At 42.5% G+C, this 144,179-nt stretch overlaps 1 protein-coding gene and 1 long non-coding RNA gene across 11 annotated transcripts in view; one reads left to right on the forward strand and one right to left on the reverse strand.

Annotated features, from left to right (window-relative positions):
• Window positions 1–13,911: 13,911 nt before the first annotated feature.
• LOC138925020 (uncharacterized) lies at window positions 13,912–74,870 on the forward strand. The gene is made up of 2 exons (XR_011440651.1): window positions 13,912–14,043; window positions 74,109–74,870. It is a non-coding gene; the product is annotated as an uncharacterized lncRNA (long non-coding RNA).
• Window positions 74,871–99,094: 24,224 nt separating this feature from the next.
• The window catches only part of DEUP1 (deuterosome assembly protein 1), a 94,669-nt gene continuing 49,584 nt past the window's right edge, over window positions 99,095–144,179 (reverse strand). For all 10 annotated transcript variants that reach the window (XM_023645570.2, XM_070273203.1, XM_023645564.2 and 7 more), the window contains 7 exons: window positions 142,841–142,946; window positions 137,956–138,153; window positions 136,172–136,258; window positions 119,393–119,416; window positions 115,971–116,167; window positions 110,426–110,540; window positions 99,095–100,089 (listed from right to left, as the gene is read on the reverse strand). In XM_023645570.2, the coding sequence (XP_023501338.2) occupies window positions 99,913–100,089; window positions 110,426–110,540; window positions 115,971–116,167; window positions 119,393–119,416; window positions 136,172–136,258; window positions 137,956–138,153; window positions 142,841–142,946 (904 nt within the window). In that variant the 3' untranslated portion in view covers window positions 99,095–99,912. The remainder of the gene's footprint in view (window positions 100,090–110,425; window positions 110,541–115,970; window positions 116,168–119,392; window positions 119,417–136,171; window positions 136,259–137,955; window positions 138,154–142,840; window positions 142,947–144,179) is intronic.

A 144,179-nucleotide genomic window follows, 5' to 3' on the forward strand; every position in this document is an offset into this window, starting at 1 on the left:
ACCGCATTGTGCTTTAGTTTCCTCATCTGTAAAATGAAGATAATAATAACATCTCTAATAATATTATCCATCTCGTAGGGTTGTTGGAAGGATCTGCTGAGCTAACATGTGTGAAATGCAAGAACAACCCCTGGCACATAGTAAGGTGTTGTGTGTGTTAGCTATCTTCCTGTTTGACTGTGGGTTTCTGAGGGCAGAGGGTGTAGGTCTTTTTCATTGCTGTAACTCCAGAGCCTGGTCCAGTGCCTGGTCCACCGTGGTCCTCAGAGTGCTCTGCTGAATGAATGGATTGCACAGACAAGGAACCTGAGGCTCAGAGCAGTTAAGGGACATATCCACGGCCCCACTGGAGCATGCACCCAGGCCCTTGTGAGCCCCAGGCCAGTGTTCCTAGGTTGGCCATTGTACTGGTCACCCCTAAATGTGGAGTCAGCTATTCTGTCTGTGTGCCTTTGGTAAGGAATACTCAGTGTACTTAAACTCACTTCTCAGGTTGCCTTTTATGACATCCATGAGAGCGACATTTACAGTTATAAGACACACAAAAAAATGAGTGTAAGTGTTAACTTCTGAAATTACTACGATTGAGGAAATGATAGGTGTTATTTTTTCACAAGTTTTATATAATGTGAGTGCATGCTATGGAATAATCTGAACGAAAGTTGTAAATAAACCTGAAGAGTAGTTATTTCTAAGATAGGGCATAATGGCAGTGTATGCCTTATCTTTCAAACACTTGCAAATGTGTAGTATTTCTAACAGTTTAGATGTGAGATATTTCCTCACAATATTTATTGGCCTACGACATTGTGAAACAGGGGCATAATCATATTTTGGGGCCCTCATTTAGAACTCCAATTCTTCAAGTGTGTGTGCTAGGAAGAGGCAGGAGGGTGAGGAAGGCTCCAAAAGACCTCTTTTTTCCCCATTAGCAGGTATGCACCCTGCGCTGATTCCGGGCCCAGTTCTGATTTGAGGGAGAATTTAACGAGCCTAGATCCTTTGCAGGTTAGCTTTGCTGCTGGGACCTCTGAGGTGGGTCCTAATTCTGGTTAAGAGAACCAACTTGTTAATTGCTTGTTGATTGCCCTCTCTATGTCAGGCTCTTCCATGCTTTATCTTGTTGAATTGTCATAAAATTTCACCTGTGATGAAACAGATGCCCAGAGAGGTTAAGTGACTTGACAAAGTCCTCCTGCATTGTAAGTGGGGGAACCGGGACTCAAAACCTGGTGCAAGGTGGAAAGCACCCAAATGTCAAACAGCTGGTGAACAGATGGACAAAATGTGGTCTATCCAGATGAAGGAATATTATTTAGCTGGTAAAAAGGAATGGAGTACTGATGTACTCATATATGCTATGTATTATTCAGAGTTCTCCAGAGAAACAGAGCCAATAGGATACATATTTATATATATTATATTATATATATGTTACTTAAATATTTATATATTATTCATATATTTATGTATTATATATTAATGTTATATATATAGAGAGAGGAATTAACTCACATAATTATGGAGGCTGAGAAGTCCCCAAATTTGCAGCCTACAAGCTGGAGACCCAGGAGAGCCCCTGGTTTAATTACTGTCCAAGTCCAAAGGCAGGAAAAGACTGATGTCCCAGCTTGCAGACAGTCAGACAGAAAGAGATGGAGAACAAATTCTTCCTTACTCAGCCTTCCTGTTCAGTTCAGGCCCTTCAGTGAATTGGACGAGGCCCACCCACATTGGGGAAGGCAATCCGTTTACTCAGTCTGCCCATCCAATGTTAATCTCAACCAGAAACACCGTCACAGACACACCCAGAATAATGCTTCACCAGATAACTGGGCACCCCATGGTCCAGTCAAGTTGACGCATGAAATTAACCGTGACATACTACAACATGGATGAACCTCAAAAACGTTATGCTGAGCGAAAGAATCCAGACAGAGAAGGCTACATGTTGTATGATTCCTTTTCTATGAAATATCCAGAATAGACACATCCATAGGAACAGAACGCAGATTAGTGGCTGCCAGCGACTGGTGGGGAGGGGAGAAGGGAAGTGACTGCTTAATGCGTACGGGGTTTTCATTTGAGGTGATGAGAATGTTCTGGAACTAGATGATAGTGATGGTTGACAGCACTGTGAATGTATCTAACGCTACTGAATTGTGCACTTTAAATTGGTGAAAGTGGCAAATTTTATGTTATGTGTATTTTGCTACAATAATAGTAATAAAAACACCCTGCTGCATCTCTCTTTGAAGACCTTGTTTTTCTCACACAACAGGATGTGCTTCTGCCTTGTTCCTCATTCTCAGCCCCTACCTTGTAATGGGATCTTTCTGTGGAGAAACTGCCCAGTCCCTCAGAGTCACGGGCTGCTTCCTTTTTAAGGCCACCCCACCACTTCTCTTCCCTTTGTCCTATGGTGGGAAGCTATAGTGTCACTCATTCCAACTTCTGCCTGCTCGTAGCTCTTGGCTGGGGGTTCCCTCATCTCTCGATGGCTCCACCTGATACCAGCTGTTTGTCTAAACTCTCATCTCAGCCTGTCGTTGTCGGGGCTGGGTTTCCATGGCCTGGTGCTGGGCCGGCACGTCCCATCTCAGGGCGCTGGTCACACTGACCTGTGTCAAGTGCTCTCAGTGCCCTCCTCCCCACTCACCCACAGTCCTTTCCCCCAGTAGACCCTTCCTACTTTCCTACCCTACTCCTGACTCACCTGTCCTGCTCTTCTGACTCCTGGTACCTGTCAAAGTGTCCCCAGAGTGACAATTAATCCTCTGCAGAAATTGAATGAAGGTTATTCATTCTGGCCTTCCTTGCCCTTCCCCATGTTCCCAGCAAACATGTGGGCATTGCCCACCCCACCCCTGATTAATTTTCCCAATATGTGCATCTAGGAGAGCTGGTGTGGCAGGGAAGAAGCCACATAATCTAAAACAGAGAAGAACTGAAATGAGAGGAATTTTGAACACAGAAGGAAAGAAGAAATCATTATTAGCTCAAAGGGACGTAGTTGAAGCCTCCTTGGGTTCTTCCAGCATCGCTGAAATCACAGGATGCAGGTGGTCTTGCCTTTCATCCTTGTCCCCAATCCCAAGAGCCCTGTCCTCTCCTGTGGGTGCCTGATGCTGCTGAACCCCATCTTCCTGCCAACACGATCCTCATACCACCCCTCTCCAGCCCTCAGACATCTGAAGACAGGGCACAACCTGTCCATTCTCTGAATAAGCCGCCGCACTTCATTTGCCATGAATTTTCCCAAAGTCCCTGCCTGAAAAGGATGATGTCATTAGACATGTAAAGGGAAAAAAAGAGCCGTTTTCATCTTCCAGCTACAAAGGAAACAGGCTGCATGTAAGAGAGACGGTGTAGCAGGGAAGAAGCCCTGAGTGAGGCCAGGCTCACCTGTGCAGGGCAGGCTGGCTAGAATGACTCGGAACCCCATCAGACTTCCTTGTGCAGAAAGAGAAGGACGGAAGCTGGGAAATAGGCTCAATGCTTCGGGCTGAAAAAATTAACCTCTTGCTGATTGAGAGAATCAAGCAGTTTCCGTGTCTCAGTCCTACCAGGTACTGCAGTAGATACAGACAGGAATAAGACACAGCCCTGCCCTCAGGGAGGATTCTCCCTAACGGGGGTAGGAGGGGAGGCAGGCAAGACACAGACTCCCTGTCGGGTGACACCTGGACACAGTCAGCGAGCAGCACTGTGAGAAATGGGGATTCAGAGGAGGGGGAGCACTGGGGTCTGAGAAAGCTTCTCGGAGAACAGGGAACTTGAGCCAAACCTTGAGGAATGAGTGGGATTTGGAATGTGGAGAAGAGAGGCATTCCAGGTGGAGGCCGCTTGTGACCCAGTCAGGGGACAGTGAGTAGAGGAGCCTGGCTGAAGCAGAGGACAGAAGTGGCAGAGGAAAGATTGGAAGGGAAGGTGCAGGGAAATGTAGTGAAGGCTTGACTAGTTGTGCCACTTTCAATGACCCTGTGCCTGGTTTCCTTGTCCCCCAAACAGCCATGGTTAGACCCTGTGGTGCTGTTAATGAGAAACATGGTAGGAGAGCCCTGACCCAGCGCCGGGCACTGTCCTGGTCCTCAGAAAACGGCAGTTTTGGTTCTCCCTTCCTGGGCTGAGCTGCTTGGGCATTATCCTGCCGGCTGTGTGGAGCCGCAAGGGCTGGTGAGCAGGAAGGGAACCTCAAAACCCTGGCAGAAAGGGAATCATGAAGGATGTGAGAGGGGCTGGTGAAATGTTAATCCAGGCCTGCTCTGACGGAGGCTGGCAAGGACCAGAAGCTCTAATGGATACACTGAGGGCCGGGATGCCAGGCAAGTTACTGGAATGGGAAGTCTTTCAGTGATCTCGCAGACCCTGCTGGAAGCAATCAGATCAAGTCTGAAATCTCTTCCCGAAAGCTCTCTAGAGCTCTCAGGCAGTAGGGGCTGCCAATCGGTAGTCCCCCGGGCGGAAGCAGAATGTGTGGGATAGAATGTCAGACTCTGCCCTCCCTTCTCAATCATCATTGCCAGCCGTTTTTCACTCCAGCTAAAATTTAGTAGGTGTATTAAAATGCATCCAGGCACAATAAAAGCTCGTTTGAGATTTAAAATATAGCTTGTCAGATGAGTATTTAGTGGTGTGTTTTAATATGCATAAGTGCAAACCAGAACTTAATGTGTAGGCTAAAGCACACATTAGCAATTTCCTAAGTGATCTAAGATTGCAGTGTACATGAGCAACTTGAGGGGAGGGTGGGGTGACGGGGAGACAGGGACCCAAATACCATAAAACTTCAGGATGTTTTTTCTCTGTTCCCCGAAGTAGGACCTTGAATTCCCAGGTGAATTTATAATGGAGTTCCCTCTTACTTGGTTATTATTTTATGTTTTATTTTATTGAGATAGAATTCACATAACATAAAATTAACCCTTTTACAGAGAATAATTCCATGGCATATAGTACAATCACGATGCTGTGCAACCATCACCACTGTCTAGCTCCATAACATTTCCATCACCCCAAAAGGAAACCCCGCATCCATTAAACAGTCACTCCTCATTGGCCCCTCCCTCCAGGCCCTGGCAACCACTAATTTGCTCTCTGTCTCCATAGATTTACCTGTTCTGGATCTCGATCTCTCTCTCTTTTTATTTTTTCACTTTTATTTCTGTCCTATGACTCACATAAGCTTGTGTGTTTCTCTGGACCACAGGCAGTGCCTGATGCTTTGGGAGAATTTAGAGGGTGCAGTGCTGAAGCCTGTATGTCAAGGTGGTGAAAAGAGAGGAATCACAGGACAGAACCTAGCTTTCAGTATAGGTAAGGCTAGGAGACAGTGCCACCAAGGTTTTCCTAAAGAGGCTACTAGCATTTTTGTATTATCGGCCCCTTGGCGATCTGATGAAGCTCTTAGACCTCTTCTCAGAATAATGATTTGAATAAAATAAAGCATATAGGATTACAAAGGAAACTGATTATATTGAACTGTAGTCATAAAATATTAAGGTAATTGGTGATCAAGTAACATATATACTTCTTTATTAACATGTTGAGTAACAAGATCTAGCTGTGAGTCTAATAACACTGTAATTTTAAAGTCGTGAGACATGTAAATTATATTTTGAGATATCTGCAATACTATTAATGTGACAAGAAAATATCTGATTTCTATGGGTGGCAAAGTCACAGGTATTTCTAATAATACTTGTTTTGTTCCTTACATTCATAATTGAAGAGAATGTGAATGCAAGTTAGTGAAAACAAAGATGTAATTTTCCCCCATCCAAGTTCATGCACAAACCTTGGTTAAGAACCCTCGCTCCGGGTTTTTAAACCCATTTTCAGCCATGAGTTCCTTTGAGAATCTAACAAGAGCTGTCTGCAGACCATCTCACACAAAAAATGCATTTATCTACAGGTATAGAAATTATATCATGTTTGTGGCCCCCCAATGCCCATCCATGGACCATTTCTAAGTCCAAGGACCCCAGGCAGGAGCTCCAGTTCCAGATGTACCAGCAGTCAAGGGCACTGTACCGTTTAGCATTCTTTGGGTATGAATAACAGAAACTTACTCTGGAACTAGGCAGTTTTAGAGGGTCTGTGTAGCAGAAGCTTCTGGGCAGTGTTATCTGTATCCCACGTCTGGAATAAGTAAGCTTCAATCTGAGGCCTGGCTTTCCACCCTCTACCATTGTTCCAATGTCTGAGTGGCCTCAACTTGGGTCAGGCGCCCATCCCTTCACTAGGGGAAAGCTGAGCGCCTTGATGAAATACCTCAGCAGACTATATCTAATGAGGAAGAATAAATTCTCAGAAGAAATTTGAGACGCTATTACCAAAAAAAAAAAAGAAGAAGGAAAAAGAAAATAAAATTTAAAAAATGGTGTGGACATGAGGCAGGCAAAAGAGAAAGTTTACTTTTAGTCCCATGCAAAGTGGTGATGAGTACTGATTTTTTTGTACTTTCTGGATACATTTTAATGTTTCTGAAATCAGGATATGGCTCTCAATATACGTCAATATCTTGAAAGCAGCCACCCCCTCCTCCCTTCTCCCAGAAAAGCCGACTGTTGTTAAATCAGTGTTGCATCCTTCAGTTGAGGAGTCTTAGAACTGAGGAACCGTGACCTTAACAGAGTCAATCAAAGCCTCACAGCCTGGATTCCTTGAAGTTTCAGGAAGGGCTTCCACACTTACGTTTTTCACGCCATTTTCTTCTAATCTCTGCACTTCTAAGCATTCTTACTTTGTCTAATTCAGCTCTTATTTCACGTCAGATGTTCAAGACACTACTAAATGCTGAGACGAAATTCAATTCCATGAAGCAAGTATTCACGGAACAGTTGCTACTAGTTAAGCTCTCTTCTAGGCACTGTGAGCATCACAAAAGGATTATAAGACAGAGCCACCTGCTCTCCAAGAGCTTAGGGCTTGGGTGTAGAGACTGCAGGCACACAGGAACCAGGCAAAATACTCATCCGGAGTGCTAACCTAAGTGCTGCAGCCAAGGGGACTCAGGGGTTTGGAGAGCAGAGTGTGGGTTGAGTGGGGAAGAAAGAGCCTGGGACATCCCTGTCCTGTGTCTGACCCGTGGGGGGACAGGATTCCCAGGACCCCTTCTCTGAAAGCAACGAGGCACTGAGAAGCTGCGTTCCTGTCCTGCTCATTATCCAAGACATACAGAAGCCTTAGCTGAGGAGGACCGTGTACCCAATGGACTCCTCACTGGGTCGACACCCATTCATCTCTCAAGTCTCTGGTTTAAGGTCACTTCCAGAGAGGTCTTCCCAGACCTCTCATTTTAAAACTAGGCCCCTGGCCTGGTGGCGCAGCGGTTGAGTTCTCACGTTCTGCTTTGGCGGCCCGGGGTTCACTGGTTCGGATCCAGGGTGTGGACATGGCACCGCTTGGCAAGCCATGCTGTGGCAGGCGTCCCACATATAAAGTAGAGGAAGATGGGCATGGATGTTAGCTCAGGGCCAGTTTTCCTCAGTAAAAATGAGGAGATTGGTAGGGCTAATCTTCCTCAAAAAAAAGATTAAAATAAATAAATAAAATAAAACTAGGCCTCTTTATTAAGCTAATAGTACCTTGTTCTTTTCCTTCAAAACAACATAATTTGTAATTGCATGTTTATTTTTCTCTCCATTGGTCAGTGAGCTTCTCTAGGCAGGGAAAAGACTGTATCATTTTTGCCTCTGTAGCCACAAAACTCAATACATTGCCTGTGCATCCTGTGTGCTCAGTAAATACGTGTGGACTGATCAAAGAGTTAAGTTCAGGCTAGAAACCGTATCAGTGCTTTCTGATAATGATGATGCTTGGTTGGAGGCAAGGACGCTGTTGATAGGAAACATCTTTTGATGTTAAAAATATGCCAGCCAAAAGGGACAGCTGGTGTATGAGTCACTGATGAAGATCTTGAGGATTATGGATCTGAGAGTTGAGGTAATTGAGAAGTGTGGCTTTTTGGTTTGGAATTAAAAACCCGTAGTGGACCATTTACAACCCACGCAATAAAGGTGGAGCTCTCCTGCTCTGTTCCACCCAAGCAGACTGTTCCATCTTTAATGAGACTCTAAGGAGTCGTATTGTGAGTGTTGTCTTATTTTCCCAAGCAAAAAAAAAAAAAAAACAACACCAGAAAACAAAAAGCAAAACACAAGACCTTGAAAGGAGTTAGATGAGTATGAAGACAGGCAAGTTCATGAAGCTCTTCCTTCTCCTGAAATAGAAACTTAGCATGTGCCAGCAGGGAGAAAGTTGTGAAGAAACTACGTTGAAAGAATCCATGCTGTTCTTGGCTTGAGAGTTTGCCTTGGCTGCTGGTAGCCGGGGGTGGAGAAAGGATTCCTTCTCATCCTTTAGCTGAAGACTTCAGTTTCACGTTCAAACCACAGGCAGTGAGCACGAAGATCTTGGTCGAACCTTTCAGGAGTGCTCCAGCGCCTTTATCCAAATGAAAGCAGAGATCTGAAAACTTTTCCTTATATGAGATTTTACAGCTTCGCGAAAATGGGCAAGACTAGCTTTGAGCAGAATTGAGTAGGTAAATTTGTTCAGTCTTTGTTTAAAAAAAGTATGATATTACTTCCAGGGAGAAAAGGACATTTTTATGATAATACTTGACTCTTATGAAGCAGTCTTCTCTGGGGAATTCAGATTCCAGCTCAGTGTATGAAATGAGTAGGCTGGCTTCTGGTGGAGCTCTAAGTGTACGGGACTTATAGCTACACTACTGTTCAAATACAAGGAAGTTTGATCTTTTCCCCTTGCAGCTTGGGGAAGATAGATTGCACCCCTTTCCTCGTTCTAAGAGTCTTTCCATAATGTCAGGTTTCTGGGAATTCATGTCAGATTCAATGTCAACTAACACCAATTGAGCACCCTGGGAGGGAAGCATTGCCAAAGGGGTTAATTGTTTGACCTCTGTATTCGGCTAGGCCTTGGGTGGAATTACTTAAATGTTCTAGGTCTCAATTTTCCCCTTTGTAAAACAGGGATTAAACCAGTATCTTCTCTTAGGGTTAAGCAGCTCCCCTGTGGTGGAACAGTGTTGGTGACCTAAGAAGGATTTGCTCTGCCACAAGCAGACACAAACACACACACACACACAGTCACTGATCAGATCTCAAGCCCAGGGCTTCGTTCCCAGCAGGACATCTCCAGAGCCACAGCCAGCTCGCTCCTGCCCCTCGGCTGCAGAGGCAGTCCTGGGCGTGAGGCCTCTTCAGCCCCCTGTTCTAATCACGGAGCTGATATGACTGCTATGAGGCTGAGTCGTCTGATGGAGACAATAGCAACAACAACAGTTGATTTAGTGACCGGCTACTAAGTCTGAGGAGCCCTGGTGGGGCCTGCCCAGGTCTCTGAGATTGTGAAGTGGTCATTTCTGAGGCTTTCAGATTGTCTGGACCAGCAACAGTACAAAAATATTTAGGAGGGAAACTGAGGTTGCCAACTTTTAATTTTGCCAAAAAATGACCAAAACCAAAACCCCCAAGCTATCACAAATATAACATTCACTGATACAAAAAAGGAATACATTTAGCTTTATATTGCTCCAATAAGCTCTCCTTTTGCCCCAGACTGGCAAAAACCTCCCCACGGACCTGTGGCCGTCAGCAGATGAGCTGGGGCCTCTGCTGTCGAGACTCCACAGACAGCACGTAAGGGGCCGAGGTTTATGAACATACACTGCCGACCTCTGCTCTTGGCAGCTGCAGCCAGGCCACGAAGCCAATTTCAGTTTTGAAGGTTCCTACTTCTGCAAACACTCTGAGGCCCAGAGCTTCGCCATTCTAGACCTCCTCGCTCTTGGCTTCATTGCTGATATAATTTATCCCCCAAGACTAGGACAACACAGTGCAGCATAGCACAACCCGGCACATCTCTGATGCACAAGGTAGTGTTTGTCATTTATCTTGAGTATGAGTCCTTGTCTTCTTCACAGCATCACACAGGGACCCAGCATGGCGTGTCTTTCACAAACCTGTACTCACCATATGCTCTTTGTCTTTTCTCTCCTGTTCCTCAAAGCTAATGTCATGTGGACCGAGTCTGAAGAACCACAAGGCCTATATTATTCATTCATTCATTCAATAAATATTTATTGAGAGCCGATTATGCACCAGTCTCTATGCCAGGTGACAAGCATGTAGTAGTGGGCAAACAAACACGGCTCTTTGTCTTATGCAGGGAGAACATGAGAGGAACAAACAAACAAATAAATATGTAATTATAAAATGTGATAAGAACAGCGAAAAATAAAGAGTGTCTTGAGAGAGTATAACAGATGGAGTGCTTAAGAAAACTTCCCTGAGAAAGCGACATTTAAGCTCAGGCCCGAGAGATAACGTAGCGGACATTTGTTGTTTTTGTCATCTTCGATCCACTTTCTCTTCTGCTAACGAGACCCTGATGATTATCTTTGGGGGCTTTCATTCAGGGAGCCCTGTTCTTCTGGTGCTGGAGTTGGGCATGTGGCCAGGCTGGGCCAAGCTGATTTTCTTTCAGGTCCTCTAATCTTGAGTGGGGTGATGCAAGGACAGAAAAAACTGGGGTGGATAGAGTGTTCTGTGTGAGCAGTAGAGCTGAACCAAGGCTCTGGAGGGGCAAGCTGCACCAGACCTCGTGGGGCCAGGTTAAGAGTTCAGTTTATTTTATCCTAAATACAAAGGAAAGCTGTCAAGATATTTTGATCACGAGGGGGATATTTTTAGCAGCAAGCAATATCACAAGGGAAAAACAGGACAATCCACCCAACAGTGTAAAGAACTTTGAATTGGTCATCCCGGTTCTGCTCTGAGCAACCTAAAGGACCCTAGGAATTTATTAGGTCCTTATAATCTCTCTTTGCCCCAGTTTCCTCCTCTTTAAAATAAGACCGTGGATTAGCTCATCTCTAACTTCCCTTCCTTCTCCAACGTTTCATGATCTATGGTGAAATCTTGTCAAACTGGACAAGGTGTCCATTATTAAGAAGTTTACAAAAAAGTGAGAGAGAGAAACACACGTGACCTCTATAACACCTGTTATGTTCCAAGGAGCTACAATGTTTAAAGCAGCTGACTTTGTCAGCTTGTGGTCATGTCAGCTGCCCAAGGATTTTTAACAGTACCAGGCTTGGTAGGCATTCATTGAAGAACTTTGAAAGGAGGCGTAACTTAAAGTGTGTTACCCTGATAAACTGAGACACAGAGATGTCAATTGAATGCTTCATGAAAGAAAACACTAGTAAGAGTCCTGACTCTTGGGTGAATTTCACCAAGACCTTGGAACTGTTGACAGGCCAGTGTGTGATGTATCAGTTGTCTATCGCTGTGTAACAAACCACCCCAACACTTCGTGGCTTAACACAATGGTCTTATTTCTCACAATTCTCAGGTTGCCCGGGCACGCTCACAGGGCTGCGTTCAGCTGGTGGGTTGGCGGGGGGCTGGCGCGGCTGAGATGGCAAACCTCCCTCTGCTTGGGGTCTGTCATTTTCAAGGAGGTTGGACCAGTTTTCTTCGCAGTGTTCCAAGAAAGCAAGGAGCCAGGCACAAGTGCTTATCAAATGTCCCTGCTTTTGCCGTGTTTGCTGATGTCCCAGTGGCCAAAGCATGTCACATGGCCAAGCCCAGTGTCAATGTGGGAGAGGCCACCACCAAGGGCGTGGATACTGAGGTATGATTCATCAGAGGCCATTAGTGTAGCAATATGTGAACTCTCCCTTTTAGACATGCATTGCGAGATATGCAACTTTAACTTATAAATTATGGTGCTGTCACAAAGTTACAATATACATGCTATTACTAGTATAAGGAAGGATTTGGAGTCAACCTATTAAGGGACTGAATCCTACATCAAACGGCTCTGCTTGCCTCATAAAATTATTCATTAACTTTTAGCAGTGGCCTTGGGAAGTTAGGTACATAATATTTAGAGGAAAAGAGCATTTACAATTATAATGAGTTAAAGCAATCCACGACGCAGTACCACTGCCCCAATTTGGAGCTTCAGGCTTGCTAATTTCATTCATACTTAGCAGCATCATGTCCCCCCAATCCTTCTGCCCCAGTATGTGCCTGCCTGTCTCATCCACAAGACCTCAAACTCCTTTGAGGGTGGCAATCTTACCTCACCCATGCTTGTTGCCCTCACTCTTCTAGCATCTACAACACTCAGTAGATGCTCCCTAAGTGCTTGTTAAATAAACTAATCGATAGTGGCCTTTTATTAAACGTCTATATGTTCCAGTGACTGCATGCAGACTGGATCATCAGTTCTCTCTCAACGCCACAGAGAAGCGTTATTCTCCACAGTTTACAATTGAGGGTACCGAGGTGCAGAAAACCCAAGGTGGACGGGCTGGGATTCCAGCCTTGTCCTATCTGATGCACTTGACTGTCCTCACTGCCGCTTTATGCGTGGAGCAGGAAGGAGACTGTCAGAAGCGAAAAGATGGCCTCAAGGTGTTAAGAGAGGAGCAAGAAGAAAACAGGAAGAGGCAGTAGACCGCAGGGGCCCTCAAACTGTTCACGGCCTTCGCAATAAAATAAACACTTGTTAATGAAGAGATTGGCCACCGACACCCAGGCGGAAAACCTGCAGGAAAGCCGGTTCTACAGCTCTTCAAAAAACCAAGACCAGTTAATTCTTGGGGGCGGCAGAGGAGGCACTGGAGAGGTTTTGCCACCAGGGTTGGCTCTGTTGGGCAGGTGATGATACACGCGTGCAAGGGTATTAAGGTTGTCCTCAGGCGAAAAGGTACCCATTATCTTATATTTTGCCCATAGCTTCTATCACCTACTAGACCAGTAATAATACTACTAATACTACTAACAATAGTTACCATGTAGATAGTACAGTACGCATGGGGGGATGGGCCGTGCAAAGTGCTTTGCACACAATGCATGATGTCAATGACTCTTCACAACAACCTTATGAAGTAGATTTTATTATTCTTTTTTTTAAAGATTTTTAAATTTTTTTTCCCTTTTTCTCCCCAAAGCCCCCCCGGTACATAGTTGTATATTCTTCATTGTGGGTCCTTCTAGTTGTGGCATGTGAGACGCTGCCTCAGCGTGGTTTGATGAGCAGTGCCATGTCTGCACCCAGGATTCGAACCAAAGTAACACTGGGCCGCCTGCAGCAGAGCGCGCGAACTTAACCACTCGGCCACACGGCCAGCCCCGATTTTATTACTCTTAATTTATAGATAAGGTAACTGAGCCCAGGGAGATCAGCTTTCCCGGGATTTCCCAACTTTGAAGTGGCAGATCTAAAACCTGTCTATTTGACTCAAAGCCCTGAATAACATCTAGCTGTGGGCCTTGTGTGTCTTTGGCGCTGGGCTGAGGTGGGGAATGGTGAGTCCCATTTATTCATGCAAAGAAAGCTGCACACGCCTGTGTGTGTGTGTGTGTGTGTGCGTGTGTGTGTGTGCGTGTGTGTGTGTGTAATATACAAAAAACAAATCCAGGTCGGGATAGCTGTCGACTTGAAGTTTGAAAGCCTACTTGGGTGGAGAGTGGCAAAAATCTCTGTCTACTCATTCATTCACTCTTTCGCTCCTCAAGAAGTATTCATTGCGCACTTGGATATTCCAGGCAGGGCGCTTAACCCAGCCCTAGGAGAGAAAACGGCGAATGCGGGAGACGTGGTGATTGCTCCCCTGGTACCCCCCCCAACCCCGTCCGATTTTACTATCTCCTGGGGGAGGCATTCAGAGAAGCTGGAAATGTATCAACCCGGGAGCTGCGCGGGAGCGGGAGGAAAGGCGCCCAGCGGCTGGGTGGTCAGGGCAGGCTCCCCGGAGGCAGCGGCGAGGCCGGGGGAGAAGCGGGAGGCCGGGGCCGAGGCCCGGGCGGGGGCGGCCAGCCAGTTAGGGTTAGGGCGAGAGGATGCGGCTTCCCGGCGGCAGAGGGCGCCTGGCGCTGCGGTCCGGCTCGCCGGAGCCGCCCGCGCGGGCGCCGAGAGGAGAGGCGAGGCGCGGCGAGGCGGGGAGCGCGAGCGGCGGCGGCCCCTGCCACGTCTGGCCGGCAGCGGCGGCGGGAGGAGGTGAGCGGCGCCGGCGCCGCGGGCAGGTGGGCAGGCAGCGGCCGGGCGGGCGCGCGGGGCCCCTGCTGCGGGCCCCGGGCCGGGGAGGTGGCGCCGGGACAGCGCGGTTCCCGCCACGCCGGCTCCGCCTCCGCGCGGGCTGACGGCCGAGGCCCGGGCGCCGAGCGGGTCCCGAGCGCAACTCGTGCGGCGGGCGCCGGGGGGACGCGAGCCGGGCCGCCCGTCGCGGCGCCGGACGCCGATTGCCCGCCGCTGCGGGGCCCCGGCCGCGGCCGGGAAAAGTTGGGGCGGACCGCGAGCCCGCGTGGGCCGGGCGGGAAGTGCGCGTGCCGGGCGGACTCCGGGGGCCGGAGGGACGCGGTGAGAGGGGCCCCGGGCTGGAGGCGGGCCGGCCGGCCGGGAGGGCCCCGTTTGGGAAGGTGGGAGACGCAGGGACTGTGCGGGCGGGCGAAGGGGGTGCGCTTCGCGTCTTGGGCGGGAGTGGGCAAGTGTCCGGCCGGGGCTCTGCGGGGGAGGGGCGTTGGGGGGAGGTAGGCAGGGAGGCGGGCCCGCGCACCAGAGGGTGGCCAGCGGGGTAGAGCGATGGAGGGTGGGCTTTGCCTCCTCCCCTCCTCTTTCGGGGCAGACCCAGAGAGGGGTCAGGCTCAGAGTTGGGGACGCCGCTGGCATCTGAAGACCCGATGGGGAGTTCCTGTAAGGGGTTGGGGAGGGAGCTGAGCGTTGCTTCCTCTACCGCTTGGGTCAAGTACCGCCCCTCCCCACCTGCCAGATTCACCTCCCAGACTGCAGTGCTTTTGTCCTGGGAAAGTTATGGAGGACCCCCTGAGTGGATGGTATTTTGGGGTTCCCAGGTGAGTAGGATGGGGTTGCATGAAATCGTAACTGTCGCCGGGAGCTATGGGAAAACACAGCTCTGACCTCCTCCCACACCCATCCACCCCATTTCCTCTCCAGGACCGCCAGCTCTGGATTCCCTGCGTTGGGCCAGCAGGTCCCCAGGGCCCAGCAGCATGTCAGCTAACCGGGTGGTGGGTGTCCTGAAGCGGGTATGAGACATGGCCTTTTATTCTCTGGCTGAGGTTGGTTATTTCAGAAACAAGTGGTTGTGGAGATGCTGGATGCTTTATTAGAGCAACCTGTGTGGTGTCCCTTGACAATGGAGATGACTCATGTTGGCTTTTTTTTCCCCTTCAAATAAACTTTGTATTCAAGACACAAGTATGCCATGTCATTTGCAGCAGTGATAGGGGTGGAGATGCACACTGGGGGCCTCTTGAGCCCTAGTTCTAGTCCTAGATGTATTAGAAGGAGTGTGACCTTGGATGAGTCACTCGCCCTCTCTGGACTTCAGTTTCCTTATCTGTGAAATGGGGTATAAAGAGAGCTAGACAATCTGAGGGAGGCAGGAGTAGGTTTCTGAGGGAGACTGAAATCTTTCTTCTTGTGAGACTAGATCAGCCACACAAAATCAACCTCAGTCTATTCTTATAAAGCAATTAGGATGGACTTAAAACAGATAAGAAGCAAGAAAGATGGCCAAAAGCAAAACAAAACAAAAACTAACCATCATTGGTACTAGATTTACAGTATGAATACTGTTCCCATGCAGGCAATTCATGTACATGGCTGGCCAGCTATCTTTACGATAAAGTTGTTAATTGTGCTTAAAGAGAATTCCGTGTTATCTCACCTGTGGACCTGAATTTCTTCTTCTGTTTTAACCTTCAAGCCTGGAGTGATGCTCAGTTGGATGGGTCTTGGTGCAGCCTCACTCAGAGAACATCCCCAGGATCCCTCACTGCCATAGTGCTATAGATTTCCTTGTCTGACTGATGCTGGGATCCTTGTGCCACCACACTTCTGTCATCCTTTCCATTCTGGCTTGAGACCTGGTGAGCTGATTCCTGTTGCATCTGGCATTTCTGAACTTCCCAGCTTTCTTTTCAAGTGAGTGTAATTAATAGGCAAACAACGAATTAGATGCAGCACATTAAAAGTAGCTGGAGGTAATGATGTATCCACTCTACCCCTATTCCCCAACCCCCCTGGGCAGCCTCTCACTAGACTTCCGGGTCACCTGCTGGCCATCTTGTGTTGGATGTTGAAGGTCATCACAGAGTTGAAATGACATGGCTGGGTCAAACAGCACATTAATGATCAAGCCATGGTGCTGGAAGGAGAGGAAGATTTTTTTGTATTTTATTGTAACTGAATGCTCCTGTCCTTCTCTTCTCTTCCATTAGTAGCTTTCAAAATCCATACTGGGTTTGACCACATCATTTTCAGTAATCCTTTTCTGTCAGTTTCTTGGAAGCTGCAATTAGTGGTTATCTCTGAGTTTGAGGTGGTGATAAAATTATATCCTCTCCAACAAGTAAAGGCTTGACTAATTATGCTCAGTCTTTAAAGTATCTGTAGTATATGTACTTATGTGTGTGTGTATGTGTGAAGGCTATTAAGTTAATAGTCTTTTTTTTTTTTTTTTTTTTGCTGAGGAAGATTAGCCCTGAGCTAACATCAGTTGCCAATCTTCTTTTTTTTAGCTTGCGGAAGATTAGACCTGAACTAACATCTGTGCTAATCTTCTTCCACTTTGTATGTGTGGTGCCACACAGCATGGCTGACGAGTGGTGTAGGTCCTTTTGAGATCTGAACCCGCGAACTGGGCCGCCGAAGTGGAGTGCACTCAACTTAACTACTATGCCACTGGGCCCACCGCTAGATTAATAAAAATCTTGATGCTAGTAATAGTTACCATTTGAGCCCCTGCCATCTATCAGGCACCGTGAGGTGAGAAAGCTCAGAGAGGGCACAACTCTGTAGGTGTTAGAGCTAGCTTGCACGAGTTACTGATGATCTTTGAAACCAAATAGCCTTTTGTGTTAGTGGAAAAGGAATTCTTAGCTCTCCTACAGGGTCGTGATATTAAATGAGATAATGTATCTGAAAAGCAACATGTAGACTGTAAAGTGCCCTCCAACTCAGCACGGCGTTTTAGTATCAGCACCTGGGGACACTGGAAGCTTATCAGTCCATGAGTCTTGGAGTTTGGTGGGCCTGGATGTCCCTGAGCCTGTCACCTGGCCCCCCTCAGTCTGGGTTATTCAGGATAACGTTATCGGCCTTATATTAAATGAGATATACCGGGGAATTGCAGTGGGTGCTCAGTAAAGGTTGGTGTCCACCCCTCTCCCTGCCCTTGCCAGTAGGCACTCGGGATAATGGGGTTAAGTCTTCCAGTCGGAATTGTCCTCAAGAGAGAAAGTCTTTTAAAGTACGTTTTTGTACTTATGAATAATTCTTCCAGCTTTTGCCTTCCCACTCCAGCCTCCAGCACACACAGTGAATATTCCAGGCCTTGCGATCACCTAAAAGGAGGGAATTGAACCAAACCAGAAGCCGGAAAGGCCAAGTCTTTGATAGGAAGTTGAAGATGGATGTAGTTAGTTTCCCTTTGTCCATTTTGTGCCCTTCTCTCCTTTTTTATTCATTTTGTTGGACAGGGGAAAGATGCTGAATCTGGGGGGTTTCTGGCTGGAAGGAGGCGTTGGAAGAGCTGGTGTGTAAGGTGGGAGGGCAGGGTGGATGTGGGCTGGAAGGAGATGGAAGAGTTGAATCTGACAGTAAAAGCTGGAAAGTTTGGCGTGGGGGAAATGTCTGTCTGATGTAGGATTTGGCTAAATATGGGGCCAATTTCCGTCTAGTCCTATACGGCTCTCTTGTGGGCCTTTGAAGTTTTTGTGCTCCAGGCAGATTTTCACTGGTTGTGGTGGCATCATAAATGAGTTTCCATAGTAAGTTGTGTGCTGTAAAGGAAATTAAATTCCAAGAGGGTGTTTGTTGTGACTGATGCCAGAATTTCTCTGAGAATTTTATTAAGATTCAGTCAGTCTATAAAAGTACTCCTTAGTTCTCTGAAGATATTAATTAAGAAATAGTTTAAAAAAAATAGAAGTGTCTCCTTTGTGAGCTTTTGAAATGTAATCTTCCCAAATCTCTGGAGCAAGTGAAGTCCAAAAAACCATAGAGCTTTATATTTTGAAAGCATTTCCTCTCCAAAGTGATGTTTGCCTGCTCTTCCCTCCTCTTGCAGTATTTTGATAATGAATTGATTCTGGTAGCTTAGTTTTTATGTTTATTAACCTTCATTTTTAGATCTTGAGTGTGCTTTCTTTTCCCTTGAGTTGATGCCCATTCATTGGTCATGAAGGGGTGGTACAGCGACGTGGTGAAGAGCAGACTCGGGAGCCAGGTTGGGGACAGGTAGCGTCCTGATCATTCTTGGGGAGTTAGGCTCTCTGCTACTTGGGTTGAATCCTTGCAGCAGCTCTGGAGGTGGATCGTGTTATTCCCAGCGCACGGATGAGGAAATGGGCACACAACACACGTGCATCCACGTAGCCAGCAAGTGGTTAGTCTGAGTGTCAGCCGTGATCTGTGCGATTCCAACGCCTGTGCAGGCAGAGGCTTGTGCGCCCTGCCAGGAAAGGGGAGGGAGGGTAGGGGAGGTCACAGTGGTGGCCAGCCCCTCCAGGAGATGAGACCACCCTTCCCTGAAGGGTGCAGTCTCAGTGGGAGCCAGGCCATACTCGGGTGAACCGGAGTCAGCAGGGGGAGGCGGTTGGTCCTGGTGGCTAGTGTCCATGGGTCCCCATCATAGGAGGCACTGTTGTTGCCACATCATGAATATGCTGGTCTCATGCCCTCTCCCCTGGTCAGTTCCAGACTCTGTAAGACACTTGCTTGCGCTTCTGTTCTCCAGATTGCATAAACCCATGCCCTTCAGATAATTCATTCTTGCTTGGCTCAGGCCAGTCGATCAGGTTCTGACTTTATCTGGGCTGTGTCTTCACTGCGAGGAGGCCAACAGTTACCTTTATTGGACCGTGAGCTTCCCAGTATGTGCAGTCACAAGCCGTCTCTGTGGCTAGTCACTGCAGAAGAGTCAGCTCCCCTACTTTCTGCTTGTGGTCACCCCTTTCCCTTCAAGATGTGACCTCTTTTCCTTGTCCTAAGGACCCCTCTCGATAGCCCCCTAGCGGCAGACTGTTAAAGTGCCCGGGGAGTGGTGCGCTAACGAGGTCCCTGTCTTAATGGGAGGAGAGCATTTTTCCCTGAGGATGTGGGCTGTCATGCCTCCCTCTTGAACATTGTGCCCTAATCAAAGCCCCATTGTTGTTTTTCTTTTTGCTTTGTGTTTAGCTGTGTGTGCGTGTGTTTGTTTTAATTATTACTGGAAAGCAAAAATGATATTTATCAAATGTTTGAATCTACAGAAGTGCTACTGCTGACAAGCAGGAAGAATAAATATATATTTAGCTGGGATCCCATTGACTTATCTCTCCCTTTTGCACATTGTTGCTGTTGTGTTGGCAGCGCCATCTGATGTGTGTACTGGTTCCATTTGGACTTCAGCAGTGAGTGTGAAGAGATGCCTGGGCTGTTTGCCGAAGTGGAGGGACTCGAATGAGTGGGCTTTGGGGCTGCCCGTCTTGGCTTTTCCTGCGGTTCCAGGAGCCTGGCACACGGTGCCTCTGTTGGGAAGGTGGAGTGAGGCCAGGCCGTTTCTTTGGCTTCGCCTGGGAGCAGCTCTGCTGGGGACAGTGGGCAGCCTCCCCTCTGCTGTGGGAAAGGGAACTCTCTCAATCCCGGGAGAGCGAGAGGGAGGAAGGTCTCAGAACAGCTAGTTTGGGAGCTGGGCAGGTCCAGGGTGGACAGGTTTGCAGCTTCCACAGAGCTTTTAGGAAAGTTTTCCTCGCATCTCACATTTCCCTTCTTTCCTGTTGGTCCCAATCCAGTCTGTCATGAGGGGCTTAGAAATTGAACTTAATCAGTCACTCCTGTGAACCCTGGAGTGTGGCACCAGAAGTTGTTCAGATTGGTGCTATGATCTCACACCAGAACGAGAACTCATTTTTGATGGTGGTGGTGTTGCTTTTTAATCAGTTCAACTGCTTTTTTTCTTAAATGATATAGGTAATACATGACTGTGTTATGCTCTTGCACCCCACCCTCCCGCTAAATAGTAGAGGAGTACAGAGCAGAAAATGTGAGGTCCCCCTTCACCCCGCACCCCTCCCCATGCCCCGCCTCCTTGCTGGGTCCTCAGAAGTAACCGGTTTTAGCAGTTTCATTCATATCCTGAAACTGTCCATCAGCCTGTATAGACACAATACATATAGTTTTGGGTTTTTTTGTAAGCTTAAATCTAGTCACGTCACAGATATTGTTTCACTATTTTCTCTTTTCACGAAATATATCTTGGAGATCTTATGCGTGTAGCTCTTCTCTCTTAATTTGTCTACAAAATATTTCATAGCATGGATTTAACATAATTTAGGAGTCAGTCGCCTAGTGATAGACATATAAACTGACTCATCAGTTTTGCTATTGTATCTTCATACATACATATTGCTATGCACATATGCATGTGTTTCTAGGAGTGGAATTGGTGTGTCAAAGGTGCTACACATTTCACCGGTTACAGCGGTACCCACACTGCGCTCTCAGGGGCTGTCCCGGTTTAAACTACCAGTGGTGGATGTGGCTACCCATTTCACCATGGGCTGCCATTCTTCTAGGTGAAAGAAATGGATAGTGTTTAGTAGGCATTTCACTGATTACTAGTGAGGCTCTGAGACTAGTCATTTGGCTTCTGGATCTTAGTGGACGGGTCTATAGTAACCGTGGAGGATGAGAGAGCAGAGCCCTCGAGAACCGAGGCTCTGCTCAGGGTGGTGTGAGCAGCCTGCCGCCAGGGGATGCAACGTGGCACTGGAAGCAAGTGTTCCTGGTTTCACATTCTCTCTGCTTTTCCCAGAGGCTGGATACTGTAACAGAACACTTGGATTTTGGTGTAACCTGCCAGCATGTTTCTGAACCTCTCCCCCGAGGAAGCGAGCGGGTGTAAGTAGCACATTGAGACCAGTCTGTGCTGCCCTGCCAGGTTGGGGATTTGAGATGGGAAAGCTGAACTGGAAGAACATTTAAGGATTGCATCCTGGAAAATTAGACCCTCTTGCTTGTGGAATAGCCTCTGTGGGTGTGGTAAAGCGAATTCTGTGGTGGTGGGTCTTTCCTTCCTGTGGTGCAGTCAGTCCCCGTCTCTCTTGGCTTCTTGTGAGAATATTGTGATGATTTGTCTTCTAGCAAGGTACTTTGGGGAGAAGCCACGGTTTCTTAGGAGGTGTTCCAGGGGCCTGATGTGGTAGAGGGGGCCTCTGGAGGCCCTCACCTCGGGCCGTCCGTGCAGACTGAGGTGCCCAGTGGGTTTTGGGAAGCTCTGGCTTACTGGATGATGTTGTCCTTTACCAGCCACTCAGCAGGGGCCAGAGAGGAGTGATGGAGGAGGCAGCCTGGGGTGACAAAGAGACTCTAGGGTCAGGCCAAGCTGAGTTCCAGCTCCCATTCAGCCCCTTATGGCTGTGGGACTTATGCAAAGTTATTTTATCTCTGTGGGCCTCAGTTTCCTCATCTGTAAATCAAGAATAATATCAGTACCTACTTCACAGGGTTGTTGTGAGGATTAGGAGAGTAATGTTTGTAAAGCTCTCGGCCTATTACCTAATAAGTGCTCACTAATTTTGAGGAATTGCTACTCTTACTTCTGTTCCCCTTTCCTTAATAAATGTGTTTAAGTGCACGAATGCATATTACATTTGCTAAGTATAAAAATGCACATAAGCTGGTAGTGTTAAAGAGAGGAGGCCAGGAGATAGTAGCTACTAGAGGCAGATTCAGATCTATCAGGGTTGTGGGAGTAAGGCAGGGATGGACGGGGAGGTCTGGCAGGGAGCCTTCTGTGGGGCAGGAGAGCAAGGCTCAGGTCTCTCCTTAGACCAGACCTCCTGCTGTGAAGCACCAAGGCCCAGAACACAGAGGCCTTTCCCTTTCTTAGACAGACTGAGTGCAAGGGGTGCTCAGGACCACCTGTCCCTTTTGTTCTTGAAGAGGCGGAGCGAGGCCCTGCGAGGTGAGGTGCCTCCCCGTGCCACAGCTGGCCAGTACAGAGCGGAGATGGGGTCCAGGTCTCCTCGGCCTAGGGGGTTGAGGCTCTTTTCCCTCTTCTGCACGCTGACATGAGCTACCCATTTCCAGATGTGGGAAAAGAGAACTACATGGTGTTAGGCGCTTTGCAGAGGTCTGCCGTTCGCTCCTCTAAGGCCTTTGTAAGACGAAGTGCAGAGACATAGAGTCAAGTCAAGCCCAAGGCGAGGCAGGGCTGAGATTCAGACTCTGGAGCCTGGCTCCCAAGCTCAGGCTTTTACCTTTTACCTGGTTACGTTGCTAACAGTGCTTGCCCCAGGTTGATGTCTGTGCTGGTTTCATACCCCTCATGATTTGTAATTGCACCCCTCAGGGACTGATGTCCACACGTGTGTGCATGTGCATGCGTGTTTATGGATGAGAGCAAGTTCATGTGAAGTCCCTGGTGTGTTTGCTGATGGTTCACCCGAACTGGAGGTCTGAGACCTGCAGGCTGAGAAAGAAGGCTGTACCCGAGATCTACAAAGCAGCCCAGGCCGCCGAGGTTGAGATGGGGAAAGGAAGCCTTGCTCTTGGGAGCCGAGCTTGGTGGGTGAGCTTGTCGTCTGCAGGCTTGGGAGGAGCAGAGCCACCCAGCAAGGACACAGGCGGGGCCTGGGCAGGCTGCGTGGCTTGCAGAGCACCAGATGCAGAGGCCTGTGATGTGAGTCCAGATAATGTGTGTGAAAATTAACTATGCAAACGAGATCATAGTGGCCTGTGGTATGAGAGAGATTTCAGAGTAGAGTGGGGAAAGTGCCAGATGTCCTGCCCTACATGTAAGTCAGCGGAACGGAGACTTCACCTTGGCTCCAGAGGTCCGAGAAGGCTTCTCGGCAGCAGCACAGATTACAAACAAACCTTGCCTGCCCCTTAGAGAGCAGGTAGCCTTGGCTTCTAATCCACCCTTCAGCTTGTAGATGAGGACACTGAGACCCAGGGGTGAGCTACCCGGTTCAGCGTCAAGGCCCTAGTTGGGGGAGAGCCAAGCCTGGAGCCTGTCCTTCTGTCTCTCCACCCCACATACATGGTTAGGGATTACTGCGTTGTGGCAGCCATCCTGCGGGCACTTAGTCCCTGGAGGAGCTCCGTATTATTATTCAAGTGAACGAACAAGGTCCCAGTTCATTTCTGGTCCTGGTTCTTATGTCTCTGAGCGAGGTTAGAACATTAGCCTCTCAGGTTTGCCCTCTGTAGGATGGGTATCGCACCCCAGCCTGCCTTCTAAACTCATCTTCATTCATTCACAACTCTCTCAGCAAATATTTATTGAGTGCCTACTGGGGGCCAGACGCTATTCTATGCTTTGGGCATTTCGCACTGAACAAAAGAAGTTAAAATCCTGTTCTTCTGCAGTTTATTTTCTAGTGTGGGGTGACAGACGATAAATGATTATAATTCATGGTATGTGTATGGGTCTCCTCGGACTGCTGCAACAAAGGACCACAAACCAGATGGCTTCAACAACGGTGTCTTCTCTCGAGGTCCCGGAGGTCCTGACGGAGCATCTGTCCCATGCTTCTCTCTGACTTCTGGTGGTTGCGGGCAGTCCTGGCTGTTCTTGTCTTATGGCAGCATACCTCTGCTCTCTGCCTCTGTTGTCGCACGGCCTTGCCCCTGTGTCTCCTGTTTTCTTATAAGGACACCGGTTACTGGATTAGGGCCCACTCTATTCCAGTGCGTCCTCATCTTGACTGATGACATCTGCAAAGGCCCTATTTCCAAAGGAAGTCACAATCTGAGGTTCCGGGTGGACATGGAGTTTCGGGGGCCTCTGTTCAACTCAGAACAGTATATGAGGTGGTGATGATGGCTGAAAAGCATGGGGAGTGCCAGGGGCAGAGGGGGTGGTGGGGAGGTGCTGAAAGGGGGTTATGGCAGGCTGTGCTGGGAAGGGAGGGTTGGAGCTTGGATCTGAGGAGGGGTCAGGGGAGGAGCTGATGTGTGGAGGGAAAGCATTCCAGGCAGAGGGGACCACAAGTACAGAGGCCTTGAGGCGGGTGTGGATACCTGCTGGGATGGCAGGAGTGTGTGTGTGTGTGTGTGTGTGTGTGTGTGTGTGTAAGAGAGAGAGAGAGATCAGGAGGATGTGAGATCTGAGAGGTAAGTGAGGGAATCAAGGATCGAGTAGGTCCTTGCCAGTCTTTGTGGGGACTTTAGCCTTTTGCTCTAGTGAGATGGGAGCCGTGATGGTGGTGGTGAGCCTAGATCGTGGTGGTGAGCATAGATGGCTGTGAGTACCCATGAAAGCAGGCTAGGCACAGACCAGCTCTTCTAGGATTTTTTTCTAAGTTTAGATGGCCATTGCTGTGCTGTGTGCACATGGCTAGATATTTTGCAGCAACTGTTTCTCTGCAGTTTCTTTTTTATTATTTTTATTATTTTATTTTTTTTGGTGAGGAAGATTGGCCCTGACCTAACATGTGTGCCAGTCTTCCTCTATTTTGTATGTGGGATGCTGCCACAGCATGGCTTGATGGGTGGTATGTAGGTCCGTGCCCATGATCCAAACCTGTGAACCCTGAGCTGCCAAAGTGGAATGCACGAACCTAACTGCTACACCACCAGGCCAGTCCCTGCAGTTTCTTTGTTAAATGTTAGTGGTCTGTTGACCTTTGATCCACTTCCCTTTCCTGTCTGTTCCCTCTCCTTCAAGAAGCTTTTTTACCCACCCGCCTCCCTACACTTAAACCACAAGCATGAAGGAGAGGGAGTAGACAGACAAGGCTGGGGGTGGCTGGGACTGCCGGGGAACTCAGCCCGTGGCAGCCCTGCTGTGAGCTGCTTATCCTCCCCGAGCCCTGGGCCCGCCTAGTGAACACTACGCCTACGGGTAAGGTGTTTATCCCCCGGCAGATTTAGAAAATGCTGAGGTCAGTGTGCGAACTCAGTGCATTCAGCTCCCTGGATCCTTCTGTGGATAAAATCACTACGCCGTGAAAAGAGTCGAGTCAGCTCCCTTGGGCAGGGGGCTACATTTGGCCTTGAAAATACAGGGCAGGGAGGGGAGGGCTGTCTGAAAGTAGCTGTGGAGAGACCCAGTGAGCTGTTGTGCAGTCATTGTTCACGGCCCCGGGGCCCTCTCCACCACCCACTTTGTAACTGGCTTACACAGTTCTGCACATTCTTGTTCTTATTGCCATAAAAACCCTTAGGCCCGTGATCTAACTGTCAGTCATTGAAAAGAGGAAGAAGCTCCAGCTGGGGGCCTGCCCTCAGCAGCTTGGCCTGATGGTCTGAGGCCTGGGCCGGTTTGGTTTACATGGTTGCTGAGGGAATCATAACTTCGGATTCCTTGGCGTCAGAGCTGAAGGGAAATCTCCTTATCTGGCTGACATTTAATTTCCGCTTTGGGCCGCAAAAGGAAAGGGCCTGGCACGGTTGTGAATAGGGTTCCAGAGCAGTGGGTTGTGGGTGGGCCTCCTTCAGGCCCTTTTCCCTGCCTCCACCTCCTGGGGCAGTGCCAGGAGCAGCCCATGCAGGGAGGTGATCTGGGAGCCACTGCACTGTCACCCCCCCTGGGGAGCGCCGCTTTAGAAGATAATTACGAGTCCGCGGAGATGGAAATAGAATTCCCCAGCACCAGGAGCAGCTGCTCTTCTGTGGGTTTCAGGAGTTGCCCTTGGGTGCTGCTCACTTCTCCCCGCACCCCCCAAACAAAACACACACTCATACAAAATGAAAGTTGTGAAGACTGTTCCTAGCTAGAAAATGAGCGTTGAAAATGTGTTTTGTGAGATTGCAGCTCCTTCCCCAGGGTTATTTCTGGGGGTGCTTCCCCAGCACATCAAAAGCGCTTCCTGACAAGAGCTGCCTTTTAAGTTGCGCAGCCTGCTCTGCCAGACGCCACGGGAAGCTGTGACTCAGGTAGCATCCCCAGAGGTCTGTGGAGTCTGGCGTTGTTTCCGCATCATGTTGGAGTCAGGGAGGCCATGCCCAAGAGGGGGAGCCAGACAAAGCGCCAAGTGTCCCTATAAAGCAGCCTCCTTGTCCCGTGCCCAGGGTGGCCTTTGTCACTTAGTAAATAAATACTTGTTGGCGGGCAGGATGGACTGGACGTGGGCTCTGACTGTTTTTGCTGGCCTCCGAGCAGGCAGCATGCTGTGCCTTAACTCAGAGCCCTGGGGCCTCAGCCTTCTGGCCCCATATTGGGACTGGAGCGCTAGGCTCTGGTCTCATCCAGGAGCGGCCTTGGGGAAGTCACTTGCCTCCCTGGGCCTCAGTGGTCTCATCTTTAAGCTGAGGGTTGCAGGAAGTGGTTGGCATGCATGTTTCCCCTCTTTGCATGGGCCCTGGGATGACTGGCCTGCACCGGCTCCCTGGTCACAGTGGGAACTCCTTGACGGAGCAGGAACCTGAGCCTGACACATGCAGAGCTTCCACAGAGCTCCTCCTCCTCCCCATGGCCTTTGTCCTGCTTGGCCAAACCCCCAGGGTGCTTAGCTTCTGGGTGAACTTTGCTGGGGAAGGAGGAACAGGTGGCTGGGGGTTTGGAGTTAATCTCCAGCCTGGCTCTGGAGGCAGGTGTCTCCAGTTGTTCAATGTGAGCGCCTTGTTCCTGTCTCCAGTTTCACGTGGCTTCTTAGCCTTGCCTTGAACAAAATCCCTTTATTTCTGGATGTTGTTGTGACAATTGTTTTTGCAGTTACAAGTAAAGCAGAAAAGAGTGGGTCAAAAATGGACCACAAATGACAAGAATGGACTACAAATTTGCATATACATTACATTCCAAATTAGGAAATATCTATGCATAGGAAAAATACTGTAAAGAATTTTATTACAGTGGTTATCTCTGGATTTTGATATTATGGGCTTTTTATCGTTATATTTTTCTGCATTTTCTACATTGAGCATGTATTGTCTTTATAATAAAAACTATTAATTACTATAAATAATAAATAGCTATTTATAGGATTTAATATTTGCTAGATGTTGTAAGAACTTGCCATTACCATCTTATTTAATTTTCACTATGAACCTGTGAGATCCTTTTTTTAAAATACAAATGTTAACCTACTTTTTTTATTGTGGTAAAATGTGTATAACGTAAAATTTACACTTTTAGGTATATAGTTTTGTGGCGTTAAGTACATTCACTGTGAGGTCCCTTTTTTTAACCCCTTATTTTATAAATGAGGAAGCTGAGACTTAGAAAAACAAAGTTGCTTGCCTAAAGTCACAGAGTAAGTAGTGGCAGAGCCAGGTTTGAACCCAGGATCCTGAGACTCAGCCATCCGGGGTCTCTGGCTTGTGGCCTTTGGAGTCCATGATTACTCACCTGCCCTGTGCTCCCCACTTGATTGTAGAAAGCAGCTCGCTGGTGTCTCTCTCTCCCTTGGAGGTTCCAGGGTTTCGAGGGTTGGGTTTTGTGTATTTGTCAGGGAGGTAGGCCATCAGCCGGCTCAGGGGACATGTGGCTGACATGGGTGCTCCCTGTTGGTGGACGGGAGGGTTGATGGTTAGTGTGCACCTGTTTGTCTTTGTTAAGAAGGCTGGAGTGTGTATTAGAATTCTGTCTGTAGAAGGTGCGCAGCAGTGGAAAGAGCGGTGGCCTCGAGCTCAGATTCATGGCTTCGTCAGGTCTGGGTGTGCCATGCTGGGTGATTTGAGAGAAAGGACATTGAACTTGGAGTTAGGAGTTCTGTGCTTTAGTCCTGATCTTACCATGTGGTAGACATGCTTTGGTTTCAGTTTCCTGGTTTCTAAGTGGGTGATAAAAATGCTTGTTCTGCTTGCCTTCCCTGGTTGTAGATGATTACGTGTTGTGATGAGGGGAAAGTGCTCAGTAAACGAGAGAGCTGTCGAGTAAATTCCTGTGATAGGAATTTTGAGTGTACAGTGGTCGGGGGAGGAATGTCTGGGGCTCCCTGTGGGGACTTGAGGAGGACAGATTTGGAAGAATAGCGGCTTTGCTCTGTTTTGGTTTTCCCATCAGCTGGCTTCCTTTATCATTGCTTGGTTGGTGAAGCATAGTGTTCCGTTGTCTGCCTTGTACCGGAGATCGGAATGCTCTGAGATTTACTGGAATGTGTCTCTGCCAAGGTCCTTGGATCACCCTCTCCAAGACTCACATGTCCCTGGTGAAATCAGTGGTAATGTAGGAGACCATTTCATCGCCGTATGGTAGTTGAAACTATGCAGGATCTTACCTTGGTTTCTCTGTCTTGCTTGCGTCTACAGCAGGTGTCGGTCTGTCAGTTTCTATTCTCTGATCTTGAGTAGCCAAGCATGCGACTGGGCTGGGATCTGGAGGAACTCTCTGCTCCCCTTCTCAGGGTGGGTGCAGTTCTTGCTTCTCACTGGACCAAGACACTGTGTGCTGTGTAAGACACGGTAGCATATCAAGGTACAGAAGGCGGGGCCTCAGCTCTCAAGGAGCCCACCGTTTCAGGAGGAAGATACAAATACTCAGGAAACAATTATGAGGGTGAGGGTTGGGTAGCTTGAAAACTGACTGTCGTGAGAGGTGTAGCCTTCAGTCTAAATGAATGAAAACACATCACTGGGGCCCGAGGTGATGAATTGTTGGCGTAACTGCTGTGACTCTTTGCTTTTTTAACAACTGTTTGAATCAGCTGTTTGATAGCTAGGGTTTCTGTCTGGTACCCCCAAGATAATTTTTTGAGTCATCCCTGTTTCAATGCACGTTTCCTCTGACAGGAAAGACAGGGGTTCTGTGCAGGGCCCTGCTGAAGTCAGCGGCCCTGACTCACCGTCGGCTTGTTTTTGGCTTGGAGAATGGTACTCGAAGACTAAGTAGGTCACGGATATCTATTTTGAACTGAGTATGGCTGGGCTGCATGGACATTTAATTTCCGGATCAAATCCTCTTGGACTCGTTTGCCCAGGAGGTTGGCAGCAAGTGCTCTCTGGTTGGTCGTGTGGTATATTTATAAAGTGTGAAGAGTCTGGAGGTAACCAGACTCCCCTTCTCTGTTCCTGTGGGGGAACCAGTGGTGGAGAGGTTTCAGAAAGCTTTCGGAAGGAGAGGGGAGTGTAGTTTTTCCATCCTGCTTCTTGAATTTTCTCAAAATTGTTAATCTTCACTAACTTCATGCAACCTTTTCTTTCAAGGAATGAAATTCAATTTTTACCCAGTATTCGTTGGTTTTGCTTTGTGTTAGTAATAGCTTCCAGTGACTGACTCACTGTGTGTTGAGGCTTTTATGTACATTTTCTCATTTAATCCTCACAAAAACCTTGGAAAGTGGGTATTATTGTCTCCATTTTACAGATGAAGAAACTGAGAAGGGAAGTGGTGCAGTGATTTGCTCACAGACTGAGTGCGTAAGTAGCGGGCCCAGAGATTCAAACCCAGGTTCTTCTGACCAGAGTCTGGCCTTTTGTGCACCATACTGGTCTCTGGAGCCCTGGGAATGGAACGTGTCCCCAGCTGGGAGTGGGGAGCTTGGTGGCAGCTCCTAGGCCTGTTCTGATGTGAGGGGTGACCTTCCTCTCCGTAGAGGCCAGCTGTGGGTTTTGGGGATGCAGGCCCCCAACTCACAGGGGCTTCTGTGTGGGACTGGAGTGATGTGTAAGGCTGTCGCTCTGATGTGACTGGACCACAGAATTCTCAGTTTTTATTCTTTGCTGCCTTTCTCCTGTGTCACAGTTTTTCTCTAGGTGTCCTTGCCTAGGACCGTGGGCGAGCCTAGTGAGATAATGAGATCCTCAAGACAATGTAGTTGGTGACAGTCATCCTAACGACGTCCTCTGCGTGCACTGGCTGTTGAACCAAATATTCCTCCATCTTCAGTACTCCCTGCTTTCCCTACACTTTTGAGGAGTACAAGTCCCCTACAGTTTTTTCCACCTAAGCTACGTTCAGAGTCCTGGCTGTACGGCTGCTGCTCACGCTGGTTTATATCGGCTGGCGTGTCGGAGTTTTTACGCACTTTGCACAGGCAGCACCTCACCCGGTCCTCCCAGCGAGCCACCGTCACCCCCATTTTACAGACGGAGATTCTTAAGGGACATCACAGACCTGAGACTCTTAGGTAGCATACCTCATAGCTTTTTTCTGAAACTTTCATAAAAAACATCAGGGGAGGTGTCTGTTTAAAAGCAGCCGTTTTCTGAAAGTGCGAGAACGCCTCTTCAGGTGCTGTTTCTGCTGGCTGGTGTGCCGTGGGACGTGTGGTCAGGCGTGCCTGGACCCATCCTCGTTTCCCTCCCAGCTCTTTCCTGGTGTTCTCTTTAACCTTCTGAGTCTATATCCTTTAACTGGGGGCAGTAATAATATTTAGGAGAGCTGTGGTAAGATGTATATGAGACACTGTACATCAGATCACCCAGGACTGAATGAACAGGTTATTACTTTTTAGCCTGCGTGACTTGGAGGAATCACACGTCGCAGCCCCAGGGGCAGAGGCCTGAGAAAGGCCCCTCCCTGAGACCACAGTGAGTGGCCTCTCCTGGGAAGCCCCTTTGGAGGGCCAAAGCAAGAGGGAGAGGATGAAGCACAAATAGCCCTAAGGAACCCTTGTTTGAACTAGAATCTTTCTCATTCTTTTTCAGTTTTGGGATAGGGTAGCTGTTATTTGCTTCATTTGCTGGGAACCAGAGTTCTGGGAAGTTGATGACAACCACATGGCCACTCTCAAGTGCCCAGGCCCAGTATTTTGAGAAATTAAGAAATGACAAAACAGAATTTTAGAAATGGGGTATTTTAAGTGTGCACATGTACAATGGCTATATAGTTATCTTGAGATGACTTTAAAAGTCTGGATTTGAGGCCTTCTGGCCTCCCCGCTCAGAAGGCCAACTTAAGCATCTAGCAGATTCAGTCTTACATTTTTGGCTTCCTAACGGGAGACCTTATCTCCTTCCTTCCCGCCCTCCCTCGCTCCTTTTTGTAAGTTTGAGTCTAGGCAAGTATAGGGCAAGTTCCAGAGGAGCCAGGAAAGTGACCAGCGATTTTCAGTCTTTGAGGATTCCAGTTTTGTGTGTATTTGCTATTTGCTCTGGAGCAATTCTCTTTACTTCTGGTCTCCAGAAACTTGCAGTCTTTTCTTCATCCTTGAAGAAAAACGATGTTTTTCTTCAGGGCGTGAGTCTTGGCGTGATGGTGTCTGAATCTTAATGCGTTAGAAATTAGAAATTTGGGGGGGCCAGCCCAGTGGCGCAGCGGTTAAATCTGCACCTTCCGCTTCGGTGGCCTGGGGTTCACCGATTCGGATTCCGGGTGTGGATACGGCACTGCTTGGCAAGCCATACTGTGGTAGGTGTCCCACATATAAAGTAGAGGAAGATGGGCGTGGATGTGAGCTCAGGGCCAGTCTTCCTCAGCAAAAAGAGGAGGATTGGCAGCAGACGTTAGCTCAGGGCTAATCGTCCTCAAAAAATAAAAAAAGAAATTAGAAATTTGGGAACTGTGGTTTTTCCTACTAAAAGAATTGCAAATAAGATTAAGACCTGGACTTTCCAGCATGAGCTGCTGTCTCCTTGGGCTTCCAGACTTCAGTAACCTGGCACAGTAACCTGCTTGCTTGTCCATCTGCCCAGCTTGACAACAAGCTCTCTCTGCAGGGGCATGGCCTTGGCCTAAGCCCTGTTCTAGCTGAGGCGTGTACATATTGTACTTTTATGTGGAACATGACGGACACCTACATAGAAAATCTGAAGGGAGTAGGGATCACTTAATATGGTGGAAAGAAGATTGTCATGTCCACTGCAGCCATTTATTATGCAGAATTGCCTCTCAACCACCAGGGGGCGGTGAGAGCTGTGTGGGGCCAGGGAGGCTGAAGTCCTCCTGCCTGCCGGCCTGTCCCACAGACCAGGCTTGTGTCCCGTCCCCACCCTATGTCCACAGCGCCTCTGTTGAGGACCGTGGAACCAGGTACCAGGTAGGTGCTTTGTAGCAAGCCCAAGGGGTGGGTGGTGATATGTCTTATTTTATAGTCCAAGACCTGGAGAATTCACACAGCTAACATGCAGGAGAGTCAGTCAGCATTTGAATGCAGGTCTGCAGATTTCATATCTCAGGCCCTTCACTGATCTAATACACTGCCACCTCTGCCCTGAGGAGGTAGTCAGCCATACAAGTTTAATTAACCTGACAGCCCAAGAAACTTAAATTAGATCTAAGGAAGAACTTCCTGACATGTTTTGTTTTATTTTTTTAATTAGAGCTAAAACAGGGCATCTAGAGCAGGGCTTCTTAAGCTGTCATCCACAGTCCGTAGTCACAGAATCAATTTAGTGAGTTGTCATATTTGGAAAAGAAAAAGGATAGAATAAAAAATATCAGTGCATCACACATGGTAAGGCTTAGCGTGTGTGTGTGTGTGTGTATATGTGTCCTGGATCATGATGGAAAGACATTTCTGACTGAGGGTCATGGTCAAGGTGTCCTGGAAATAGAAGGATTATAGTTTAGATTACTGTAGGTTAGACTGTGAAATCCTTGGGGGCAGAGATTTGTTTTCTTTTCCATGTTCCCTCCATCCTTAACCCAGTCAAGTACGTACATAGTTGGTCGCTGGGTCTGGTTGGGAGAACTTCCAGCTGGAAGAGGTCAGAACACATCCTGCCTGTCCTCGCGAGGAAATGAGAGTGGTGGGCTTTCTCTTGCTTTGTGTGTGAGGAAAGCGGAGAGACACTGCGTGTGTGATAGTTACGAGCTTGGACTCCGAAGTCTGAAGAATCTGGGTTTGAATTCTCTGTGTGCAGCGTCCTATCATGAAGCTTCCTTAAACCTACTAGGCTTCATTTTCTCCGTCTTTAAGCTGGGCCTGATAAGGGCACCTACTTCAGAGGTATCGTGAGGATTCAGAGATAACTCGAGTTAAGTGCCTTTAGCACAGTTCCTGGCATCTGATAAGCGCTCAGGAAGCAGTATCTGCTGCTCTTGTTTTTATGATCAGTATTAAGAGAGATTAAGTGACTCATTCCAGGTCCACTGCAGGAGGCCCCTTCTCAAGCTCGAGTTCTGCGATGGTTGTAGATCTTGAACCGAACTAGAAGCCTGAACATGTGGTTTGGTTGTGCAGTGAAAGGAAGTGGATGTTGCAGTGGAGCAGATGTCTTTGCTTGTGGGGAGATGTTCTGGTTTTGTAGTTTAGAGAAAACAAAGCATCTTCCATATACAGTGAGATAGGACTATCATTGTGGAGTCTGAGAATATAAATGGCATTTCTTAGAAAAGCTAGTGCCTTTTATTTTATCAGAAAGCAACAGTTTCATTTTAACGTTATGTCTTTTTTACCACAATTAAAAAAACAAACCAAGAAAACTGTTTCCTGAAACTGAACATAGCCGTGTGTATATGATTAAACTGGTGATTTTGTGTCCAGCACAGTGATGATTTTAATGGAAGATGTAGTAAATACTGATTTCTGAAGTCACCAACCAGGCCTAGCAGCACTACTGTCCACTCAGAATTAAGCACATGAAAGTAAATGTGACATGTTGAAGGTGCAAGACAATGGAAAAAAGGCCAAAGGGACTTGGTTTTGACCTTAGCCCCTAATTTTTCAAGTCTGAGTCTGTTCAAGTTCTGTTGTCTAGGCTGCAGAGTCTTGAGCTCTCTCTCTCCCCTTTTTTCTCTCTGTCCTTTATATCCCTCGGTGCTGATTGTTTTTGTGTCTTGGGAGGGAAAGGTGGTAGACACCAACAATTATCCAATGATAGAAAAGTTTCTGCTTTACACTTTAGTTGAAAATGTGGCTTTCTCCCTTGTTCGGAAACAGCAAAGTTCAGGGACAGACAAGTATAGTGGCTAAGAGCACGGACTTTCAGAAAGACCTAGGTTTTTGTCCTGCCTCTGCTTTTTTTTCCTTTAATTTTTTTTCTAGCTCTATTGAAGTATAATTAACAAATAAAAATTGTGTATATTTAAGGTGTACAACGTGGTGATTTGGTGTATGTATACACTGTGAAAAGATTACCACAATCAAGTTAATTAACACATCCATCACCTCACATAGTTACCATGTTTCTTGTGTCTGGTGAGAGCCCTTAAGATCTGTCTACTCTCTCAGCAAATTTCGAGCCTACAATACAGTGTTATTAACTATAGTCGCCATGCTGTACCTCAGCTCTCCAGAACTTGCTCATCTAATAACGAACTGAAAGTTTGTGCTCTCTGACCATCAGCTCCCCATTTCCCATACCCGCCAGCCCCTGGCAACCACTATTCTACTTTCTGCTTCTGTGAATTCGACTTTTTTAGATTATACATAGAAGTGAGATTATACAGTGTTTGTCTTTCTGTGTGTGGCTTATTTCTCTTAGCATAATGCCCTCAAGATTCACCCATGTTGTCTCAGGTCTGCCTGTGCTTCTAACAGTGTAATTTCGGGCAAGTAGTTTAACCTTTTTGCATCCCATCTGTGAAATGGGATAATAATGGTACTACTACCTTATAGGTTGTTGAGGATTAAATGGGATAATATATGTAAAGCCCTCAATGTACTGTCTGCACATAAACTCTTCAGCACGCGGGAGCTATCATCATTATCATCATTAACATTATTAGTGGAAGGCCTTCCAGGAGACCAGGATTATAGACCTGGCTTTGCCATTGCTAGCAATTGGTCCTGGATATGTTGCTGAACCTCTCAGAACCTCAGTATTCTTTTCTCTAGAACGAGGAAGTGGCCCAGATGCCTCAGACTCCTTCTAGCTCAGATGCTCACCTTGCATGCTGGTATACTGTTTCTTCTAAGGCCTGAGTGATGCTGGCTGCCAAGAGGGTGAGATCCATCCCACTTTCTGTTGAGGACCTGTAACCCTCTGCCAGATGTTGGCCCTGATAACTTTTGTTCTTCTTTCCTTGATTTTATATTGTCAGTGTATCTCCCTTTCTCTGGCCTCTGCCAAATGACTCTAGATGCTTTTGTATATTTTTTCTGGTGTATTCAGACACTAAGTACACCTGGTAGGCTGGAGTTAAGTCTCTGCTTGGCAGAGCCTCACACATAGGGGATGTCACAAATAACCGTGATCCCATCACTTTGCTGTTGGTTTTAAAATCAGGTCTGTGTTTGTCCCTATCACATTCCTCAACCCAAGCACCGAGGGCTGCCTGTATCTGAGACTGGCCAGGGAGAGCCACTCACGAGAAAGGAATCGCTTTTTTGATTCATAATAAGCTACCTTCTTGCTTTGTTTCTTTCCAGGTCTTTGGTTTTAATTTGAACTTTAAAGGGTTTACCAGAGCTAATCTCAGTGTAATTTTATATTTTGCACGTGCATCTTTGTTAGCCCTTACTTTTGCAAAAAGTGGAGCTGTAGAGTTAATCTGACCTGCCGCTGGTATTTCAGGTTTATCTTCTTGTTCTCTGGGACAGGCATGCACAATGAATTAATTGAGCTGTTTTCAGCCCGCTCCCTGCCTAATTGAACACCTGCCCAGCGAATGCTGCCAGCGAGCCTGCCTGGTACCTGATTTGCCAGCCGTCCCTCTCATGTTGGTGTCTTGCTTGTATCAGAAGAGTCAGTCTTGTCATTTGTAGTCAGTTTACCGTGTCCTTCAGAGGACTATTTTCTTCTTTGCTCAATTTAAAGGTGCTGATATGTCCTTTTTTGGTATAGTCCTTACCGTTCCCAACTTGCCACTGCCTCCCAGTTAAAACCTTTGGTGACCGTCAGCCTCATAAGAGCTGCTGAAAGACCAGATGCAGAGAGAGGAGTGTGCGCCCTGGGTTGGTTCTCATGCTCTCCTTTGGTCCCAGGCTAAGTTTCTAGTTGTCATTCTTAAAGTAGTGCTCATGGTTTAGAGCTGATCAGGAATATTCTTGTAAGGCATGAGTCACATGCCTTTACAAGACTTTATTGTTTATAGCAGTTTAGGTTCACAGCAATATTGAGCAGAAGGTACAGAGATTTCACATATCCCCCCCGCCCCCGACACATCATAATCACCCGGAGGGATTCACTCTTAGTGTTTTATATTCTATAGCTTTGGACAAATGTGTAATGACATATATCCATCATCTTGGTATCATACAGTATCATCTTGCCCCCCTAAAACCCTCTGTTCTCTGCCTGTTCATCCCTCCTGCCCCCAACCTCTGGAAACCACTGATCTTTTTAGTCTCGATAGTTTTGCCTTTTCTACAGTGTCGTATAGTTGGAATCATACAATGTGTATCCTTTTCAGATTGGCTTAGCTTAGTAATATGCACTTAAGTTTCCTCCGTGTCTTTTCCTGGCTTGCTAGTTCCTTTCCTCTTAGCACTGAATAATATTCTGTTGTCTGGATGTACCATAGTTTATCCATTCGCCCACTGAAGGACATCTTGGTTGCTTCCAAGATTTGGCAATTATGGATAAAGGTACTGTGAACATCCATTTTTAGGTTTTTGTGTGGACATAAATTTTCAACTCCTTTGGGTTAATACCAAGGAGCACAATTGCTAGATCATATGATGAGTATGTTTAGTTTTGTAAGAAACTGCCAAACTGTCTCCTGAATTCCAGTGCCAAGGTATTTTGCATTCCCACCAGCAATGAATGAGAGTTCTTACTGCTCCACATCCGCGCCACTAGTTGGTGTTGTCTGTGTTCCAGATTTTGGCCTTTCTAATAGGGGTATAGTAGTATCTCATTGTTTTAATTTGCATTTCCCTGATGACATATGATGTAGTAAGATTGTTTTTTAAAAGAGTGTTCGCTTTTTTTGACTCTAGGGGCTTACGTCTTTCCGAAGAGAAAAATGGTTTTACTAAAAATGAGAAACAGAGCAGAGAATCCAGTCTTCCCTGGTAACAGAAAGCCTTCATGGCTGTGTTGGGTCCTCTCATCTGTTTTCTTTGGTTCCAAAGTCTCATAGCCACCTGGTTCCCAGCAGAGCCCTGGCTTAGGTGTGATTTTCTTGTTAAAAATTTTGTGGGTACACAGCAACCCTGTTGGTTATTTGGTAGGATTTCATATCTTAATTTTCTCTTCCTAGTGTTCTTGGCCTTTCAAAAAAGAAGTGTATTGTTTGGGTTCATTCTTCCCAGATTTGAACTTATTCAAAAATGGGGTGAGACTAGAAAAACATTTTTTAAAAATTTGATCTTGCTGTGGTTTTGCGTTTTGCTTTCAGTTTTCTTTGTAGAATTTCCTATTTTTAAAATATTTTAAAGGGTTCTTCAAAAAGTTAAACATAGAATTACCATAGGACCCAGCAATTCCATTGTAAGTATATATGTGAAAGAATTGAAAACAGGGCCTCAGATCCTTGTACGCAAATGTTCATAGCAGCACTGTTCACAATACTCAAATGGAAACAACCCAAATGTCCATCAGCGGGTGAACGGATAAACCAAATGTGGCCTATCTATACAGTGGAGTATTTTTCAGCCATAAGAAGGAATGAAGTACAGATATATGCCACAATGTGGATAAAGCTCGAAAACATGATGCTATAGGTGAAATAAGCCAAACGCAAAAGGTCACATATTGTGTGATTCCATTTGTATGCAATATCCAGAGTAGGTAAATCTGGAGACAGAAGCAAATGTGCGGTTGCCAGGCTACAGGAGGGGAGTGGGGTTTGACCACTTAATGGTACGAGTTATCTTGTGGGGTGATGGAAATGTTTTGGAACTAGATAGAGGTGGGAGTTGCACAGCCTTGTGAACATCCTAAACGCCTCTGAGTTGAACACTTTAAAATGGTTAATTTATGTTATGTGAAATTTCACCTCAAGTAAAAAAAATTCGAAGGGGCAGTCTGTATGTGTTCTTGCCAAGGGTGGCTTTTCCAGTGACACCATAGGAGAGTCGCTCTCCACCAAGGCACTTTAATGTGGGCACAAGCAGGGAGCGTGCTGCCTGCCAGCCCGGGGTCTAGCCTCACCATTCCATGCCGCCCTCGGGAAGGTTAGCCTGGCGAGTTCCCTCCCTTTTGCAGCCTGTTCTCTCTACCGTCAAGAGAGCTTAAAAGTAGGCCCTACCTTATGGGATTGCTGTGGGAATCAGCTGAGATGATGGATAGACAGTGCTTGGCTCACTGTCAGTGCTTAATAAATGTTACCCTTTATCTCTGGTCTGAGGAAGGAGAGAATGGAGTGGACTCAGGGAGAGAACAAAATGCTGGAACTAGAACAATGGGGTTGATTTCAGCCATCTAGGTTTAGGTTAGACCTTTGAGAAAAGGATCAAAAACTCCTGTTTTCTAGATTGCTTTTAGAAGTTACCATTAGCACGTACAGCCAGTGAAGCCAGTGCAAGCCGACTTCTACTGGCTGAAACAAAGAATATTTGTAAAGCACTTAGAATGATGCCTGGCAGGTAGTGAGGGCTCTAGGCGTGTTTGATTAGATGAAGAAGAAATTTACAAAATTTCTTGTGAACGAGTGAACTGTGGCAGTCTTAACCAGGCAGCGGTGGGGTGCGTGTCCCTGCCCGCTTCCCTTCCCTGCCCCCTTCCCTTCCCTGCCCCCTGCTTCCTCACGCTTGGGTAGGCTCACCCTGAGCACCGAGCACACTCTGAGCTCCTGGGTTCCTCTTTGTAGACTTGGTTTTGTGTTTCTGATTCCTGCTTTCTTCTTCAGAAGAAGGGTCTCTCATTGGCCCCTGGGCCTGGATGAACCCTCCAGCTGAGGCGAGGACTAAGAAGACCTGGACCTAAGGAGGCTCCCATCGCTCAGCTGTAAGGGGGCAGAGGGGAGATGGGGAGGCAAGGAAGGCTTGTCTGACTTTCATGGGTGAAGAAATACAGTTTTTTTCCTTCTCAACACAAAATTTTGGCGTGGAGAGCTCTAATTTTAGGATATTACTTGGATGTAAATGGGTCCATTGATCTCTCTCTCTTCTAATTCTGTTTGCACTAAACATCTTGACTGCACACTTAGTGCCGTGTTATGTACTCGCTGTCCTTTACTGTTGTTGCTTCACAATTTGGTGCCCAAGTAATGTCAGCTGTGGTGTAGAAAGAAGAAAGCTCACCGGACTTGGGGTCTGAAGGACAGTGGCTTAGCAGTTGTAGGTACAGGATTTCCACTTATTATTATTATTTAATCTGCCTGGCCCTGTTCCGTCTTTCAGAACTGGCACCCCCCCTTCTTCTGGAGAACTGCTGCTCTTGGGGCCTGCCAGGTGTGTATCCTGATCCGTGCCCTGTGCTGTAGGTGGACCTTTGAAATTTTTTTTTTAAGTAAAAGGAAAGAATTTATTATGAGGCCCTGGGTGTCTTAGAGGGTCCAAGGTAGTAATTGCAGCCAGGTAATAAGATGTTAAAATGGGGCTTTCTCTCTCTTTTTTCTAAAGAGCTACCAGTACATGGATTTCCTGTACCAAAGTGAATATGAGGCAGCCTCCTATGTGGAAATTAGAAAGGAAAAGCATAGAACTGGTTTTACCCCTTTTGGACTCCTCAGCCTTAAAGATTTTAAGGGAGGTGGATGTTAGACTGTGGAGAGGGATGAAGATTTGATGGAGAGATGATGTCTTTGGGGAAAATGCTGTCTGTCCTGTTGTTCTCATCATCCTACCACCCAGCGTAGGGCTGGGGAGAGCAGAGAGGTATAGCCGACATCATTTCAAGCCCATCTCCCTGAAGTTTTGAACTTGAGGCCCAAGAACCTTTTCCTCTGAGGTGATGAGGCTGGAGAAATGGGGATCTGGACCTCTGGGGGCCCTGATTCCTGTCTGGAGGAGTAATCTGGCCTGCCGTGGGGTAGATGGAAGCTGCAGGCAGAGAGAAGCAGAGAGAGGGAATGTGTTCATCTAGCAGTCCCCAGCTGCCTGACTCTTCTTCCTTATAGTGAAGTTTCTTTTTTGCCTGGGCTAATGGGAGGTTTTTGTTTATTCACTTATAACTAAGGGTCCTCAGTAATAGACATTGTGACCTTCAGCGACTCACTGAACTTCTCTTAGTCTCATTTTTTCCTCATGCGTACAACAGGGTAACAGTAATTGCCTCAGTTACTGAGTTGATCAAATGAAATAATGGATGTGAAAGCTTTGGGAGGGATTGAAACATAGGGGATCGGGAGGCTGTTAGAAGTTTCGGAATTGTTTTAACTACCTGACACTAATGATTTGACTGTTTTGAACTCTGTTGGTTTCTTAGTTTGTTAAACATTCTTTCAGAAAAAACTGATGCCATTACTGCATCCCAATTTTTTAATCACAGAGTTAAAATAAGCTTGATCTGACCTATGTATTTGTAGGGAATGAATGAATGAGTCTTGATAAATTATGGCCTTTTCGAGTCTAAGAAGAGCATTCTCTGAGTTGAGCTCTGAGTATGTCTTGGTGAGCATCAAGTACGGATGCCATATCAGATAGGCTGTTTTCTGCGCTTCTGTGCCAGGGAAGATAGTGCTAAAATTTTAGAGCGTTTGCATGTTTAGTAGGCTTTGGAGTTACGTAGCCTTGGGTTTGAATCCCAGCCTTGCCACTTACTAAACTATGTTATCTTGAGCCTCAATCTTGTCATCTGTTAAATGAGAGTAACAATCCCAACCCTGCAGATTGAGGATTACGGGAGATGATGTATTTAGAGTCCTTAGCTGTGTCTTATATGTGGCAGGTGCTAAATAAATGCAGCTGTTACTATTAAAAATGATAGCGTTAGTAACAGTTGCAACTAAAGGGGGTAGGACTAGAAACTATGAATCTGAATTTGGTATTTAATGCCAAAATCAATTAATCACTATAGAAATCAATTAATCAGCTGCTAATGGGTGCCTGGTTTGTGCAGGGGCTGGGGGTGGGTTGGTTAAGAAGGTGTGTAACACCATTCCTGTCTATTGGAGGAATAAGTCATGTACGTATAGAAAAAACAGGTAACATACAAGGCAGCTGGGCTTTGCAGGATGGCAAAGGATTGGAAACAGGGAGGCATCCCAGAGAAGGCCTAGAGCTGATGGAAAAATGTAGCAAGGGAAGTGAGATAAAGAATTAAACTTGTAGGGTGATCTTTGGAAGAGGCCAAATGATATATACACAGTATGCCTCATTTTTCCTGTTTTATTTTTCCTTTGTCTTCCTGATTCCATCCCAGACCTGTTTAGTGTTTCTGGTCATTATGGTGAAGATCCGTACCCATTGCTCATTCCAGAGTATCACATTTTCTGCAGACTTCTTTTGTCTCTGAACAGCTGGCCTCTTGTTGGCCCACACCCTTAAATGATCAGAATTCTCCTAGCAGATTCTTTCTCCCTCCCTCCCATTTGCTCTCCCTTATTTTAGTTTTCTGTGCCATAACTGGCCCTTTTGGGAGTTTTATCATGTTGAATCGTGGCCGACCATTCAGCAGATGTTTGTTGAGCACCTACTACAGGCGGCAGCAGGGCAGCGTGCTCTGGAGGCCTGGGGAATAGAAAGATTGATGAGACAGGGTGGTCCCTGCCTCAAGCTGCTCACGTAGTAGAGGAAACAGATGGGCAGACGGACTCTAATTAAATCTGATTAGTGCTTTATGTTGGTTGGATAAGGAAAGACATTTGGCAGGAGCCCCAAATCCCTGAGTCCTCCATCAGCCACTTGCTGCTGTGCTTGGTTCATGAAGGCCGTCCACCTCCCTGAACATGGTCTGGAAGTATGCATTCTTTATTAGTAGCTACAGTTCTGATGGGAACTCTCTCTACATGGTTCCCTGCATGGTAAAGTGTTTAAGTGAAGGTTCCTTTTGTGTCCCCCTCCAGGCAGGAAGTCTAGATGGAAAGAGAAAGTCTAGGCTGAAGAGTCTGATCTCTTCCTCTCCTCCCACAACTCATACCTCTCCTTCTTGGGATCACCATCTCAAAAATGGCACCATCGTCGACACAGAGGCCTGAGAGTCCCTTTAACTCTCTCGCCCCTACATCTGATTTTTCACCAAGTCCTATCAATTCTATCTCCTCCTACTTCTCTCCTCCATTGCCATCACCCATGTCCAAGCCATGTCTCCAACTGTAGGTCAGGACCCAGGTTACTGGGTTCTGAAATTAATTTAGAGGATCCTTCCCAGCATTAAAAAAAGAAGTAGAATGGAAAACATTAGAGTGGAGTGCGTTTAGTGAGGTGGAGTTTTATTTTGTGAAACTTGCATTTGTATACAATAATAGTTTTACAGAAAAAGGGAAACATTGCTAAGGGCTTTACATATATTGACTTATTTATCCCCCATCATGACCTATGGAATAGGTGCCTTTATTATTATCCCTGTTTTACAAATGAGGAAACTGAGGCTCAGGGAACTTGAGAAACTGGTCCAGGGTTACACAGAAAGCCAGGGTTCCAGCCCAGGCTAATAGCTTGCCTCTCATAGACTGTGGGTGTGGGCGTGTGCGTATGTGTACGTACTGGCTTGCAAAGCAAAGTGTCTTTCTTATTCTGCAAGTTGTGGAAAAAAAGATGTTTCTGTTTGACAGCCATCCATACCTTCACTTTTATTCGCCCCCCGACTCCCCCAGCCCTGGTCTCTAAGCTGCAGCCACAGTAACCTTTTACAAAGCAAATTGGATGATGCTTCTCCCGTATAGCAAGGCCCCATGCTCCTACAAGTGGTGCAGTCTGTGCGGCCACAAGGCCTGTGCTGCAGCCTTGTCTTTGCTGGCCTCTTGAGCCTCGCAGCTCTTCTCATCTCGAAGGCTTTGAGACTCTCCCTGCCTCTGCATATGCTCCCATGACCTCTTAGGCTTAGTTAGGCTCTTTGTGACCTGCCCCATGGTACCCTGGACTGCAAGTTCACAGCACTTGCTACATCCATGATAACTGTCTGGAGGCGGGGGCACATAGGCTGGATGGTATCTCCAGCCCTGAGAGCAGTGCTTGGCGTGTCAATCAATGAATGCTACTGGGTGTTGTTAGCTGTGGATGGTGAGGAATGGCAGGAGTCTCATCTTTGGCTGAGTTGACTATCTCTGTCAAAATCTTCCTTACTCTCTGCTTTTCTTCCTATCTGACCTTTCTAGAAAGCATTTCTTTAATTGGCCATGTTTATTTCTGTAGATGGGTCAAAATCTTTTGAGTGTATTGTCATTTGTATTTTTGTGGTTATCTTTTAATCCAGTGGATTCTCAATGTACACTCGACCCTGATGAAGAGCTACTGGCCTGCATCTGTTGGGGGGGGCCCGCAGATCCCTTTGGGAATGGGCAGTGTGGTCTAGTAAAAGGGTCCTGGACCCCACATCAAGAGATAGAGGCCCTAGCTGCACCACTTCTTGGCAATTCAGCCATAAGACAGCTGCCTGGTCTGTAAAATGGGGGTGATGATAGCATACCCACCTTCATCTGGGCTGATCATGACAATCAGGGGAGATAAACTGTGTGTGAAAGGTATAGGACATAGCACTGTTGGCTGTTCAGGAAGGTGGTGGTTTGGTTTTTTCTGCCTTCTTACTTGGGTCTCCTTGTGCTTGACAGTGTCCGTTTGTGTTGCTTACTGCTCTCGGGGGAGAGGCCCTTTAGACCAGAGGTATCAGGCCCAACCAAGGTCAAGGGCAGTTCTCTCCTCTATAGAGCACATGTACCCCCAGGGCCAAACCATTCAAATTCCTTCTCTGTGTTCACATAGTGGTGATTTTTAAAACCTTGCCGTTTGACCTTGGGAAGCTTTCTGGCCTAGATTAGTGCAGTGACAACGCTCAATTCCACTTTGGCCCTGAAATCTTAACTACGGCGATAATTACAGCTTTCGTTCATTAAGCATCTGCCACATGCCGGATGTGTGTTCAGAGTGTCCGCGAGGCATTATCTCCTCCCACCAACTTTGTGAAGTAGTTGGTGGACTCCCCATTTTGCAGAAGAGGAAAGTGAGGCCCAGTAAGTTCGAGAACTTGCAAAGGTCTTCCAGTTGAGTTCTTTTAGGACACTGCTATCATTTTAGTTACAACTACCCTGTTATGGGTTTTTTGACTTAGAAAATAATGACTGTAAGCTCCTTGAAAGCAAGTTTTACTAGTTGACCTTTGTCTCTTCTGTATGGTCTGTGTTCTTGATTGGTGTAATCCAACCTTTCCTGGGAGAGACGCTTGCTCAGGAGGTCTGGTTGTCCCGGCCCAGGGTTCTGTTCCCATGGTGGACTCTGCAGGAGTCTCGTTCGCTCTGGAGGTGCTTCCTGCTCCATCTGTTCCCCGCCCAGGGTGGAGTGTGTGCCAGTTGGATGGTGTGCATACTCTGGAAATAGGAGCCGTTTTCCTCTCCTCCGACTTCTTTTTATTTCTAAATGCTTCTATTTGTCTCCTCTGGGCTGCATCCATTTTCCCTCTTTACTGTTGCAGTTTATTGCTCTTTGCTGGCTCCTTTATTTTTATTTTCCAGACTTGCCTGAAATGCATCTTGATTTTTGCATCTTTAGATGTTTAAAGCCCTGCACTTTGTTACTGATGATTTCTCTCATTTTGCAGAATTTCATTTAGTTGCCAGTCTCTTTTGCAAGACCTCGCTTCTTTCCCTTCCATCATTAAATGTTAATATTTTTCTCCTCCTGCTCTTTCATAGAAATTTGTATTTCATTTTTTAGATTGTAATAAAGGACGTTCAGTGCCCTACAGTTTGACTTCCCATCACACTGACCTGTTTTTAGAATCATATGTTTATGGAGCAGAAGGCACCTTTATGGTGTCCTTGCTCTTTCTAAAAGGCAACTCTGTCCAAATCATTTTGGTGTTCTTCACCCTTCGTTGGCTCTTGTACGATCAGTTCTGAACACCTCATCACAGTGTGGGAGACCACTGGGGTCCCTCTCCCTGCTGTCTCCTCACCCTCACCTCAGCTGCCACGACTCCCTGCTCCCCCCTACACTAGAACAGCAGTTCTCAAACTTTTCATTTCAGGACCCCTTTGAAATTCTTAATACTTAGTGAGATTCCCCAAAGCACATTTAACTATGTGGATTTTATCTAGCAATATTTACTGTATTAGAAGTTGAAGATGTAAAAATACTTACTAAGTTAGTTTAAATATAGCACCGATAAACCCATTACATGATTACATAACATTTTAAGTGAAAAATAAGTATTTCCAAAACAAAATCATTTAATGAGAAGAGTGGCGTTGTTTTACTTTTTTCCAGATCTCCTTACTGTCAGACAGCTGGCTTCTCATTAGTGCTTTTGCAAGCATTCTGTGTTGGTTGAACCGTATAAAGAAAATACAGCCTTACACAGATATGTAGTTGTAGGGAGGAGTATTTTAATAACCTTCTCCGTTAATTGTGGATAGCCTTCGAAACGACATCAGAGCTTGACAAGTGGTAGTTTCTTAAAAGTTTGTTAGAGCATGGAATCTAGAACCATATCAGTGAACTTTTCATACTCTGTTATATTAAAATCTCTTGATTTATCTTGCACTTTGAAAGGATCTTTTATGCGTCATTTTGTAACATCGTGCATTAGTCATCTGGAAAATACCACATTTGTTAATGTCACTACCACGCTCGTCTGTAAGGTCTTTAAGTATTGGTATGCACTGAAGCTCACAGGGACAGGTGCAAGTTTTCCAAAATTTCAATTTTTGCTTGAAAGCTCAAATTTTTTTTTTTAAGCAACAAATACTGTAATTTTCCTTGAAATAACAAGCTCACTTTCTTCATTTTTGAGAAAATGTCTACAAATACCCAAATCTGAATAACTCTACTTTTTATGTCAGTCATTCTTTCAAATAAAAATGGTGTTCCAGGCAAAAGAGTGGCTAATTCAGCTTGCAGCTCAGTCACATAATGCTTTTTCTTCCCGACAACCATCATACTTTGGCTTCAGCAGAAGTGCGTTATGAGTGCTTACCGTTTTGTCACGTGGGATGTTAAAAAAGATGTGTACTCAAGGGTCGATAGTTAATAAAATTAATTTATTTTACTGCTTCATCAAGGACGCTCTTAGGTGAAATTGACTTTTTTTTTTCCTTTCTAAACCGTGAATGGGTGATGGTGGAGAATACAGTGACTACTAATACAGCCACATGCCACTGCCTCGGTTCTTGCTGACGCACCAGCAGTTTTACCCACCATTGCTTTTGCACCATCAGTGCAAATGTCCACAGCTGAAGATAGCTCCGACCTTGCAGGACCCTCAGGAAGGGTTTTGGACCACACTTTGTAAATCCTGTGTACATTGGTCCCTTCCAGTAGACTGTAGACTGTGAGCCAGCTTTCATGTTTATCTTGGTGGCAGTAGCACCAAGTACTGTGCCTTTTAAATGTTAACTCATTAAACGTTAGCTATCTTCATCATCATCATCATCATATCATTACTGTAAAAGCTTAGCAAATGTTTTTTGAACTAATGAAGAGTTTGGGTTAGTATTTTCCCAGGGTTTCCCTAGGACATTGGTTCTCTGTGATGTCAGTAAAAGTTAAGCATGAAAGGGCATCTGTGGTTAACTAGATTTGGAAATGCTCAAACAGATTTTTAACTGGAGGATTTCCCGTATCCTTTATTGTGTAACGTGCATTGTGAATCTTTAAGGGGAATAAATGACTACACAATGTTGTATTTCCCAAATTGAGTAACTTATGAACCTTCTTTTCTTAGCATATCTCATAGGATTAGGTTTGTTGGAATTTTCTGTGGGAAGTAATCATGTAGCCTGGCTTTGCTATTTTTACAGAGGAGAAAATTGACTACATATGTTCATTCATGCATTAATTATACCTCAAATTTAATGGGTCCCTCTAAGGTCAAATAGACACTAGTAGATTTCGGGATACAATGGCAAGCAAAAAAGACAGACTTGGGGAAAAATGTGAGTACACTATTTGTATGGAGTAGACGGTTAAGTGGGAAATTCAAGTATTCATCAACCGATCACCCCAAATTACAAGTGTTATGTGAATGGTGTGTAGGAAGGTACACAGTGCTTTCCTGCGCCCCCCATTTTCAAAGCTCTGCCAGGTCTGTTTAGGTGTTACTGTCAGTACTTTGTCACTGCTGGTATCTCTGTGATCCACATGACTGATGAAGATTAGTAAAGATGGTGGGCCATTTGCCCAACCATATTATCAGGGAGAATAGCAAGTTGGAGATAGGGTCTTTTAAAATGTGAGCCAACTTCCTTTTAGTCCCTGGCACGTAGTAGGTGCTTGTATATATTGATTGGCTGAACAAAGAATGAATAAATTTGCTTAGAAAAATCTGGGACTAAAGGACAAAGCCCGTACAGTGGTCTCATCACCCCAGTGCCCAGACTCACTGTGCTGTACAAAGGGGACTGAATAAAACCATCTAACAGGCTTTTCGTGCCCCTCTGCTCTGACCTGGCCCATTTTGGAGGGAACCAGTGACTCTCCCCTTCTCCTCCCTGCAAAACAAAACAGAAAACAGAAAAACACACTCTATTTTGATCCAGTACAGCCCACACATTGGGGAATATGTTAGTATACTCTTTATGTGAATAAATAATCAGAGGACGTGATGTTGTTATAGTAATATCGGCCTTTGGTCTTCTGTCTGCCTGGACAGATGATAGCAGGAGGATGTTGCAACACAGTAGCCTTGGAGTCAGGACTTTGGTAAGAAGATAAAGCCAGTTTTTCATTTGGTGTTTCATTCATCGAAGTCACCTACAGAGAAATCAAACATTTACAGCTTGATTAACCAGTGCTTTTGTTCTTGGCATGTGACCTGCATGACTTTGGGTTAGGTGAGCTCTGGGAATGCATAAAAATCTCCCATTATGTGTCCCCATCCAGTGTATGGATAGGTAGACAGGAAAACATTCACAAGCTCAGAGTACCTCCTTATTTCAAAGCCTGAAACTTCTTTGGCCACATCATGTTCCTGCCAGAGTCTGAAAACGAATAGGCTTTAGAGTGGCCCAGGGTTGAGTGGAGTTGCTTGGAGAATTTTTCAGGTGTTACTCCGAGACTGAATTAAGAAAATTCCCAGGGAGTTTTGGTCCTCTTGATTTCTAATTTTTGTGATTGAGTTAGAGCTGCAGAAATATCATGAGTTGCTAATTTTTTAAAAAATAATTTTCTTTTCTTTGTGAAAGTAATTCACACTAATTGTAGAAATTTGGAAAAATATCAAAAGGCATAATGCCGAAAATTACCCATAACTCTAGTATTCAGAGATAATCACTACAAAACATTTTGTTGTATTTTTATGCATTTTTATATGCATAATTAAGCTTAGTGGGTATAAATTTTGATTTCTACTTTTTCTGTTTAGCATATGAATATTTTCTCTTACATTGAGAGCAGTACAGTGTAGGAGCTTGTATTAGTTTCCTGTGGTGGCTGAAATAAATTTCCACAAACTGGGTGGTTTAAAACAACAGAGATGTATTCTCTCACCCTTCTGGAGGCCAGAAGTCCAAATCAAGATATAGGCAGGACTGTGCTCCCTCTAGAGCTCTAGGGAGAGTCCGTTTCTTACCCCTCCCAGCTTCTGGTGGCTGCTGGCATTCCTTGACATGTGGCCCCATCACTTCAATAACCGCCTCTGTTTGCACATGGCTTTCTCATTTGTGTGTGTGTGTGTGTGTGTGTAAAATGTCCCTCTGCCCCTCTTATGAGGACACTCGTGATGTCATCTAGGGCCCACCGAGATAACTGAGGATATCTCTTCATCTTAAGATTCTTATCTTAATCATGTCAGCAGAGACCCCTTTTCTATATATGGTAACATTTACAGGTTCCAGGGTTAGGACCTGATATCTTTGGGCCCATTGTTTAGCCTCCCATGGGGTTTAAGAGCATGGATTTAGGAGCCAGTCCGTATGGGCGGAAATCCCAGTGCCATCTCTTACCAGCAGAATAACCTTGGGCAAATGTCTTAACTCTTGGTGCCTCTGTTTTCTTATCTGTAAAGTGGGGATAATAACTACCTACCTCCTTGAGTCCCTGAAAGGAGTGGAAGAGTTAACATATGTAAAGCACCTAATAAGCTTGGGATGGTGTCTGGCCTATGTAAGGATTAGCTGTTATTATTGTAGTTGTTATTTTTATTAGAAATTCTTCGTAAAATGTCATTTTAATGGCTGCATAAAACTTTATTTATGAATCTGTCATAATTTATTTAATCATTTCCTTTTGTTGGCTATTAAGTTTATTTCCAATATTTTAATCTCATATATAATGCTGTCATGGGTACCTTTGAGCATTAAGTTTTGTCTCCATTTCAGATTTATTCCCTAGCATAGAGTTCTGAAAATGGAATTACAAAGTCAAAGGGTGTGTATGATTTTTAGCCACTTAATAAGAATTCCCCAAATTGCTTTCCAGAAAGACTGTGCCTGTTACACTCCTACCAGTAGTTGAATGATGGATGTGCCCATTTTACTGTGGCCATACCTGCATCAGGTGTCATCATTTTAAATATTCTCAGGTATTTTGACATGGTCTGCCCTTTAAGGCTGAAATGTAGCATACCAGAGGGACTCAACATAGTGGTTCCTTTATAGCAAGGAGTATTCAAGGCAAGAAAACTTCTAATGAGAAATGAAATCCTTGGTTTGTCAAGTCTCCAAGTGCCTTCTCCATTCTGTTGTGAAGTCTGGAAACTCCCTGAGTATTTCTGTGGTTACAGGGAGGGGTATGAGGGGAGAGGATATGTTACTAGCAGACAGTGCTAGGCACACAAGGATTTTCATAAGACAGTTTTGTTTCTGTCCTCAAACTTGGACATTGAAAACTCAGAACGTTTGCTGGGGTGAGGGAGGCACACTTGATCAGAACACAGATCAATTTAATCACCTTACAACTAAAGCCGTGTGAGGGGCAGGACGATGGGGTGGGGAGGGCGCAGCTCATGCACTGCTTGCCAGATGAGGTGGGAGAGCAGCCCTGGGAAGAGCTGAGGGAACAGTCTGCAGCTGCTCTTTGCACCCCTGCCACCTGCTAGCCTCTTTTCCTTTCCTGGGGGTTGCCCATTGCTCTCTGGTCTTACCCAGCCCAGGCCTCTGTAGAGGAAGAGCAGGGGTCCAGAGTGTGTCTGCTCAAAGGGTCCTACTTCAGAGGTCATCTAGTCCACTGCTGTGGATGGTTCAGACCATCTGTGGTGAAACAGAGTGGTTGGTGTTTTCCTCAACACCACTGAATTGATATGAGTGTGCAGTACACGTCATACATAACTAGTCACATGTGAATTCAGCAATACTGAAACCACTTGTAGTGGGCTAAATGTTAACCCAAAGATATGTGCATATCCAAATCCCTGGAACCTATAAACGTTACCTTATTTGGAAAAAGGGTCTTTGTAGATGTGATTAAGTTGAGGATTTTGAGATGAGGAGATATCTTGGATTATCCAGGTGGGCTCTAAATGCTATCATAACTATCCTTATGAGAGAGAGCAAGAGGGAGATGTGAAACGCACATGCAGAGGAGGAGGCAGTGAAGTGGAGTGATGTGGCTGTAAGCCAAGGCATGCTGACAGCTACCAGAGGCTGGAAAAGGCTAGGAGCAGATTCTTTCCTAGAGCTTGTGGAGGGAGTGTGGCCCTGCCCACACCTTGATTTCGCGCTTCTGGCCCCAGGACTGTGAAACAATAAATTTTTGTTGTTTTTACACCACTATTTTGTGGTAATTTGTTATGGCAGCCCCAGGAAACTCATACACCAATCGATGTTCTGTTCAACAAGACAGTTCCATTGCGTGGCTGTGTAGCAATATCACATACTATGAAAGCTTATAAGCTTCTCTTAATTTCCATACTTATCTTGTTGTGAACCAACAGCAAAGAGTTGATGGATGGCAGCAATTTGTAGACTACCATTTGAGTCTCACTGGTCTAGTCTCCCTCCTTTTATGGATGAGGAAACTGGGGCTCAGAGAGGATGTGGTAGGACTGGGTCAGAGTTCAGGTGCCTCTACTGCTTGGAATGGATAGAGGATGTGGCACCAGCCTCCCAGGGGCCAGGTCTGGGGTGAGTGGATGGGAGAGCTGCCCTTCGGCCTGTTCTGCAGGCCAACTAGTGTCCCTGTCACTATCCTGTACCCTGCTGTGAAAGCTGATGCTCCATTGAGCCCTGGAACACTGAGCTGGCCAGAAGCCAGGGGAAACTTGTAAAGACTTTGCTGCAGCTAATGAGCCAACAGCAGTAGGCCAAGGACCCTGTCGAGGGTAAAGGTCATGGCTTGCTGTCAACTTAGTTTCCAGCTGACTGCTTCAGTCTTTGTAGTTTGGGTCATATTTTCCCTCTGCAGCCCAATTTTAACTTTCTAAATTTCTGAATGGTAATTATCTCTTAGAGAATATGGGATTAGATTGCAGTCTTCTTGACTCTTACGTTGCTTGAATAAAGTCCATCCAACTTGGCATTCAGGGCCCCCTGAAGAACTTTCTCCTTTCCATCCCTGCCTCCCACCCCTCCCGTTTACACACCTTAATCTCTAAACTCCACCAAAATCCTTGCTCCCTAGTAGAGGGGACTAGAGGAGCTTAGATTCTTGAAGCCCTACAGTAGGTGAGTTCATGGTTGACCAACTCAAGAACCAATGGAAAAAGTATGGCAAGGGGGTGGTAGGCATAAATCTTTGAAGATCTCAGGAAAAAAATGTTCACATTTATTAAAATAGACTGTAAAGTTATCACAAACAACTAGTCACCAGCATAACTAGCATATGAGCTAAGTCACCTGGTCTACCATCCAGCCCATCTGAGCCACCAGATGACCGTAGCCACATAAGTAAACCAGGCATGATCAGACCAAAAACCACCTGGCTGAGCCCAGCACTAATTGCCAACCCACCGAACCATGAGTAAATAAAATGTTTATTGTTTAAAACAAAAAATAAAAGGGCAGCCTAGCAAATCAAGACTTATCTTTGGGTTATTACACTTCTTATTTTAGTAATGATAGGCATTGTGGTTACTCAATTATTCCTTGCTTGCTATAGACACTTTTCAGAGTCTCCCACCTTTGTATTTTCAATGAAATTCTTACTTTGTTTTGTTATAGATAATGCCCATATTAAGAATCTCTTTCCCCAGGATCCGGGCCTCCATCTTAATATTTAATACCGCTGGGATTTTATGAATTATTTGTGGGGTCTGTTCTCTTGGTCTCACACATCTCTCTCTTCTTCTTCTCTCAGATATTATGGGGCAGTAGTTCAGAGGCCTGGGTCACTTTCTTTTATTTTTACCAAGGCTTTGTTTCTGAAGTCTCTATTTCTTTACCCTCTACTTTTGTTTGCTTTTCTAGTCCCAACCCTGGATCTCTTATTCTTAAATCGGTGATTTTTGGTTGCAAGGAACAGAAATGCTCCCACGCCAGCTTAAGGTAGCAGAGGGTTTGTTGTAGGAATCTCAGGAATGCAGGGAGCAAAGCTTGACCAGTCTGTTGGGAGCCAGAGTGGGAAGGCCCCTCTACCGCAGGGGTGGCACTGTCCTGCTCATCTCCTCTGTGTGTGTGTGCGTGCATGTATGCGTGCGTGTGCGTGTGGTGTGTTTGTGTCTGTCTGTTTCTCTGGATCAGGGCTCACCACCGCCTGCCTAAGTACACGTCTTTATTTTCTAGTGAGGGAAGAAGGGAGGGAGGGAGGCACTGTGGCTGACAGTGACAAGTGTCTATCCCCTAGCCAGTCACTTGGGGGAGGGGGACCATGTGACTGCCCTCTCAGCATGGACTTGGGGGGGTGTCCAAAAAAGGGGTCTGTTGAGGGGTAGCCCCTCAAACCTATTATACCTCTTCTGATTTCTCAACAGGAATAACTCAAGTCACCTTTACTGGAAGTCACTTTGCTGAAACTATTGAAAGAGCCATTCTTGAAGTTGAAGAAAAGGTAAAGAGAAGTAAATGTCTACTAACATTCTCTTGTAAGAGGCTGTTTGGGGAGGGATTTCTGTCCCTATCGTTCCTCACACATACCCAGGTCTGTATCTCATGTTTTACTCCTCCTCTCTGCCTGGCCAAGTCCTGCTCATCCCTCCTTCAGTCTTTATCCACTGCTACTTCCCTGGAAACGAAGCCTTTTGATTCCCTCCTGGCTGGCAGTGATTTCTCCTGCTTTTGAACCCCCATAATACTATCTCCTTCTTACTGACATGTATCCTTATGGGCTCTACCTTATCATTTGTGCCCCTACTTTGGCCACTGCTCTCCCATGCCTGTATCGAGTGTAGGGGCTCCTTCTCTGTGTCGCCCCCCCATCCTCGTATTTCCACACTTGATTATAGTCATGTGCCGCTAACGTTTTAGTCAACGACGAACCTCATATATGATGGTGGTCCCGTAAGATTAGTACCATGCAGCCTAGGTATCTAGTAGGCTATGCCATCTAGGTTTGTGTAAGTACACTCTATGATGTTTGCACAATGACAAAATCGTGTAGTGATGTGTTTCTCAGAACACATCCCCATCGTTAAGTGATGCATGGCTGTAGTTGTGTGTGTTTGTGTGTTTTCCCCAATGATCTCCTCAAGGGCGTATCTGAATTGTGCCTGGGACATAGTAGATGCTCCATAAATGAATGAACAGTGAATCAGCCTCCCCAACTAGAGGTCAGCTCCTGTGTGGATTCATTCTGTAGCTCCACCACTCCACCCTCACAGGGCCTGTGCTATAAATCAATCTTTCTCAAGTTGATTCTGTTCTGCCAGCATTCATCAGAAATTGCTAATCTTCTCTGGTTGTCCTTTGTGTTTTGGCTATGGGTGAAATGAAGCTAATAGCAAAGCTTTTTTATCTGATTTTTCTTTTTCATGGACTATTTGGGCCCATGTTAAGAGCAATAATCCAGAAGCTGGAAGGGAAGGAGGTGACAGGCAGGTCAGGAAAACACTGTGGGAGCATGGCTTCCAGCCTGCCTCTGCCTGCCTGTGGCTGGTGTCGAATAGGGGTTGCACAAGGTGGGGTTTTGGTCACACACTGGTTGTGGCCCCTCCTGTCTGCTGGATCCTTTATCTGTAGGATTGCTGAGCTGCTTCAGTCAACAGAAATTGCATCTTAACCCACCTCCCTGCTGTAAACCTTGTTGCTTTAAATGAGTGACTCAGCAGCTTCCTTTTCTCACACTGTTTACTGTGCCTGCTGAACATCCCAAAGAAGTTCCTTACTAAATTTCCCAGTTTTATTGGCCCCAGCAAAGTCCTCTTGGAGGCCTTGTCCCAGCCTTTCATCCCTAACAGTCCCAGCAGTTCTTTCTCATGTTTGTAGAGTTCTCCCCCTTCTACAGGGAGCATCTACACACGTTGCTAGATTTTCTTCTCTTGCCAATCCTGGGAAACAAGCAGGGGCAGATGGTAACTTCTCATTTTCAGTCCGGAAACAGGCTCAGAGCAGTAAGGTGTCTTGCGTGAGGTCACATAGCCAACGTGAGCAGAGTTTGGTTTTTCTCTCCCCTGTGCCATTTTGGTCCTTCCCCTTGGAAGCTACTGCTGCCGTCACAAACCCTGGGGGCTCTGTGTCCCCCCAACGCCCCAGGGTTCCTTCCAGGGAGGGGAGCCTTGGCATTCTGTTGAGAGAGGCAGTCTGACCGTGGTGTTCTGCCCCTGCCCAGCCAGGCAGCTTTCTTGAAAGCAGATGTCTTCCTCCGAGAATTTGCAGTCAGTCTTGTACATTTGATTTTTGTCAGCGCTTATTGAAATGCAGGAAATTTAATTAGCTTGCATTAATGCTGCCCTGTCTTACTCTATGAGTAAGCTGGAAGACACCAACAGGGGTTTGATCAGCCTAATCTAGCTGTGTCTAATGATGTTCTTTCCCTCCCTCCTCCTTTAAATAGTTGTAAATGGTTCTATCAATCAAGGCAGCACAGAACAGAGCTTTATTGCTATGTGGAATTGTTTAGTTAAATGTGATTTTTTTTTAAAAGTGGCTCAACTTTTAATTAGGAAGCAGATTGTCAAATGACATTTTGATTTGTCCTTTGATGGGGGAATTGGAAAGCAGACCCATCGCAATAGGAAACCAGGTTCTAGTCCAGAAGGAGGCATATTAACTTCGAGTAGGTTTTCAGTGAGTCATTGTTTTCCTAAAATAGGCCACCTCCTCTGGTCTTTTTTTTGGGAGAGAGACCTTCCTCTGCATCTGATACCACTTTAGGTTAACATGTTTCCTCGGGGAGATTGTAACCCAGAATCCCCAAACAGGGTGTAACTGTCAGGGCTCAGGGCCAGATACCAAGACCCTTCTACTGGGACTCCTTGAAAACATCAGTAGCAAGAAATCAGCAAACCTATTCTGATGCTTGTAATTAGAGAAAATATCAGGCTACATACTTTTCTTCCAGTTGTGATGTGATACAAATCCTTTTACTGTAAAAGTTACTGTTTTCTTAGCCCCAAAGCTGGTATCTGCGTTACTACTGAGGGTCATTCTAGAAGCAGCCTGCATGTGTCCTGGCCGAGTTTGGCCCCATAAGCTCATGTGCTACACCCCACCTTGAGCTGGCACAGTGACAGGACATGGAAGCACCCCCAGAGGAGGCCCGGAAGGGTCACCAGTGAGGCCAACCCCAGGTGTCTGTCACACCACCCGACTCCTCCGTGCCCCGTAGCATTTTTTATACCTTTTCTAGCAGTTAGCAAACTTGGATATCTCAGGGCACCTCAAGCTTAATGGGTCCAAATTTTAACTCTTGGTCTCCATCTACCACAGTCCCTTTCCAGACCTCCCTGTCCGCCATCTCATTAGGCGCACAGTTGTTAACTCACTTTTTCAAGCCAGAAACTGGGAAGTCGTCTAACACTCACCTTTCTCTTCCTCCAAATCACCAGGCCCTAACAATGCTTCTCCTAAAGTAGATCTTGAGTTCATCTACTGCTCTCCCGCCTTCATCTCCCAAGTCCGTGACACCACTGTTTGCCTAGGTTACTGCAAAGGCCTTTGGACTGGTTGCCCTGCTTCCACTTCCCCTCCATTCTGCGCATCACTTTGGATACAGAGTGGTCTTTAAAAATAGTTGTCACATTATTTCACTCTCTTGCTCGAACCTGTCAATGACCTCCTTCTGCAACTGGATGAATCCCATGAATCCAGCGTGGACCATGGAGAAGACTGCATGGTCTGAGCCTCAGACCTGGCAAGAGATCCACAGCATTGTGGACATCATGTTGAAGTAGTTTGTGAGACACTTTTCTCTTTCACTCTTGACTTCCTTGGAAGATTGCAATGACTTTGATTTTCCAACTGCAATAAAATAACTGTCAGGCTCTCAAAGGTGTGCTTAGAATGGATATTGTGTTCTGGGAAATGGTACAGGAAGTGAGTTGTTCCTCCAGACCCCAGAATATCAAGCCCTAGAACACAGAGGTGGACCACCATTTCATTTGGAACCTTCATAAGTAAACCAATGTATAATCAGTTATACCCATGCTAATCCTCAAGCAGTCCCCCTACCAAATATTTTGCTATAAAAATGTGCAACAAAATTTTAGTTCAGGAAATCATAAATGAAACTTGGTTTCGGCTGGTAGAAGAAAAGAGTCACATTCTACAGGGGGGAAAAGAAAAAAACTATTAGTACACAGCTTTCCTTTTTATTTTTTAATGTTTTTGCTGAGGAAGATTTGCCTTGAGCTAACATCTGTTGCCAGTCTTCCCTTTTTTTTGTATGTGAGCTGCCACCACAGCATGGCCCCTGATGCGTGGTGTAGGTCTGTGCCTAGGAACTGAACCCAGGTCGTTGAAGCAGAGCATGCCAAACTTAACCACTGGGCCACTGGGCCTGACCCCAGCTTTCCTTTTTAAGCGTATTTTTCCTATCCTGAAACCTAGATGTTTTCCTTACCTTGTTCTTGAACTTTACATTTGTGTGTGTTTGTGGAACTATGCATACACAAACACACACCTGAAAAGGGATTGTCTTAGTTGAGTAACATTTTCTATTTTCCCCTGGCCATCCATTCAAGGTAATTAATGGGAATACTGAAATTCTAGCTTTATTTTTGGTTTACTATGGCCTCAAATTAAGAGAACTTTTCTGTGATCTTGAATTTGAAGTTTTTTATGGTGCCAGTTTGATGGAGCACCCTGATGTGTTACAAGCAAAGACTGTGATGGGAATACCAGACAGGGTGACCTGAATATGGTGTGATGAGTGCCATGATGGAGTTTGTTACCAGGTGTCATGGGAGCATAGAGATGAGCCCTTCACTCACCTTGGGGACAGAAAAGTCATGAAATGCTTTCAAGAGTGTGTGACTCCAGAGATGGAGGAGTTTGTCAAGTGGAATGATGACTGGGAGAAAAGAGGTGGCCAAGGGCGTTTCAGACAGCTGCACATGTGAGGCCCGGGAGGTCGGCACAGCATGCTGTGCCAGAGGACTGCTGCGGCCGCTGCCGTTGAAGGCACGGGGTGGGGTGGGGGGCTGAAGGGTGGGCAGGGCCAGATGGAGCAGTGGAATGTACTCTAGGGAGTTACTGGATCAGATCTGCCCTTTACAGTGGGGATTGTGTAGGCTTGGTCTCTACTTCTAAGGCTTCTCCTGAATGGCAGTGTCCAAATCAGACGCACAAGCCCTTTTATCAGTTCCTGTAGGTGTGGGACTCAAAATTCCACAGACTTCCAAGCTTAAGGTATGGCAACAGGCTATCTGCCAGTAATCACAAAGACGTTATTAAAAGTTACTGAAATGTGATTGGTGTTAAATTAGTGCCCTGCTGGAGTATATCGATGACTCTATTTCATATTCCATTGGGAGTGCTTTCCATTCTATTCCATTTTAACAGTGCAACAGCAGCGCTGTTACAAGATGTTGTCACAAATTCAGCATCTTGAATTTGTGATGATTTTTAGTTGCTTAGGAATCTAGATGTTTGATTATAAATTACTGTTAGCTTGGCTTTCTCGTTGTGAGTTTAGGATGATTTGGTTGGTTGGTAACCTTGAAGTGTGAAGTGATGCATATTTATACCAGCAACTGATGAGTTTCCAGCAACTAGACTTTAAAACCTATGTGAGGTTGAAATGAATCATCCATACGCCTTTGCTAAAGAAGGTGTGTACATCTCCTGCAGTTGTTTCTACAGTGATTCCTCATGATTATTACCATATTATTTTTCGCTGATAAGGGGGAAGTGTGTAGGATCGGCAAGTTGTAGCGTCCTTTGCCTTACCTCCGCCGGCAGTGATTTTAGAAGGATTTAGAAATGTCTGTGTTATCTAGGGCTTGAGAAAGTGAGTAAGGCAGAGGAACACAGGGTGGGAGGCTATTGCAGAAATCCTCATACGAGGATGAGGGCCTGACCTGGTGGTAGTGAGGAAGGAGAAGTGGGGATATGTTTGAGAGATGTTTAGGATAAGGGACTAGTAAGATTTGAGGAACAATTTGATGTAGGGAATGGGGGAGAGGGGAGGTGTCCAGGAAAACCCCCAGACTTCAGGCTTGGGTAATGATAGTAAGAGGAACAGGCTTGTATCATGCAGCAAATACTAAACCCTGGTGGGGGCAGTGGACAAAAAATGATTAACTTTTTAAAAAGGCAGAACGGAAGGAGGGCTATTTTAAAGGCATAACTGTAGGCAAAAGGGCAACTAATTTTGAGTAAGGGGAAGTTTTCTCAGTGGCGAGAGTATGTAAATCGGGCCAAGATGAGAAGACTTGGGTGTTGGCACATGTTGGCTTGTTCTGCCATGACGTGCAGAGGAACAGAAGTCCAACAGCTTGATGTGATGTAGGCCAGGGCTGGGCTCACGCACAGCACATAGAAGACCAGGCCAGGCCTGCACTGGGGGCCACTGAGGGCTTTTCAGTTAGAGGACTAAGATCAGACTTTGGTTTCAGTAAAACCGTCCTGTCTGGAGATTGGGGAATCAGGAGGTTGGAGGCAGGAAGATGTCTGGTGAGAGACGGTGAGGGATGTCAGCGATGGTGGGGAGACCGTGCAGGCTGGGGTGCGTGGGCCTGTCTGTGCCATATTTATTTCATTTATAGCCGGGGTGGGTACAGAATCTAGGGTCAGTGCAGAAGCACAATAATCAGCCCCTGGTAAGCTATTAGACAGGAGTGGGGTGCAGTAGACAGGGAAGGCGGGGTTGAAGGTGACTTGGAGACCCCGCCCTCTTTAGGTGACTGGATTTGCCTCAGTCAGCAGTGGCCCACAGCCATCTGTGGGGACCAGCTTGCTGCTGACCTGGGGGACTACGTGCAGCCTGCAGATGGGCTACTGGCAAAATCAGTAAACCTTGTCTTCAGGGCTCCAAAGCCGTCTTGTTCTGTGCCCTTTGCCCAAACCATCCCCATCGACTGTTCAGTTTGGTAAACCAGCTTATGGTTCAGCAAAAAAGACGGCATTTAAATTAAAGATCAAATATTTATCACTTTTTTTGGTGACAAACTCAACTTCAACAGCCTGAGTTCATTGTCTGATGAGGTCATTCTCCTTCCCCAAAATCGACCCTTCGGAGACTCCAGAGAACGCTGACACGCCAATGTGCAAATATTTGATAGCAGCTTAGTTGACTGCCTGCCTTTTGCAGAATATTTGCATTTTGGCAGCAGTCAAGGCCTGCAGTGAAGCACAAATGGCAGGCTTTGAGACATTTGCCAGGGGCATTGTGGAGTCCTTTGGGACTGATCTTCTCGCCTCCTCTCTTCTTCGTCTCACTCACTGCACATCAGCTGCCTGTTCCATTCGCCCTGCTCGCTGCCTTGCTGTTCCTGCAAACCTTTCAGGCGTGCTTGTGCCTCAGGGCCTTTGTCTTCCTGGTCCCTGCCTGGCCCCCTCTTCCCCTACTCGAGGCTTGTCCCTGCTTTTCCTTCAGGCCTCTGCTCTCTAATCAGAGATGCAGTCCCTGGTGACGTGCTCTGTACTATGGCACGTCCCCTACTCTCTGTTACCTCGTGCTGCTTTGTCTGTCTTCATAGCGCTTCCCTCCTTGACATTATATTCTTCTTTGTTTCTGGTCTGTCTCTCTGCTAGAATGTGCATTCCGTCAGAGCAGGAACTTTGTTCATTACTGCATCCCACTGCCAAGACAGTGCCTAGCACATCGAGGTCGCCCTGTATTTGGTGAATCAGTGACTGATCGGGTGGACCAGTCGGTTAATCAGTCTGTGTATTCACAACAGTTGATTGGTGGCTGGCATGTGGCAGATGCTCAGCAAGTGAATGAATGAATTGGTGAGTGAGCGACTGTGTGTGACTGGCTGGTCCCCAGCAGTTAGGTGCTCAGCAAGTGTTTGTTGAATAAATGAATGGATGAGAGTGCTTGCCTGCCTCTTTCTGAGACTGACCCTTGCGGTGGGGTGAGCTCGGTTTCTGTATTTGACGAAGGCCCAGACGTGTAGTCGTGGGTGCGTGTGGTTGCTGTTGGTAGTTGGTAATTCAGTCAATACCTCACTGTTTCTCTCTCGGTATGTCTGCCATCAGCCACGCTCTGTAATTAACTCACCATAATTTAGCTTAGAGATGAATTTTTCATTTCAAAGATGCCATAAACAACTGGCGCTTGTGATATCTTCGTTGTTGATGAAGTTCATGCCTAACAGAACATGAGGACTGTGTGATGCGTCTAGGGGAGAAGGGGCCATTAGCCCACACCTGGCCGTGGAAGCGTAAGGGCCCCTGACGGGTTCTGGCAGCACCGTGGTTCTCTGGTGTCCTGGGGTGCTCCACGGTGGGCCAGCACGCACGCAGAGCCCTGGGTGAGTGTGTGCCTCTTCCTCAAGGGCAAAGATTTGAGGAAAATAACATTTAAAGACCATTGAAACAAGTAGGGATGAGGAGAGAGTCAATGTAGCCTAGTGGGTAAGAGCGGGGCTCTGGAACCAGGCTGTGTATCTTTGAATTTGTCCCACCACTTACTTGCTTTGTGATGCCGAGCAGGTTACAAACCTCTCAAAACCTTGCTTCCCGCCTCTGAGATGGGAGCCTGGGATGCAGCAGAGCTTTCAGGCATGGGGCTGTTGTCAGCGTTCAGTGAGAGCCCAGGCAGCTTTTATCAGAGTGCCACGCATATCGTAGGTAAACAGCAAGGGCTAATGTTATGTACGATTGCTTGACATCTCAAGATAAAAGAGGGGACAAATGAAATTTTATTCTTGCAGTGGCTCTGCCCCAGATGGGGCCTCCAGGGATGCTTGTTGCTCACCTCTGCCATGTTTGAGATGGAAAAGTCAGAGAAGCACTGCCTTAAGAAAACCAACGCATGCCATTGGCTGCTATGCATGTCTTCACCAGTTTCCCCCCAACCTTGCCTCAGTCTTGAGCTGTCACAGAGTTTGAGCTGTCACTAACAAGGTGATAAATTAGTGAAGCTTACTTTTAGTACTTGCTGTCTTAAAGTACCTAATAGAATAGCAGATGAAGTTGAAGGAACTTACAGGTTTGGGTAAAGAATTGCCATTTAAGGAATGACAGTACTTAGAAGAGCTTGTGACTTTTCTGAGGGCTTTCACACACATTGCTTCCATTTCATTCTCATAACAGCCTTTTAGAGAAGACTGTCAGAGTGGAAGGAAACTTCAGTAACTATTGGGTCCATCTCTTTAATCTGATTCCTGAATCCTTTCTGGAGAATCCCATTAGTCTCTTGGTTTCTCCTAGAGATAGAGAGCTCCCTATCCCAAAAGCAATCCAGTCTGGCTCCCTGTAACGTCTACTCATGGGTTCATGTTCTGCCTTCTAGAGCACAACTAAACCTAGCACTTCTTCAACGTGCAACTTATGTTCTTCTTGGTATACAGACCTCTCAGCCTAGCGTTTCCACAACTTCTCCTGGGAGCGTGATCTAGATGTTTAATGGCCCTCACTGGTGAGAGATCATCTTAGTCCATTGTTTTTCAACTACAGGTCACAACCCACCAGCTGATTGTGAAATCTCTTTTAGTGCATTGCAACTGGTATTTTTTCTAATGAAATAAAATGAAATAGAAAAGATCAGAGTGTGTTGCCCATAGTAAGCTTGCACATTACCTTGTAAAACTTTGGTTTCCATTTTTGTGGTGTGCGCTGAGGTTAATTATGTTTCTGTGCATCATAACCATTTCAGAAGCCATTGTTTTGAACCCTCTTACAGGAATTTTAGGTTGACTTCTGTTTAGTCATCTTCTTTGTCCTTTCCATGGTTGAATTTGCTTCAAGTCAACTAGTTAAAAATAAAATTGCTGTGCTTGAGGTTGCTGATCGCTATTGTAGGGGAGGAAGACATTTCCTCTATCCTCTCTGGGTTTGTCTGGCCGGAGAACGAATTAAATTCACATGAGACAGAATAGCAGGAGAAAATTAAACAAAGCTTTATAACATGTATACATGGGAGAGGCTCAGGCAAGCTGAGCAACTCGCCAAAATGGCTGAAGCCACCACCTTAAATATCATATTCAGCTAAAAACAAAGGAGGATGTTGGGGGTGGGGGAGTCAGTTACAGGAGGTTACCAGACAAGCACAGTAAACAGGAATAAGATTATTATGCAGATTTAAGTCCTTGTCTTCTGCATTGATAAGAGTTTCTAGAGATAAGGTCATCCCCCCTTCTTCCTGGTACAGAGAGGGAGATACCTTTACAGATGGAGAGTTCCTTTACAGTGTAAATGTCTCTTAACAAAGAGTAAGTAAATTCTACTTTTCAGTTGCTTTCCTGTCTGCAGTTTATTAAAAGTAACCAGCCCCAAATAATCCTCATGCCAAAGAGACATATATTGGGGTGGCCAATTCCAGGCCCCCACACTATGAATTTAACTCTAACTTCTCTATAAAGAAAAGCAGTGGGCTATCTGGGGTTAAATAACCTTCCTTCTCCTGGTCCATTTTTCCCTATAATACAGCATTCTATAACTGCCTTAGAAAACAAGCAACAAAACAAAACTCTTGTCCTCGTATCTGCTCCTAATTCTGACTTTATTTTTATAATAATGATGATGATGATGGGGCTAAAACTTACCTAGTACTTATTATGTGCCAGGCATTATTCGCATATATTAATTCCTTAGGTACGATTATTATCCCCATTTTTCAGATGAGAAATCCGAGGCACAGAAAGATTTAAGTAACTTGCCCGAGGTCACAGGGCTGACAAATGCAGAACTAGGATTTAGGCGCAGCGTCTACCCAGCCTCCAAGTCCTGTCTTGAGAGGAGGTGCCTGCTGGTGGTCTCCAGTCCCTCTACTCCCTTCCTCTCTGAGACCTACTCAGGTCTTTGTCCCCTCCCCACCTCTCCACCAAAACTGCCCTCTAAAGTCACTGATTGACCAAATCAAACAGTCAGCTCCTCCTTCTCTAGAGCACTTTCTGCACTTGCCTCTCAAGACACCGTACTCGTCCTGGTTTTCTTCCTTTCACACCTTTTTAATCTCTCTTACTGGTTCCTCTTTAGCTCCCGAAGATCTAAAACATTAGATTGCACCAGGGCTCAGTCCTTGGCCCCTTTCTCTGTCTGCCTCACTCCCCGTCCTTGTGGTTTTCAGTGCCGACAGCTCCCACGTTCCTGTCCTGTCTCCAGCCCAGCTCTTTCCCTGAACCAGAACCGGGCATCAACTACCTGCTCAGTGTCTCCACAAGAGACTCTACTAGCATCTCAAACTTGACGTGTCCCGACTTCCCTTGCCCCCATCCCAACCCCCTTGCATCTTCCCCACATCCTTAAGTGGCTCCTCTATTCTTCCACTTGCTCAGGCCATGGAGGCTTCAGTCCATTTTCTTTTTTTCACACTCCGTTTCCAAACTGCTGATAAATCATGTTGACCCTACCTGCAGGATGCACTCAGGATCTGACCACTTGTCACCACATCTGCCCCTACCCTGGATCTTGCCACCATGTCTGACCTGAATAATTCATGAGCATCTTCACTGATTTCCTTGTTTCAGCCCTTGCCCCCAGAAGTCAGTTGTCCAACACTGTTCTTTTTAAATATAAGCAGAGCCCCCATTTGCCCTCTACTTGCTCCCATTGCGACCACACTTCTAAATGCTTCCCTATGCTCTCAAGCCACACTGGACACTGTGCTGCTTCTCTGATGTGCTGGGGTTGAGGGGGCACCTTAGGGCCTTTGCATGTGCCATGCCCTGCCTCGGAGATCTTCCCAGGATTCTGCACAGGTCACTTCCTTACTTTCTTCGAGTCTCTGGTCCAGTGTCACTCTCTCATGAAGCCTTCCTTGATTTGATTGCTCTAAACTTGCAGCCTCTATACCCGCCCCCCTTATTTTCTCTATAACACATAGCATCATCTGACACACATTCTATTCATTTGTTAGTTGTCTGTCTCCCCACATTCCCTGTAAACTACCCGAAGGCAGCATTTTGCCTGTCCTATTCACAGCTGTATCCCCAACATGTCCCCTCACATATAGTAGATACTCAGAAAGCATTTGACTGATGGGTATTTTTATCCCTGTTTTACAGATAGAGTAATTGAAGGTCTGAGAGGTTAAGTTACTTGCCCAGGGCCACAGAGCCTCAAAGTGGCAGGATGGGCACTGAGACCCTGACATGAGCTTAATTGCTCTGTACGCTCCTTTTTCTTGTTAAACCAGGACATATTATAATACGCAACATGCAGAGTTACTGTGAGGATGTAAAGAATCATGCACAGGAAAGCACTTCTTAAACCACAGTGTGCCACAGGAATGTTGCTTATCTAATTTATCAAGAGCCCTAGCTTTGTGTGTCTGTGTTATTCAGCTACCCACCCAGAGGTTCTTTTATGTTCTTGAGTTTTTATTTAGGAGTAGCTGATAGTGCCGCCGCCAAATTACCTATTTTCTCCTTCCTTCTGTCCTTGCTGAAAGAACTGTGTGCCTGTATGTTTGTGTCTGTCGGCTTCTGTCTGTAGCTCGGATCCCCCCCACTGGCCGTCAGGTCGAGAGCTTCGCCAACCTCTGTGGCCCGGCAGCAGCAGGGGACGCTGGAGCCGGTGTGCGTGTGGCTGTCATTGTTCGTTCGCGTCTCCACTCCCGGGGAAGGTGCTTATGTTATCAGCAGGTGCTTAGCGGGTGTCAGGAGTCCCATCTTACACAATTCCCCTGGCAACCTGCCCAGCCCCTGCCCCCACTCTCTGCAGCAGACTGGAGCAAAGTGATCACAGGCCCATTATGGCTGAATACCAGGGACATAAAATGAAGCAAGCACACTTGATGAGCCGCGGAGCTGCTGCTCTCGAGTGCGCAATTTCTGTCTCCCTGAACCCCGGGCAGCTTCCTGGGCTCGTAGCATAGAGTGTGGAGCGGTTCGGCCCTTCTCATGCTTCACAGTATGATAATGAGACAGCTACAAGATGGAGTGGTGCAGATCCCGCCTCCCCCAACACCCTTGTTATGTGTTGTTTATTCATTTGCGTTTGTGGTTTTTGAAGTAGGAGAAAAGTTGAGCTGTTCTCTTCGGGAGCACCTTAAACTGCTTTTTCTAAAGACCAGAGAGCTGTGGTGTTTAGAAAAGGTGAACAGCACTGAGAATAGGCGGGTGGTCTTTGGCCTCCATCCCTGGGAGTGGTCTTCCAGGGGGAGCTGTCACCTCGGCCTGATTTCTCTACTCGAGTTGATTTTGCTGGGAAGGGAGGGTACTGTTAACCCAGTCCACTGCCGCTTAACATTCTCACTAGGCCAGGTCACGCTGTTCTTGGCGGGCACCCCTCCAGCAGCCTGTGACATCCTGGCGGCCTTTGAAGCAGCCTGTCCTATGGTGAGAATTCACCCAAGATGCAGTGCATCTTTAAACCCAGGACAACTGCCCAGCCTGGGGCAGGCATGCAGGGGTACCTTCTAGGAATTAGGGTAAGCAAGTCTGGTGTGAGGCACAGGCTTTATCTGCTGCCAGGTGAGACCAGCCCAGAGAGCCTATGTTCCCGCTCACGCCCTCCCTGTGTCCTCATTCCCCGATGACGGGCAGGAGTCAGGCATGGACTCTTGATTTTGCATCCCATCATTCCACACACTTCTAGGGGATGGCCTGGCCACCTGGCAGCAGCTGTGTGGTGTGAGACGAGCACAGTTTCTGAGCCAGACAGAGCTGGGTAACTGCTGCCTTAACACCCACGGCCTCCTCTCAACCTCAGTTCCCATGTCTGCAAAATGGGATGAACGCTGCAGTGAGGTTTGTGTGTTTGTCGAGGGCTTTTGTGGGGTAGCCTGACAGGCAGGGAGCCTTCAGGAGGTGACAGCTGCTGTTCTGAGTTGTGGGGTGACTGGGACGCACTGTGGGGTCACGTAGAGAGGATGAGTGGGCTTCGAAATCACATCTGAGGTCAAACCCTCATTCTGTTCATTCATTAAATATCGAACGAGTGCTTCTTATGGGTTTTCCGCTGGAGTGGAGACCTTGCTGATTTCCGATAGTCTTCGATCTTGGGCAAGTCACCGTGCTTTTCTGAATCTCAGTTCCTTCATGTAAAATGGGGGTAAAAAGACCAATCTTGCAAGATTGTGTTGAGAATGAAATGAGCATTTATAAGTAGTAGCTAGCTAGTTAGTATTTTCTACTATAACTTTTACTGCTCTCCTGTGGAATTTTCTACAGTAACTCTTTGGTTAGTTATGTAAGATGAGCTGCTTGTCTTAAACTATTCCAGCTTTGATATCCAATCCAGCAGATGTTGGTTGAGCACCTGCTATGTGAGTGGGCTCATGCCAGCCCAGATTATTATTACCAGCAAGACACATTTGCCGTCCCCAAGGCGCACACAGTCCGGTAGGACAGTGGAGGCCCAGCCAGTTAGGCAGTGGCCACTGATTGGTGCTGCTAAAGGCATAAACCGAATGCTGAGACAGCGCTGAGGAGGGAGCTGTTGCTTCTGCCCGAGGAGGCTGGTGAAAGCCGTATGCAGGGACTGACCAGAGACGAGAGAGACTGCAACAGGCGGATGACAGTGCGAGGGGAGAGGGCATTGCCCAGAGGTACTGCATTGGCACAGGCACGGAGGTATGAGCATGCAGGTCGGGGCTCAGGTGTGTTGTTAGCTGTGGGTCACTTGGGGTGCGATGAGGCTGGAGATTGGTTAGGGCTAGGTTGTGGAGGCTCGGAAGTCCTTGCCATTGCGAGTTGAGGCTGTGATGTGGAAAGCTTATAAGAGGGCAGAACATGGTGCTCCTTATTACAAGGGGCATGCACAGTGCTGTCCAGGGAAAATGTAATGTGAGCCGCTCATGGAATTGAAAGTTTTCTGGTGGCCACATTAAAACAGCAAAAAGAAAACAGGGGAATTTAATTTTTAAAATATATTATCTAACCCACTATATTCAAAATTTACCATTTCAACATGTAATCATTATAAACAAATTGTAGTGAGATATTTTACATTCTTTCTTTTGGTACTAAGTCTTCAAAATCTGGTATGTAATTTTTACTACAGTACAGGTCAGAACACTAGGCTAGTTTGGAGCCTGGGTACATTTCAAGTGCTGGTAGCACATGTAGCTAGTGGCTGCAGTATTGGACAGCCCAGGTTTAGCAGATCTGGGATAATGGGACATGGGTGTGATCTGTGTAATCCTGAACCTTCTCTTGATAACCTGAACCAACCTTCTTTTCCCATCAAACCTCTGAACAAACCTGCCCGACAGGAGATTGGTCACTCTCGTAGTTTCTTGTAGGGAAAAGAGGAAAAACTGGGGGATTCCCTCATCCATGGATTGTATGCTGCATCTCCACCAGACACACCTCCCTGGATAGCAAGTCACTACATCCAAGTTATTGAGCATGTGGTAGGACCTGTTAACTTTCCAGATACTTCAGATAATACATTCTTTCTAATTTTTCAATAAGTGTACAGACCAGAGATTCTTACCCCATTTTACAGAGGAGGAAAGTCAGGATGTGAGAGATTAAGTACCTTGCCCAACGTCATCCAGCTAGATGTGGCAGAGCTGAGGCTCAAACCTGGTTTCAGACCCATGTTCTTCCCTCTACTCCTGGCTGTTTCCCTAATATTTGGGAGTCTAACACTATGTATGTTATGATCTCAAAACTGGAAAATGATACCCATAAAGAACTTAATAAGCATGTGTGTGCACATGGGTATGTATATACAGAAAAAGACTGGAAAGTTATAATCAGAGAAAAATCATAAACTTAAAGCAATTCTGTCCGAAAGGGTGTTTCCCCACCCCCTTCCTCCCTGCCCCCTGACCACACACCAGTTGGACCAGTTGGAGTGTTCCACTGCTGACCAGTTGCCATGGGCTTCCGTTGGAGGGGGAGGAGGCAGAGCAGGTGGAGTTTCATTAGAATCCGGTGGAACTCAAGTGTTTGTGAAGTTTTCTGTTTCCCTGGTTAGGGGAGCTAGAGTCAGTGGCGTGACCAGGTGGCAGTCTCAGTTGTAAGGCTGGAACTCTGCTAGTGGCTTCCCCATCCTGCCTGGGGTATTTGCTGGGAAGAAAGCCAGACTGTGCCTGGATGCTTCATCTTTGATTTCCTCTCTGCCAGGGGCTGGTGAGCAATGATGTGGCCCCAAAGTGGTTAAAGGGCCGGGAAGATACGTGGCACAGGCACAGGAGGTTGGTGACTACTCAGTTTTCGAAGTCAGACAGATAGGGGTTTGACCTTTGACTGTGCCACTCCCTAATTTTTGACAGTGGCAGAGCCTTGGACTCCTCATTTGTAAAACTAGAGTCATCATTTTAGCCAAGGCTCTTTTCGATGGAAGATACAGAGGCCCTCTGGAGCCAGCTCAAATTAAAAGACGTGTCTGTTGTAGGATACAGAAACATGACAAGGTAATGTAAGGACAGGAGCCTTTATAGAGCTGGGCCTTGCGGGGACTGCACTAGAAAGATAAGGGCAGAGTCCCCTCTCTTGGTCTCTCAGGAGTGCTCCCCTCTACTCCACTCTCTTCTCCCCAACCCTCTTCTGTCTTCTGCACGTGGCATCAGATGGCTTCCTTGGTGCCAACACCAACATCTGCATGATTGTCCAACTTCAGTGTCCCTTCATGTTTCTTAGTTTGGATTTCTGAAAGAGGCTGATTGGTCCAGCTTATCTTTTTGAGGCCATCCACACATTTCAAAGATCCTGGCAGAGTCTGGATGAGCCAGCACTGGCCCAGCAGGCCACCTGGTCCAGTCAGCTGAGGCCAGGGCCGGTGGTGAGGTGGTCCTCAGCAGCCCAGAGGCGGGGCATGGATATTAAGAAAGTCAGTCATAAGGGCTGGTGTTTCTCTGCTAAGTTTGCTCTTCCACCCTCTAAGATGGTTATTTCATGCCTTCTCCTTCCTCAGGCCTGCCTACCACTCCCCAGAGTTGAAGCCCAAGCCCTTTCCTGTTTCACTGAGAAAATAGGAGCCTCTTGTTCCCACCACACAGTATGGACCCACCTCCTCCTGAGGCATCTTCTCCGCCTCGCCTCCTGCTGGATTCGAAGTTGTGCCTTTGCTTCTGTCTGAGGCAGAGCTGTCCTTTTGTGCCCTCAGCTTTCTCCCAAACGTATCCCCCCTTTTTCAGCATCAGGGTTTTCTCCTGTTCTCTGGGACCCTCGCACATCCTCTAAGTCTCCAGGCCCCACATGCCGTTCCAGCAGAATGTCAGACCACTTGTCCATCCGAGTGCTAGTCAAAATGTTGGCATGCAAACTGCTCATCAGAAGTCGTCACAAGATTAAGGCGTTTGTGCCAGAATGTAAATCAGCTGTGCACTGTGCATAGGTTAGTTCAGCTGAAATTTATTTTCATGGCAAAACTTTCTCACTGAAGGAAGCAGTGTGTTCATTTACATTGTGGCACAAGCCCTCTCTCTTCTCAGACAAGTAACAGTTTGTGGGCCATGCTTTTACTAGCCCTGACCTCTCACTCCACTGAACTTACTCATGTCAGATCTCTATGTTGCCACATCCATTAGATGCTTCTTTATCTTCACTTTAATTGTCTCTCAGGAACATTTTGAAGCAATGCCCTTCTTGACTCTTGGTCCCCAGGACTCCACTCTGAATCTACACTTTCCTCTTCTCTCCAGGTGCCTTTGCTTGCCCCTCCCCTGCTGCCCTCTGTCACAGTGCAGGGCTCAGGGGGCCCTTTCTCCATCTGCCTTGCCCCTAGTGAGCTCACCTCGTCCAATAGCTGTTGACTTCCAAATATAGATCCTCAGCCTGGACTGAACTCCTGACTCATTTCTTCAGCTGCCTGCTTGATATTTCCATGGCGATGTCTAATAGGCATCCTCACACGTGGATAGGTGTGAACAGAGCACTTAATGTTCTTTCTCAAATCCCGCCCACCCCCATTCTCCCTCGTCTCTTGAGGCAGCATCACCATCCAGCCCAAACCATAGGTCCACCTGTGCCTCCCCCCGTCCCTCACGTGCCATGTCTAATCTGTCATTAGGTCTTGTCCTCACCTCCCAAATAAAACCCCAGTCCATCCTCCTCCCCATCATCTCTGACCCTCCCCAAGTCTAGGCCAGCCGCTCCCTCCTTGGCCTGCTCCAAGAGCCTCCCTTTTCATTCCTCTGTGCCCCACTCTCCACGGACCCACCAGAAAGAGCTTTTTAAAACATGCACCTCCCTATGTGAAGCCGTTCGGTGCTCCTGCTTCCCTTTGAATAAAACCCACCTCCTTACTACGGTTTGGGAGCCCCTAGAGGACCTGGCCTCTGCCACCCTCTCCAGGTTCATCTCCTGTTGCCTTCCTCCTGGTTCCTCCCACACCCTCTGCCTGCTGCTCTTCCCCAGCTTTGTCCTGGCTGGTCGCTTTTCCCTGTCCTCAGCTGTCATCTCAGAGATGTTTTCCCTGACTCCTCCCCACCTCCATCTTCGAGGGGCTGTGTTTTGAGGCCCACACCACAGGTAAGTGAGAGCAGGGAGGCTGCCCACTGTAGCCTAATGAAGAACCCAGGATTCAGACTGGTGTGTTTGTCCTTGAAATCCTGACCAGACCTGCCCTGTCCCTAGCAACTTGAGGCTTTTTTGCAAGCCTCCGGGAACTTCTGAATGCATCTTACAGTGTCAAGAGCCAGTCATCACAGAGGCTGGTGCCTTTGATTGTAACTGCACATCCATGGGAGGATGCAGACAGCAGCTAAGGGATCAGGATGAAAGTCATGGCCCTCACCATTAGCCAGAGCTGCCATGGCCCTTGTTAACTCTGGGGCCCCGGGTGCTGCCGGCCTGCAGGGTCCTGTGAGGCGTCCTGTGAGGGGCCACAGTGGGCTGCTCCTTTTTTTCACAGGTCTGGCAGGCCATTAGCTCCACAAGGAAATGGCCACAAATCAGAGAGCTGCTAATGGCTTGTCTCTTTTTAAACATTTTGTAGAGCTGTATCAGAGAGAATGGACCATGGCTCTTAGCTTCGGATAGAGGATGCTGTCCATTGCTCTGTTAGAAGCCCTTGATACTATTTACAGACTCAGGGACTGTTGGCAAGACATTTTTCCTCTTGCTCCTTGGTTTCCTCATGTCTAAAATGGAAATAATGAGCCTGTTTTGTCTAACTCACAGAAGTTATATAGTGTCCACTAAAACAGATTGAGTGCCTTTGCTCTGCCAAGCACTGTGTTACTAGATTCTTGTCTCATTCTCACCACGGTCCTGTGAGGGGGGCACTGCCATTATTGCTACCCCCCAGGGGGTGGTTGAGGCTTGGAGAAGCTCAGTGAGCTCTGCTCAGGGTCTTGGAGCAGGTACAATAGTTCTTTTTCCCCAAGAAATACGTTCTAAGACCCCCAGTAGATGCCTGTAACTGTGGATAGTACCCTATATATACTGTGTTTTTTCCTATGCATACATACCTATGATAAAGTTTAATTTATAAATTAGGCACAAGAAGAGATTAACAACAATAACTGTTAATAAAATAGAACAATTATAATAATATATTGTAATGAAAGTTACCGTGTATCTTAGCAACCTCAGCATATGATTGTTTTTCTTTCCTTATTAAGTTGAGAACTTTCACCTTTTCACTTAAAGGAAGCACTTTATGGCTTCTCTTCAGCTTATCTGAATTGCCAGCATCATTACTCTTGTGCTTTGGGGCCATTATTAAGTAAAATAAGTGTTACTTAACACAAGTACTGGACACACCGGACAAAGGGATGGTTCACATCCCGGGCAGGATGGAGCAGGACAGTGCTAGATTTTATTGTGTTACTCAGAATGGCATGCAATTTAAAACGTATGAATTGTTTATTTCTGGGATTTTCCATTTAATATTTTCAGACTGCAGTTGACCGTGGGTAACAAATCTGGGAAAGGGAAGCCAAGGATAAGCGGGGACTGCTGTGTGTGGTGGGAGGAGAGGAAGCTGGCTCTGTCTGGCTCAGGCAGCCTCTGCTGCCTCCCTGCCGGCCTACCCGTGCGTTTTCTTTTCAGATCCCCCCAGTCATCCTTTATGGAGAAGTTGTTCTCCTTGTTCAGTTGATGACACTGAGGGCAGTGAAGTTAATTGACTAACCCAAAAGCCATTCAGCTAGTAAATGGTAGGTCCTGGCTTTGAACCCAGGTCTGTCTGAAAGTTCTTTGAAAGATTTGAAAAGGAGAACTGGTAAAGCCAGGGGTTCCTATACCTGTCGGGTCTTAAGAAAGTAATAGTGACTACTTTTAAAAGCCTAATGGAAATTGTACACTTGCCCAAATGGGACTGCCCTGAACTTTAATATTTGCATTTTGCTGGCATTATATCATGCCACTGCAATAATATTAGTCATCTTGCACCATAAGAAACTCTGCCTGAGTGTGGATGATACAAAAGAATTCTGGGGTCCATATATATGGGACAAGAGGAGTAGGGAGAGATCAGAATCTGTCTGCTTACAAGAAGGCATCATACAAGACCTTTCCTGACTTGGAATCTGCATTTCATATTCTGCCACTTAACACACTCACTTAGGTGAAAATGTCATCTTTCTCATCAGGGTGGTGACAGGCCATCCACTGCCCTGGGGCAAAACTGGGCACACAAATTCTTGTTACAAAAGTCTGCTTGTTAGAGGAATATTGGCATACACTGCTCTTCTGCCTCCGAGAGCACCTAACTGCATGCTCGTCTCCCAGGGTTTTATGATGCACATTTGTCTTTTTTGTTTCCCTGCCTAATTCCAACCCCTACTTCTTCACTGTGTTTAGAAAACACTCCACCTACTGTAGACGTTGGGAAGGCTGGGCTTTTGGCATACGGGGCCTCGGCTTGGCCGATCAGATGCACATGGGAACTGGTGTTGCACTGGAGAGCTCATCCTGGAGACAGTGACAGCAGCTACATCTAGTTTCCAGGGACAGGAGCGGTGCCCTCAGTGCCTCTTACCCCATTGGCAGGTCCAGGTGATGATATGACCTGTAGCATCCTCCTGGCCCTTGGTATGAGTTGGGCTCCAGTGATGGCCGCACAGCTCCCTTGTCCTGCTCATTTCCTGAGCCTGGTCCTCTGGCATTTTGGGGGATCCTGTGAGGTGCCAAATGCCTCTGAATAAACTCCTCAATTTAAATCAGCCAAAGTCTATTTCTGTTGCTTAAAGTTAAGAACCATACTCGTATGGAGCTCTGCTTAGTAGTAGTCCACGGACTTTTGTTCATTCCCCAGGCCCCTGACAGCACTGCTATCACCTGAGCACCTCCACAGGGCACAGAATTTATGAGAATCCCAGGTTGAGTAGGTGGCAGGACCACAGGCTCAGCCAATCCCCCTTTCATTGTCTGATCCAGATTCCATTCTGCCCGCAACCCATCGTGTACCCCTAGACTGTGGGTTTGTGAGGACAGAACTGAGTCCTCCACCTCCTCCTCGCTCCTCGAGCAGTCCCAGCACATGGCAGCTGCTCAGGAAGGGTAAAGGAACCAGTGGAGACAGGAAGTCGGTGCCTCTAGGCTCTCTTCAGCCCTAGGGAGGCTGACCTGGCCTGAGATCAGGTCCGCAGGCTTGGGCGAAGGGAATCTGCAGGTTGCTTGCGGTTCGACACTGGAGGTTGGCTGGAGAGATTGTGGAAGTTAGAACGGCAAAGTAAGTAGGTAGAGCCTTGGAAGGGAGAAACATGCCCCCTCCTCTGAGTGGAGGCAGCGTAGTTAGTGCTTTCCAGTCCTTTCAGGTCATGGCACAACAGAGAGTGGTTATATGTCTATGGTACCCTGGGCCTTGTCCAGCTGCCGTGGAGCTGTGAGACCCTGCCTCAGCCTTCTAGTGACCCGTTCATTCACAGTACACCTGTGTGGGCCAGCTGGGCCACGCTGACGGAGGTGGAACCCCAGGGCATGTCCAGCTCATCCCCACCGCCACCACCTAGAAGGGCCGATCTCTGCTATGTGACCTCTGCTCTTCTTAACCCTTCGTCTTACAAGTTGCAGACATTTTTCCTAGTTTAGCATTTGCCTTCAACTTTGTGATGTCTTTTTCCTTCCACTCTGTTCGTTCTTGATCACAGATCTCTCTACAGGAGATTCTGCGCCTTGACCAGAGGAGTGTGGCCCTTCCTTCAAAATCCTCTGTGGACACGCCCTCCTAGCGTCCCTGGGGAAAGATGCGGCAGCTCAAGGGGAAGCCCAAGAAGGAGACGTCCAAGGACAAGAAGGAGCGGAAGCAGGCCATGCAGGAGGCCCGGCAGCAGATCACCACGGTGGTGCTGCCCACGCTGGCCGTCGTCGTGCTCCTGATCGTGGTGTTCGTGTACGTGGCCACGCGCCCCACCGTCACCGAGTGAGCCCTGTGGCTGGGTGGACTCCCCCAGCAGGGAGCGGAGGTGCGGGAGGGGGCAAGCAAGAGAGAAATGGCTTTCCTATTCGGAGATGTGCCTGATGCTGAGCTCTGAGCAGAGCACCCTGTCTTCTCTGATCTCTGACTTGATTAAAGTTTCTCCACTTTTCTTGGGAGGGAATAGGGAACGTTTTATCAGTGAACATGCCATACACTTTATGGTCCACTTCATGTGCCTTTCAGACTTCAAAGCAGTGTGTGTGTTTCTTTTTTTCTTCTGAAATCGATGTGTAGCTCCACCTGGTGAGAGGAGGCATCTCTGGGTCCTGAATCGGTTGGAATCAGCGCTCACCCCATTCCCATTGTTTTGAACATGACTCTTGCCTACATGTGTTCACAATTTCCAAAGGGACTGTGTTTCTTCTCTGTGCTTAATGTGATTTGAAATATGTCAACTCAAAAGTGAAATATTTATTTTTTGAATAAAGGAGATAATAGCCTTAAACTGGATGTTTATCTTGCTTTGCCAGGAGGCGGCCTTGTTTTCTGTGGAGGCACAGGAAGGCGCTGTCTGTGGGGCTCCCTCTCTGGCAGTGTCCCTCTTCCCTCCACTCCTCTCCCCTGAGGCTTTCTCCACCTTCCCCCTTGACTCCCTGCTGTGAATCACTTCCAGTAAAATTGTGCTTTTTGACTGGATCATCCTAAGATTGAGAGAATCTTGAGAGGAGCAGAAAGGGTGCGTTCATAGGTTTGTTTTAGCAACATAAGAGTTCTAATTGGAATATGAGCACAAGTGCTTTCTACACCAGTTAGGATAGCAAACAGCAGCGCAAAAGTAATCCTGGAGGTAAAGGTCAGGCTTGGTTCTGTTCCCGGATGAAAGGGTGCAAATATGTTGGCCAGCTAAGTTTTTCTGCAGTTTGGCCATGCGGGAAGTGTTGCTGCATTGTGTTCTCATGGCGTTGTTAGCCTCGGTCCTCGTTCCTGATGGAGCTGCCCCTTTTTGGAAGTCAGATTCCTAGTAACTGTTCTGAATGTGTCTGTCCTCCTGTCAGTGCTGATTACAGAGAGATTTGTAGGGAGAGAAGCGCTTTGCTAATCTCGGTGGCTGCCTGACTCGCTCACTGACGGCACAGGCTGTAGTGGGGACCTGGGGCCTCTTGGAGTCTCTCAGGAAGACAAGCAGCTGTTGAAAGGAAGGACTCCAGCTGATGCTTGGAGATCCTGGGACGCCGCAGGGCTGAGGGAGCTCTGCTAGCTGCTCCCGAGAGCCAGCGTCTCGCAGAGCTGGTCTCCAAGGGCGACACCGCGCTGCCTCACGCTCACTCAAGTGCCCATGGCTCTGGAAGGAGATTTACTAAGATATTTATCCAATGCAGAGGCTGTTAGCATAAAGTTCCTCTTAGGTTTCTATTTTCCTCCCCCTTATCTGGTTCTCTAACGAGCTACAGTGCTTGTTGGGCTGGGAAAGACGGAAAGCTGCTGCCCCAAGGACCAGCTCATTCAGGGGCGGTGGGAAGAGGGAGACGTCTGTGGCCATTTCTGCTCCTCACGGTGTTCACGGTGGCCGCTGTTCTCCCCTCTCTGGCCCGAAGAGTGGATGCCATTTACTGTACGAGGCTGGTGCAAGGACAGCCTGTCCACCGGGTAGAAAGACCTCAGCCTGCATGTTTTGTAATTGCCTGATCTGTATTGAGTTCCCAGCCTACACTCAGAACTGTGGATTACTTAACCCCATCGAGCCTCAGTTTCCCTATCTGTAAATAACTGGTGGGACATCTAGTAGAAAACAGGTTTTTAGAGAAAACCTGGGTTTTCATGCAGGTTTTGCTACCAGAACCCCTCTGAGTCCACTTCCTTGTGTGAAAATGGAGGTTACCTTGCCTCATAGGAGGATTCAGTCGAAATAGTATATTTGTAAAGGCATGTCTGGGACATAGTAGTTACTCAATAAATAGTATAGTAGCTCAGCATTTTACATGTGTTAACTCCTTTATTTCTCATACAACCCTGTGTGGTAAGTACTGGTAGTACTCAATTTTACAGACAAGGAAACTGAGGCAGGCCAAGAAACTTGTCAGTGTCATTCAACTACTAAGTGGAGGAACCCAGGCTTGTTTATTTTTGTGCTTTTGTTACGGGAAATTTCAAACATACACAAAAACAGAATAATGCAATATACCTCATGTACCTGTTATCCAGCTTCAGCAAACCTCAACACATGGCCACTCCTGATCATGCATCGCACTGCGCCTGCACCCAGATACCCTCCCATGCACACGGGCATTGGGGTGTTTTGCAAAAAAAAAAAACAGGAGATGGGACTTAAAGCCAGGCAGTCTGGCTCCAGAGTCCATGCTCTTCCTCATGAAGATCTGTTACCTCTTAATAAATACTAATCTCCTCCTCTCCAGTCTCTTGGTCTAAAGAAACCCTTCCTGCCCCTGTGTGTGTGAACAGCCCTCACTTGGTAGCAGTTGCTATGAACAGTCTTAAACAGCATCTTTAGACAAACAGGCTGTGAGTTCAGCCTTACCCACTGGGTATCTAACGCCCCACTCAATCTCTCGTCTGTTGCTCATGGGAGAGGAGCCTTATCCCCACAGCAATCAGGGAGAAATATCTGTCCCATGGGCTTGTTATTCAAACGTTTTGTTATTCTTGCTTGGGACATTTTGGGTATGGTGTGAGAAGAGCATGAGCTCTGGGAAGCCAAGGCATATGTGACTCCTCACTTAGGCCATTTTCTAGCCAAAGGACCTCAATCAGGTCCCATAACCTGAGCTGCAGGTGTGCCACATCTATCAAGTAAGGTTAATTTTATTATGTAGAGGACGTTGGGAGGATAAATTGAGATAGGGAAAGGTCATGACATTGTGCCTAGTACATTGTAGAGCTCAATAAGTGGCCATTCTCTTCCTTGTCAGTGTGTTCACACGCCACAGAATGTAAAGAAATGAAGGCCTGCCTCCCAAGACTTTGCTTGCCAGGCTGACACACCACCACACCCTGGACAATAGATCCTTTAGGTGCTTCTGGCTCTTCTGTTCACCCACTGTTTTCCTCTTTCTGGTCTGTCAGGAGGTCTAGTGGATTTGAGTTGGATTTTCAGTAGAAGGCAATTCCTAGATAGGCTTGGAGAAGGTAGGCTGAAGATGGACTTTGAAAAGTTCACACAACTTTGATGTGAGCCACCTCCCAGCGGGGATGAGATGCCAATTTACTGTGGACTTGCTGGGTGAAATTTTAACAATTCTCAGGGTAAATAGTACTCCCACGTTGGGGCACTGGGTAATGATTTGAGACACCAGCTTCCAAATTATGCCCTGTTATTCAACGGCTTCAAGGCAAAACTGAACAATTTATTAGGAGCTTCACAGGAAGTCATGCTGGGGTTTTTGCAGAAGGATCTGGGGCTCTTAGCTTTCAGGGTCCTCATTACCAAGCCTAACGTTTCTTGAACAGCAAATTCCAAAAGAGGAATCAGATGAGAAACAGGAATAGAAACCATTGTCATTGGTTTAAAAGGTGTCACTTGATGTGTTTTTAAAAAATCATGATACCAAGAAGAGTTTGTGTGTGTGCTGGTTCTGAAGCCACCAGCTTTAAGTCCTTTAATTCCTTCCCAGCCATTCAAAGATGGAGCTGCACATGCCCATCCTTCCTCCATGTGTCCTCCATGAGGTAATAGGAAGGAAACCTGGAGCCAGACTCAGCTGCACATTAGAGATGATAATATCCGCCTCAGGGACGTTAGGAAGATTAAAGAGATGACTGTCCTTCTCTTTTCCCCAAAAGGATCTCACATCATTATTTACTTGCTATGGTAGAAAAAGAAGGAAATCTCTTGAAACGATGGCTCTTAGATTTTTTGGGAAGTCTACCATCATATATGTGTGTGTGTATGTATTTGTGTGTGTGTATGTATACGTATATATCTCCATCCTTTATATCTCTGTATTAGAAATATCTCACATGGTGTGTCACCTGAAGAGTCTGTCTTGCTTTGAATGCAATTTTTTTTCAGGAACCATGTCTAATTCTGTGTCCTCTACAATATTTGCCACAGACTTGCTTAAACATTAAAAATGAGACACAGACTCTTTGGATCAAGGAAGTATGTGAATAGCTTCCTCTCAATCCTTCCAGGATATCTGTACTCGAATTAGAGAAAAGGTTTGCACATCCTCTGGATTCCTGTCCCACTTTCCCCCATGATTCAAAGATCAAGGAAGAGCAATTGTGCACATTAGTTTGGTCTCACCCACTCTATCAGGCCCTAATTTTTTCCCATGGGTCTTTACGTAATTCAGTGGCCAGTCTGTCCTCTTCCGTTTTGAGTATGTTCTCATTACTTCACAAGCCAAGTGTCGCTGACTTTAGTGTCTTGCAGCTGGGTCATCTGTGTTATCTCCCTGCCTGCCAGTTCTATGGAAAAGAGCCAGTCTTTGCAAAAAGCTTTTAATCCCTTGGGCTGTTGAGTAATAATTTAAGGAATGTAGATCTGAGCGAGCATTTGGAGGCTCAGTAATGCCATGGTGAAGGCTCTCTCTCCTTCCCTTGTCGTTCCATTCCCCATCATTACATGAAGGTTGTCTGTCTTTGAACCCTCCTGGGAAGGAAATTTTTCTCCAACCTGTGAATATTTCTTTTTCAGTTGAAAGAAGGCACAACTGGCCACACGCTGATCACCTCAGCTCTTTTGGAAAGCATATTAAGCCTTTGGGGATTAGGCCTAACTCCCAAGGCAGCAACTCTTTTGGATTAGAATAAATCAAGAAAGCCCATTAGGAACTCCTTTCATAAGCCCCTCCTCTTGGAAATACCTCCACCTCCAGCTGCATTCCTGGCTCAGTTGAAGGTCTCCCATCCATGTCATCCACCTAGATTCTCCAGGGAGATTGAAATCCCCTGCCTCATAGGGTCCTCTCAGATTGGATTTTAAAAGATGTAGCAATATCTAAAAAAGACATATTTAAAGCAAAAGTGTACTAAAGATTGAAAATTAAAAAGATGGAAAAAGATACGGCAGGCAAATTGAACAAAAGCTATGACAACAATTTTAACATCAAAACAATTATAAGGTGAACATGCCATTAAAAGGCAAAGGATGACAAACACTAGTAATGTAATTTAGAAAAGGTATTATGATCATGGATATGTACGTGCTAACAATATAGCCTCTAAATATGTAAGGCAAGTGACAGACTAGAAATAGATCAATAGTTTTAGTTGGAGATTTTAAGATACACCTTTCAGAAAAGGATAGATCAAGCAGTCAAAAAGGGCAAAGATGTAGAAGATTTCAATAATATAATTAATTTTGATCTAGTAGATAAGTGTAGATCTTTTCACACAACAGAGGGTAAACATTTTTTAAGAGCACACATGGAACATTAATAAAAATTGGCTTAAAATTTTTCAAATTCGATGCAAAATATAAACCCATAGATTCAAGAAGCTCAACAAACTCTAAGCAGGATAAACATAAAGAATACCTCACATAGGCCTCTCAAGGCCAGATCGCTGAAAACCAAAATAAATTGCCCTAGGGGTAGAAATCAGATGGGCGTCAAACGTCTTTAGCATTTAGCACCAGAAGAGCAATGCTGACAAAGTTCTCAGGAGGAAAAAGCCTGACCCAAGAGCTCTTTTGCATTTTGCCTTTGTATATAGTTCATTTAACAAATATATATATAGTGCACCTACTGTGTACTAAGTACTGTTTTTGGCACTAGAGATGCACCAATGGGCAAAACAGACAAATATTTCTGTCTATGTAGGGTACACTCTAGCAAGGAAATGCATCCGACTAAGACTTATATATGAATGTAATATGTAAACATTGATAATATATTTCTCACGAGCATTATATGAAGAAACTTCAGGAGGATAAAGTCCAAGCAATCAAGAGATAAATGGAGAAACTACAGCAAAAGAATTTGCTACTGAATGAAAACAGATCAACTGTGGAAATTAGGGTTATAGAAATGTTGTAACAGAAGTTGGAAGTGAGAGGAAACGGTAAGAGATGGCATAAGTATTGTCCTTTCTTACTCTTTTATTATTAGGAGTAAAAATTATTTAAAGCTGATAATATACTTTATAAGGGTAAGTACTGAAGGAATAAATAGAAATAATCAGCTGATTTGGTGGAGAGGGAGGTAGAGGAAGTAAAAGCATACTATTATTGTGTCATTGCTGATATATGGTGTTAGGAGATAGAAGCTAAAGAAATAGAGGATTCATAAATGAAGTAAACATTTAAAGGTAAGACAAAATACAAACTTCTAAAATGGTCAGAACGCATACACAGGCAAAGAAAACTAGTCATAAATTGGTAGTTGTTTTAAAGCATTGATGGAAATAGACATTATAATGTAAAATATGATGACAGAAACAAGACCATACAGCTATCATGTCTGTAAATGTAAATGGCCTAGACATACTTATTTAAAGAAAAACAATCAAATTGGATTATAAAAGATTCACCATAAAAAAAAGATAAACCTTAAAGTGATTTACACTTTGATGTCGAAACAGTTGAAAATAAAGAATGGGCAAAAGTATGTAAGTGACACATCTAGAAAATAACAATACCATTAAAAGTGTGGTGAGAGGAGAAATCATAGCTTTACTTATATCTATAACCATGAAAAAGTGAAATTGTCAGGGAAACAAAAAAGCAGTGGTCACATCCTCATTTAAAGTTGAACGGGAGCAAAAAGCATAAAAGACAGGAGACATGATGATAAAGTGTATAATTCATAATGAAGATCTAAAAATTATACAACTAATAAAATAAATTTAAAAAATTATGAATGTGTTCAAAATGATCAAGTTTTTCTTAAACTTTAGGAACTACAGGGGTAATAGAAACATATTAGTAAATGGAGACTTTAGCTCATCACTTTCAGCCCAGGTCAGAGCAAAAGAGTTTGAAAAATAAGGGTTTAGAAGATCCAAACAGCATAATAAAATCGATCTGACTCATATATACCAAACTCTGACCCTAAAAAACAGAGGCTGTATATTTTCTTTCAAGTTCCAGAAACATTTACAAAAATTGTTACTTACTCTACTTCCTGTGAATTATGAGCTCCATGAGATGAGAAGGAAACTTGTCTGTCTTGTTAACCCTATTTCCCCAGGAACTAACAGAGGTGACCAATAAATATTTTTGAATAAGTGAACACATAATTCACAAAAGAAAAATATAAATGGCTAGTAAGTCTATGAGGGAAAAAGAAGCCCAACTTTATAAACAAAGCTATTGCTGTTGGAATAAGAGTAGAATACATTTTACCAATCAAATGGCAAAACTTTAAAATAACATGCTATAAATGCTTTGTATACAACGCATACCTGGATAATGTGTCAACTCTGCAAAATGTCAAGGAGAATAGATAGCATAAATAGTTCTTCCCAGTTCCTAATCCCCTCACGCAAACATCCATGGTGAGCTATGACCTTGAGAAAATGCACAGCTTTGTGTTATGTCACATCCTAACTTTTGCTTTATTTCGGTGGGTGGCATGGCACCAGGCAGGATGGCGTATCATCTTGATGGGCCCACAACAGAGGTCAACCCACTTCTGAACCATCCCCAGGAACTCCCTGCTTAGCTGTTCTTACCTGTCACTGTCAGTTTGCCCCACTCTGCTGTTGTCTCCAAGGGAGTGTCTTCCCCCAGGCTAGCATTTAGCCTATTGCAAACATGTAAATTTGCTACATGGAACTCAGCACATTTTCATATAGCAATAAAGATGCATATTTCATGGTTGGATTTCCAGACTATCCCACAAAAACCTATTTGAATTTTAGAACCTCAGAGTTGGAAGGTCCATAGAGGTTACTAGTTCAATCTCCTACCTCTTCCTGTAACATCTTGATAGATTCTGATTAAGTTAGCATTGGGGAGCTTACAACTGGAAAAGATGGGTCCCAAATGCTGGTATTAAAAAAAAACAAAAAACAGGAGAAAAAGGATGTTAAAGAAGATTCCACATCCAAATGAGGATAGCTTACTGTATTTTCTCCTTCACGTTAGGCTCAGGATTTGACCCCCTGCCTTCTAGTCTAACTATCTGCAGTAATGAGAAGAACTAATCTCAGCTACGTTCAAAATGATAATTTGAGGGGCCAGCCCAGTGGCACAGCGGTTAAGTGCGCATGTTCCGCTTCTTGGCGGCCCGGGGTTCACCAGTTGGGAGCCCCGGTGCAGACATGGCACCGCTTGGCACGCCATGCTGTGGTAGGTGTCCCACATATAAAGTAGAGGAAGATGGGCACGGATGTTAGCTCAGGGCCAGGCTTCCTCAGCAAAAATGAGGAGGACTGGCAGTAGTTAGCTCAGGGCTAATCTTCCTCGAAAAACAAAAAAAAAGAATGATAATTTGAGTCCATGGGCATGAAGTAACCATGGGACAGGAGGCGGTGGCAGAGAGAAGGGGAAGATATTCCTATATCCCATCTCTTCACTGGATAAGAGTGATGACAAACCCAGATGTCATGTTAAACCCTCACAACCACATTAATTCCTGATGTGTTGGCTCAGACTATGATTATTTGAATAAAAACCTCCGGTTAATGATGGCGAGTTGAGCCCATGCTCCCTCCTGCTGATAAAACAACAGTACAGTAAAGGAAAAAGACAAATCCCAGGATGAAGAGAAAGGGAGCAGAGATAAGAGCAACAACATTCAGAAGATGGAAAGCAAATGGATGAGTAGTAACTGGCTTAGCAGACCTGAGAGCACTGAGTTACAAGCTAGCAATGGGAGTTCCAAAGAATCAATTCAACTTTCACTGCAGATCCCCATAAAGCTCAGGAACTGATATCACCAGGTTCTTTTCTAAGTGATTATGAAGGTGGAGCAAGAGAAAAGAAGATTGGTTGAAAGTCAGTCCAAACTCGTTAGAACCCGAGATTTCTTCCCTAACCCTGGCAGAAGGCAGATGGTTCTTAGAAGAAGGTAAAACACATGGTGTCTTGGCTAAGGGCACCAGGTAAGTTGAAGGAGGAGGTCTTGTATTAAAAATATGGCACTTAAATGATTTACATATCAAATACTGAGATCCCCAGCCTTCTTTCCACATCTGGTCCCCAGAATGAGGCACAGAGAATTATACTCTTCAGACAGAGAAGTAGAGCATCTTCTCTGGGGAATTTAATAAGCCCAAGACTAACATTGTGGCCTATCCAAAGAAATGATCTGTTTGGATTAGCCTTCAGCAAAACCTGGGTCAGTAAGCTCCATCCAGCCTCACCCATGGGCACAGAGCTTTTTAGTGCCCCAATCTTAAATACCATCAGACAGCTAAGGATCACATTTTTAAAAGGAGGCCCAAATCAAAGTAATGCAGAGGAAACAGAGACCATCCTGAGTGACTGAATAATGATTGTTGTGTTGCATCAAAGTAGATTTCCTAGTATGAATGTGAATATAGATGTTTTAAATGTGGTTTTAAATGTATTTTGTGCAGTGGACAAAACATTGTAAATGGAAAGACTGAGAAAGTTAAAACTAATCTATACAATTCAAACAGAACTCTTGTTCAAAGAACCATCATATTTACATGGCCCACAACAGAGTTGGATAAAACAAACACCAGCTTCCATGATGTAGTGAAAATCCAAGACGTAGGAAAACAGCAGTGGTGTACAACTGGAGAAGATGACCTCACGATGGTGATATGAGAGCAACAACAAGAGAAAGAGGATTTTGAAGATTCCACATCCAGAGGAGGTTAAATTCCCACTGCTCTTATCCCCTTCAAGCTAGGATTGGGAACGGCCGCTTGCCCTCTAGAAAACCACTATAGTAATTATAAGAACTGATGACTGAAAACACATTTTAAGACCTGTGCTTGTGTTTAGATCTCTATAAAGTTTTGGCATCTAATACACTATTGAATGAACATATAGTGTTTCTTGGTGTTTGCATTAAACTCTTTAAACTACTACAGCCTGTGGGGCAAATCCAGCCTGCCACCTGTTTTTGAACAGATGGAGAGCTAAGAATACTTTCTTTAAATTGAACTTTTTATTTTGAGGTAATTTAGATTTGAATGCAGTTGTAAGAAGCAATACTGAGAGCTCCTGTGTATCTTTTACCTAGTTCTGCCAATATTAACTTTTTCAAACCTATAGTACAATATCCTAGTACAACCAGGAATTGACATTGACACAGTCAAGACACAGAACAGATCACCATGAGGATGGCTTATGTTCCCCTTTTATAGCCACACCCACTTCCCTACTCCCTCCTTATACAGTGGCTACCACTAATCTGGTCTCCATTTCCATAATTTTGTCATTTCAAGGATGTTAGATAACAAAATGTAACCATTTGAGATTGACTTTTTTCACTGCTTAATTTTCTGGAGAATCCTCTAGATTTTGTATGACTCAATTGTCTTTTTTATTGCTCAGTGGTATTCCATGGTATAGATGTACCACTTTTTTTTTCTTTTTTAAATCATTCACCTGTTGAAGGACATCTGTGTTTCCAGTTTGGGGCTATTATGACTAAAGCTGCTAGGAGCATTCATGTATAGATTTTGCGTGTGTGTAAACATAAATCTTCACTTCTCCAGGATAAATGCCAAGGAGTGCAATTGCTAGGTCATATAGTAGCTGCCAAACTGTTTTTCAGAGTAACAGGACCAGTTTACATTCCTATCAGCAATGTGATCCAATTTCTCCATGTTCTTGCCAGCATTTCATGTTGTCATTATTTTTAATTTTTAGCTATTCTGATAGATGTGTTGTAATATTGTGGTTTTAATTTGCATTTCCCTAATGGCCAATAGTGTTGACCATCTTTTTGTGTATTTATTTGCAACCTGTATATTTTTTTCAGTGGAATTTGTCTTCTCGTCTTTACCCTTATTCTAACTGGATTGCTTACTGTTTGGCTATTGAATTTTGAGAGATTTTTATACATCCTAGATACAAGTTCTTTGTCAAATTGTGGTTTGCAAATATTTTCTCTCCATAGTCTTTTTTGTTCTGTTAACAGGGCCTTTAGCAGGGCCAAAGTTTTAAATTTTGATGACTTCCAATTTATAAATTTTTCCTTTCATGTGTTGTGCTTTTCTGTCATGTCTAAGAATCTTTGCCTGGCCCTAGGTCCCAAAGCTTTTCTCCTATGTTTTTGTCCTAGAAGTTTTATAGTTTTATATTTGAATCTGTGATCCTTTTTTGTGTCATTAATTTTAGAATTTGTTTATTAGCAAAAAAGTTAATTTTTGTCTGAAGTATGAGACTTATACGTATTATATCTTGCTTCTCCTATAAATTAAGTCTTAAAATTGGGTAGATTAAATCCTCTCTCTTTATTTTCTTTTTCAAAGTTGTTTTAGCTATTCTAGTTCCTTTGCCTTTCCATGTAAAGTTTAGAATAATCTTGTCTATGTCTACCAAAAAATTTTTCTGGAATTTTGATAGGAATTGTGTTAAACCTGTATGTTGATTTTGGGAGAACTGAAGTCGTTACTGTGTCGAGTCTTCTAATCCATGATATAGCTCTCGTTTATTTAAATCCTCTGATTTCTTTCAGCAGTGTTTTAGGATATAAGTCCTGAATGTATTTTGTTAAATTTACACCTCGGTATTGTATTTACTTGAATGATTGTAATTGGTATTGTATTTTTAACTTCATTGCTATATAGAAAGACAATTGCTTTTTGGATGTTTACCTTGTGTCCTGCAAGCTTGCTGAATTCACTTATTAATTCTAGGAATTTTTTTGTAGATTCCTTGGGACTTTCTCCTAGACAATCATGTCACCTCCAAATAGGGCAAGTTTTCTTTCTTTCTTTCCGATCTTTGTACCTTTTCTTTCTTTTTCTCCGCTTATCATACTGGCGAGAGCTTCTAGCACCATGTTGAGTAAAAGTGGTGAGAATGGACGTTTTTGCTTTGTTCCAGATCTTAAGGGGAAAACATTCTTTCACCATTAAGTAGTATGTTACTCATAGGTTTTTTGGTAAGTGTTCTTTATTAAGTTGAGGAAGTTCTCTTATATTGCTATTTTTCTGAGAATTTTTGGTATCATGAAAAGATGTTTAATTTTGTCAGATGTTTTTTCTTCATTAATTGATACGATCATGTAATTTTCCTTCTTTAGTCTTGTTATGTCTTTAGGTGCATTACGTGGTGATTGATCTTTGAATACTGAAACAGCCTTTATCTCTGGAATAAATCTCAGTTAGTTGTGGTGTATAATTCTTTTTATATATTACTGAATTCTATTTGCTAATATTTTCTTAAGGATTTTTATATCTATATTCATGAGGGATATTGGTCTGCAGTTTTTTTGGAAACCATCTGGACCTGGAGATTTCTTTTTTGGTAGTTTTAAAATTATAAGGTCAATTTCCTCAATAGTTTTAGGACTATTTAAGTGATCTGTTTCATATTGGGTGGGTTGTGGTAATTTGTGTTTTTCAAGGGCTTGGTCCATTTCAACCAAGTTGTCAAATAAATATTTGTGTTTATGGCATTGATAACAGTAGTGTTCATAGCATTTCCTTATTATCCTTTTGATTTCTGCAGGATCTGCAATGATATCCCCTGTTTCACTCCTGATATTGGTGATTTGTGTCTTCTTCCTTTTTTTCTTTGTCAGTGTTGCTAGAGATTTGTCAATTTTATTGATTTTTTCCCCAAAGAACCAGCTCTTTGTTTCACTGATTTTCTCTATTGTTTTTCTGCTTTGTTTCATTGATTTATGTTCTTATCTTTTTTATTTCCTTTCTTCTGCTTGTGTTGAATTTATTTTGCTCTTTTCTTTCTAGATTCTTGAGAGAAGAGCTTAGATTATTGATTTAAGACCTTTTCTCTTTTCTAGTGTATGCTTTTAATGCTATAAAGCTCCCTCTTTTCTTCCTCTTTTTTTTTTTTTTTTGAGGAAGATTAGCTCTGAGCTAACATCCATGCCCATCTTCCTCTACTTTATATGTGAGATGCCTACCACAGCATGGCGTGCCAAGCAGTGCCCTATCCGCACCTGGGATCTGATCTGGCGAATCTCAGGCTGCTGAGAAGCAGAACGTGAGCTCTTAAACGCTGCGCCACCGGGCCGGCTCCTAAAGTTCCCTCTTGTTATTGCTTTAGGTTTCCGACAAATTTTGATAGGCTATATTTTCATTTTCATTCAGTTCAGTATATTTTAAAATTTTCCTTGAGACTTTCTCTTTGACCCATTATTATTTAGAAGTGTGCTATTTAGTTTCCAAGTGTTTGGAGATTTTCCTGTTATTCATTTCTAGTTCTTTCTTTTCCCATTTTTGATTTTCTAGTTTCTTTCTGTTATTAATATCTAGTTTGATTTCATTGTGGTAGTAGAATATGCTATATATTATTTCATTTCTTCTAAATTAGTTAAATTTGTTTGATGACCCAGGGTATGGTATATCTTGGCGTATGTTCTACAAGCATTTGAAGAGGATGTGTGTTCTGTTGTTGTTGTGTGGAATAATCTATACTTGATTAAATTTTGTTGGTTGATGGTATTGTTGACTTTTTCTGTATTCTTGCTGATTTTATGTCTAGTAGTTCAACAGTTGATGTGAGAGAGAGCTGTTGAAGTCTCCAATTAGAATTGTGGATTTGTCCGTTTTGACTTTTGTTCTACCAGGTTTTTTGTTTTACTTTTTTATTCAGGTATAATTGACATACAAAATTATACTAGTTTCAGGTGCATCCGTTTTTGCTTTATATATTCTGCAGTTCTGTTGATTGGTGCATACACATTTAGGATTGCTTTTTTTCTGGTGGATTGACCTTTTTATCATTATATAATGACCCTCTTCATTTCTGGTAATTTTCTTTGCTCTGAATTCTCCCTTATGTGATATTAATATAGCTTCTCCTGCTTTCTTTTCATTAATGCTTGCATGTTATATCTTTTCCACCCTTTTACTTTCAACCTACCTATATCATTATATTTGAAGTGAGTTTCTTGTAGATGGCATATAGTTGGATTGTTTTTTAATCCACTCTGCCATTGTCTGCTTTTAAATTGGTATATTTATGCCATTTATGTTTAGTATAGTAATTGATATGTCAGCACTTACATCTGACATTTTATTTTTTATTTTGTTTGTTCTCTGTTTTTAATTTTTAATTTTTGTAATTTTATTGCATTAACATTGGATTATAACATTCTATAGCTTTCAGATGTACATCATAATATATTTTGAATTCTGTGTAGATTACATCATGTTCACCACCCAAAAACTAATTATAGTCCATCACCACACATGTAAGCCTAATCACCCCTTTTGCCCTCCCCCCTCCCCTTCCCCTATGGTAACCACCAATCCAATCTCTGTTGCTATGTGTTTGTTTGTCATTGTTTTTATGTTCTATTTATGAGTGAGATCATATGGTATTTGACTTTCTCCCTCTGACTTATTTCACTTAGCATAATACCCTCAAGCTCCAACCACGTTGTCACAAATGGCCGGATTTCATCATTTCTTATGGCCGAATAGTATTCCATTGTGTGTACATACCACATCTTCTTTATCCATTTGTCCCTTGACGGGCACCTAGGTTGCTTCCAAGTCTTGGCTATTGTGACTAATGCTGCAATGAACATAGGGGTGCATGTATTTTTATGCATTTGTGTTTTCAAGTTCTTTGGATAAATACCCAGCAGTTGGGAAAACTGGACAGCCACATGCAAAAGAATGAAAGTAGACCATTACCTTACACTAAGTATAAAAATCAACTCAAACTGGATTAAAGACTTGAATGTAAGACCTGAAACCATGAAACTTCTAGAAGAAAACATAGGCAGTACACTCTTCGGCATCAGTCTTAGCAGCATATTTTCAAGTACCATGTCTGACCAGGCAAGGGAAATGAAAGAAAAAATGAACAAAAGGGATTATGTCAAACTAAAAAGCTTCTGCACAGCAAAGGAAACCATCAACAAAACTAAAAGACAATCTAAAAACTGGGAAAAGATAATTGCAAACCATATATCAGATAAGAGGTTAATATCCAACATATACAAAGAACTCATACAGCTCAACAACAAAAAACCAACAACCCAATTAAAAAATGGGCAAAGGATCTGAACAGAGATTTCTCGAAAGAAGATATATGGATGGCCAACAGGCATATGAAAAGGTGTTCAACATCATTAGCTATCAGGGAAATGCAAATCAAAACTACAATGGGGTATCACCTCACTCCAGTCAGGATGGCTATAATTAACAAGACAGGAAACAATAAGTGTTTTTAATTTTTCTGTTTACTTTTTCCTGTCTTCCTCTGAGTCACTTGAACATTTTTAAAGAATTCTATTGTGATTTATCTATAGTGTTTTTGACTGTATCTTATTGTATAGCTTTTCATTGGTTGTTCTTGGTTACATTATATATGTACAACTTATCACAATCTTCTAGTGTCATCATTGTACCAGTTCCAGTGATGCATAGTAACCTTACCTCCTTTCTGTCCCTTTACCCTCCCTGGTTTATAACATAGATGCTATAACATAATATCTTAAATATTTCTTCTACATATATTTAGAATCACATCATAAAGTGATTTTTCTTCAACCATCAAACATAATTTTGAAAAATCAAGAGTAGAAGGACAGTCTATTGTATGTAATCATATTTTCACTCTTTCTAGTGTTTTTTTCCCTCCAATATCCCAAGATTCCTTCTTTTATTTCTTTATTTTGTTTAGAGAACTTGTTTAGCAATTCTTTTAGGGTACTTCTAATGGGCACAGATTCTCAGTTTTGCTTCGTCTGAGAATGTCTTGACTTCCTCATTCCTGAAGGATATTTTCACTGGGTATAAGATTCTGGGTTAATGGTTCTTTTCTTTCAGCACTTGAAAATATTGTGTCATTACTTCTGGTCTCCATTGTTTCTAATTAGAAATCCACTTTAATTAAAATTGTTCTCTCTCTTTAATTAAAATTGTTAGTGTATAGGTAAAGTGTTATTTCTCTCTAGCTACTTCCAAGGTATTTTCTTTGTTTTTAGTTTTCAGAAGTTTGACTATAATATGTGATAATGTGGATTTCCCTGGGTTTATCCTGTTTGGGATTTGCTCAGCTTCTGGGGAAGTTTTCAGGCATTATTTCTTTGAGTACTTTTTCAGCCTTGCCCTTTGTCTCCTCTCCTTCCAAGACTCCAGTGATGCACTTGTTAAGTCCTTTGTTATAGTTTCCTGAGATTCTCTTGGTTGTTTTTCCATTCAGTTTTGTCTCTGTTGTTCAGATCGGGTAATTTCTATCGTTTAATGATTATTTCTCCATTTTGCTGTTGAGCCCATCAACATCTACCCATGAGGGTAGAAATCTAGGCTCTCCATCTACCTTTGCTGGTGTGCATGGGAGTGGGGCCATGGTCTTTCTGTGGTGTTTGGCTGAATTAGAGTGGTTATTGTCTAAAAGTTTTTTGCCTTGCTATGCTGCCCCTTTCCTTATCTTTTGTCTAGAGAGAGCAGGCTCTGCTGGGGCTTTTTTGTTTGTGCCCATTGCCATTTCAAGGTTGTCAGCTTTTTCAGCTCCAAATCTGGGATATATGAGTATATTAGTTTGTTAGGGTTCCTGTAACAAAGTAATACAAACTAGGTGGCTTAAACAACAGACCTAAAATTTTGGGGGCCTTATAGATCTAGCATACTGTCTTTAATGAAATAAATGCATTTTCTCCAAAATGAAGCTATTGTGTTAAGCCATTAAGTACTATATTAAAGTACTCATATTTTTAGTATTAAAAATAATGACTGAGGCCGGCCTGGTGGTCCAGCAGTTAAGTTTCCACACTCCGCTTTGGCGGCCCGGGGTTTGCCAGTTTGGATCCCAGGTTCAGACATGGCACTGCTTGGCAAGCCATGCTGTGGCAGGTGTCCCACATATAAAGTAGAGGAAGGTGGGCACGGTTGTTAGCTCAGGGCCAGTCTTCCTCAACAAAAAGAGGAGGATTGGCAGCAGATGTTAGCTCAGGGCTAGTCTTCCTCAAAAATAAATAAATAAAAATAATGACTGAACTATCTGTGTTTGTTTTCCAAGCTCTGATACTGTTCTTGACTCATGTCCACTATATTGAGCTATGATTGACATTTAAAAAGCTGTACATATGTAATATATACAACTTAATGAATTTGGAGATAAGTATACCTCCCTGAAACCACAATCTATGTCATAAACATATCCATCACCTCCAAAAGTTTTCTCCCTCCCTCTTTATTTAATTATTTTTATTGATGATTATTTTCATAGCTTCATGTGCATGTATATATATATATATGTACATATGTGTGTGTATATACACGTATATGTATATATTTGCTTATTCTTCCAAAATTCTTGGGTGCAACTCTTGTTAATATAAAAACCTTCGATTATAAACTAAACGTTGTATGTAGAAACTTTATATTTGAAGCCAAAGAGCTGTTTGGTTACTCATACTTTTATCCATCAAAATCATTAGGGAATGACTCATCAAATAATTTATCTGAGCTGAAAGATATGTTTGGGATTGGAAATGGTTTGAGCTCAAACAGTACTGACTTTTGGAAGATTTCCTCAAGCTGACTAAAATGAGGAATTTCAAAGCTGCAATGTCCTTGTTTTCAGAAACAAACAAAAAACAAAAGAAATCATACCAAATGGGAAGAATGTTAGCTTGATTCTTTTCTATTTTATCATTTTAATGTATAAAATTTTGTGATGAAGAGAGATCCTTTGTGCACAACTCAAGTACAACACAATGTCTACTTAGTATGGGCCCTTTGGCTTCATCTTAATAATAATCTTTTAGGCAATTCGCCATACCTGATAAAAGACATTGATAAGTGAAAAGCTTAATTCTTTATTTTGTGTGAAGCTCACAGAGACAAATGAATTTTATCTCTGATAGGTTCTTCCTGTTCGGGGAGCAACCATATCATTTCCATGTGAGTACACAACATTTAGGACGTCACACATCAGGCTCTGCTTGTCTAGCAGAGGTCTTGATTATCAGTTGTCAACTCTTTATAGCAAAACAAGTGTGGTTCATTCTAACCACTTATATCCTTGGGCATTTTGTTTTTCCCCTCTTTGGCAGGCAAGGGAGGGAAGTGTGTCAGTCTAAATTGTTAAGTGCAGCCTCTATTGTTGGGTGCCTTCCCAACAGGCTTTACCTGTGAGCATCATGCTGGGACTCCTAAGACAGCAATTCTCAATGGTGCCTTAAAGATGAGAGGGGGGGTCATCTCTGCTCCCAGCAACTCGGATTCCAGGGAGGCACAAATCTTTGAGGAAAAACAAAGCTTCAATTGAATAGGGCATCCACAAAAAAGGGTTGCTTTTAGTGGTGGCCCTGGGGTGGGGGTGGGGGGGTCACTTTAAAAAGGCCTGTCTTTTTAGAGACAATGTGACCTGGTGGAAGCTGCATGGACTTTGGAGCCCCACAGACTGGCCATTTTTGGATATCTGACCTTGAGAGAAATCACACAATCTTTTAAGTCTTGAAATAAAATGGGTTTAATTCTTACTTTGAAGGGATTATTATAAAGATTAAATTGAATTTTAAACGAAACAAAACAAACACATAGATACAGAGAACAGATAGGTGGTTACCAGAAAGGAAGGGGGACTGGAGGAGAGCAAAATGGGGAAAGGGGGTCCTTTATACAGTCACAGATAGAGACTAGATTTTGCTGGTGAGCACGCTGTAGTGTATGCAGAAACTGAATTTTAATGCTGTGCACATGAAACTTATGTAGTGCTATAAACCGATGTTAGCTCAATTTAAAAAAAGTCACAAATCACTGAAACTGATTCAAGAAGAAATAGAAAATCTGAATAGACCTGTAACAACGGAAGACATTGAATTAATAATTAAAATTTTCTTTATAGAAAAGCCCAGACCCAGATAGCTTCACTGATGAATTCCACCAGACATTTGAAGAAATGCTAGTGCTTTATAAACTCTTCTAGAAAATAGAATAGTGGGAACTTCCCAATTCATTCTATGATACCAAAGCCAGAGAGACATGACAAGAAAACTGCAAACTGCTCTCCCTCATGAATACAGACACAAAATTCCTCAACAAAATATTAGCAAACTGAATCCAGGATTATACATTATGATCAAGTAGGATTTATCCCAAGGGTGCAAGATTGGTTTATCCTAAAAGATAATGTAATATACTGTATTAATAAAGGAGAAAAACCGCATGATCTTCTCAATAGATGCAGGAAAACATTTGACAAAATCTAACACCCAATCATAAAAGCTCTCAACAAACCAGGAATAGATGGGAACTTCTCAAACCGATAAAAAGCATCTACAGAAAACCTACAGCTAAGATCACACTTCACGGTGAAAGATCAAAAGCTTTCCCCTCAGTTCAGGAGCAAAGAGAACATGGTTGCTCGCGCTGCTTTAATTTAACGTGGCCTTGGAGTTTCTAGCTAGTGCAATTAGGTAGGAAAAAGAAATCGAATGCACCCAGAATGGAAAGGAAGAATAAAATCTGTCTTTATTTAAAGACAACATGATCCTGTATGTAGAAAACTTTAAGGAACACACACTACTAGAACAAATGAGCTCAGCAAGGTCACAGAATACAAGACCAATATACGAAAATCGATTGCATTTCTATATATTAGCAAGGAATAATACAATAATGAAATCAAGAAAACAATTTCATTCACAATAGCATCAAATAGAATAAAATATTAGAAATAAATTTAACAAAAGAACTGCAAGACTTACATGTTGAAAACTGTACAGCATTTCTAAGAGAAATTAAAGAAGATCTGAATACAGGGAGAGAGAATTCATGTTCACGGATTGATTGGAAGTCTCAATATTATTCCCCCCAAATTGAGATTCAATATAAGTCAATTTGGAGAAAATTGCCATTTTAATCCCTATCAAAGTCCCAGCAGGCGTTTTTTTTGCAAAAATTGCAGCTGACAAGCTAATCCTACAACTTACGTGGAAATACAAAGGGCCCCAAATAGCCAAAACAACCTTGTAAGTTGGAGGTTTTATACTTCCCAATATCAGAACTCACTACAAAGCTACAATAATTAAGACTATGTGGTACTGGCATAAGGGTAGACTTCTAGATCAGTGGAACAGAATTAAGAGTGCAGAAATAAACCCTTATATTTATGGTCAATTGATTTTCAGCAAAAGTGTCAGGACAATTCAATGGGGAAAAGAATAGTGTTTTCAACGAATGGTGTTGGTACAATGGGATATCCACATGTAAAAAGATAAATCTAGACACTTACACTCTTATACAAAAACATGAACTCAAAATGAATCATAAACTGATGTAAAACCTGAAACTGTAAAGCTTTTAGAAGAAAATATAGGAGAAAATATTTGTGACCTTGAGTTGGGCAAATACTTCTTAGATGTGGTGCCAAAAGCATGATCCATGAAAGAAAAAAATGGATGAATTGTATTGTATCAAAATGAAAAACATGTGCTTCAAAAGACACCATTCAGAAAATGAAAAGCTATAATCAGGGAGAAAAAAATGCAAATCATATGTATAAAAAAGGACTTATACCCAAAATATATAAAGAGTTCTTATAACTCAATAAGAAGAGAAATAATTATAAAATGGGCAAAAGATTTGAATAGACATTTCACCAAAAAAGATGTATGAATGGTCAATAAACACACAAAAAGATGCTCAACATCATTAGTCATTAGGGAAATGTAAATTAAAACCAGAATGAAATACCACTTCACACACACTGAAATTGAAATAACTATAATCCAAAGGTAGATAGTAATAAGTATGGAAGCGGATATGGAGAAATCGGAACCCTTATACATTTCTGGTGGGATGTGAAATGGTGCAGCTACTTAGGAAAACAGTTTAACAGTTTCATTTAAAAGTTAAACATAAATTTGCCATGTGACTCAGAAATTCTGCTCCTAGGAATCTACTCAAATAGAAATGAAAATGTGTCCACACAGAGACTTGTATGTAAATTTTCCTAAAAGCTTTCTTCATAATAGCCCCAAACTGGAAACAACTGAAATGCCCATCAACTGATGAAATGGATAAACAAAACATGGTTTGTTCATTCAACAGAATACCATTCAGCAATAAAAAAAGAACAAAATACAGATATAAGCTACAATACGAACCACAAAAGCATACTAAATGAAAGGAGCCAGATCCAAAAAGCCACATATTATATGAATCCATTTATATGAAATGTCCAGGTAAATCACAGGGACACAAAGTAGTTCAGCGGCTGCCTGGGGTTGGGCGTGGGAAGAGGGAGTGACTGAGATGGACATAAGGGATCTTTTTGGGGTGATGGAAACATTCTAAAATTGGCTTGTGGCAATGTTTGCACAACTTTGTTAATTTAGTAAAAATCATGAATTATCCCCTTGAAATGGGTGGATTTTATGGTATGTAAATTATTCTTAATAAAACTGTTAGTGATTAAAGGAGTTTAATTTATACCATAGGGGCTGGCACATGGTCTTCAATAAATGATAGTATTATTCTTTGAGGAGGTGTTTCATCTTCTGAGCTCAGACCTGATGTCTCAGAGGGCAAGGATGGCAACAAGTGCTAACAACCGACGTTTACTGAGTACTCACTATGTTCCCGATGTGCTAACTGCTTCCTGTACATCACCTCCTTTAATCCTCACAAGAATCCTCTGACACAGGTAGTATTATTATGCCTGTTCTACAGATAAGGAAAAGGAAGCTTCTTTAAGGTCCCAGGGCCAAGGCTTGGAGAATCCCTTGCCTCCAACAGACCAAACCTGTCTTCATGCACAGGAGTACCTTGAGACCTAAGAATTTCTAGCCTGGTCCTGGGGCCAGCTGGGTAGCACTGAGCACCTCCTTCGTTCTACGCTTGGCCTTGCTGAGGGCTTCCCTGTTGGAAACCTTGCTGTTCTAGATCATCTGGCAGTTCTGCTCTGCAGTGAGATTGTTGGTCACCATAATAGTAATTGCCTGCCTGACTCTGACTCATGTTTATCCTTGTTACAAGATTGTGACCCCTCTTGACCCATGTTGGAGGATGGTGATGAGGGGCAGCTTCTGAACACTGCCTGGCTGACTTCTGTGACTTTTGCCAATGCTTCTGCCTCACCTCTGCCTTGGAAGTTTCCCAAAGGTCAAGAAAACTTTTCCCCAGGATTTTCCCTCAGCCAGGGCTGAGTAGGTCCATTTATTATCATGCTTGGGCCGTCCGGTGCAACCTCATTATAGGAGGAGAGAGCCTTACATCGTTTAGAATCTTTCATCCTTTAGGGTGTAGCTCCTGGTGATGCTCTAGGCTATAGAGTTGGAAGGGTTGTGCAGAGTTTCAGTTGCTAGTGTAAGTCCGTGGGTCCAAATCCCCCTCACGCTTCCTCCTGCATTGCTCACGTCCTGGGATTTTTATGGTTTCATTTGCTCTGACCATTAAGCACCATGGCGAATGTTCCATATTAGATTCCTATTAGACATTAGTTGAAACATGTAAAAGGAGTGGGTAGATGCTCAGATAGTCCTATGTGAGGTCAAATATGAGTGAAAATCTCCCTCCACACCCACTAGCATTCAGAAAAATTCAGTTTGTGCACTTTTCTGCAGCTAACCATTTGGTACACCTAGTATTTTGTCATTGTACCCTAAACTGCTCCAAACTTCCTCTCCTCCTTGCCTTTGCTAAAGGTAGCCCCCATGTCAGGATTTAATCCACCCATCAATCACTACTTATCAAATACCTCCCATGACCAGGACTTGTGCTAGGTACACACGGGGGCAAAGGAGCCTAAGAATACTCCTCTCTTGTGGCAGCTTTCAGGCCAGTTGGAGATTCAGGAGGCATGTATATAAAGAGGAAATTTACACTGAGGTAAAGGGATGAGGAGAGGATAACCCCACATCACTTAAAACTACAATTGTTTCTAGGTTGCTTGGGTCAGATTAACCATGGTTGAGGTATAGCAGGGACCTAGACAAACTCACCTCCAGGCAGGCCTCTTTAATTAGGCAGCCGAATTTGCTTAGCTCTGGTTGCTCTCCCAGAGTGGAAGGAGATAGTCAGGGCCTGGGTGGGGCTGAGTCACAGGATGATGGCACTGGGGAGACTCAAAGCTCCATTTAGCCAGAGCAGCTCTGTTAGCAGATAATCAAGAGTTATCTGTCATTTTGTCTTAACTGAAATTTGAGGGTTATCTGTGATTTCCCAGCATCCCTCCCTCTCCCAAATTTGCCCAATTCCCAAACCAGTTAAACTGTTCCTGGATAATTGAGAAGTAAAAGTGTATATTTAAGCCATTAGGAGGCAAAAGTTAACTCAAGTCATGACACTTCCTCTTGGGGCTGACTTCCAGTGTTAGATGGCCGATTGGTCTTTCTCCTGTATCCCTCCTCTTGCTCCTTCCATCATATGTTAGCTACATCACGGGCTGAATTGGCTTTTGTGGTATGGAGGAGGTTATAAGCGTTATCCATGACTTGTTTCTGTAGGAAAACGTATTCCATGCTAAAGTAATCATAGCAAATCCGCCTCTCCTTCAGACCCTCCCACAACTTCTGGGGCAACTGCTCCATGGAGTCCCTTTGGCCTGTGGTGGGTAGGAGGGGACAGAGTGAGGACGAACCGCAGGGAGGCCTCCCTCCTGCCCTCCTTTCAACGTGCAACCAGAGCTGCCTGCTTTTCCTCTTGATTATATACTCTTGGGTGTCAGCATGTGACTCCTTTTGAACACCGAATGCTGCTGCTAAACAAAAAAATACTGAAAACCTCTATTTTAAGAAAGCTGGTAGTAAGTGGAATGCTGAACTACTGATTTAAAAGAAGTTTGCTTATGGACTTGAAATAATAATTCCAGAGGAACAAATTCACTGTTAGTCCTGGACATTCTCCAAGTTCGCGCTTTCTTGACTCTGCTAAGCTCTAAGAACATTGTAGCCTAGATCTTTATTTCAGCACACAACCGTTAATCACGTCTTACCCCTGAAGAGAAGGAAGTGGCATTCAGAGTTCGGGGATGATAATGATATGCATATTTAAACTTTTGCATTGTTTGCATTTGTGTTAGGGATAAAGGTTTTAGAATTTCTTTATGGAATTCGCTTTTCCTAAACATAATTTTTCTTCCCATCTTCCAAAGATAACATTGAAAAGTATTTTCTTTGTGTCTAGGCTAGAAATGTAACTTTTATTATTTTCCTCCTGTGAGGCTTTCTGGGGTACAGTAAAGGCTTTGTACCCTCTGATGTTTTGTGATGACATGGCTTCTGCAGATACAGCATTGTTCACCTCTGCTTGCTCGTGAGAGGCGATACCGGCAAGTAGTAAGAGTCGGAGCCAGGAATCAGAAGCCAGGTGTTCCTGACTCTTGCTCACGGTGATTCTGAGTGAGTTCCTTAACAGCTTGATTTTCAGGAACAAGGATGCGAACCTTACTGACTTCACAGGCTTGTTTGGGGCTGAAATGAATAATGCTATGCGAAGGCTTTTTGCAAAGACCAAGAGCTATACAAATCCACATGGTCTTGTCAGTGCTCTGCATTTTTCACATGACAATGACACAGGTTATCTAAAGACATCTTGACGTACCTGTGGTATGTTGAGATTTAGTTTCTTCCAAGAGAAAAAGAAAACTATAAAAGTTGTAGGACTTACCCTGAGTAACTACATAGGGATTTTTTCATAATCTTTATATAAATATCATTTTGAAAGAAAGAATAATGGATTATCATGTTTGCATATTTGTAACTTGAATTTTATTGTTCACTACCATGCTATTACTGTTCTATACAGATTTGGCATTTATGTTTTAAGTCCATAGAATTTTGTATCCCTTTAACATATTAAAAATAAAAGTGATTACAAACGAGAACGTAACAACAGTAATGCTTTATATTTTCTTTATCATGTTCACATCCATGAAGTAATTGGCACTAACAGGAAAGCATTAATCTTTGGCACATATATTTTGAGTGTGTACACAGCACATTTCATGTCCTTTATTGTGTTGAAACAGAGAAACATCACAAAGGGAAATGCAGAAACAGTAAACTATATCTTTTTTTTTTTCCTAAAAGAAATTTTAGGATGTTTACATAGCTCAAAAATACTTAATATTTTCATTTATAAAAATCCTTGAGTTTTCAAACCTAGTACAACTGAGCTGTGCTTGATTCATCCAGGTTTGGAATACAGTGCTTCTCTTTCCCTCCTTCTGCGTTGTTACAGAGGAAACGGGTTTTCAGTATACGCGATTCAGGTGGGAAAACAACTGCATATTTACTTCCAAAATAGTCCTTAGACTGAAAAAAAAAAATCTCTTCTGGAGTTGTCGTGTTTATTTTACAGTAACTCTACAGATGAACAATTCATTACGTGAATGCAGAAGTACAAAGTTTTATCGAAGAAAATACTATGTTCTAGCTGCCTTACAAAATGATTTACTCAAGAAAACAGAACAAAATTTCTCAGTTTCATTAATCAGCTTTGTAAATATTTTGCCAGAGCTTTTTTGCTTGGGGTAGGGGAAGCAAACAAAAAAGTTTAAAAGCTCATCTGCGTCTATTTTGCTTTAGCTTGGTGTATTTATTAAGAGTAAATTCTGTATGTCTTTGTAGTTCATCAATATGCGTATTTAGAAGTTTTTCAAGTTCTTTTGCTCGCATTTCTTCCTCCAGAAGGAATTGCTGTGCAGCCAGAGAAGCTGGGAAAGACATGTCTGGGGGAGACTAAAGAAAGAAGGAAACGTTAGATGAGGAACACAAAGCCTTTTGAATCTTCCTATTTCCAGACATGCTGCATCCCTGAGATTGTCAAACACTGCGCTCTTAATGAAATAATACATCGTAAGCTCAACTCCCTTTACCAAAGTAATGCAGTCACTGCTAATGAAATCCTCAAGGAACTAAAACACCACGGCTCCAGTACATTGCAAAGCTCTAGAAGTGAATATTATCATGTTCAACTGCAAATGCAGGGACAATGTAATTACCATGGCACCTGCCTCAAACATACTCCAGGAATTTGCAAAGCCAATGATTTTCATCTTAAAATAGGTAACTCCCAAAAGTTAAAGATTATAGGAGGATTGAGTAAAGTAAGCTTATGTAGGAAAAAAAAAATTAAGATTGGCTTAATAAGGGGGCTAATTGCTGCTTGAAGCTAACCAGCTGGGGAAGGCTGGCTGCCTGTTACATCTCAGGGGTAAAAGCGGCTTCTCAGTGGGGTGGGCCACGATGCTGGATGTATCTTGTTTGTCCAATTATGGTTGAGAAAGCGTTAGTGATGACTGGCCATTTCCACCCTTCATGGTTATGTGGAAATGCTGTTGAACTGTTTGTGACGTGTTTAATGCTTATTTACACGTGTGCATGCGTACACACACACACAACCAAAATCTGTGGCTGATGAATAAAGGGTAATATTAGATTATTTTATGGAGCTTCATTCAAAATAATTTTGGGGTTAATTTAAAAAAATAAGTTGAGGAAATGTGTACCTTAATTTTCCAGCTCTGTGGTCCCTAGACTCTTCCTCAACTTTTGTTGGATTAGGAAGAAGGGGACTTTATAAAGTGTTTGAAGAGGCAACAATCTGTGTGCAGTGAATTTCATTATAGGGGGATTTAGTTCCCAAGTCTGGCCCCTGCCAAAAATATATAGACCTTGGTAGATGATAGTGGATTACTGCAAACTTATCCTAGCGGTAGTCCCACACTTAGCTGCTATGTCAGATAGAGTATATTTACTATGCAGAATATCACAGCCTTGGTACATGGTATGCTGCTGTTGATCCGGAAAATGCATTCTTTTTAATACCCAATAAGGAGGAGGATCAGAAGCACTTAGCATTCACATGGAATGGACAACAGTATCCATCCACATTCTTATCCCAATGTTATGTTTCATGTTAATGATGCCATCACAATAAATTCTGAGGAAGCCTAGATCATCTGGGCCTTCCAAGGACTATAGTCTATAGGACATCATATATTAACATTAATATCATGCTAATAAGACCTGATGAGCAAGAAGTGGCAAGCATGTTGAAGGCTTGGAAAGACACATGTACTCCAGTGAAAGATAAGCCCCACAAAAGATTCAGGGGCTTGACACATTGTTTTTAGGTGTCCAGTGATATGGAGCATGTCGGAACATCTCCTCATAAGCACACATTAATGCCTTGTATTTCTAATCACTACAAAAGAAGCACAAAGCTTGGTAGATCTCTTCAGGTTTTGGAGGCAGAATATTCCACTCTTGGGTGGAATAATCTGACTCACTTATTGGGTGACACAGAAAGCTGTTTTTTTTTGATCAGGGCCCAGAACAAGAAAGAGCTCTGCAGTAGGTTGGGAATGGGGTACAAGCAGTCCTGCTACTTGGGCCAAATGACTTAGCAGATCCCATACTAGAAGAATCTCTGGTAAAGAAAAATGCCTTGTGGAGCCTCTGCAAGTTTCAATGGGAAAGTTGTGCTGCAAACCCTTACGATTCTGGAGCAAGGCCATGCCATCCATAGCAGAAAACTGTATAGTACTTGTGAAACAATTGCTGTCATGTCACTGAGCCCTGGTTGAGACAGAGCATCTGAGAAGTGAACAGGATGACTTGATCTAGTCTCTGTCCTTGGCCACTCCAGTAGAAATATGCATGGTCCAAGAGCATGGTCTCCCTTTCACCAAGGTTAATCCAGCTACTGTTGATGTGGAATGTCTGATCTACGTGCAACAGAGACCAAAGCTGAGTTCCTGAGATGTCACCAGCCCTCAAGGAGACCAACCAGCCTCTTGGTAGCAATCAGATCACATCAGGTCCCTTACACCTTGGAAAGGGCAATGTTTTATCCTTACCAGAATTGACATGTACTCCATGGGTCTGCCTTTCCTGCCTGCAGAGCCCTGGCCAGCACCACTATCTGAGGGCGCACAGAGTGACTGATTTACTGACATGGGATCTTGATTAATAGTAAAGGAACCTAATTTACAGCAGAGGAGTATGGCTATGGTGGCATGACCATGGTATCCATTGGTCCCACCACAAACAGCACCACCCACAGGATGCTAGGCTAATAGGCTTCTTGAAGGCACAGCTGAAGCATCAGCTTGAAGATCATATCCTATGAAGACAGGCTGCCATTCTTCAGGATATGGTATAGACTTTAAACCAATGGCTGTTATATGCCACTGTGTTTCCAACAGGTAGAATACACAGATCTATGAACAAAAGGGAGGATGTAGGAATGGTTCCACTCTCTATCACTTCTGTTGAATCACTTGGAGAATTTGTACCTTCTGTCTCAGTACCTTCAGGCTCTGTTGCTCTACAGGTCCTGGGTCTCAAAGGGGGAACATCTCCACCAAGAGACTTGTAAGAGTCTCTCTAAACTCAAAGCTTTGGCTGGCACCTAGTCACATTAGGCTCCTTGTGCCAACAGGTCAGAGGCACAGAAAAGAGGTACTACACTGGCAGAGGTAACCGACCCTAAGTATCATGAAGAGGTAAGACTACTACTACTTAATGGAGGCAGCGAGGAAATGTTTGGCAGTCAGGTGACTCACTGAGGTAGTCTTGTGGTAGTCTCATGCCTAGTTTTAACTGTAAATGGCAAACCACATCCTGATAAGGGCATGGGAACCAGGGACTCACCCCACAAAGGCAAACAGCTTTGTTCAACAGAAGTGCCAGCCAATGGGAGGGGAATCTAGAATGGGTAAGGAGATGATGAATATCAGTTAAGTCCTTGAGACCAATTACAGCACAAGGGCTGTAGTTTGTCCCACTAACCCTCCTCTTATAAGTTTTCCCAGAAATTACGACCAGCCAGAATCTTGGAGAAGCTATACCTGAATGGAATGAACAATGTGAGAAGAACATGGATCTGAGTGGTTCAAGAGGTGGACTATAGTGGATGCTGTTGGTGCCCTACCCACATCCCCTTCTCCAGGCTGGTGCCTCTATCCTCCAGCTGCTGTGGGTGTTGGCTGCTAACAGCTCACAGCTGGCCACTTCTCTGGAGACCTGCCCTCAGCTGAACTAGAGCCTTCCGCCGCCTCTGGGAAGTTGCAATCTCCCCTCAGCCCGTTCCCTTTCCTCTCAGAGGCAACGACTGATTGGCATGGGATCACAAAATGCCAGAGAGCTTGTCTCCAGGGGAACCAACTGTGTTGTACAATTGATGCTTCAAGCTCCTGGGGAGACCAGGCTAAACTGATCTGTAGCTGAGACCTCATCCTTGTTTAGCCTTCCTCCCCTCGCCTTGCCTGCGTCCCTCACTCTCTTTCTGCTGAGAATACCTCCTCAATAAGTCACTGTCACAAGAATCTCCATCTCAGGTTCTAGAAAACCTGACCTCAGACAGATGACTTCCTAGACTCTGGCTTGAATGACTGGGGGACATCAATGCCATTTATTGAGAAAGGAAAAACAGTGGAAGAAGCCCATTAAGGGTAAGGTTTTATCTATTTTCCCCAGATTCTAGCACAGATTCGGGCACAGAGTATATTTTCAAAATTTTTGAATTTAATATATGAATGAAGGAAATGCATTCGATTTTGAATAATGCTGAGTTAGAGGTGACTTAGGACTCAGACCGATTGTCAAGTAGACACTGGGATATATTATATCAGTCCAGATCTCAGAAGACAGGTCTGGATCAGAGATATATATTTGCAAGTTATAGATAATAATTAAAGCCAACTCATCCAATTTCAGTTGGACTCATCCAACTGAGTTTATTTGTATATCATCCAAGATATGCAAATAAAAGAAGAAGAATTTCAAAAATGAATCCTGGGGAACACTTCATTTCAGGCACCCACTCCCATGGTCATGTTCTTGACACCATCATCAATGATAACCGCATTATTTACTAGTCAAGCTTTTAAGCACTCACCTATCATTCTTCTGGCTTACTTAGCCTAGTACTCCCACTTTCTCCTGTCATGCGTTACCTTCTAACTCTGCTTATATTCCATATCCATCATTATAACCAGTCAGCAAGTTGCCCCTCCCTGTATCCTGTCCCCATCCCAGGTACTTGGTAAAACCCAGGCCTAATTAAACGGTCTGAGCCACGTCTGCACCTGAGCAGCTGAATGCTGGGATTTACATTACTGCAGGGACTGGTTTCCCTTTAAACTCACAATCACAAATGTCAAATGGCCAGTTAACACTGCCCGGCCATTCTACTGCACTTCTCTAGAATGTTCACTTTCTTAGTCATTACCTTGTGGCCTCACCTTTTTCGCAAGTGGAAGCGCCCTCATGTCTCCACACCCATGTGCACCTGGAGCCTTATATTGGGTCACACTCTGTTTCAAAGACTGTTCTACGCGTGCTGTGGTTCTATTCCTTCTTACCTTCACATGACTTTGCTTCTGCAAATGAACCTCGTCCCTCCCTATGTCCCACCTCCTTCACCATCAAACTTTCCTCCTCTCCTTGAAGATTCCCACTGGACCACTAAATGCTATGGTCAAGGCTTTGTCTTGGGACAGTTTCTTCATTTATAGTCTTAAGCACTCTCATCCAGTCCCACAGATTTAAATATCAGCCATATGCTGATTACGCCTATATTTTATTTCCAGCTCTGATCTCTTCCTCGAATACCAGATTCACACACTCTATTGCTTATTTGAAATCTCCATTTGCATGTCTAAAAACATTTTAAATTTAAATGTCCAATCTAGAAATCATGATTTTTCTCCTCTAACCCTGCTCCTTCCCCTAGTCTTTCAGGTCAGAAAGTGGTCCTAGCATCCACCCGATGCTCAGACTGAGATCCTAGGAGTCATCTTTGAGTCCTCTTTTCCCTCACTCCCCATAGCCAATCCATTGTCAAGACTGGTCTGCCTCCAAAACATTTCCTGGATCCAACATGTTGCTCTACCTCCACTGCTGTGAAGCCAATATCATCATCTCTTGCCTGAACCACCAAAATAGCCTGACAATTGTTCTCCCCACTTCTACCTTTGCCCCCCTATAATGGATGCTTTATTTGCAAGTCAAACGGATCTTTTCAAAAATTTTAAACAGATCATGTACTCCCCCGACTTGCAGCTTTCCAACAGGAAACAAATCAAATTCCAAATTGCTTTCCATGGCCTACAGTCTCTGCATATCTTGACTTCCTCTGCCTAGTTCTCTGTCTCCATTTCATTCCATTGTCTTTCTTCCCTTCCAAGCTCCAGACCCCTCAACCCCTTTCTGGTTCTCGAATTTACCAAACTTGTTCCTGCCTTACAGATGTGCAGAAGTAATTCCCTATTCTTGAAGCACTCTTCCTCCAGGTCTTTGCAAGGCTGGATCTTTTTTTTTTATTTACATCTCAAATGTCCCCTCCTCAGTGGGGGCCACTCCATCTACAGTAATCCCCACAGTTGCATCACTCCTGATCACATCACCAGCTTTTCTTTCCATCACAGCATTTATCACTATTTTCTTATTTGCTCATTTGTTTCCAGTCATTCATTGATCCCTCTTTTCTTGCAGTAAAGTGCACATAAAATAAAATTACCCATTTTAAAATAAACAATTCAGTGGCATTTAGTACATTCACAATGTTGCACAACTACCACCTCTATCTAGTTCCAAATATTTTCATCATCCCAAAAGGAAAGTCTGTACTTATTAAGCCGTTGCTCCCCATTTCCCCCTCTCCCCTGCCCCTGGTAACCACCAAGCTGCATTCTGCTTCCGTGGATTACCTATTCTTGGCATTTCATATAAACGGAATGATACAATATATGATCTTTTGTGTCTGGCCTCTTTCACTTTGCATAATGTTTTCAGGGTTCATCCACAGTATAGCGTGTATCAGTACTGTACATGTATAGCATGTATCAGTACTTCACTCCTTTTTATGGCTGAATAGTATTTCATTGTGTGTATATACCACCATTTATTTATCCATTCATCTGTTGATGGAGTTCCCCTCTTTTTTTTACCAGACAGTAGACCTGTCTGTGTCATCGAAGATGTGTTTGAACAGAACCTGCCATATAGTTGGTGCTTAATACGTGTTTATTTTATGAATGAATGAATGAATGATGAACACTAATGTTTAAGGAACAGGTATAGGAGGGAACTTTGGAAGCAGACTGGGAAAGAGTAAACAGAAAGGAAGCAGGGGAACCAGTGGAGAATAGTGGCATAGAAGCCAGAGACCATAAGCGTTTCAAGAAAAAAGGACTATGGGGCCAGCCAGGTGGTGCAGAGGTTAAGTTTGCATGTTCCGCTTCTCAGTGGCCCAGGGTTCGCCGGTTTGGATCCTGGGTGTGGACATGGCACCGCTTGGCACTCCATGCTGTAGTAGGCATCCCACATATAAAGTAGGGAAAGACGGGCATGGATGTTAGCTCAGGGCCAGTCTTCCTCAGCAAAAAGAGGAGGATTGGCAGCAGTTAGCTCAGGGCTAATCTTCCTCAAAAAAAAAAAAAAGAGGACTAAAGAAGAGCTCTTAAGGGTGTGTATTGCACTAACAACCAGGAGGTCAGTGGTTGTCTTGGTAGGAACAGCATTGATGTAGAAGTCAAAATGCAGTAGTGGATGGAAACCAGTGGACCTAGAAGAGTGGGTTGGGCCATCTTTCAGGGAACTTTAGTGCCTCCATCACAGATTAAGTTCCCCATGCCCAGACCTACAACAGTTGAGAATTTTCTTTCCTGGTGATGCTGGGGCTTGGAACTCATCAAGGGAGTAATGTTGAATTTTAGAGGTGGAAGGGAGCCCAGTGTTCACCAGTTTAACATGACAGATATTCCTGCACGCCTTTTACGTGCCTACTAGTGTCAGGCACTATTTTAGGTGTTGGGGTTACAACAGTAAACAAAAATAGAAAAAATCCTTACTTTCATGGAGCTTCAATTCTAGAGGAGGGAGCAAACAAACAAGCAGACAAATAAATGTCTTTTGGGGAAGTGCTATGAAAAAACTAGAAAGAGGACAAGGGGATAGGGCACAAAGAGGGTGGTGCCACGGCAGGGTGGCTGCTCAGGCGTCTCTGAGGAGGTGATGTTTGAGCAAAGATGAATGATCCCCAAATAATAAAATCGTCTGATATGAGAACAATGGAGCATTTAGCAATTTATCACTTTTTTCTCTTGCTTGACTGGAGTATGTGCTTACTTTGGAGTCCTTAAAGATTGAAGTTTTGTTGACACAGAATTTGCTAAGACCCCTTAGAGGTTCCCATAGCTTAAATGAGGAACTTTATTTAGTTTACTTTATTGCTATGGAATTTTATTCTGTCCAAATAATTTTGGCATTTTACGTGGAGATGAGCACAAAGACGCATTTTAGGGCTTTAGAGATCTCTAAAACTTCAAACGTTATTTGTCTTAAGTGTTTTCCTTCTTCCACAATAGCTTAAATCTTACTTCCAGTCTCTCCCAAAAGAAAGAGAGAGATTCCGGAAAAGCAGAAGAGCACTCACGGGATACCCCATCCAGTTTAAACATTTTCTGTTTTTGTTTTGTTTTTTGTTTGCTGTTTTTTATAATTTGTATCCAATATCAGTATATCACAGAGAAGCACGGAAACATTACTTAATATACTCTGAATACAAGTGAAAGCAATTGTAAGAGTACTACTATTTACTTTCGGAGGGGGAAAAATCTACATATCTTTAAAAAACTGTGATTATTATGTTCAATAAATTAAATTCAAGGTAGAAACTTTTAGCAGAGAACTGGGAACTGTAAAAACAAATCAAATGAAAATTCAAGAACTAAAAAATATTAAAACTGAAATTAACCTACATGAGGCAACTTCTTCAAGACCAGGAGAGGTGGCTCTTTTATCCTATGTATAGAAACCAACACAGAAAGTCAAGGAAAATGAAGAAATAAAGGAATATGATATTAAGAACCCTTCCCACCTGTTTTATCAGGTCAGCATACTCTGATACCAAAGCTTGGCAAAGACAACAAAGGAACGTTATACGCTAAGTTCTCTCATGAATGCAAAGCAAAAATTCCGAACCAATATAAACAGGCCAAATCCAGCGATTGAGGGGGCTTTATTTCAAGAATTCAAAGTTAGCTTAAGAATCTAAAACCAAGAAAAAAACATCACAGTAACAGAGCAAAGGAGAAAATCATATGGTTATTTCAGTAGAGTCAAAAAAGCATTTGATAAAATTCAATATCAATTCATGAAAACAAATTTTGCAATCTAGGGAAAAAAGGGAACTTCCTTAATTTTTTACAAGGAATCTACAAAATATCTAAGCAAATATCAAACCCCAATGGTGAAATTTTGAAAGCTTTTCCCTTGCAATTGAGAACAGAGAAGGGGGCTGGCAATATCACTTCTACTACTCAACTTCTACTGGCGGTCCCAGTCAGTACAATAAAGCAAGAAAAAGAAAAGATTTAAAGATTTGAAAGTAGGAAATTGAACTGTCATTATTTTGATTTTGAACATAGAAAATCGAAAAGAATCCACAAGACTGGAATACATGTTCAAGTTCAATTGACTGTTTCCATGGGAAAAAGGACTGAGAATCCTATCTTGCACCATGTGCAAAAATTAATTCCAGATGTGGATCTAAATATGAAAAGTAAAGAGCCCAAGCTTCTAGAAGATAAAATAGGATAGTATTTTTATAACTTTGGGACTGGCAAAAGTTTTAAATAGGAAACCAAAAAATATTAACCATAAAAGAAAAGATTCGTAAGTTTGAATGTATTAAAACGTATGGTCATCAAATGATCATCAAAAAATACCTTTAAGTGAAGAGGCAGGTCAGGGTAGGAGAACATATCTACAATACATATAATCAATAAAGGGCTAATATCCAGAATATATGGAGAACTCCTACAAATCAATAAGAATAAAGATAAATAGAAAATTAGGCAAAGCAATTGACAGACACTTAACAATGAAGGATATCAAAATGGCCAATAAACACATGAAAAGGTACTCAACTTCATTAGTCACTAGAGATATAAGAATTAAAACCACAATAAGACGTTACTACACCCTGACTATATAAGCTAAAATAAAAAGACCAATCATACCAGGTGTTTGAAAGAATATAACACAAAAACACTCACATACTACTTGTTGGGATATTAACTGGCTCAGTTAGGAAAACAGCTGGGCAGTACCTCCTAAAGCTGACCTTACGAATATCCTATGACCTAGCAATTCCACTCTTAGGTATATACCCAATGGAAACGTGTACACATGTACACCAAAAGACACATGCAAAAATGCTTTTAGCAGCATTGTTTGTAATAGCCACAAACAGGAAATAACTCAAATGTTCGTCAACAGTAGAATGGATAAATTGTAGTATCATTGTATGTAGTATTTATACACAACGGAATACTCAGAGAAACAAAAATGGATAAACTACAGCTATATAAAACAATATGGACGATGAATCTCAGAAACAATGTTGAGCAAAAGAAGCCAGACATAAAAGAACACCTACAGTATGATACTATTTATATAAAATTTACAAATGGTCAAAACTAATTTCTGATGTTAAAAGTCAGGATAGCGGTTACCTTGGGAGCAAGTCAAAGGAGTGACTGCGGGGACGTGTGGGAGCTCTAGGGCACTACTAATGTTCTATTTATTACCTGGGTGGTAGTTTCATTGATGTCTTCCCTTTGTGATAATTCACCAAGTTGTCCAATTCTGATTTGTGCATATTTCTGTACGTATGTCAGAGTCAATAAAAAGTTTTTTAAACAGGCACAGAAGATCCCTCGTAGCTCTTTAAAACATACAGATCTTTGAGGGCTCATGGAACGTCCAGGGGTAAGTCTCAAACACTTGCATTTTAAAAAAGCATCACCAGCAATTCTGGCCTGCACTAGAGGCGGATAACCATGGACTAAAATACTTCATGAAACCTTATGGATCTCTTTTCTTTCTATAGATAGACATGGCCAAACAACTCACAGACCCATCTTGGAGTCTTATTCAAGGAGCAACTTTTTTTTTTTTTTAACAACTATGTACACATCAGTATATTGGTATCAGTGTAAGAGTAATCGCCCCTTAGAGGAAAAAAAAAAAACCCAACAAACCCCAACAACCAGCAACTCACCAGTGGGAATACTTCATCATCACTAAGCAAAGGACTTGTCATTTCTTTGGTTTGAAACGGCAAAGGTGGCAATGGAGGTGTTGCACTTCTATTTGGCTCACAATCTTGGCTAAGTCTAAAAGAGAAGAAATGGTGGTCACTGTTGCTACCAGCGACACCTGTTTGTTTATGTAGCTAAAGATTTTAATTTCTCTGATGTCTAACTGGGGGGGAAACACAACAAATGTTTGGGCTTGTTATCTGGGTATTTCTTTGAAAATAATTTTCCTGATGAATAATTTCTACTACATTTAAAAGACTTAGAATGATGAATAATGAAACCAAAAACTTTGTAATTGGTAAAAATATTCTGCTATCCTTATTGCCTATATTGCTTCCCTTTCTGTGTTTTACTTTTGTATCTCTTTGTCATTTAATTAAATAACATGAAACCAGTTTGAGAAAAATCTCATAACAGCTAACACAGCTGCCCTTGACAGTTCTAAATAGATACTCTTTTCCTATTCTCTATTTCACTTAACCTCACTGGCTTTCTTAACAGAATTATACTTTTTTTTTTTGATGCTTGAACAAGTCTTTGTATAATAATCATTCTAATTCCTATAGGACTTCATAATTTACAACACGTTTTTAATTTACATCCTCTCCTAAACTCTTCCACACTTATTTGCATGACCTTGAGGAGGTGACTTTATCTTCCTGTGACTTTAATTTTTTCATATTAAAAAAAAGATTGTTATGAGAATTGAACTCCACAATTTAGATGAAAGGCACAGTACAGAATTTGTTGTTCATGCTATGAATAAATGGAAGAAGATAAGACCGAATAAAATACCAGTGAAATATTAAATTCTGGTATGCTGACTAAGACAAACCAATTTACCCTAAAATTTTACATAAAAAGGTCCAAATAGTATGGGCTGCTTGGGACTAAATAAATATCTTTCTGTACATTAATTCCTGAAAATGGGGTTTAAATGAAATCATCAGAGACCATGAAAACATAAAAATCCCTTCTATTTATTTATGTTTACTAATAATTCAAATTCTCCACAGGTATTGATTAATCATTTTGAAACCCTTCATATTTTAATTTACACAGTTCAAAAAAATTTACGTTATTTTTCTCTGTTCTTGTCTGAAAATTGTCTATATAGACTTGTTTCTTATTATGCAAACATTTTCAAAGCTATGCATACAAATAGCAGTAAAAGTTGAGTGAGGCATCTGTAAATTAGTACATACAAACAAACACAAGATATTTTCCATTTTTACTTATCTTGAAATATATCTTTTTTTATCCATTTTCTCAAATCATAATTACCATGGAAACAGAACAGCAAATTAAACTGAAATAACATGGTTTATGATGTAGACAATAAGATGAAACATCCCACAGTTCAAATAGAATTATAACAATTGCATAGTCCATCTGCATAGAATTTTTAGCTGAACCTTTTAATCTGAGTGAGGCGACCATCTATACTTCAAAGCATCCTCGAAAAAAATAAGATAATTATAGAAGTGATTCAGGAAATATATATCCCTTTGTAATCTCAATTATACAGAGATTTCAGGGAAAGTATTATTTGTCCTAAATTATCTAAATAATTATCTCAATTATCCATTTTGCTTTGGCTGTATAGATACAGTTTTATGGTATTAATTACTGAAATTTATATATGAACATTCCTTTTATTTTAAGATCAATAAAGTGTAGAGATTGAAAGGAGAGGCTACATTATGAGGTAAAGTCCTTTCGCTTTAAATCATCTTTATATCTGACAAGTTCTTCTTCTAGAATACAGCTATTCAAATACTTCATAAAACCACCTAGCATAAAATGCTAAGTATATCAATTTAAAAGCTATCTTAAAAATTACTTCAGAAGGTTCTTAATACCCCCTTCACAAGCTGGTCTGTTCCATTAGCTTTGCCACAGGCCCTGTTTGGAGGCCTCTGCCTACTTTTTTGCCAGAAGGGCAGGACCCAGTCACTTTGCTGGGGAGTAGAGCTCTGCCCACTTGAGACTTGAGTCGACTTTCCACACAGTTTTCAGAGCTATCTGATGGGTACACCCAATCCTGGCCCTCCATTCATTTTCCCTGGGCTGTAGGATGATGTCCTCAGCATGGAATAAGATCCCTTCACAAACTATGCTAATTGACCTGCTTCCAGCCTCACCTTCTCACGCTCCACAGGATTGCTCCCTATTTTGTGAACCACTCATTACTTCCTGGCCTAGAACTGCTCAGCCTGCTGTTTGGTTCCTTGTTGAGTAGCACCATGGTACAACATTTTCTCAACTTTTCACTTGTAGGTGACTGTTCATTCCCTGACAAGGGATCCTGTGAGAGCGGTTATGACAAACCTTTGTGGTTTTTTTAGTATTAGAAACTTTTAATTTATTAACTATATTTAAAGCCATTTTAATGATTAATGTTTGCTAAAATCTTTCCATTTTCCAGTACATGATATACCTTTTAAAATCATAAATTCACTTTTAAGTATGCATCTTAGATAGAGATAAAACTCCATTTATTACAAAACTGATTTGCCATTACAATTATCATATATTAATAGCTCTGGATGCCACTATCCCAAAGTAGCTTGTAAATTATCCTGAAACTTCAGAACTCTAACTTTAAAGAATTTTTAAAATATTCAATACATTTTCACCAAATTCAATTACATTTCATTCACAATATTTTTTTTAAAGTGCTAAATAACTGTCTTATTGGAAAGCAAATCCTTTGGAATGTCCTAAAATGCTTCACATTTTAAGTGGAGGAGCATGAAAAACTTCCTATCACCTTTAACAGGTGTGAAAAACAACAACAAAAATTGAGTTGCTTTTGAGTAGATAAAAGATTATTTTAATAACATATTATACATACCTTTCTCGGTTAGAAGCAAGAAGTGGCTAAAAATTCGACTACATACTTTAAAATTTTGTGGAATATTATCTTCATAGACTTTTACCTAAAAGCTTTTTCCTTTCTAAAATAGTTGAACGAGACCTTATTTTATTAGCCATTGATATGTAAATATGACTCATGCATTTTCCTATTATTTTACGCCCAACAAATATATATGGCTTTTGCTATTCGACTTCACTGAGCTGTGCTGTGAGGGAATGAAAGAGTGCATCATTTTGCACTTGTTAAAATTAATAGATATGTGCTTTATAGTTCTCCACTGGGGAGTTCACAGCGTCTTTGCATCTCAACAACTCTTTCTTCATAGTGGGTTTTACATGATAATATTCGGAACATTTGAAACGCTATTTCTTTTAAAAATCAGGTCACTGGAGAACATGAAATCAGACAAGGCATTAAAACAAATTTAATGAAACTTTCAACAAATGAGACTGGCAGGACACACGGCTTTGCAGCAGGAAGAGCAGTCCCAGCTGCTTATTGAGATCAGCTCCCGCTGAGCACTTTACCGCTTGTGTTGCTTTCTGGGTCCCCCACTGTCTTGTTTTTGTTAGGTGCTTTTAACACAATCCGTACTGCCCAACAGAGAGAAAAAAGGGGGCAATCCAAATAATAAAAACACTTTTTCAAAAGAGTAAAAGGCAGAGTAACTGTCTTTTAGCCTAAGTAACAACACCTGGTACCTTCAGCTAAGGCTTTCAAAGTTATTCCCAACAAGCAAGAAGAGGAAACAGTGTTCTGCACCTAATGGGTGCTCAGTACAGACCAGTGACTGACTGAGATCCACAGCAAGACCCTCTATAATATCTTTACGGGACTGCCTTTCTCTTACAATGAGAAAACTACATGCATATGTGGAGGTCGTGATTTGACCCCCGGAGAAATGAATCCAGAGAGTAGCCAGCACTTTGTAAAGGGTATATTTTATATTAGAAAATATAGTCTTACACTAAAATCAAGATTCGACCCCTGTGGACAGATTTTCAGTTATACTGGCCGGTCAACATGGGCACATTCACCAGAGAACCGGCCCATGCTGTGGCTCAGTGACCTCTTCCATCCTCCCCATATTGCTTTTGCACTGCTGCCAACCCCATCTTCCCCCCTCCCTGAGCACCCCACCACCAGTGTTTTTTTGGGGTAGGAGCCAGTCTTCCCTCATTCCCTTCCTTAACCCCTTGAAGAGGGGTTACTAATTTAGCTCTTTTGAATGGTTGCTCTTCTTGCACTGGAATGGGATAGATCCTCCTAGTTCATATGGGACCGAGGTGGTGAAAGTACTGTATCCACAAGAATGCTGAACAGACATATTTTTTAGTATGGCCCATGGATTTATGGATTTATCTACCTGCAGCATTGGGCATGATTCCTTACAAAGATGAGCCTGGCATCAACACTTCCCTACAGGACTATCTTTGAGGAAATCTTAGATTCAGCTATTCGTCTATCCACTAACACATACATTTTTAGGCACTGTGAGGTGTGGTGGAAGTATTAATATTATTACAAATACTAAAAAATTTTGTTAGTAATAATAATATCAATAATAATGGCTACATTCATGGAACTATATGTTTTCTCCTATAATCCTCACAAAACCTTATAATTATTATCCTTATTTGTCAAATGGCAAATGGAGGGTTAAAAAGGTTAAGTAAATTTCCTAGGGTTGTAAATATTAATTATGGTGTACGAAAACAGTATGTAGGGTTTTCACACTAGGTATTATGAACTCTGAGCAAAAGTTGTATTGAAGTTGGGTCTGGACCTATTAATTTGCTATTTCTCAGCACCATGGAATATTAATAAATCTGATATTTGGGGGACATTGCACGCCATACCCCTTCTTGGAAACTCACAGTGTACATTAGCATATTAATGGCTCTGAGAGATCCTTTAGAAAAGAAACTTGTTTGTTTTGCTGAGCATTTCCCAAGTTTGGGAAAACAGTGGAAGGCTTCCAGAGACAGTTTGGATTCTATAAATATTTTATCAGAGTTGAATAAATTAGCCTAATTTTACGGTTGATATGTTTACGTAAATTTTCAACTAAGACATTTTAAAGAGCACGAGGATAGTGTGAACAGCAGATACGATTTTCCATATGCTTCTCTTCACTCAGAGAAAGCCTCCCTTAAACATCCACAGATTCTTTCCCTAGAAAATGACCAATGGTTGTTGCCACTGCTGGAGCGTCAGTATAAAGTGTATACATTTTTGAAGTGAAGTCAGAAGTGACATCTTCCTATATTTTCTATTTTGTTTGAACAATGTATGTAACATGTTAAATTCTAGGTTTTCTATTCCTGTGACATAAAAATAAGATTACTTATTTGCATATTTTGTTTGCCACATCAGCTTCTAAGAAGGGTTTGAAGTGACTAAAACTCACTGTAACACTTTACCCATATCACTGTTAAAATTTTGAGAGCTATTAAGAACACAGAATTTCATATAAAACAATGTATCTACACTTGCTGCATTATCACTACAAAATAAAATTTAAATTAAAGAAACAGTATATAAAATTATAATTTGAATTGTTTAGAAATAAACTTCAATTAAATGTTTATACACTTCTGTCCTTATATCTGGAGTCAGCATACCTATCTTCATTTTTTTCCATTTTTATTTGGCTTTGATAGGTGTACCGGCCCGTTTCTTCATAGGTATTTTGATTAGCCCATGCTGATTTTCCATTGGCATGAAGTTTTGCAAGATCATTTCGGAGCCTTTCATTCTCATACTGCAGTTTGTTAATAGATGTATGCCTTGATTGTTCTCTGTTAGTGAAGTCCATACACTAGAGAATAAAATAAACCATCACTGAAAAAATCGTTCCTTATAAGTGATGCATATTTTCTGTGTGTTTGGACAAGTGTGTTGGAAAAGTCTTTTCATTTGAGTCAAGTGAGGTGGCTTTGTTCGTGTGTACCTCCTAATGTCCTCTCCCACACTCACCTCCTCACAATACAGATACTCAGTGATAGCGGCTGCTGAGCACATCGCCATAAAAGCAATGCAGACGCCACTACCCACGTTCCAATACAGAAAAGGCTCCCTCATGCACTAGCGTTCTCTGGATCTACAACAAACTGGCTAGATTTCAGAGTTTCTGCGTTTACAGGGTACGCCTCTAGTCCTGATCAATAATGGAAACAGAATTAACATACATTTCAATTTTAAAAGAATTTTCTTTGGATTAAAATAATACATGTCATTACAGAAAGTCACATATTGATTCCCCACTGTTGAGTGATGCGACGAATTATTTACTAAATCCATTTAGACTGGGGTCTGATTCTGGACCATTCTATACCAATAATCTAACAGTTGAGATTGTAACCTTACCACACAGTTTGGAGGCGTGCAGCTTCCTGACACAGCTTTCCTATGGTATGGGCTACCCAATTTAACGTGTCTTCAGAAGAGAATAAGAAACGTGTCGAAATCACAAAATGAGAGGTTTAGAGCAAGAACAAGGTTTCTGATGCTGTTTGAATTAAATGCGGTAAGAAGTTTCATAGGGAGAGTCTAAACATTTCTTCTCACAAAGTTTTAAAAAACAAGACACATTCTCAAGTGAAAACTCAAGGAAATGCTTTAAGTGACTCCACATAGTTCTTTGCAGTCCTATGATTTGATATCTGTGAGTTGTGTAGTTGCTGATTAAACAATAGTTCTCTGTTGTCAGAAGGGTAATATTTTAGCACAAAAAGCATAACATGGATAAAATACCGTTTTTGAAGCTCCCGATTTCTACGGTTAAAAGTCCATAAGACTATAGATGAATATGGCTTAGAATTTCATTTTGAAACTCCTAAATTTAAGCCTTTGAGAGTCATTTCATATGGGTAGCGTCCCATAGTCATTCAAAAGTTTTTGACTAATTCACATTTTAAATTATCCATATACTAACATATTAGTATCAATGTTGCTAAATATAGAAATATATACATATTAGGTATTTAAAAACTTTTGTTTTATTTTTTTCTTCAAAGGCCAAACCTGCTTACTACATTTTCTGTTTACTGCCTAATGTACTAGAGAAGTTTATAAATCTTTAGAAAAGTCTCACTTTTGAAGGAAAATAAATGCTCCAAGAGGGCAAACTTCCCCGAAACAATACAGAAAGAGTTATATGCTTGTTCGTCTATTGACAAGCTTCCCTGTGGAGAAGGTGGACCATTGAAGATATTGCTCTGCTCATGAGGCCCTCGCCTTTTGGATGTCTCAACATTTGCTCATTTGAGATACACCAGTGCAGATGAAAGAGTAATCTATAGTCTGCGTTAAAAGAGAAAGGATCGTTTATTCTAAAATTAGAGGCGATTTGCGATAGATATAAAGGAGGCCGAGTCTTATAAAATTTTGCCCCTCATAAGGAATATATTCATACAATCAGATCTGATTGAAATAGGTCATGGGAAAGATTCAAAATTTTACTCCTAAAAAGACATCTACTTGTCAAAATATATAATTCTTGATGGTGTGCTGCTCAGTTATAATTTTATTCAAGCTTTTTCTAGAAAACTAGATTTCAGCGGTGACTCTTTTTGGCCCAGTGTTGGTTTAAAGTAATTAAGAATGATAGTAATGATTTTTTAAAACCCCACAATTTTCCAAATGTACCATAATTAAATAAGTATTGTGAGCATGACCTGAAAGAATTATACAGGTAATGTATGCACATGACTTATATTTAAAAGCACATTCCATTTTCCTTGAATACAACATTTTTTTGGGCTCTCTCATTTCATGTTTTTCTTAAACACCTTTCTAGCAATTTCAGGAATATATCTTCCATAGGTGGTTATCATGCGAAAACAGGCATTGATTAAATTCTACCTTTGTATTTCTGATGGGTTATTTTATAGACCCGTTATCTCAATTTTTTCCCCCAAATTTGAGAATTCCATAGTTTTTATAGTTTTAATCCATTGCTTTATTCTTGAAATAGCAAAACCTCCTGGTGCCTATTTGCTTGGACACATTAGCATGAGGTCAGTTGAATGACTGAAGTGTTTGAATAATAGTATTTGCATATGCACTTTTTCTTTTAAATTCATGTATATTAAACAATAATAGTCTAACAACATATTTCTACAGAAGGACTGCCTTTAATCATGTGTTATAGTTAGTATGCTAATCTTCCGTACGTAAGTGGATATTGTTAGATACTTGTGAGGGTATTAATTTTTTTTGTTTTTGAGGAAGATTAGCCCTGAGCTAACAGCTACTGCCAGTCCTCCTCTTTCTTCTGAGGAAGTCTGGCCCTGAGCTAACATCCGTGCCCATCTTCCTCTGCTTTATATGTGGGATGCCTACCACAGCACGGCTTGCCAAGCGGTGCCATGTCTGCACCCGGGATCCGAACTGACGAACCCTGGGCTGCCGAAGTGGAATGTGCCAACTTAACTGCTGTGCCACCGGGCCGGCCCGAGGGTACTAATTTTTTTGTGCTATTATTTTATTTAGCAAACTTTATGGATAGTGAAAGGCAAATTAGTCTTAAAAATTACCATAAATACAGAGTTCTGATTAATCTGATTTTATGACACCTTTCTTAAATGAAAGAGCATTTAATAAACACAATTACCGGTCTAAGGAAATCTGGAATCACAAAAAGCTATCATGATAGACATGATTCTTCCTTAGCTACCCAGGGGCAGAATAAAGGTAAACCCCTCACTTTTCCCCATCCGGTCAAGTTTCTGCACAAATCCAAGGAAAACATCTTTTTCAGAGATGTTCCAAGACCCTCTTGCTATTCTGCTACTATTCTAAGGATCTCATTGAGATCTGAGGAAAACTGACCTAGGTGGTTAGTCCCATCAGCACACTCTCCAGAGGAAAATGGGCGCTGTCGTAGCCCCAAGCACGCAACCGATAATGGCTGAGCGTAGGCCTGCCCTTCCTACCATGGCCTTTCTTAAACTTTGTTTCTCTAAGTGTAAATTAGCAGGGAGCTTCACAGTTAGTCAAGCAGGAAAATTCTTAAAGCTCTAGTTATTTAGAAATGACCTACCTTGATATCAGTAATTTCACTTGCCTAGAAAGGAAAAAATAATTGTTATTTTAATATTATCCAAATACTGCATATTTTTAAAGACCTAAAAATGATGCAAATATTTTGTTTCTTATTGCCTGAGGTAAAATTTCAGCAACAATTATTTCATTCTCTGTTTACTTATCCATTCTAATTATTTCAGAAAGAATTAACTATCTAATTATGGGATTTTAACATACAACAGATATGAGTTTTCTTCATGAAATCTTTAGATTAATGAGTGTTAAATAAATGACATAATAGGTTATGAAAGAGCAAAGAATTACATTTAACTCTTTTTTAATTAAATAAACACTTGAGATTTTTCTCTTTGGGGAGCAGCTTGATTATTTCAATTATCAAAGTCAATTCCAAATCTTCACATACAAAAAAACAGAGAGCAATTATAAAGTCAACTTCCTGTATGAATTACAATCCTAAATAAAGTACATATGATTAAATGCTATTTTAATAAGCATCACATTAGGGGCCATATATCAATGGCATTCCATTTTATGATATCCAACTAGTCAATCTTTTAGCAAATATATATTGTATGTGTATGTACTAAGTACTACAGAGGTAATCAAGTGTGAAAAAGTGACACTGTCTTCATGGAAAATACAGTAAAATTGAGTAGACTAAACTAACACGTATGAAAAAATAGTGAATAGTATAGATAAAGTATAATTATGTGTCAAATTATGTTGTACCAAGTAGGAACTCAAATGTTTTTTGAATCAATGAATGGCAACACCCATTAGGACAGAGATCATGCAGGAAGTGAGATAAGAGAAGACTTTGGGGATCTCTGTAATGACACTAGCATGGGTTTCCATGATAACTCCTTCATGCCTCTTAGAATACAGGTGAGATGCATAAATCCACAAGTATTCATTGGGCCCTACTCTCTACCAAACCCTATATGAGGAAAAAGTAAAAAATATAGGCCACTTCCCTCAAGAAGTCTTGATGAGACAAAACCTACATATACCAAACAACTAAAAAATTAAAAAAGACAATTCAAAACTTAGTGCTAAATTATTATAACTAGCAGTGCTGAAGAAAGCCAAAGAAAAGAGAAATAAATGAGGCCTAGAGTAAACAGATGAATTCACGGAGGAGAGAAAATTGAATCTAGGTCTTAAGGGACTGGTAGGATTTAGTAAAGGATATGTTTTTACTTTGGTAAAGTGAAGGAAAAGCATCAGTGGAGGACATATAATGGATTCATTCACTCATTCCTTTGTTCATTCACTCATCTAACAAAATATTTTTTCACTGCTGAGATATAATGGTAAACAAGGAAGGACCATAACTGCCCTCAATGAGCCTACGGCAAGGGGATGGGTAGCTGACAAGAAAGAGGAAATTTTAATATTGTGCTATGATAGGTGTTAAGTAAAGGATGTTATGATGGCTTCAACAGAACACTTACCAGAACAGAGGAAAATTAGGGAGGATTTTGTATAACGTGTAAAATTTATGCTGAGAGACTTGAAACATTAATAGGGCATGAGCATGTGAAGGAGGAAAAGGGGATTTTCAGGTAGAAGGAAAAGCATACATGAAGGTCTGGAAGCAAGAAAGAGCATGAGAAATGAGACTAAGACAGGTCTAGCTATAGCAGAGGGTTTGTGTGGGTCACTAAGGGGAAATAAAACGGGTGAGCCAGGTTACGGAAGCCATGGAATATGAAGAGTTCTGACTTCCTTTGGGAAATTGAGCACTTGTTCTTGAATGGAAGAATAACATAAGGAAAGGTTTTGTAAGGAATGCACAGGTGGTGTGAGAAGTGGACAGCCTGGAAGCCACTGTATGATCCAGAAGAGATAACTCGAGGTGGTTGATGGATCTATGCTTTAAGGGAAAGCATAAAGCAAGAGGAGCCGAGGACCAAGGCAAAGTTGGCATAATGAGTAGAGTCTGGAACAGTAGGGCAAGAAGTCTGTGAAGAAAACAGAAGAAATGGACAGAACCACAGACTATTATAACAGTTAATATCATGCATTTGGAGTTATCCAAAACTAACTTACAAGCTTGAGCAAGTTACTCAGAAACTTAAAGATTTCATTTCTTTTTCTGTGAAATGGGGAAAGTAATACCTACCCCACATACTTGTTGTAAGGATATAGACACGATTGAATGTAAAGTGTTCAGCAGAGTGTAAGGATGTAGTAAACACCCAACGAATAGCAGCTCTTTGTTGTTTCATAGTTCTCCCTGACTTTTTCTCAATCCTAGTCTTTGCACATTCTCTTCCCTCACCATGACTCATTCCTACCAATCTGTCAGGCTATCTGCTCCTCAGATGCCTTTTCTGACCCCCATGATGGGGTTAGGTAACCCCTATCAAGGCCCCCACACTCTGCACTCTCCTCTCTCTCTAGTGTGATTATCCAGTTAATTGTCTGTATCCAGTAAGGTATGGTCTCCTTCTACTAATATTAAGCCCCGTGAGTTCAAAGATCTCGTCTGACTTATTCACAATCCTAGAACACTGCCAAACACATAGTAGGCATTCAAAAAATATTTATAGAACAAATGAAAACATTCTGTGGTGATTGCGGCATGCAATGGATAGAGAACAGAATAGAGAGCCCAGAAATAAACTCACACATGTACAGTCAACTAATCTTCAACAAGGGAGCCAAGAACACACGATGGGGAAAGGACAGTCTCTTCAATAAACGTTTTCGGGAAAACTGGATATTCACGAGCAAAAGAATGAAAGTGGAACCTTATCTTATACCACACACAAAAATTAACTTGAAATGGATTAAAGACTTAAATGTAAGACCTAAAACTCCAAGAAAACATAGGGGAAATAGCTACTTCATATTGGTCCTGGCAATGATTTTTTGGAGATAACTCCAAAAGCACAGACAACAAAAGCAAAAATAGACAAGTGAGACTACATCAAACTAAAAAGCTTCCTGCATAGCAAAGGAAACCATCAATAGAGTGAAGAGGCAATCTACGGAAAAGGAAAAAATATTTGCAGAATGTATATCTGATAAGGGGTTAATTTCTGAAATATACAAGGCACTCATACAACTCAATAGTAAATATGTGTATATATAATTTACATATATACATATATATAAATATATATAATTTAAAAATTGGCAAAGGACCTGAATAGACATTTTAACAAAGAAGTCATATGAATGGCCAACAGGTACATGAAAAGGTGATCAATATTACTAATAATCAGGGAAATGCAAATCAAAACCACAATGAGCTATCACTTCACACTTGTTAGGATGGCTATTATCAAAAAGACAAGAGATAACAAATGGTGGTAAGGATATGGAGAAAAGGGAAGATATTTCAAAGAGATATGTTCAGTGCAGCATTATTCACAATAGCCAAGATATGGAAACAACCTAAGGGTCTGTCAACAGATGAATGGCTAGAGAAAATGGTATATTATTCAGCCACAAAAAAGAAGGAAATCCTGCCATTAGTTATTGGGAGAAATGGGCAGATGCTGAGTGAAAGAACACAAACTTTCATTTATAAGATGAATAAGTTCTGGGGATCTAATGTACAGTATGGTGACTATAGTTAATAATACTGTATTGTATACCTGGAATTTGCTAAAAGAGTAGATCTTAAATATTCCACCACACACACACACAAATGATAACTATGTGAGGTGACAGATGTGTTAATTAACCTGATTGTGGTAATCATTTCACAGTGTACGGGTACATCAAATCATCACTTTGCACGATTTAAATGTATCAATTTTATTTGTCACTTATACCTCAATAAAGCTGGGAAAAAAGAAGAAGTTTTAAGGAATCAATTTGAAACTGGCTAACTTCATTGAAACTTGAGTGCTAATTTCCTTGTGGGATATACATTTTCTAATATTCTTGTTTTGAGGAGTGAGGGAGACTTGGAAGCTGGCATCTTGCTGCATCTCCCCTGACCCATATATATTTCTTTTTTTTTTTTTTTTTTTTTAAGATTTTATTTTTTTCCTTTTTCTCCCCAAAGCCCCCCGGTACATAGTTGTATATTCTTCGTTGTGGGTCCTTCTAGTTGTGGCATGTGGGACGCTGCCTCAGCGTGGTCTGATGAGCAGTGCCATGTCCGCGCCCAGGATTCGAACCAACGAAACACTGGGCCGCCTGCAGCGGAGCGCGCGAACTCAACCACTCGGCCACGGGGCCAGCCCCTGACCCATATATATTTCTAACCCTTTACTCCCTCAAAGCAAAGCAGGGCCACATAACCCGGGAAGGGCTCGGAGGGCTTACACTAGCTCTCATGAGCATGCCAGGTCTCCCTGCTCTCAAAGACCATGCCTACTATACTCTATGACTGGGACGGTGCATTTGGAAAGAAACACATAGGAGAACGTTTCACAGCAAAACCATGGGATGCAGCAAAAGCCATATCCAGACGAACATACATAGCTTTAAAAACCTTTACAATTAGAGAAAAAAGAACTAAAATTAAGAAAGTTAGTACTTACCTTTAGAAACTAGACACAGTGCAACAAAATACAACAAGCTAGGAAGAGGAAGTTGATAAAAGCTAAAAATAACGAAATTAGAAAAAATAGATGAAATAACAATAAGTTCAAAAGCTAATCCTTTAAAATACAATTAAAACAAATAATCCTTTTGTGTGCCTGCCTTAAAAGAAAGACAGGGAGCTAAACTATACAAGTTTAGGAATAAGAAAGGAAACATAAACACAGAATATGGAAGAGAAGGGAGGAATTGTAGGATATTACTACCTGTGGGAACAAGACAATTGGAATGGGTAAAAATTTCTTAGAAAAATACAAATTACCAAAAGCAACTTAAGAAGTGAAATTTGAATACACAAAGTATCCTAAAAGAGAATGGAAAAGTAATTTCAGGTTTACTTCACTGAAACTTCAATGTCCAGATGGTTTCACAGCTAAGTTCCCTCTAACTTTTAAAGAACTGATGGATTCTAATATTCTAGACCATTCATAAAGATGGAAAGCTCCCAATTTACGTTATAAAGCCAGCATAACTTTAAAACAAGTGGAAAAAAAGAGAGCTATCTACAAATCTCATTTATACACAAAGATCTTAATTTCTAAATAAAATATCACATAGAATCCTGCAATATATAATATATCAAAAGTGTTAGAGTATGACCTTTACGGTTGAACTTTGTACCCCCCAAAAGATATGTTGAAGTCTTAACCCTCAGTACCTCAGAATGTGACCTTATTTGGAAACAGGATCTTTACAAAGGTAATCAAGTGAAAATGTGGTCATTAGTGTGGGCCCTAATCCAACATGATAAGTGTTCTACAAAAAGGAGAAATCTGGACACAGAGACAGACATGCATGGAGGGAAGACAACATGAAGATACAGGAAGAAGAGGGCCATGTGAAGACAGAGGATTGGAGTGATACATCTACAAGCCAAAGGTTACCAAAGATTGCTGGCAGATCACTAGAAGCTATAAAGAGGCAAGGAAGAATCCTCCCCTACAGGTTTCAGAGAGAGCATGGCCCTGTTGACACCTTGATTTTGGACTTGTAGCTTCGAGAACTGTACAACAATAAGTTTCTATTGTTTTAAGCTACCCAGGTTGTGGTACTTTGTTAGGACAGCTCTAGCAAATGAGTACAATGACCGAGAAGGTTTATTCCAGGAAGTCAAAGGTAGATCAATATCAGGAAGTCTGTCAACCATAGTCTATTACACATGAACAAATTAACAGACAAAAAACACATGATGTCATATATGCTGAAAAGGCATTTAACAAAAACCAGCAGCAAGTCTTAAAAACTCTAAGTGGATCAGGAGTAGAAAGATAAAATAAAGACCATAAATCAAGAGCAAATATTATCCTAAATAGTAAAACTCTAAAACAATTTATAAAATCAGAAATTAGACAAATTTATCAGCAATCAGTTATTATTTAATATTCTCTTCAAGGTTTTAGCAAATGCAGTATAACAAAAATAACTAATATGAACAGTAGAAAAGGAGAGAGAAAACTATTTGTGTTGATATGAGTAGCTCAGAAAAACTTAAGAATCTCTAGTAGAATGCCTACAAGCATTAAAAAATAAATTTGGCTTGTTTTCTACGTTAGCAGTAAGTTCTTAGATATGGAAAAAGGAAAATATTCCACTTGCACAAGTGACAAGAATTATAAAATATCTGAGAATAAATTTAAAAAGAAAGGCACAGAACCTATACAAAGAAAATTGTAAGATCTTATTGAAGAGCATAAAATAAGATATGAAGAAATGGAAAGCCATGTCATATTCTTGGATGGGAAAATGTATTATCATAAAAATACCAATTCTTTCAAAGTTAATATATAAACTTAATTCCAAATAGAATTCAACAGGAAATTATCAGGAGAAACTGGATAAATTGAGCTTAACATTCATATAAAAATTTAAATTGGGTTCCTGCTTTATATCACATGCAAAATTACAATTCAAATGTATTAAAGACTTAGATGAAAAATATAAAAATCTTTGAAGAACCTCTAAGAAACTATATATTACTATCTAGATGTTGGAAGGAACCTGTCATTCAAGGAAGGAAATTCAGAAGCTACAAACAGAAGATATACATGTTTGACAAATAAAAGTTTAAACCTTTTTATATGCCAAAAGGATATCATAAATAAAAGTACAAACAACAAATTTAGAGAAGTGCTGTTATAAATTGACAAGAAAAAGCCCAACAGAAAAATGAGCAAAGACTATAACTAATTCACAGTACACTGCCAATAAATATACAAATGTATGCTCACTGTAGTCAGGGAAATGCAAATTAAAGTACTATTGAGAAATCTCTTTACACTCATTAGACAGACAAAAATTTAAAAGAGCGATAACACCCTATTGCTGGTAAGGATGAATGAAAAAGGTATTCTCATACAGAGATGGTAGAAATATGATTTGACAACAAATGTTTTAAAATTAAAGCATATATATCCTTTGAATCAGCAATTCCAGTCTTTAGGAAGCTATTCCAAGATATATGTATAAGGATGTTTTTTACAGTATTGTTTCTTTGTGCAAAAATCTAAAAACAGAATTGAATTAATTATGAATGAATTCATTCTAAAAAACAGTTGAGTAAATTTTGATACATTCACGTCATGGGATATTATTAAGCCATTATACAGAATGAAATAGACCTAAACTAGTTGACTTGTAAGGATTTGCATAGGATATTGTTGAGTGAACAAAAGCAAAACACAGGGGAGTGTGTATAATGTAATTCAATTAAAGTTAAAACCCCAACAAAGATATATGAGTACATACACATATATGTGTATATATATTCACATACATTTATATATATGAATTCATACATATGAAAAAGTACAAAATGATACATACTGAGTAATTAGCACGTGTTATCTGGTGGATGGTGTATGAGGTGGGTAGAGAAATGGCAGATAGGAGAAGGAGAGAAGCAAGAAAAAATAAGAGTGCATTAAAATCACTAGTATGTAAGTTATGATTCAATATATTAAAAATTACATATATTTATGTGTATATTTATTTTTCCTAAGAAATTAGGAAAAAGAAAAAATGTTTCTCTACTAACTTGTAGAGATGTTCATGATAAATAGTCAAAAGGCAGTTTAGAATAATGCAAATATTATACATTTATTTCTGTAAAAGAACACCCATCCCTTCTACATGTGTGCACGAGCAAGGAACAAGTTCTAGAATGCTATACACTAGTTGTTAGCATTGGATATCTCTGGAACCCAAACTAGGATTGGGGTAGGAGTGAGGATAATTAACTTCTTCTTTACTTATCTTTATGGGTTTTATTTCTCAAAAAAACACAACAAATAAATGAACAAAGCCAAATGGCTACAGGAGCCAGAGTGAGGCAGTCTCAGTGACGGCTGTGACGATGGAGAGCACACACTTTAAACATTCAGACTGAAGTTTTAAAAATAACACAAAAACAATTTTGTGAAAGTAAAAAAGACGCTCATGGGGATAGGATCCAATTTAACTTTTTGTGTGTCTTGCGTTTAGAAATAAAAGTCCTAGCTGTCCCATTCACAATGGCAACGAAAAGAATTAAATACCTTGGGATAAATTTAACCAAGGAAGTGAAGGATTTATACAATGAAAACTACAAGACTTTCTTGAAAGAAATTGACGATGATATAAAGAGATGGAAAGACATTCCATGTACATGGATTGGAAGAATAAACATAGTTAAAATGTCCATACTACCTAAAGCAATCTACAGATTCAATGCTATCCCAATCAGAATCCGAAGGACATTCTCTACCGAAATTGAACAAAGAATCCTAAAATTCATATGGGGCAACAAAAGACCGCAAATTGCTAAAGCAATCCTGAGTAAGAAAAATAAAGCCGGAGGAATCACAATCCCTGATTTCAAAACATACTCCAAAGCTACAGTGACCAAAACAGCATGGTACTGGTACAAAAACAGGTCCACAGATCAATGGAACAGAATTGAAAGCCCAGAGATAAAACCACACATCTACGGACAGCTAATCTTCGACAAAGGAGCAGAGGGCCTACATTGGAGAAAAGAAAGTCTCTTCAACAAATGGTGCTGGGAAAACTGGACAGCCAGATGCAAAAGATTGAAAATTGACCATTCTTTTTCACCACACACCAAAATAAACTCAAAATGGATCAAAGACCTAAAGATTAGGCCTGAAACAATAAGTCTTCCAGAAGAGTATATAGGCAGTACACTCTTTGACATCAGTTTCAAAAGAATCTTTTTGGACACTATAACTCCTCAGTTGAGGGAAACAATAGAAAGAATAAACAAATGGGACTTCATTAGACTAAAGAGCTTCTTCAAGGCAAGGAAAAACAGGATTGAAACAAAAAAACAGCCCACTAATTGGGAAAAAATATTTACAAGCCACTTTTCTGACAAAGGGTTAATCTCCATAATATACAAAGAACTCACACAGCTTAACAACAAAAAAACAAACAACCCGATCAAAAAATGGGCAGAGGACATGAACAGACATTTCTCCAAAGAAGATATAAGTATGGCCAATAGACACATGAAAAGATGTTCACCATCGCTAATCAAAAGGGAAATGCAAATCAAAACTACACTAAGATATCACCTTACACCCGTTAGATTGGCAAAAACATCCAAAACCAAGAGCGACAAATGTTGGAGAGGTTGTGGAGAAAAAGGAACCCTCATACACCATTGGTGGGAATGCAAACTGGTACAGCCACTATGGAAAACAGTATGGAGATTTCTCAAAAAGTTAAAAATAGAAATACCCTATGACCCAGCCATCCCATTACTGGGTATCTATCCTAAGAACCTGAAATCAGAAATCCCAAGAGTCCCTTGCACCCCTATGTTCATCGCAGCATTATTTATAATAGCCAAGACGTGGAACCAACCTAAATGCCCAGAAACTGATGATTGGATAAAGAAGATATGGTATATATACACAATGGAATATTACTCAGCCATAAAAAAGGACAAAATTGGCCCATTCACAGCAACATGGATGGACCTCAAGGGTATTATGTTAAGCGAAATAAGCCAGACAGAGAAAGACGAACTCTATATGACTCCACTCATAGGTGGAAGTTAACATATTGACGAGGAGAACTGATTGGTGGTTACCAGGGAAAAGGGGGGATGGGGGCAGGGCACAAAGGGGGAAGTGGTGTACCCACAACATGACTAACAATAACGTACAACTGAAATCTCACAAGGTTGTAATCTACCATAATATTAATTAAAAAAAAAAAAAAGGTCCTAGCTGTCACAGAGATTTTATGTACTAGATAGGTAAACCACATATACTCTACTTTTTATCCATCAATTCTCCAATCACAGGGTCTATAACCAGGCTGAAAGAGGAAGGCAGAATGCTTCCAGAATGTTCCTACTCTTTGATGCTAGAATATGGACTATTATGAGAACAAGTACACTGAGCCTGTTTAAGTTGTCTTGCATAAACCTGTAGAGCCACTGGTTAAAACCAAAAGGGCAATCCTCAATCATCCATTTGTTTGTTTTTCTTTTTATTCAACCAACATTCACTAAACACTTACTATATCCCTGATGCCGTGAGGCCATCAAGGATAAGATTAAATATTAAGACATGGTCCCTGTCCACCATCCAGAGGGGGAAGTGACAAGCTATAAAACAAGTCGGATCAAAACACAAACCAAGTGTGGATGGAACAATCTATTCTTTTTTTTTTTATTGAGTTATTGATAGGTTACAATCTTGTGAAATTTCAATTGTACATTAATGTTTGTCAGTCATGTTGTAGGTGCACCACTTCACCTTTTGTGCCCACCCCCCACCCCACCTTTCCCCTGGTATCCACTAAACTGTTCTTGGTCCATAGTTTTAAATTCCTCATATGAGTGGAGTCATACACAGATTATCTTTCTCTCGCTGGCTTATTTCACTTAACATAATTCTCTCAAGGTCCATCCATGTTATTGCAAATGGAATGATTTTGTTCTGTTTTGCAGCTGAGTAGTATTCCATTGTATATATGTACCACATCTTCTTTATCCATTCGTCTGTTGATGGGCACTTAGGTTGCTTCCACGTCTTGGCTATTGTAAACAGTGCTGCAATAAACATTGGGGTGCACAGGACTTTTGGGATTGCTGACTTCAGGCTCTTTGGATAAATACCCAGTAGAGGGATGGCTGGATCGTATGGTAGTTCTATTTTTAGTTTTTTGAGGAATCTCCATACTGTTTTCCATAGTGGCTGCACCAGTTTGCATTCCCACCAGCAGTGTATGAGGGTTCCTTTTTCTCCACAACCTCTCCAACATTTGTTGCTATTAGTTTTAGATATTTTTGTCATTCTAACGGGTGTAAGGTGATATCTTAATGTAGTTTTGATTTGCATTTCCCTGATGATCAGCGATGATGAGCATCTTTTCATGTGCCTATTGGCCATCAGTATATCTTCTTTGGAGAAATGTCTGTTCATGTCTCCAGCCCATTTTTTGATTGGGTTGTTTGATGTTTTGTGGTTGAGTTGCGAGAGTTCTTTATATATTAAGGATATTAAGCCTTTGTCAGATATATGACTTGCAAATATTTTTTCCCAGTTAGTGGGTTGTTTTTTTGTTTCAATCCTGTTTTCATTTGCCTTGAAGAAGCTCTTTAATCTGATGAAGTCCCATTTGTTTATTCTTTCTATTGTTTCCCTTCTCTGAGAAGGCATGGTGTCCGAAAAGATCCTTTTTTTTTTTTTTTTAAAGATTTTATTATTTCCTTTTTCTCCCCAAAGCCCCCTGGTACATAGTTGTATATTCTTCGTTGTGGGTTCTTCTAGTTGTGGTATGTGGGACGCTGCCTCAGCGTGGTCTGATGAGCAGTGCCATGTCCGCACCCAGGATTCGAACCAACGAAACACTGGGCAGCCTGCAGCGGAGCGCGCAAACTTAACCACTTGGCCACGGGGCCAGCCGCCCCCCCCCCCCCGAAAAGATCCTTTTAATACTGATGTCAAAGAGTGTACTGCCTACGTTTTCTTCCAGAAGCCTTATGGTTTCAGGTCTCACCTTTAGGTCTTTAATCCATTTTGAGTTTATTTTGGTGAATGGTGAAAAAGAATGGTCAATTTTCATTCTTTTACATGTGGCTTTCCAGTTTTCCCAGCACCATTTGTTGAAAAGACTTTCTTTTCTCCATTGTATGCCCTCACTCCTTTGTCAAAGATAAGCTGTCTATAGATGTGTGGTTTTATTTCTGGGCTTTCAATTCTGTTCCATTGATCTGTGCACCTGTTTTTGTACCAGTACCATGCTGTTTTGATTACTGTAGCTTTGTAGTATGTTTTGAAGTCAGGGATTGTGATGCCTCCCGTTTTGTTCTTTTTTCTCAGGATTGCTCTAGAAATTCGGGGTCTTTTGTTGCCCCATATGAATTTTAGGATTCTTTGTTCTAATTCTGTAAAGAATGTCATTGGGATTCTGATTGGGATGGCGTTGAATCTGTAGATTGCTTTAGGTAGAATGGACATTTTAACTATGTTTATTCTTCCAATCCATGTACATGGAATGTCTTTCCATCTCCTTATGTCGTCATCCAATTCTCTCAGAAAGGCCTTGTAATTTTCATTACATAGGTCCTTCACTTCTTTAGTTAAATTTACCCCAAGGTATTTTATTCTTTTTGTTGCACTTGTGAATGGTATTGTATTCTTGAGTTCTTTTTCTGTTGGTTCATTACTGGAGTATAGAAATGCTACTGATTTATGCAAATTGATTTTATACCCTGCAACTTTGCTGTAGTTGTTGATTACGTCTAACAGTTTTCCAATGGATTCTTTGGGGTTTTCTATATATAAGATCATGTTGTCTGCAAACAGCGAGAGTTTCACTTCTTCCCTCCCTATTTGGATTCCTTTTATTCCTTTTTCTTGCCTGATTGCTCTGGCCAGGACCTCCAGTACTATGTTAAATAAGAGTGGTGATAGAGGGCATCCTTGTCTCGTTCCTGTTTTCAGGGGGATGGGGTTCAGTTTTTGCCCATTGAGTATGATGTTGGCTATGGGTTTGTCATATATGGCCTTTATTATGTTGAGGTAGTTTCCTTCTATGCCTATTTTGTTCAGAGTTTTTATCATAAATGGCTGTTGGATCTTGTCAAATGCCTTCTCTGCATCTATTGAGATGATCATGTGGTTTTTATTCCTCAGTTTGTTGATGTGGTGTATCACATTGATTGATCTGCGGATGTTGAACCATCCCTGTGTCCCTGGTATGAATCCCACCTGATCCTGATGTATGATTCTTTTGATGAATTGCTGAATTCTGGTTGCCAAAATTTTGTTTAGAATTTTTGCATCTATGTTCATCAGTGATATTGGCCTGTAGTTCTCTTTTTTCGTGGTGTCCTTGTCAGGTTTTGGTATCAGCGTGTTGTTGGCCTCATAGAATGTGTTAGGAAGTGTTCCATCTTCCCTAATTTTTTGGAATAGCTTGAAAAGGATAGGTATTAAATCCTCTCTGAAAGTTTGGTAGAATTCCCCAGGAAAGCCATCTGGTCCTGGGGTTTTATTCTTTGGGATGTTTTTGATTGCTGTTTCAATCTCTTTCCTTGTGATTGGTCTGTTCAAATTGTCTGCCTCTTCTTGAGTGAGCTTTGGGAGATTGTAGGAGTCCAAGAATTAATCCATTTCCTCTAGGTTATCCATTCTGTTGGCATATAGTTTTTTGTAGTATTCTCTTATAATCTGTTGTATTTCTGCATAGTCTGTTGTTATTTCTCCTCGCTCATTTCTGATTTTGTTTATTTGAGCTTTCTCCCTTTTTTTCTTTATAAGTCTGGCTAGTGGTTTGTCAACTTTATTTATCTTCTCAAAAAACCAGCTCTTTGTCTCATTGATCCTTTCTACTGCCTTTTTCGTTTCAATAGTATTTATTTCTGCTCTGATTTTTATCATTTCTCTCCTTCTGCTGACTTTGGCCTTCATTTGTTCTTTTTTCTCTAGTTCAGTTAGGTGTGCTTTAAGGTTGCTTATTTGGGATTTTTCTTGTTTGTTAAGATGTGCCTGTATTGCGATGAATTTTCCTCTTACTACAGCTTTTGCTGTATCCCATATGAGTTGGTATGGCATGCTATCATTTTCATTTGTTTCCAGGTATTTTTTTATTTCTTCTTTAATTTCTTCAATGATCCATTGCTTGTTCAGTAGTGTGTTGTTTAGTCTCCACATCTTTGTGCCTTTCTCAGCTTTTTTCTTGTAATTAATTTCTAGCCTTATAGCACTATGATCTGAGAAGATGCTTGTTATTATTTCAATTTTTTTAAATTTGTAGAGGCTTGCCTTGTTTCCCAACATATGGTCTATCCTAGAGAATGTTCCATGTGCACTTGAGAAGAATGTGTATTCAGCTGCTTCAGGGTGGAGTGATCTATATATGTCTATTAAGTCCAATTGTTTTAGTTTTTCATTCAGCTCCACTATTTCCTTGTTGATTTTCTGTCTGGATGATCTGTCCATTGATGTGAGTGGGGTGTTGAGGTCCCCTACTATTATTGTGTTGTTTTTAACATCTTCCTTTAGGTCTGTTAATAGTTGCTTTATGAATCTTGGTGCTCCTGTGTTGGGTGCATAGATATTTATAAGTGTTATTTCTTCTTGATGAAGTGTCCCTTTGATCGTTATATATTGTCCCTCTGTGTCTCTCTTTACCTGTCTTATTTTGAAATCCACTTGGTCTGATATGAGAATTGCAACACCTGCCTTTTTTTCCTTGCTATTTGCTTGAAGTATTGTCCTCCACCCCTTCACCCTGAGTCTGTGTTTGTCCTTGGGGCTGAGGTGTGTTTCCTGGAGGCAACAAATTGTTGGATCTTGTTCTTTAATCCATTTTGCCACTCTGTATCTTTTTATTGGAGAGTTCAATCCATTCACATTGAGAGTGATTATTGATGCATGTGGACTTAATGCTGTCAATCTGTCACTCATTATCTTGTTTTCCTGTGTGCTTTAGACTACCCATTTAATACTGCAATTTCTTATGCTGGGTTTCTTAGAATTTTCCTTATCTATGATTTGTGACTCTGTTCTGTACTTTATTTTAGTGTCTACCTTGAAGTTTGCATTTAGAATCTCGTGTATAATATAGTCTATTCTCTGGTGGTCTCTTACTTACTCGACCAATACTGATTTAGACCCTTTGTTCTTCCCCTCCTAAATAATTATTTTCATTTTTTATTCCAACTCGTCTTATTAATTTGTAGTTAGAGTGCTAAGATCGTCCTTGTTTTGGTAGTTTCCTTATTTTTACCCTAAGGCTATAGTTGAATATTTGCTATCCTGTTCTGGTTCTATCCATCGGTCTCCCTAGTCTGTGGATTGTGTCCCCTTTCTCCCTTTTTTCTTTTTTCAAGTATGAGAGCCTTCTTGAGGATTTCTTGTAATGGAGGGCTTTTAGTTACAAATTCCCTTAACTTTTGTTTGTCTGGAAAAGATTTAATTTCTCCCTCATATCTGAAGGAAATTCTTGCTGGATAGAGTATTCTTGGCTGAAGGTTTTTATCCTTTAAAGCTTTGAATATATCACTCCATTCTCTCCTAGCTTGTAGGGTTTCTGTAGAGAAATCCGCTGACAGTCTGATAGGGGCTCCTTTATAGGTTATTCTCTTTTTTTTTCTTACTTCCCTGAGTATTCTTTCCTTATCATTCCTATTTGCCAACTTTACTATTATGTGCCTTGCGGTGGGTCTTTTTACATTGACAAATCTAGGAGATCTAAAACCCTCCTCTACACACATTTCTCCGTTGATCCCGAGATTTGGGAAGTTCTCTTCAATAATTTCGTTAAGCATGCTTTCTGCTCCATTTTCCTTTTCCATATTCTTGGGAATTCCTATGATCCTTATGTTCTTACTCCTCATTGAATCCATTATCTCTCAGAGATTTTCCTCATTTTTTTTAATTCTTAGTTCTCTTTCTTCCTCTGTCTGGTGCCATTCAGCCTGTCTGTCCTCGATTATGCTGATTTGCTCCTCTAGGTTGTCTACACGGGCATTCAGGGAATCCGTATTCTGTTTTATCTGGTCCATTGTGTTTTTCATCTCAAGTAATTCTGTTTGATTCTTCTTTATGATTTCAATCTCTTTTGTGAAGTAACTCCAGAACTCGGCTTGTTTCTCTCTCTTTCTCTCTACCTCATTGAGTTTTTTGATTATAGCTGCTCTGAATTCATTATCTTAGTTTACCTAATTCCAAGTCCTCAGGACTTAATTCTGTGTTTTTATTGTTTTCCTTCTGGTCTGGGGCTTTTATAAATTGCTGGATGGTAGAGGAGTGGTTTTTTCTCATGGTGGTAGAATTCAGTTGCAATTACAGCCTGTCGCCACTAGATGGGGGTCGAGAGCGGCGTGTTAGCTCTCCGCCTTGGGGCAAGATGGCTGTACCCACTGGCTTTGCTGGGGGGGAGGGGCTGTTACTCACACGCGCCGGTCTCGGTTCAGATCAGTTCTGTTCTCTGGTCTCCCAAGGCCCAAGGCCCTTGATTTATGGGGTCCCCACAGACGGAAGCTTTCCCCCCGTCAGCGGGTCTCCACTGAATCAGCGGCAGGAGTCCTGGATGATCCCCCGCTCGCGCAGCCCCTCCCCCGCTCCTTCCTGACCCGCCCCGCAGCGATCGCAGACTCTAGGGGAGGGAGCGATGTTCTCTCCTACCGTTCCAGCGCCTCCGAAGGTGTAAAGCTAGGTTTATGATCTCCGCCTTCTTGGTATTGCAGGTCTCTAATGAGCTGGCATTATGTTTATTCTCTGAAATTCAGTTCTTCCAATCTTTTGTTGTATTTTGGAGGGGAGAGAATCCCAGATCAGCTCACCCCGCCATTTTGCTCTGCCCACTCCGGAACAAAATGTGTCGGAACAATCTATTCTGACTGGAGATTCGGGGGTGGCTTCATCAAGGTAAAGGATGATGCTTGAGTCAGGCCACATAGGATGTAGGATTTCAGAGGCAACAGCAAGAGCAAAAGCAAGGGAGTAGCATGTTTGAGGAAAAGATCAGAAGTGAGCCCAATCCAAGAAAAGAATAAAGGAGAAAACTAGAAACTCAAATGTTCTAGCCTGAGGATAAAAGTAAGTTCAATCCAAGTGCAAGATAATTTGCCACCCCATTCCTGCATGCCCGATGCCTGGGAAGCATTCAGTAAATAATGTCTGGGTAAACCCTGACCAACCCAGTCATCTCTCTGTTCAATTACAGAATGATTTCAGCATATTACCAGGTACCGTCCAGGGTCTAAATCTCCCATCATTCCTTTTAGATGTGTGTTTTCAGTTCTGACAGCTTTATATCTCATATCTGAGACCTGAAAGGAGATTAGTAGGTTAAAGTGAATGTAAAATTTGTAATAAAAGCTAACAATTCTATTAAACTTAATTTTATTTTGTTAATATAATATTTTCTAAGCTAAACTTAATTTTATTTTGTTAATATAATATTTTCTAAGCGTAGTGAAGGGAAACACTTCTTAGGCACGATCACCACAAATCAGATATTCTCATTCAGTTCTATCTTTGGCAGGCCCCACTTTACCCTCCTTTTCTGATCAGTGCTAAATTAAAAACAAATATTTACAATAATGATCCATTTATTCTTTTCTTTCCAATTCCAAAATTCCATTTCTCACTTCCATTTTCCTTTGTATGCAATCTATCACCAGAAAATCACAATTCTAAAAACATGTTTGAATAACACTGTCCATTAAATTTCTTCATTACCTGATTAATTTTTACAATATGCAAATAATGACTTCCATGTTTAATTTTTTTCCTTCTGATATTTCTGCCAAATTCCCTTCTTTCTTCCATTTTGTCTCCTAGTTTTTTTCCCCCCTAATTTCTTCTCCTTGACACCTAGACATAGTATCTACCTTTTACTCATCTAGGTCTCATTTCTATGCAAAACACTTCCCTTAAAGATTTACTTTTTTAAGTTACAAAATATATTCTCCCTCACAAAAACTTAAAAATATAGAAGAATATAAAGGTGAAAATAAAAATCACTTATAATCCAACTACCTAGATCACTATTAACACCTGTAAAATGCATTTCCTATACAGGTACAACCAATGCTACTATCCCATCTGTGCTATTTTCTTGTGTACTGTACAGATTAATCACAGTTTAAGGCTTGTAATTGGGCAAAGGCAAATTTTTTCTTGTTTTTATAATACAGAGGATTTAAATAGCCATGTTATCTGCGAAGTGACCCTCAAATGCCTAGAAAATTATTGAATGGTGCTCTCAAAACCTCTAGATTTGGGGTTTTAAAAAAAGCAGATAAACCCCACACTTTCAATAGCAGGTCACCAATCTGATGATGAGTAAAGGACTGAATGAATTTCAAAAGAAATAGGCAGGAAGGGAGGGAGGGAGGGAGGAAGGAAGGGAGGGAGGAAGGAAGGAAAGAAGGAAGGTAGGAGGGAAGAAGGGGGGAAGGGAGGGAAGAAGGAAGGATTAGCAGTTACTTGCAGTATTTTAACAGTAGATTGTTGTAACTGCTGTTTTTCCCCATGAAGCATGCTGTGCATTGAGTCAATGTTCAGTAAATATTAACTAATTTTCATGTTTAAACATCCATTTTTAAAAACCCTAAAATAAATTTATGAAATGGGGTGGGAAGTATCTAAGAAAAGCTGGAGTAGAGGGGTATTTCTTAAAGGATAAAAATGTTAATGGAAGGGAACTATAGAAAACAAATTCAGGAAGAAATCCTTGACTAGAGCATACTGTGGGAGGTGGTCAAAATATGAGTTACAAGAAAATGTTAGGATGAGATTTAATGAAATTATCTTGTGCTGTCATTTATTTCCCTCGTTCTTTTTGGATGACACTTTGCATTATCTCACAAAGCTTTTATGTGACTCCACAAAGCATTTCTCTGACACTAGTCTCAGAAAGGACACTGAGAAATGCAATGCTTTATTAGTCAATAGTGAAGGCTGTTATCTGCACTGAGCAGGAGAGTGACCTGGACAGGTGCTGTGCTGCCCGCTTGCATACCTGTTGTTTTGCTAACATTTTTTCTTTTATTTCTAACTCCATTTTTAACTGTCTTTCCAGAAGGGCAGCTTTCTTCATGATAGTTGCTATAGTGATCTCCTTCTGATGAAGCTCCTCTGTTAGGTCGCAGATTTCATTCCTCATTCTTTCCTGCTCAGAGCCTTGGTACTCTTCCTCCTGATAGAGTTGGCTTCTTATCTGCAGAAGATACATTCCAGAAAATATTAATCCCTTTACTTATAAAGTAGCATAAACCTTTTATTGGCCATTTTCAGTCTTCCTATTCTTTGCCAGGTCCCACTTTATCCCTCCTTTTCTGATCAATGCTAAATTAAAAATAGATACTTAAAATAATGATTCATTCACTTTCTCCCTTCCAATTTCAAAATTTCGTTTCTCAGTTTTCTTTTCTTTTTTTTTTTTTTTGAGGAAGATTAGCCCTGAGCTAACTACTGCCAATCCTCCTCTTTTTTCTGAGGAAGACTGGCCCTGAGCTAACATCCATGCCCATCTTCCTCTATTTATATGTGGGACGCCTACCACAGTATGGCTTGCCAAGTGGTGTCATGTCCGCAGCCGGGATCCGAACCGGTGAACCCCGGGCCGCCAAAGTGGAATGTGCATGCTTAACCACTGCACCATGGGACAGGCCCCTCACTTTTATTTTCTATTGTATGCAAATCAACACCTACTACCGATACTACTTTGGGGAAGGTGGAGAAAGTGTTATCAAGCACTTTCCCCCCAGCTTCATTGAGGTATAATTGGTATACAAAAAGTTGCACATAATTAATGTATACCATTTGGTGAGTTTGGACATACACTCATGTTACTATCACCACAGTCAAGGTAATAATCATACTCATTACCTCCCAAAGCTTCCTTGTGTCCCTTTGTTGTTTTTGTGAATTTTTTTTTTTGTGTGGTAAAAACACTTAACTTGAGATCTACCCTCTTAACAAATTTTTAAGTGCACAATACCTTACCATTAACTACAGGCATTGTGTTATACAGCAGATTCTGGAACTTACTCATCTTGTATAACTAACTTTATGCCCATACCCGTGGAACAACCACTCTAGAGTGGTGTGGTGGAAGACACTGGACCCACGACCCAGAGGTTGATGGACTAAACATTTTTTAGGGAGAAAAAATTGGATAAGAGAAGTTAAGCGACTTGCTCAAAGTCATAAAGCTATTAACTGGCAGAGCTAGAACTCCGGACTCTTGGCTTTAAATTCAGTGCTTTTTCTGACTAAATTGTGCTGTACTGTTTGTAACTGAGCACTATCTTTTTCAGAATCACGTTATAGCATTTCAAACTTAATGTGTCCATGAAAACACATCACTTCCTCCACTAGAGCACATGGAGTCCCATATCTCGACCTCGGCTAAACCTTCCATCTTAGGAACCTCGGGGTCACCTTGGACTCCTCCCCGCCCTCCTCCTCCCAAATCCAGTCAGGCAGCAAATTCCATCCCTTCTATTTCAACCTCTCTGTTCTCTATTCCTCCTATCACTGTCTTAGTCCAACCTCTTACATCTTCTAGAAATCATTCACAGTCTCTAATTCTTAAGGTTTGAAGATAAAGTACACAATCCCTGATCTCAAAAGAATCATAGTCCATCGGAGGAAACAGCAAAATACACAGTTAGAATGCAGTGTAGCCATCCAGATCAGCTGTATGGAGTGGAGGGGTGCTAAACCCAGCGTGGGCGTGGCAGGATAGGATTCCTAGAAGAGGGGACATCCGACCAAACATTGAAGGAAGGATGCAAGACAGACAGAAGATAGAGATGGGGAAGGGCTCCCAGGCAGAGAATGCAGTGAAGGCACCGGATCTAGAGAGAGAATGCACACTCAGTGAACCAAAGGGAGTTTGGAGTGGCTGGGACTTGGAGTGTTGGGAGAAATAAGCCTGGAGAGTTAGGTAGAGGCCATCCACAGATATTTATATGAATTTACCCCAGGACACTTACTTTTAAAATTGATTTTTTTTCATTTCATCTTTAAACATTTCAGGATATATCTCTAAAAGAACAGGGTGTGCTCTCTCTCTTTTTTTAAAACACAGCCAGAATACTATTATAATGTCTTAAATATATTAGCCACAATTCCTCAATATTATCCAATATCCAGGCAGTATCCAAATTTAAAATTGTATCATAAGTGTAATGAATGTTTTTTAAGTTCGTTTATTTGAATTGAAATCTAAATATGGTCCACACATTGACACTGGCTCAAATCTTTTTAAAGCCTCTCTTTTGTGTGTATTTGTGTGTGTTCTAAGTCCTCTGCATACATGATCTCATTTAATCCCCACAACCTCTCTCTATTTTGCACACTGGAAAATTAAGGTGCATAACTTTTCATAGTCATGTTCCTGGTGACAGGCAATCTGATTCCAGGACCTTACCCTTTGTGCTGTGCAACCTCTGTGAGCAGAGCCCTAGAAGGTGGCTCACACACTGGCAAGAGCTAGAGTGGGCTGACCTAACCGGGACACATCCATAAGGCTAATGGGATCTAGCCTCAGGCTCTATACCACCGACCCCTCATCTGATTCTATTCTTATTACTAACCTTTTTAGAATTTCAGAGCTGGACATGGTCTAACCCTATCATTTAACAGATGGGGAAAAAAAAGACTCACATGGAAGGGAAGGGAGTGGGCCTAAGTTATTCAGCTCCTGAGAGTAGGAGACTGGAGTGTGAATATCCTCACCCCGAGGGCAATATTACAGGGCTCCCTTCATCTCCAATCTTCTCTCTCCAATTATTTTCCTTACAATTTATTTGATGAAACAACAGTGTTGTTCTGAAGTTTGTCCCAGTTTTGGATTTTGCTGGTTGCATCCCTGTTGTGTAGTTAACATGTTCTTTTAAAATGGGACTTTTAAAATGTGAAAAAAATGAATACGCTATAATGAAAAAGGAATAAACTTATTATTTTCACAACATTTAGATATTAAAACAACATGCTATACTGCAAAGCTTCTTTCTAAATGAGATTAATTTACTCAGCTCTAAATGACTTTTGGCTTTATTAAAAATGTCAATTTTATCACAAAATAAATGACTAAAAATCATTCTATATTGAAAAAAAGAGAAAGAACTAAAACACTTGCAAGAGCCATAATACATGGCTCTTGTTGGTTTTATTGCAAGAGAATGAAAATACTCTCCACAAACACTTCCTGGAAGCTAGAGCTATTTATACACAATTCATGTTAGCTTTTCTGCATAGCAATGCATTATCTAGAGGTCTCCTAGAGCCTGTAATGAGATCTGTGCCTGTATTCTCTCCTTCCATATCAAAACTGTGCAAAATCAGTAGATTCCTTACATTACTCAAAGTTTTATTACTCTCTCTAAATTTATGAGGTTAAGAACAATGTAATTATACTTTAGGTGGCTCTAATGAACCTTTTATTGTAATGCTTTCACTGGGGACACCAGTAAGGAGCAGTCTTTTAAAGTTATATTTTTAAATATCAGTAAAATTAGTTTTGTGTGATTATGTGAAAAAGATAAGGAAAATGATCATTAATTCGTAACACCTTTTCTACACTTAATAGCTGCCTGACAATCAACTCTTTGGGAAACAGGATTTGTCTTTGACGTCACTGAATTTCCTACAGAAATAAGCAGAATAGCTATAGTCCTACTACATGCTCAATAAATGTTTGTGGAATTTATACAAATAACAGCTGAATTTATGACCCTGTACAATTATAGGAGACCTTAGCATTAATATTAATTAATTCATTCTCTAAATATTTTCACCTATTGTGTTCCAGGCCCTGTGCTGGGCACTAGATGATAATTCAAAGCCACACCCAGGTTCTTCCTCCTTTTAACAATTGTTTAGATTATATAGCATTGAATATTCTCTGAGATCCTGAAACCTAAAGACCAGAGATCTGGATAGAAGCCATGACAAACCCATGGAAAGAAAGCCATTCCTGGATTTTACTAGGGGGAAAGGAGAATATACTTTTTGTAGGAGAGTTGAGAATCACAAGGTCTTTAAAGGCAGTGCCCAGGTCTTACTCATCCTTGTACTCCTAGCTCCTGGCAGAGTACCTGGCATATGCTCGGTGCTCAGTGACAACATGTGGCGTAACCAATAACAACAGCAGCCAAGTTTACTAGGTGCTTCCTCTGAGCTAGGTAGGCCCTGTTCTATGCACTTGACATGCATTATTTTACAGATTTTAACTTAAAGGAAAAGTATGGACTCTGGAGCCAGATGGCCTGGATTCAAATCTGGCTGCTGCCACTTATTAGGTGTGTGATATTGGGGGAAATCATTAACTTCTCTGTGCCTTAGTTTAGTCAAATGTAAAAAGAGAATAATATTAGTACCTATTTCATAAAATGGTTGTAAGGAATAAATGAATTAGGATTAGTTAAGCCTTTACAACAGCTCCTGGCACATGCTAAGTGCTATTTAGGGAACAGCTACTATTAGCTCATTTAATCCTCATCACAACTTTATGATGTAGGTACTAATTATCTCATCCCCATCCTAGCAATAAGGACCCCCAACTTGCACAGGCAGCTTCCCCAAGCTTATGCACCTAACACATGGTTGAGTGCGTGAGTCTGTGTTCTCACACTGCTTGCTATAAGCTCCCTCTCACGGAGCCACAGGCCCTCCACAGCTCACAGGCAGTCTCCCAGTGGCAGAGCGAGGACCTAAGGTTTGTGTTTTTTATAGCATTGCACAGAAAAATGTTAGAATTAGCAGCTTTGCAAGTCATTTTATTAGGAGAAAATATAGAAGGAAAAAGAAGGGAGTGAGAAGGAAGATTATTTTCCCCCTTTGTATTCAAAGACTTCAGATCTACCTGGAAGAATGGAGCTCATTATATTCCATACCTTGTTCAATTCTTTTTCATGATTTGGTTGATCTGGGGTCAATGAAAACAGCTCTTTCCTTTTCCTTTCTGGTTCTTTAATAGAAGGTGAATAAGACAACTCAAGTCTACAAATTAAAATGAGTAAAAATTAAGCTTACCTTGATACATTGTTATGATTATATTGTTAATTTAGACCATTGTAGGCTGCAGAGACAGATTATTAGTTTGTTGGAAACATTTCTAGTTATAGAAATTGCAAGTTCTAATATATTCAGATCCCATAAGTATTTACATATTTAACTGAGTGCAAATGGTTTCAGCAAAAAAAAAAGAAAAATAAAGTAGCAACTAATATGGAATTTCAATTATACATTAAAAATTGACAGAATATTGGGTTTGCGTATGTAGATAAGATTTTTGGATAAGAAGAAAAGGCTGTTTTTATCATAAGATAACTTGGGAACCCATTAAAAAAAGGAAATACACCTGACTTGCTTCTACATCCTGGAAGGGGAAATCCAAGGGGAGCAACTACTCCATAAAAGTGATCCAAAATGATTAAATCTGACAGTCCACCCAGAGAGAGCTCAAATACATTCTCTTGCTGCTCAATTTATAAAATGGAATTGCAACTACATGTGGACACTAGAGGGGAAAAGCAGAGACTAGTATAAAAAGTACAATTTCCACAGGAAGCATAAGCAGGTAATGTTCATTTCCACATCAGGGAAGTTGGAAAAATAAAGATAACCAGGCAAGCATGCTTTCTAATGCTGGACTAATCTGGGAGAGTCCAGCATTTGGAGGAATGCACCCACCTGCGAGTACAATTTCAGATTTCCAAAGAAGTTTTTAAACGATTCCACAAATCAAAAACTTACACCATACAAACAAACAAAACAAAACAAAATCTGACTAATAATAGGGAAATAACTAATGTAAAGACTGAAAGTACAGGGATCTTTTAAAGGTAAAAATTGTGATATGGGGGCTGGCCCCGTGGCCGAGTGGTTAAGTTCTCGCGCTCCGCTGCAGGCGGCCCAGTGTTTCGTTGGTTCGAATCCTGGGCGCGGACATGGTACTGCTCATCAAACCACGCTGAGGCAGCATCCCACATGCCACAACTAGAAGGACCCACAACCAAGAATATACATCTATGTACCAGGGGTCTTTGGGGAGAAAAAGGAAAAAAATAAAAAATCTTAAAAAAAAAAAAAAATTGTGATATGCCTGAGGTACACATGTCTAGACTGGATTGCTTTTATCTGCTTATCGTGTATATATATATATATATATATATATATATGTTAACTGTAGAAAACAGAGTATATCAGAGTATATACTGCTTGAATGTTGTC

Source organism: Equus caballus, chromosome 7, assembly GCF_041296265.1.
Source record: "Equus caballus isolate H_3958 breed thoroughbred chromosome 7, TB-T2T, whole genome shotgun sequence".
NCBI classification, from domain to species: Eukaryota; Metazoa; Chordata; class Mammalia; order Perissodactyla; family Equidae; genus Equus; species Equus caballus.